The following is a 144,179-nucleotide window of genomic DNA, read 5'->3' on the forward strand; positions in this document are numbered from 1 at the left end:
ATGAGTCAAAAAAAAGTGATAAAAAATGTACAGTATAGTATGTTGAAAAAAGTGTAACAAAGTTATGGTATAGTATGTCAAAGAAAGTCATTAAAATGTCATAGTATAATATGGCGAAAAAAAGAGTAAAAAGTCACAGTATAGTATGTCGAAAAAAAGTGTTAAAAAAGTCTTAGTATAGTATGTCGAAAAAAAGTGATAAAAAAAAGTTTTAGTATAGTATGTCGAAAGACGTAATAAAAATGTCATAGTATAGTGTGTCGATAAAAATGATTAAAAAAAAAGTCATGGTATAGTATGTCGAAAAAAAGTGATTAAAAAAGTCATAGAATTGTATGTCGAATGAACTGTAAATAAGTCAAAGTATAGTATGTCGATTAAAGTCATTAAAAAGTAAGAGTATTGTATGTTGAAAAAAGTCATAGTATAGTTTTTCGAAAAAAAATGATAAAAAGTCAATGAATAGAATGTCAAAAAAAGTGATAAAAAGTCATAGTTTAGTCTGTCAAAAAAAAAATGATAAAAAAGTCAAAGTATAGAATGTTGAAAAAAGTTATAAAAAAGTCATAGTATATTATGTCGAAAAAAAGGCATAGAATAATATGTCAAAAAAAGTGATAAAAAATGTACAGTATAGTATGTTGAAAAAAGTGTAACAAAGTTATGGTATAGTATGTCAAAGAAAGTCATTAAAATGTCATAGTATAATATGGTGAAAAAAGAGTAAAAAGTCATAGTAAAGTATGTCGGAAAAAAGTGTTAAAAAAGTCTTAGTATAGTATGTCGAAAAAAGTGATGAAAAAGACTTAGTATAGTATGTCGACAAAAAGTGATAAAAAAAGTCTTGGTATAGGATGTCGAAAGCTGTGATAAAAAGTCATAGTATAGTATGTCAAAAAAAAGTGTTAAAAAGGTCTTAGTATAGTATGTCGAAAAACGTAATAAAAATGTCATAGTATAGTATGTCGAAAAAAGTCATGGTATAGTATGTCGAAAAAAGTGATGAAAAAGACTTAGTATAGTATGTCGATAAAAAGTGATAAAAAAAAGTCTTGGTATAGGATGTCGAAAGATATGATAAAAAGTCATAGTATAGTATGTCTAAAAAAGTCATAGTATAGTATGTCGAAAAAAAGGCATAGAATAATATGTCAAAAAAAGTGATAAAAAATTCATAATATAGTATGTTGAAAAAAGTGTAACAAAGTTATGGTATAGTATGTCAAAGAAAGTCATTAAATGTCATAGTATAATATGGCGAAAAAAAGAGTAAAAAGTCATAGTATAGTATGTCGGAAAAAAGTGTTAGAAAAAGTTTTAGTATAGTATGTCGAAAGACGTAATAAAAATGTCATAGTATAGTGTGTCAATAAAAATGATTAAAAAAAAAGTCATGGTATAGTATGTTGAAAAAAGTGATGAAAAAGACTTAGTATAGTATGTCGATAAAAAGTGATAAAAAAAGTCTTGGTATAGGATGTCGAAAGATGTGATAAAAAGTCATAGTATAGTATGTCAAAAAAAAATGTTAAAAAGGTCTTAGTATAGTATGTCGAAAAACGTAATAAAAATGTCATAGTATAGTATGTCGAAAAAAGTCATAGTATAGAATGTCGAAAAAAGTCATAGTATAGTATGTCGATAAAACTGATTAAAAAAAAAGTCATGGTATAGTATGTCGAAAAAAGTGATGAAAAAGACTTAGTATAGTATGTCGATAAAAAGTGATAAAAAAAGTCTTGGTATAGGATGTCGAAAGATATGATAAAAAGTCATAGTATAGTATGTCTAAAAAAGTCAGTATAGTATGTCGAAAAAGTGATAAAAAAGTCATAGTATAGTATGAGGAAAAAAGTGATAAAAATGTCATAGTATAGGATGTCCAAAAAGTGATAAAAAGTCATAGTATAGAATGTCGAAAAAAGTGATAAAAAAAGTCAGTATTTTATGTCGAAAAATGTCATAGTATAGGATGTCCAAAAAGTGATAAAAAAGTCAAATTATAGTACATCAAAAAAAGTCATAGTATAGTATGTCGATAAAAGTGATAAAAAGTTATAGTATAGTATGTTAAAAAACGTGATTATAAAGTCACAGTATAGTATGTCGAAAAATGTGATAAAAAAGTCATGGGTCAAACATGTCCATTTACAGTTTTTTCCAATTGCTAAAACACAATTTTGCAAACTAGGCTGGTTTTATCAAAATACTTAACACAATTCACAAAACACACACCCAAACTGCAAAATACCTCATATATCCTGCAAAATGAAGCACTGCAACCAAAACTACATATAGCATTATCAAAATCAAACTTTTGCACCAAATGGCACACACTTCATTCATATTACCAGATTTTTGTCTAACCAACTACACACTGTTGGGTATAATGAAAAGCACTTTCATCTTTAGTATGCTTTGCCATAATACTAAAATAGTTCAAATTGTAGAAAATTTGTCAGATTGTTCACCTGCACAGACCTTATCATGGTCATTGCATTTCTGTGCGTGATTTTTATTTTTATTTTTATTCTTATGTATGTGTGATATATGTGTGTGTATATGTGTTTGTTGTGTTAAGGTTGTCTAAGCTACTGGATCCTAAAATTTCCTTAGGGATGAATAAAGTATCTATCTATCTATCTATCTATCTATCTATCTATCTATCTATTTAAATATTTGCAGATACACACACATGCTGTTGAAACATTTATGTTTTTATTTTTAACCAAACAAGTCAGTGCAACATATACACAGCAGATATATTTACATAGGACTGAACAGAAATATGCTCACAACAAAACTGAAAAAGAAAATTGCAGAAAAAATATATAGAAAAAAAAGAGGTGCTCACCTGTGGTCTTTTCATAGTGCTTACTTCCTGATTGAAGTGGTAACAATTAACCGTTGAGGTGTTTGGCCAGGTGGCACTTATGTTGGCCAATTAGCTCATGTAGTGCCATTTTGAACGGCAGTGTTTTGAAATGGCAAACATGTGACTTTATGTCAGATTGTTGTGTATTATGCAGATAACTGAGTTCAGTGCATTTAAAAAGTGCCATTTTGAATTGCAAAATGTGTATAAAGCAGAAAATGTGTTTAAACTTTTGGAGACTTGAGAAGAGGTTTTGCTCTCTGTGTGTCCGTTTAAATAATTGTGTTATGCATGTCATTTTAGTGTGTTAGCAATTGGAAAAATCTGTAATGATAATTATACCTCTTAAGTTTGTTCTGTAAATCAAAACGGTGGGTCCAAACGGCAAAAATATTATCCATCACAAGAAAGATAAAGGTCTGGCGAAAACATTGATGTGGTTTTTATGTTTATGGTGTCAAATATATGCGACACAAAGCAGGTAACAAACAGGGAACCGTCTGCGTACTTCCAGATATTTAATTTCATTGTTTCTATCGGCAGTTGGTATGAACAAAGCCAAAAGTTTAGGTCCGGTGGATTCCATAGTTACATGGCTGCGACCGGCACAAGATTTCCCACATTTTGACTAACCATGATGTATGAAGAGTAAAAACTGTAGGGGAGAGAGCAATTTGTTTGAAACTTTCAGAGTCATAATGCAGCTCCACCCTCTGTCCCCCCTTCTGGTCTTCAACATTCCAGCCCCATACACACACATTGGAAAATCTGAGTGTGTGTGTGTGTGTGTGTGTGTGTGTGTGTGTGTGTGTGTGTGTGTGTGTGTGTGTGTGTGTGTGTGTGCGTGTGCGTGTGCGTGTGTGTGTGCGCGTGCGCGTGCGCGTGTGCGTGTGCGTGTGTGTGTGTGCGTGTGTGAGAATGTGTGTGTGTGTGTGTGTGTGTGTGTGTGTGTGTGTGTGTGTGTATATATGTGTTAAAGTACTACACTACCCACAATCCTACACATAACAGCAACGTCTCTGATTGGTGGAGATCACGGTTGCCAAGAAAATGTCTAGGGAACCAGCAAAATAATTTATTTTTTCATTGTTTCTATCGGCAGTTGGTATGAACAGAGCAAAAAAGTTTACGTCCGATGGATTCCATAGTTACAACATTTCCTACATTTTGACCAACAATGATGTATGAAGAGTGAAAACTGTAGGTGAGAGAGCAATTTGTTTGGAAAAAAATTCAGAGAATATTACTGCAGCTCCATTTTTTTTCATTGTTTCTATCGGCAGTTGGTATAAGGAGAGCCAAAAGTTTAGGTCCAGTGGATTCCATAGTTACATGTCTGCGACCGGCACAAAATTTCCTACATTTTGACCAGCAATGATGTATGAAGAGTGAAAACTGTAGGGGAGAGAGAAATTTGTTTGGAGAAAATTCAGAGAATCGTACCACAGCTCCCCACTCTGTCCTCCACTCTAACTATGAAGATTCCGGCCCCATACACACACATTGGAAAATCTGAAACGGTCTGAAAAGAGAACGATACATAAACTGTGTTTTAATAGAAACCGTGCTTGATTTCCGAATGCCAATTCAGCCCAATAAAGGCCGGTTTAAACTTTGAATTTTTTTTCTACATTAAAGTATGGCGATACAGCATGGCCCCAAAGAGGGGTTGTTTTGAGCAATGTTAAGCGATTTCCCGAAGATTTCCCATTCAAGTCTATGGGAAATTTCGTGCCGTTTTTTTGCCGATTTCATGAAAATCGTGCGGCAAATCTCTTTGAAAACACATAGCACACCATTCCCGAGCATTACACACGTTTTGATGTATTTTGTGTGCGCGTGTTGTGTATAATAGTCATTGTGCCGATTGCACATCGGCACACTTCAAAAGTGATAAAAAAGTCATAGTATAGTATGTCGAAAAACGTGATAAAAAAGTCATAGCATAGTATGTCGAAAAAAGTCATAGTATAGTGTGTCGATAAAAGTGATTAAAAAGTCATAGTATAGTATGTCAAAAAAATGTCATAGTATAGTATTTAAAAAAAGTGATAAAAATCATAGCATAGTACGACAAAAAAAGTGATAAAAAAGTGATAGTATAGTATGTCAAAAAATGACATAGTATAGGATGTCCAGAAAGTGATAAAAAGTCATAGTATAGAATGTCAAAAAACGTCATAGTATTTAAAAAAAGTGATAAAAATCATGGTATAGTACGACGAAAAATGTGATAAAAAAAAGTCATAGTATAGTATGTCGAAAAATGTTAAAGTATAGGATGTCCAAAAAGTGATAAAAAGTCATAGTATAGAATGTCAAAAAAAAGTGATAAAAAAGTCATAGTATGACAAAAAAGTGATAAAAAAGTCATAGTATAGAATGTCGAAAAAAGTGATAAAAAAGTCAAAGTATAGTATGACAAAAAAGTGATAAAAAAAGTCATAGTATTTTATGTTGAAAAATGTCATAGTATAGAATGTCCAAAAAGTGATAAAAAAGTCAAATTATAGTATATCGAAAAAAGTCATAGTATAGTATGTCGAAAAAACGTGATAAAAAAGTCATAGCACAGTAAGTCAAAAAAAGTCATAGTATAGTGTGTTGATAAAAGTGATTAAAAAGTCATAGTATAGTGTGTCGAAAAAAAGTGATAAAAAGTCATAGTATAGTATTTATAAAAATACTATACCATACTATACTATGATTTTTATCACTTTTTTTAAATACTATACTATGACATTTTTCGACATACTATAGTATTTAAAAAAAGTAATAACAATTATAGTATAGTATTTAAAAAAAGTGATAAAAAAGTCAAAGTATAGTATGTTGAATAAAGTGTAAAAATGTCATAGTATAGTATAGTATGTCAAAAAACGCCATTGTATAGTATGTCGAAAAAATGATTAAAAGTCAAAGAATAGAATGTCAAAGAAAAGTAATAAAAAGTCATAGTATAGTTTGTCGAAAAAAAGTAATAAAAAAGTCATAGTATAGTTTGTTGAAAAATGTGATAAAAAAGTCTTAGTATAGTATTTCGAAAAAAATTATAAAAAGTCATAATATAGAATGTCGGAAAAAAGTCATTGTAAAGTCATAGTATAGTATGTCAAAAGAGAGACTTGCAGGTACACAACTTTTGTCTATATCTATTTGTATTCTTCATTCCTGCAAAGTAGTTCTTGAAACTAGTTACACCCTATAGGATTCGAACACTCAACCCTTTGTCTTCCAATCATTCTCTTATCATCCTAAGCTATCCAACCTGACAAACAAGTTTGTGTTTTCGTCATATTTGCCTCTTTCACTTAGTATATTGGCCCTCAACAATTAATGAAACATAAGATTCAAACACTTCCCTTTTTGTCTTCAAATCATTCTCTTAGCACCCTAAGCTATCTGAGCTGACAAGTGTTTGTTTTCGTCATATTTGTCTCTTTCACTTAGTGTATTGGACTTACATATAAGATTTGAACCTTCACCCTTCTGTCTTCCAACCATACGCTTATCAACCTAAGCTAACTGACCTGCCGCACAAGTTTTTTATTATTATTATTATTTTTTTTTTTTGGCATATTTGTCTCTTTCACTTACTATATTGGATCTCAAAACTCACTGAAACATAAGATTCAACCTTCTGTCTTCTAATCATTCTCTCATCACTCTAAGCTATCTGACCTCACACAACAGTTATCTTTGTAGCATATTTGTCTCGTTTGCTTAGTGTAGCAGACCTCAAAACCTACTGACACATAGAGGATTTGAACACATAACCTTCCATCTTCCAATCATGCTCTTATAACATTAAGCTATCTGATCTGACAGAAGAACTTATTATTTTGGCATATTTGTCTCTTTCACTTAGTATAGTGGTCCTCAAAACTCCCTGAAACATATGAGATTTGAACACTCAACCTTCTGTCTTCCAATCATTTGCTTAGCTCCCTAAGCTATCTGAAATAACAAGCAAAGCTTGTATTCGTATAAAGTCATCGTATCGTAAGTTAAAAAAAAGTCATTGTATAGTATGTCAAAAAAGTCATAAAAAAGTCAAACTGTAGTATGTTTTAAATTTTTTTTATATAAAGTCATAGTACAGTATGTCGAAAAAAGTCATAGTATAGTGTGTCGATAAAAGTGATTACAAAGTCATAGTATAGTATGTCAAAAAACGTCATAGTATAGTATTTAAAAAAAAAGTGATAAAAAGCGGGAAAAAACTCATAGTATGGTTTGTCTAAAAAATGTTAAAATGTCCTGGTATACTATGTCGAAAAAAAAGTCATAAATGTGTCATAGAATAGTATGTCGAAAAAAGACACTTGCAGGAGCACAACTTTTCTCTTCATGCATTTGTATTGTTTATTCCTGTAAAGTAAGTCTTGAAACTAATTGTACCTTATAGGATTCAAACACCACCAAGACAAACCTTTTGTCTTCCAATCATTCTCTTATCACAACAAGCTACCTAACCTGACACACATTGTGGTGTTTTCGTCATATTTGTCTCTTTCACTTAGTATAGTGAAACTCAAAACTTACCGGCCCATATAAGATTTGAACCTTCACCCTTCCGTAATGCACTCATACTCTTATCAATGTAAGCTAACTGACCTGCCACAGAAGGTTATGTTTTCACTTAGTATATTGGACCTCAAAACTTATTGAAACATATAAGATTCAAGACTCAACCTTCTGTCTTCTAATGATTCTCTCATCACACTAAGCTATCTGTCTTCACACAACAGTTATGTTTTTGGCGTATTTGTCCTTAGTTTATAGGACCTCAAAATGTACTGACAGATACAGAATTTGAACACTTAACCTTCTGTTTTCCAATCATTAACTTATAACTCTAAGCTATCTGACCTGACAGAAGCAATTATGATTTTGGCATATCGGTCTCTTTCACTTAGTATTTTGGACCTCAAAACATGTAGAAGACTACAACCTTCTGTCTTCCAATCACACCCTTATCACCCTAAGCTATCTGAACTGACAAGAAGTTTATGTTTTCGTAAAAAGTCACAGTATCATATGTCAAAAAAAGTCATAGTATACTATTTCGAAAAAAGTCATAGTATAGTATGTTGAAAAAAGGATAAAAAGTCATAGTATAGTATGTCGAAAAAAGTCATAGTATAGAATGACGAAAAAAGTCATAGTATAGTATGTTGAAAAAATTGATAAAAAAAAGTCATAGTATAATATGTTGAAAAAAGTCATAAAAAAGTCATAGTATAGTACGTTGAGTCATAGTATAGTATGTTGAGTCATTGTTTAAAAAAGTGATAAAAAGGTAGTAGGTCAAAAAAACATCATTAAAAAAGTAAAAGTGTAGTATGTCAAAAATAGTCATAGTATATGTTGAAAAAAGTGATAAAAACTAATAGTATATTATGTCGAACAAAGTGATAAAAACGTCATAGTATGTTGAAAAAAGTGATAAAAAAGTCATAGTTTGTAAAAAAGTCATAAAAAAAAGTCATAATATATTATATATCGAAAAAGTGATAAAAAGTAATGAAGAAAGTCATCAGAATTAGAATCAGAATCAGAAAAGGTTTTATTACCACAGTAAGTACACTTATGTGGAATTTGCCTTGGTAAAAGGTGGATACATAAACAAACAAACATATTAAACATTAATATAAAATAAACAATACATACAGAAAAAAACAAACATATACAGACAAAGAAACTGTTGCATAAGAAAAAATGAATGGGTTGAGTGCAGTATTGCAAAGAATATAAAGTTTTCTTTTGGGGTGATAATCTTTACTGCCCGCCTCAGCGTCATGGAGTAGTACAGTTCCACGGAGAGCCAATCACCTTCTCAGCAGAGCGGATGATACACTGCAGTCTGCTCTTGTCCTTAGCAGAGGCAGCAGCGTACCAGATGGTGATGGAGTAGGTGAGGATGGACTCGATGATGGCAGTGTAGAAGTGCACCATCATAGTCTTTGACAGGTTGAACTTCTTCAGCTGCCACAGAAAGTATATCCTCTGTTGGGCTTTTTTCACTCAAGGTCCTGGGAGATGATGGAGCCCAGAAAGCGGAAGGACTCCACAATGTTGTCCCAGGGTGATGGGGGCGGGTGGAGCTGCATCCTTCTTGAAGTCCACAACCATCTCCACTGTCTTCAGAGCATTTAACTCCAGGTTGTTCTTACTGCACCAGGTCACCAGGTGGTCAATCTCCCACCTGTAGGTGGACTCATCCCCCACCAGAAATAAGTCCAATGAGGGAACTTCAGGAGCTTGACGGACTGGTGACTGGAGGTGCAGCTGTTGGTGTATAGGGAGAAGAGCAGAGGGTCAAGGACGCAGCCTTGAGGGGAACCAGTGCTGATGGTCTTGGTATACTATGTTGAAAAAAGTGTAACTAGTATGTTAAGAAAGTGATAAAAAAAAAGTCAGTGTAGTGTGTTGAAATCAGTTATAAAAAACTCATTGTAGTATTTGATATCCAAAAAAGTGATTACAAAAAGGCATTGTATAGTATGTTGATAAAAGTGTTAAAAAAGTTATAGTATAGTACATCGAAAAAAGTCATAGTATGCGATGTCGAAAAAATTCATAAAAGTAGTCATAGTATAGTATGTTGAAAAAAAGTCATAAAAAGCCATAGTATAGTATGATAAAAAGAGTCATAAAAAAAGTCATGTAGTATGACAAAAAAAGTCATAGTATACTACATCGAAAAATGTGATAAAAAGTCATAGTATATTATGTCAAAAAAAGTGATAAAAAAGCCATAGTATAGTATGTTGAATAAAGTGATAAAAAAGTAGTTTAGTATGTCCAAAATAGTCATATTATAGTATGTTGAAAAAAGTCTTAAGGACATGCAAACTCCACACAAAAAGTCTAAGTCAAACATAACACACCCATTATAAGCACAGACAAGGCCTGAAAGAAGCACTAAACTTAAACAGTGAAAACACAAAAACTGTAAAAGATATCAAAAAAGCGGAATCATTTTCTAATAGCTGAAGGTTTTTGAGAATTGTTTAAAGTTTGAATGACGTCTGTGGGTGAAAGTATGAGAGAGGAGTAGCATTTCTAAGTGGAAGAAGTCTGAAGAGGATTTGTTGATTGCTCCATTGACTTTCAATGTAGAAAGAAAAAAATCTTAATATTGAAAAAAATATAAACGGTAGACAAAAGTTGAATACAAATGTCCTTAAATAGCTGAACATTTTGATATCTGAATGATTTTTGTAGTAGTAGTAGAATTTGATAGAATTGGATAACAATACTGTGAATGCTGCTGAATCAGCAATCACACAATGAGATACCAGAGTATAAGAAAATTGCAAACCAAGTAGCCTTTGAGTTTGAGGAACTTATATTGCATCAATGATGGGTTGAGCATATACTGTGAATCTTCCCCAAACTTCTGAAAAAAGAGCAACTTTATACAGTACTCACTGCTAAAAAAAACAACCTTCAAACAGGAGCTATTTGTTCTTCAGACAATATCTCATTACATTATGCATTCAATGCCCACATTACATAAGCATAACCCTCTTGCCTTAATTGAAAAATCATGTTTTTTTCACTTTCTGAAATAATCTTAGGAATATTTATTGGTCAGCATGAAGGCTCAAGCAGATACAAAACTTTAAATTTAAATTGTTGTTATGCAACATCACTGAAGGAGCAGATCTGTAGTGGGAGCTTATGGGATGCTGCTTGCAAGTTTTTGGGCAAATTTATAAAAAAGAATCAGCAGTGTCACATTTAGTCCTTTTTTAGAGGACTCAAAGTGTCAAGGAGGAATGAGTGCAAACATGAGTCGGATACATGTGCTCAGTGTTGTTGAATATGATGGATCTTTTTTCCCAAAAAGCTCCCAGTCAGCAACCTGATAGAAAATGTATTTGTGACTGAAATAATGCTTTTTTTGCCTTGTCAGATGTTCTGCACTCACTTAGATTATATCTATTTGCACCAGCATCCTGTATTTCCTGTGTGTCTAGCTGGTGTACTTAACCATGTGTGTGTCTGTGTGTGTGTGTGTGTGTGTGTGTGTGTGTGTGTGTGTGTGTGTGTGTGTGTGTGTGTGTGTGTGTGTGTTAAATACTGTATTGCATATTAAGATTCATGGCTCTCGGTGCAAATCCTTTATACACAAACATTATAAACAATCATGCTGATATCACAGACTTGTGCATGTGTCTTTATGTGTGTGTATGCATATGTGTGTTTAGATATGGGGGGGTTGTTAACGTTCCTCATTGGCTGAAATATTTTCTCTGGCAACTAGCAAACGTGATCCTGCCTGCAGAGGCACTGCAGTGTGTGCTGCAGCAAGACAGCAACGAGAGAGAAAGAGAAAGTGTGTGTGTGGGAGAGAGAGAGAGAGAGAGAGAGAGAGAGAGAGAGAGAGAGAGAGAGAGAGTAGGGGGTGGGCAGGCAAAACAAACCACATGCATAAGGAGGGAGCCAGAGGCGGTGTGTGTGTGTGTGTGTGTGTGTGAGTGTGCATGTATGTGTGAAAACACTGCGCATGTGTGACTGTGAGGCGCACTGACTGGAGCAGACGGAGAAGGAGAAAGAGGAGTAATGAACGGCAGCTGAGACAGGAGGAGAGATAACAGCAGAGAAGAGGAAAAGAAGGAGACAAGAGGTTTACCTGAAGACCAGACGAAAGAGACGAGCAGAAAGACAGGAAGGAAGAGAAGAGGGACGTACATGCAGAGAAACACAACGCAGAAGCTCAGGTCACTGCACAGAATAAGCTGAATAATTTGAGAGGCTTAGGAAGCGGGATGGAGAAAGAGAGACCAGAGGGAGATGCTCTGCCCCAGCATGGAAGAGAAGGAGCAGGGGTGGGTGAGTAAAGGACAAAGGTACCAGAGAGGAGAGCAATAGAGGAACGAGTGATGCGGAGCTCGACAAAAGCAGCCCTGGACGTGACGCATCCACCTTGTAACAGCTTCCTCCATCTTACATCTCCTCCATGTTTGCCTCCCTTCACTGCTGCTCATTGTTCATCCTGCTAGAATTGAATGGACAAGAGAGAGCATTCTCCCTCTGGTGAGACATCCCCCTGAACAAAGAGACTGAACAGCTTATCTTCACAGAACAGCATCAACAACATCGACAGCAACAACTGGAACAGGAGCGAGGAGGAGAGAAAGGACTGGAACAAGACTAGTGCGTAGGCAGACAGGTGAGGATGAGAAACGGCTTTGCATCTGTTTCATAGTGAAGATAGGTTTTTCTGTGTTGTATGATCTGGATGTTTCAGATCTGTGAGGTGTGTCTCCTATGTGGGTTTCATACTAATGTTATTTTCTTTCTAGCCTTCTTTGTGCAAGACAGAGGTGATCTTTGCTTTTTGTTACATTAAGCTTGGATTTACATGGTTGTTGCATCATTTGCAGTTGCAGACACACACATGGATGCATGAATGGAGACGCGCAGATATGCTCACAGACACACACCTGCATGCATACTTGGTTGGAATTCGTGAATAGACCGTGATGATGTGTGTTTGGGTGTAGATGGTATCTTTAGAGTGTCATGGCTCCAGTGGTTATGACATTTGACAGACCTCTGCACAGACAGACAGTGGGGGCTGCAGGAAGTGGAGGAAGGGAGGGAGGGGATTTGGACAGGGCAGGAACGGCCTGTTCTGTAGCAGTCAGCAGCACTAAGGCATCTCCATGTTTGCCATACATTGGCGCTGCAGTGAGAGTGCTGGGTACACCATGCTGCGATTGCATAACTGCTGCTCCTGAACACACCCCTCCCACATGCTAAAGCCGCTCCATCTCACACGGTCCAAATATTTTGGCCACCTTGACTCGATATCACCGTCCCTCCGGAGTCTCAGTTCACACAATATCAACAATGCCGTCCACCTTAACCCTGTGCAGGACAGCCTCCTTAAAAGAAAAATCAATCCCCTTAATCAATCAAGCCACTGTTGTTATTAATGAGCTGAACATTTGCTGAACCTTTCCGCTCATAAATCTTCTATGAGATCTGTGTCAGGCAGAGCGATGATGGTTATGGCTTTTTTACTTTTCTGCCTGTGTGCAGCTCTGCTATGTTGCTGTGGGAGATACATAGACGAGAACAAAGAGCACTTGGCTGTAATGAATTGCGAAGCAAAATGGCCGATGTCTGCCATGAATGACAGCAAGCTGAATTATTAAAAACAACACCTCCCCATATACTCACTAAGCACTTTCAGCCCATGCAAAAAAAACACAAACATCAGACTGTAGCCTTTGGAATAATTGCATGTAATCACAGTTTAATGGATTGACTGTAAATATAATAAATTAAGCCGAACATTATGTTCTGATCTTAATCCTGGGGAAATATATCTAGATGTACTGAATTCTTGGCATTTTAATTATGTTTGGCATCAAATATATATATATATATATATATATATATATATATATATATATATATATATATATATATATATATATATATATATATATATATTAGGCTGTAACAAACAAACAAATAGAAAACACAAGGAACATTAAAACAAGCAAGACCTGTCATCTGCATTTATACAGTACCACACTTAATACACTTTTCAATTGTATAATATGTCATAGATGCAAATCCTCCTGTGTTTGAATCGTTCACCATATTTCACTGAATCCCTGCAAGCGCCATGTTTTCCGAGAGAAGCTGCTGCCAGCAAACATACAGTAAATCTGGGGATTTGTCCTCAGAACACGCTAAGGTCATAACATGTTATGTAATCAAAATACAAACATAATATCTCACGCAGGTCCAAGAAGAGATGTGCAGCGATGGTTTTAACCAGCCAAGGCATGAATGTGGATACACATCTCAACATAGCTGGCATACTTGACATACTGCTGGTATGTGGTGTAGGGGCACAAAGACCAGCGTATCATCCGTTTTGTCCAGGCCAACAGACTGCTCACATGGATAAATAGAGACAGACTGATTTTCATTGAGAGAAAAGAGAGAGAGACAGGCAGGGAGACACATGATGGGCAGGGTCTTTATGACTCATTCAGAACATGGTGCCCTTCCGCTGCTCTCCGATCTGCACAAGTGGAATTTATCCAGTGTGATCATGAGGACCTGTGTGTGTGTGTGTGTGTGTGTGTGTGTGTGTGTGTGTGTGTGTGTGTGTGTGTGTGTGTGTGTGTGTGTGTGTGTGTGACTGTGAGAGGATAGGAATTTTATTATGTGGAGCTATGTGTTTTTCTCTCTCTTCAGGTGTCACTGATAGTAGACACATATATAGTAGATATATAAATATTCCTTTTAGACAGTGATATCTGTTTGTTATCTGTTTGTGTCCATTGGAATGTAAAGGGTGGTGCCTTGTACGTGACGGGGAGTTGTCCTAGGGTGAGAATGTTCTAGGATGTGTGTGTGTGTGTGTGTGTGTGTGTGTGTGTGTGTGTGTGTGTGTGTGTGTTCTTGTTTAACTATATTTGTGGGGTCCAAAAACCGGGAATACAGTATACTTGTGGGGTACGGACAGCTTTGTGGGGCCAAAATGCTGGACCCCACAACTTCAAAGGGCTGTTTGAGGGTTAAGACTTGGTTTTAGGATTAGGGTTAGAATTAGGTTATGGTTAGGGTGAGGGTAAGGGTTAAGGTTAGGCATTTAGTTGTGATGGTTAAGGTTAGGGTAAGGGGCTAGGGAATGCATTATGTCAATGACGGGTCCCCACAAAGATAGTGAGATGCACTATGTGTGTGTGTGTGTGTGTGTGTGTGTGTGTGTGTGTGTGTGTGTGTTTAATGCTGTGAGGAATTTGCTGCTGAGACGAACTCCTCGGACATCTCTGTGGTCAGCTCTCCTCTTTCTCTTACTTGTGATGACGAGGTCAAATGCCTGCCATGATTTCATTAGTGTAATAATGCCTCTGCAGGGAAAGGATCTAGAGCTATGTATACACACATACACACACACGCAAACACTCAATGTCAAGACTGTGGTAGAGCTGCACTGCGTTAATATGGTGACTGGGTCGGAGATGAGCTCCTTACATAACTGGAGAGGGCTCCGTTGATTAGGAAGAGGCTGTGCTAAAGCTGGCCCATCAGCAGGCAGCCTGCATCAGTTATCAGCCCTTTTCATAGCACTGTCACTAAATTAGTGGGTAATTTTAGCTGCTTCATCTCCCCCAGGCTCAAGAATCCTTGTGCAGCCTGATTGCTTTGTCAACTCGACCCCTGCCCAGTACCAGGCAGACACAAATTGTTTATATCCACAAAGTGTGTCTAGACATATAATATCTGTCAGAAGTGGAGCTGATTCTTAAAATCAATAGCCCAATTGATACCAGATTTGTGAGGCCAATACCGCTATAAGCTGATTTTATCGGGGGATTTTATGTTTTTTTCTTTTTCTTTTTCATAGATCCCTTATATGAGTTTGTACTCTGCAATTGATGTAAGAGTAATCTTTGTAAACATGTATCTGCATATGAACGCAGAATCTGTAGGCAATGGGAGGTTTTTGGTATCAGAAGCGTTCTGGCTTTTGTTTGTAGTCCGTTTGTAGTCCAATTAGTATTGAATCGTCAGACAATAGTAGATAGGTTCCGAGATTGATGTAAGGGCAACATTGTTTCTACATTGTTTTGTGTATATATGTGATATATATGTGATATATATATATATAAATATTCCGGCAGATTTATTGGTCTAGCTCTAATTCAAACTATCGTATTTGGTAGTTTGAGTTCAATTCAGGCCTGAATTCACACCTGTATAGAGCTGGGAAACATCCATATGATATCATATAATATCATGTAGGGTTTCATTTAAAATAGTTGATGCTGATAGTATGTCTGAGTTTAGGTACTAATACCAAAATCTTTCTTTTTTTTATGTTTTTCTATATAATATATATATATATATATATATATATATATATATATTTTTTTTTTTTTTTTTTTTTTTTTTTTTTCCTAATCTTACAGGTTGAGTTACAATTAACTGTTAAATTTTTAAAAACATTTTTTTATATTTTTTTTCTTCTTGCTATTAGTACCTATAAGCCCATCATATACACATTCACATTTATGATGATTGTTTCTCAGAGTCTTTTTGCATAAATATCTTCTAAAAGCAGCGAGCACCCCTCCCCGAAATATAACACCATCTGCAAGATGATGAGAAAAAAACAGAGGCTATTTTGGGAGAAGTGTTGTAGCACTGCAGTGCTGGAGGAACACATTTGGTGAGATTGTAAGTGATCTGGCTAACAGCTCTTTGTGTTCAAGTGTGGGGTGTAGAAATACTGTATCAACCGATTCATTGAGAAAGAATAAAGGGGAGAATTAAATGTCTGCCTGCTTGCACAATATGGCTCGCAGCATCACGTGGACGAAATGGGCTGAAGCACTTCCGGCTGTTAGGTACATCTCTCTCATTCGGTGTGAATCTTCAGCATGGGTTGGGGGCAGGAAACCACTGAGTATAGATAAACAAACCATGAATAGAAACCAGGACCAGCGCTGTGCTCCCTCCCCTCTCTCTTTCTTTCTCTCTCTCTCTCTCTTCTTCGCCATCTAGGTCACCTCCTCTGCACATTTTTTTTCTCTCTCTAATGAATCATCACTGTTGACAGCCGTGAAGAGAATGAAAGATGTGTCATCCTCCCTCCTCTGCTGGTTGGCAGCTATTGCTCTGGTCAAGCTAAAAAGCTTCATCCATACACTTGTTATTTTTCCTAAACCCACATACAGTTTGATGACACAAACCCTCCATGCAGAGTGTAACCTGTTCCCACGCATGTCAGAGTCTAACTAACGCAACTCACAAGATGTGACAGAGCACTGACAGGAAGCATGACAAGGGCAGGAAGCAACATGTGTCAAAATTTCCTGCTCTGACCAAAAAGTGTGGCAGGCTTTGGCTTTTAATTACGTGTCAATTGCATTTACTGTTTTTGTGCAGCACTGTTTACCTTCTGTTAACGAGATAAACACATTTTTACTAACGTTGACTATTTTGGGTGTTACCTTTTCACACCACTCATAGATTGGCACATAAAATCTCGGGGGTGCATTGTACTCATGAGCTCAGTATTTCTGCAATCCTGCTTGAAGTGTGCAGTCCAATACAACAGCCCAATCAAATATCAACATAATCTTCCAACTTTGTAGCACTCCAATTGTGTTGTGTGTAGTCAAAGGAAAAGGCGAACCCCAGAGCATGTGGCAACACGATAATGTCGTCACTCTTTTCAGAAACATACCTGGGCTGAGGCCAGGATGCAAAGGTGACAGCCTCCGTCATCAGATAAACATAAAGAAACTGATCTTCATACAGCTACAGTAGATCCTATCTAAGTTCAAAAACATTCCAATCAATAATGCACAGAAAGGTTGGAGAATAGGTCAAAGTCAAATTAATATCTCTGTTATAATTCTTTCTATTAAGACACAATGAAAATGGCATACACCTATACCTTTCTAAAATTAATAAAACTTATATATTTGTGAGAAGCTGACCCTGTCTTTCCCCATTGTATTCATTTACATTCCATTAAATTTCATTAAAGTTATCTAAATCTAACAATGTGTTTTTATAAATCTCTTTACTGTTTTCACAGGTAGATGGACCAAAGGAATCCTGAGGACACGTTATGAGTCTGAGTCACTGAAAAAGAGGAGACAAGCACACAGAGGCACCCCTTCAGACTGTTATCACTTCTTCTACTCAGTTGGGAGGACTGTCTGAAAGTACAAACTCCCACCTCTGAGGAATTCAGGAGCCTTGGAGCTTGAAGGAGTCATTCCAACAGCTTTCTGGAACATTATAGGACACCTCCTAAAAAAAGACCTCCTCCCTGTTTCTTATCAACAAGCCACTGAGAGGCTCACACAGGGTCACCAGACCAAACTGGTCTAAGAGCACAGAGAAAGACTGGAGGTTATTCTTTCTTTCTCACACACTCAAGTCGGTGTGTAACGGCACCCGCAGCCAAAAACAGGAAGTTAAGCGGGCGTTTAAGCTAGAACCACGTGTAAAGGCTAGTTTGAAACGGCAAGAGTTTCCTTGGCAGGCCACAGGATATAGTTTAAGACAATACCTCTTGGCCATTTCTGAACTGCCTGAACTCAATCCCCTCACGCTGTAAAAGCAGAAATCCACCAACCTGTACTGTATGTATATATGTGAGCATCTGTGTGCATATGAGATTATTTATTAGTGTCATCAGTGAGAGAGAACATGTGTTTGTGCTTAAGTACTAACTGTCCTTGTGTGTGAATATATGTTTCTGCAAATAGCCATCAGAGACAGCACAGGAACATCAGCATAAGTGAGTAAAAACAACAAAAAACTACCTTTAAGTAGTCAACACTGGTCAGATACTGTAAGCTGGACTGTTAAATTATCTGTCCATATCAGCGGTGACAGAGTAAGAGCTGCAGATTGAGGTGCTCTGGCTGAGCTCTTCTATCTGTCTTCTCCTCATAAAGACTCAGGCTGACAGTAGCGCCCACCAGGCGGGGGATCTCTGAGGGAAACATGGAGGCAACCATCCGTCCCCATGTCCCCTCGAATGGCTGACTTAAAAAAAAGAGCCTAATCTTTTTTCCCCTTGCCCAGAACCAGGCAGAGGTGTTCAGCGCTGATTAGAGCCACAACCCCTCTCTCTTCCACCTCAAAAAACGTGCGGATGTCCTGCCTCAGGCGTCAGCCCGTCACCATCCCCATGGACACCGTTAAGATCATCCAGTCAGAGAAGTTCCCCAGAGAGTGCCCTGTGCCCGCCACCCAGCCGCGCTATGCCCCACCCCCCAGAGTGGCGTGGGACGGCGGAGGTGAAGGCGAAATCATCGTCAACCAGGCCTGCAGCGACCTGGCCCTGGAGATTACAGGGTCTCCCAGGCCAATGGTGTCCCCCTCGGCCCCCGTGATGCGCAGGGAGCAGAGCTTCCTAGCGCAGCGCAAAACCAGTGCCAACGAAATCTGCTACCACCAGTTCCACTACAAGATGGAAGACGTCATAGTCAACCAGTACGTGCTGCGGCCCTCATCCACCTCCTCCTCCACTTCCTCCTCCTCTTCCTCCTCGGGACCCGTCATGCCCTGCGAGCCCTTGGACTGCCCCACCTGCGGTCACACCTACAACTTTGCCGGCAAGCGTCCACGCATCCTCTCCTGCCTGCACTCGGTGTGTGAGGAGTGCCTGCAGATCCTCTACGAGTCCTGTCCCAAGTACAAGTTCATCTCCTGCCCCACGTGCAGGCGCGAGACAGTGCTGTTCACAGACTATGGGCTGGCTGCCCTGGCCATCAACACCAGCATCCTGAGCCGCCTGCCCTCTGACCCCAACGGGCCCGTGCAGTGGGGCGGGGACGCCGACCGCAGCTGCTACCAGACTGTGCGCCAATACTGCCAGTCAGCCTGCACCTGCCAGATCGCCAACCCCTTGTCCTCCTGTGGCATCATGTAGACAAGGGGGGACACTGCAGGCATGACTCTACGCTGGCCCCCCCTCCACCACTCTTTTCATCTGTAAGCTCTACCCTTTCTGCCAATCCCCTCTCTCACAAACACATTCAGTAAATAAATTCCTCCACAGATGTTATCTCTATATATTTAATAGCACAGATGGATGCTATGTGGGACTAATGGATGCATATGGTTCAAGATATAGTAAATAAATGTATTTTATGTATGGACTGGAATCCTATTCACCCTCTCTCATTTGGTTGGATGTGTTTGTCATTGACATCTCTTTACGTGGGAATGCCAGGGGAGGTTTATCCCCCCAACCTAGGTGAATAAAGATTAAATAAATGATAAAATGAACTGTGTGGCCTGTACTTGTTATCTGTCAAGCTACAGAAAGGATTTGGCTGCAGAATTATGGCTTTCCTATTTGTTATTTAGACTAGTGCACTATGAAGCTGGATCCATTGATGTTTTGCCTTAAATAAGGGGATAGTTAAAGGATTATGGTATTTTCTCATGGGTTTTCTGCACAGTTTAAGAGGGTTTAAATGGTTTTGTAAAATCTGCTTGAAATGTACCAAAAACCACGAAGGCAATCCCTTAATTTACACCCTATTTTTTGCGATTAAAATGAAAATTCCGAAATGGTTTTGATGCTTCAAAAATTAAGGTTATTTTCGGATACAGTCAGCAATGTTTTTCATGGTATTTGGTATTTGGTATTTTATTTTCTTACAAAACCCCTTTTTCATGCAGAAACCCCCCCCCCCCCCCATTAAAAATCCCTTAATATAACTCATGGATTTATGCATTCATCTTCATCCACTCCAAACTGACACAATTAGATGATTAATTGATTAGTCAATCAATGGAAAATGTATCATCAGGAACTTTCATAAGTAATTAAATGTTTAGGTCATTTATGAAGTAAAAATTCACAGCAAACACTTGATCTTGTGATTATAATTGGGTTTTGAACTGTTGGTCAGACAAAACAAGCTATTTAAAGACTTGGAAACTTGGGACTTAGGCATATTTTAGGCAGTATTGGACATTTTATGGACTACATAATGTAATTACTAAGATGTTATTAGAAATCCTATGTGGTGCAGTAATAACAGATTGTTCTTCCATAGACATACAGCATTTGATGGATATGAAGCATATGTCTCTTATGTTGCAGATGTACACCAAAACAAAATGAATAAGAATTTCAGAGCGTTATATTAACAATTTATTACATTTATAGTGTAATATACTGTACAGTGCATACCAGTATTCTTTACCAATTTGCAGCTTATTACAAATACAAGTTTGATGTTTGTAAAAATCAAGCTTTGTAGTGCTATGACATTACATGACAGTGAAATTCCATCACAGTTTCACAGAAAATCATATTATTTATAAGTATAAAAATAAAGGCAAGTATACAGCACACAATAAATAAACATGGCAGATTGCTAAATCACATGACTGAACAGGAAGTTTGAAAGTAGCGACAGTGTTTAGACCTTTAAAGGAAAGCTTCCTCCTCTTCAGAACTGAAACTAAAATGTCCAAACATCATGACACAGGCGGAGTTTTCCTACTCCTCCTGAACAGCTGGCTCAGCCGTCGTCGGGTCGAGTTTTTCTCAGATGAATGCATCTGTTGACTGTACAGAATAATAATTAATGAACAGAACTGAAGCACGCCATTGGGGAAAGCTGGAAACAACATGTAGGCTAAGTTTCATGAAAAAATGGACAAAATACTCAGGAGGAACAGAAGCACAGACTGAAAATTAACTCCCGCCAAAAGCCTCTGCATCTACTGTGCATTAGCTCTGGACCACTGCGTCAGTGTGGCCGGCTGCCATGTTGGAGCACCACACACACTTCCTCAGAGCATTATGCATCATGTGAGATTAATAACACTGCCCCTTAGAGGTTACAGCTATAAATGCAAACTCTTACCCCTTTGTATCTCCCACTCGAGCTCTTGTCAAAGACCCAAATTTTAACTTCCAGTTCCTGTTAGTTTTACTCATCTCCTTTTTTTCATTCTCCTGAAAAGACACAATAAAATATTTGTAGGACAAAAATAATAGAACATTATGAAGAAAAATAACATATTTCTTATAAAACTCACTATAACAATGCACATGACATAATGAATTCATTTGATTCTTTAGCTGTGTTTATTAGTTACCGTACAAATGATGTGTTTATGTGTGTTGTATTTGATTGTATTCTACCTGACTTTCATGGCCTTCCTCTACCTTCTCCAGCAGGTCATCTGTACTCAGATGCTGCCCTCTGCAGTCTGCATTCAACCTTCCTGCACCAAGCACACACACACACACACACACACACACACACACACAATATATTGAATATACAAAACCACAAAAGCTGAAGATGGTAGATGGTAGGAAATAGACTATAACTTACTAAATTGCAATGTTGTAATATTTGTGTCTGAAGCTGATCTCTGTCGAAAATGTCTGTAAGGATAATCTTTACTCTGCTGGGGTTCATTGGAACTGTGCTCTGCACTTTCTGTATTTTCAGGAATCTGACAAGACGACAGGGCCTCCTCAGCAGCTTTAGAGTCACTCTGACAGGTGTCGAGAGCCTTAAAAGAGAGTCAAGTGATGGGGAAAACACATTATCATGGTTTAATTCATATTATAGTAACCCTCAGGCTGGAAGGAAACATCTTGTCATTGTCAGCAGCTTTGACAAGATCATGTCATGTTTATAAACCCAGTGTGTTGTGAAAACTGACAACCTTTTAATTGCCTTGCAAAGATGTAGGTACATGAATGTCTTCACCTGGCTCACCTTCATGTCTTGATGCTCCCTCTGGGCATCAATCTCCATCTGTAACGCTCGGCTGTGCATCTGTTTTCCGGCAATTTCTTCTAATATTTGGCACACCTGCTCCAAGTAGCAGAGCCCAGGACTCAGTCCATTCCTCTCTTTCTCACCAAGGTCCTGCACAGATCAAAAGATGTATCTTGTAGGATACAAGAGCTATACAATATATACAAGTTTAGTCAACTTGAAAGTTTTTTCTTCACTGCTGTTCTTTAAACACTCTTTCTATGGATGGAAATGTCGGTCAGAGGACAGAGGACACAAACATTCATGTCTCCCTCGGGATGAATTGCAATAATTTGGGTGATTTTGTTTAGCGTTGATTAGCAAATCATGAAATAGTGAAAGAATACATCACAGTCCAAGTTGTCTTTAAATTGGATGTTTTGTCAGACCAACAGTCCAGATTTGAAAGATATTCAATTTATAAATATAATCAATATAGTTTGTGTTGATTGACCAACTTTAGCACTCACTAGAGTTGAATAGAAAATAATAGAACATAATTAAGTAGATATAGATTAGTAATGTATCAATACCATTTCATAATATAATTAAAACATGTAATTAGACTGACAATAGCTATTGTATGAGAGTTTGATATTTATAACATCAGGATATAAACCTATGCCATGTAATTAAGTTGATCTTTGAACAACAGAAATCCTCGACCGGTTTAGTCAGAACCTCCAGATTTGTCTGACAGACTGATTGCTTCTCATTTACTACTAATACATGTTCGCATACAGTATATCACATGTATTTTTGAACAAAATAATGAAAGTGCAATTTCATTTAATTACAAAAAAGTATACTGTATAATTGGGTAATTATGTCTACTTGACATTATACATAGCTTCTTGGTGTTGCATTCATCAAAGCCTGTAAACTCTGGCCCTCATACAAGGAAACAGAGTGTATACACACACAAACACACACCCACACATACACACACCCAAAGACTAAAAAACATGGAGGATTTAATTAGATACAAACGGTACAGTTAATCCTGTTGTTTCAACAACTCTGTGTGCTGTCAGCATGACCTAATTTTCACACTGAGCACAATAACTCATTATCATTGTTGCTCAGCTTCCCCCACACGTCTCCATCCATTCCTGTCATGCCGGTGGGTTTAAAGTCACCTGGGCAGACTGGTTTACAATCCCTCACACCGCAGACAGACTTGTGACAGGTTGCGCGCTTGAAAGAGATCCTGTGTGAGTCATGACATGCCTGTCCTACTTTAAATTTGAGAGCAACTTTGTGAATGTGTGTTGCAACCCCTTAACTATGGTAAACACACACCTTTTTACACTTCTGGGACTTTCTTTCAGGATTTCTTTTTACATTTACAAGCCTGTGCTGTGCAAGACCATGCATGTTACAGTGAAACTATTTTATTGTATTAAAAATGAATGCAATAGTTTGACAGACAATTAATGGAAACTATTTTGATCATTAAGTCATTTTTCATGTAAAACAATTTCATAGTTCCAGCTTAACAAATGTGAAGATTTGCTAATTTTACTTTTAATCATTTTAATGTATTTTTAATAATTTAGAGGTTTGGACCTTTTTTAGATTTAAGGTGTCACTTCAGGGTCTGAGTAATTGTGACTGCATTTTTACTATTTTTACAAACCAAACAATGAATCGATTAATGGAGAAAATAATGAGCAGAATAATTGATAATGAAAATAATCATTAGTTGCAGTCTGATACAAAATAGTTCAAAATAAGTTCCACCTCAACCAACTACAACCGTAATATCCTGCTTTATCCATGTTTAATAATAATCCAATATATATAATAGTACGTTATACTTTACTTAAGTAATATTTTCAATACAGGACTTTTACTTGTAACAGAGTATGTTGACTGCGTGGTATTACAGTAGTACTTGTGCCTAAGGAACTAAAGACCTCTTCCACCACTGCAGTTTGGTTTGGGACACGAAGAGTTATCTCACCTCTGCTCTTTTCTGAGCCAGCTGCTTAACACAACTCATAGACATCGGCCTCATTTCTGACATCTGCCTCATGGACACTGATGGGTTAACTGTCCTCCTCCTTAGGCTAAAACTCTCTGACCTTTGACCTCTCACTAAGTCCAAAGTGTGCCGTTTGGGTAAAAAAGATGCTCGAGGTGGTCGCCTGAACATCCCATCCACTGTAAGGGGCTCTCGGTTATTCTTTAGAAATTTCGAGTCAGTCTTTTGTAGTGCTAGCTCCACTTTTAAGTGCAAGGCTGTGGAGTCCTCCTGAGCTCTGTTGGGACAGAGGTGCGGGGAGAAGGAGGAAGACACGGGAGACTGTGATGTTAAGGCTGGAGTGAGTCCATCACCTTCTGTTTCTGGTGCAAATGTGTCATTTTCTGCATTATCTATAAAGACAGAGGAGAGTGTAGCAGGAAAGGACGTAACAGAGCTGGCTGTCTCCACTCCAGAGTCCTCCGATTCTGTGCGCAGGTTTGTCCCCACGTCGGAGGAAGGTGTAGAAGGATCTTTATCGTCATTTCCAAGCCATGCTGAGTCCAAACACCGGTCTTCTTTAGTCACCCAAGCCTCCATGAGGTTTCCAAAGCTCCTGTATAGATTCATCTCCCCTTTGACCCTCACAGCTCTGCTTCTGAACTGCAACAGGAACAAGACATCAGTTTAGACAGCCTACGCAGTCGTTAGCTGAGGTGATCTGGTGAAGTAGAACTCAAAACATCCCCTCTGATCCGCCTCTGTTCCTTCACCACACCTCTCCCCATCATTTGTCCTGTCACAGCGCAGAGCTGCATGTTCATACGAGCTCCTTCCTTTCTCTAAATCCTGGGAAAAGAGTGACTCATTTGCACTGTTATTTGAAATGTTTGATTTGTCCCCATACCTGTAAGAAATCCAAGACATAACAAGTACAAGCCATGACATGGACACACAGATTTAACCTGTGAATTCAGAGACAGTAGAATTAAATAAGATATAAACTTCAGTTATATAATGCTTTTCAGAAACAGAGGGGGTCTAAAGGGAGTAAAAACAAAGGAATACTGAGATGTAAAATGACAACAAGTCTCAGAACTGCCATTAAAAGGATTCCCACAACTTTAGACCTCTACAGGCCTTAACATAACCAATGCATTCATGAGTGTAAAGAATATGAGTGTGAGAATATGAGAAGGGTAACATGATATGTTAAAATTCCTCAATGGAAGCATTATGGTATGTGTGTGACGCTGAAAACCGTAAACGAGACTGTTTCGTATATTTCAAACATCGCAGATTTATCTGTCAGCGCAGGAATGTGTAGAGTGGACACTCCTGTCTACAGATATGATCTACATTCCCCAGCTGTACATTGGCAGCATCTCGTCAAACACACCGGATTGTTCACAATCCTGGAAACACAAGAGTTATTTTAAGTCAGCGCCAGTCCTGATGAATGTTAACTATTTTACTTATTTTTTTCTCTCATTTTTTCAGTATTTTTTTATAAACAGATCTAATAAATCCTTGCTCATACAGTACCCACACCCACCCACTATTATTCTACCTGTGATACTGTCTTATACATTACACACATGCTCGTGTCAAAGCTACAATTGAGGACGCTGAGGTCATTGTCTGTGTATTTTTTAATTCTACAGTTAAAATAAATAAACAACCTATAGTTGATGTTTTAAGATGGTTTTTAGAATTAATCTCACTACTTTTAAGCAAATACATAAATAGATCAATAAAGTGGCGAGTATTGTTACACAGAATTCTATTGCTGGCAGGGTGAAGGCTTTGAAAAAATAAAGAAACCTTAAAGAAATTACATTTAAAGAAAATACTATTAAAAAGTTACCTGAATAAATGAAATGAATACATTTTTTTATTCATTTATTTTTTTGTCAGTGACTTCAGTATTTCTAAAATCCTATTTTGAATTCCCTTATGTATATTGGTCACCTCCTCCACACTGTTAGAAAGAAACCACGTGAAGTCGCTAAGGGGCGTCGTTGAGCATTTCTCAAGAATTTCTATTTATGTATCTATTAAAAAGTCGCAATAACAAACCCTACTCCATTTTTTAAAATATAATGACATCCGAAAAATACAACAGTAGGGTATGGTGATGTTGTTTAGTACGTAGCCAGTCTGTCACACATTACTAAAAGCTTAGAACGGCGGCTCTGATAGTTCGAGGAGGAAATGTAGGACGCTGCAGGCAACAACTCAACAAAACTGTAAATCCGAGTGGTAATGGTAGTACTGCAATATTTGACACAACGGGGAGATTAAAATAGGCCAATAAGTGATGAAAGAATGACAGCAGAACAGTTACTGATATGTTCAAATAATCCCGAAATTAAAGTTCTGTAAAGTTTTCTACTCTATTAGTATAGAAAACAATAATATTTTTGTCCTGGCAGGAAATGTTTCGGTGCACGCGTCAGTTTAATGTGTATGTGCCTGATTCTCTGTAGCAACCAGTAAACACGCCGCACAGGAGGGAGACCTGCTTCAGCATGAACAGGACCAACATGGAAAAATACGCCCCTAAATTCAGCAAAGTTCTGATGACACCTGATCCACATTATGTACCGGGGTAAGTGCATCCTGAACCGAGATTCGGTAAGAGATAACCATGACTTTAAAATACTAAAGATAAAATAATATATGTATTATGACTGCGCTGAGTTCAATAGCTGCGAGGGCTCCTTATTACTGTTATATTATTACGATTCATGGGACAACATGTCAAATATAATGCAATGTGAAATTATAATACATTTAATACATTTAATACATTTAATACATTTATTTTATTTATTTATTTATTTATTTATTCAAGTTTTGTCAGAGTAGAAAATCTAGGCTGTATGGTATTTTGCAGCCTTATTTGTTACAGTATGTATTACTGAGTAAGGTGTTCCTGTTAATTTGTACACAAATAAAAAGAGGATTTCTTCTCTACATCGTACTGATTGCTTCAGAATTTGTGTTGAATCAGTTAAATTGACAGTCTAAATGTAGCCTACTTAAATGACATCATATTGTTTCCAACTGAAAAGCTGTTACTGAGGGACAATAGATGCTGGAGTTTTGAGGTTGTGTTTACCCCACACTCCCTGTTGTGGTCAGGTATACAGGGTATTGCCCCCAGCTCAAGTACAATATGGGGAAGTCTTACGGCCAGCTCACAGCCGAGCTGCTGACCAGTCCCGAGGTGAAACACTCTAATCGTCTGGTCCTCCACACGGGTCACGTCCCCTCCACAGAGTCTGACGCCAGTCTGACACTGAGAAGCATCCCTGACAGTAACTTGAAGAAGATGATACCCGGATATACCGGTAGGTATCACATACTAACACACAGGGTCAACAAAGTAACTGAACACCTCATGGAAAATGATTTCATACTGGGGACAACATTTGGTACCATTTACATGAACAAGATGTTAATGACCTGATGTAAAATAACTAAATGGCAATGAGCAGTATGTGTCTATTAGTTATAATTTAAATCTGGCAATACACCTTTAAATATGTGAGTTTCCACAGCACAACAACATGACACTACAAGAATGATGAGAATAATCTGTGTCCAACTGCTAAATTATTAAGTATAAATGACCGGTTATGTGGAACAGTGTTGAAAATCAAGATAACGTGCACCAAACTGTTTGCAGTGGTGGTTTTTCAGTCTTTTTACATTTTCTTTTTACATTTACATTGCTTTTTCAAACTCTATGGAAGCATTTGGCTGGAAAATTCCACACATTCTTGCAGAGCATTTTAAAGGGTCAGTTCACCCAAATTACAGAAAAAAAACCTTCAGCCATTCAGATTGCTTTGGTTTTATTTGCTCTGTGAATCAACAGCATATTCATCTTTGATATCTTTCTAAAAACAATGTCCCAGTCACTCTGGATAATCCACAGCACTGTTTTATTGGAAACACTTTGTGCCAAAGAAATGGAAACTTTGAAAACTCTTCACACTGTGATCTGTAGATTATCCAGAGTATAGTTACAGGGACGATGTTTCTGGAAAGGGATGTTTGTGTTAACCTTTTAAATAGAACAGAAGAGCAAGGAGGCAGAAAAAGACAAATATTTCAAAAACTGAGCGAATAAAACCAAAACTGAACCAATCCTTTAACGTCACTTGTTGCTGTTTTAGGCTTCATTCCAAAAAGTCAGAACTACTTTGCCTGCAGCTATGCTGAAACATCTCGTAAAGCGCTATCTGAGTTTTATCAGGACCAACGGCAATCAACACACCTGCCAGATGTTGTCAACTACACCAACCAACAGTTTGAAGTAACTTTCTCTCTCTTACACACATACACATGCTCTGGCTGTACCACTCTCTTTCCCACTCTATTGCCCCCAAACACATGCATGTTAACATGGCACCTGTGAATAGGTTCACTCTTGTTTAATTATCCATAGTGGAACTCTGCACTGCAATGTAATCCCCCTGAAAAAAACTGAGAGGCAGATTCACCACCACAGATTCAGCAGTTATGTCTCTGAGATTCACATAAATTACCCTTTTAAGATTAAAGCCATAGTGCGTAGTTTCTGTCGCCCCCATGGGGAATTCTAAGTAATGACAACAAAACTGTTGGCGCGTCCACATGATACAAGCCTTACGTGATCGTGATCGCGCACCACCCCCACCCCTCCTCCGAGGACATGGAGGATTAAAAAAAAAACATGACAGACTCTTCAGAATAGGTCATTATATTTACTTGAGCTTCTGCGCGGGAAAGTTACCGGATGACAGAGAGTTTCGTGGAGCTGATTGTCTTAATTAGCTTTGTAGCAACTCATTTGGCAATGGCTTATTTATTAACATGTATTAATATCAAAAAGTTACGCACTAAAGCTTTAATAAGAAGGGATTATCAGCGGTGTAATCAATTTTCTTATGGCACACATTTTCATTCACTTGCACTTAGTAAGTGATGTAATTTGTACTGCAATAGGTTTACATTAAACCTGTGTTTATTTGTATTATATATTGTTATGTAGAATCTTTGTGCGAATGATCTGAGTCATGCATGTTTTAATGGTTCTCTGTTATCTTTTGGCCCAGAGACCAAGACCCCCCTTGACAGCAATCTCCAACAAAGTGATCACCTACAGGCCCTTGAAGTCCTTCACCTCCACTGAAAAACCGTACTTCATGGATGATGATAACCCGCACAAGTACTTTATCTCAGGTACAACAGAGAACTTTAACAGTTGTTTCCAGTAAAATGACTTAGGCCTTAAACCACCTGCAATAAACCTGCTAGATATCCGACTTTACTAGCCAGATACTGTTAACTTTGTCAGTCTGCTATTTAGTGCTGAGCAGGCAGCGTATAGTGGGGTTCTTAGAGGCTGGAAATGCAACTGTGCGGACAGCAAAAACATAGTGATACTGGCTTTTATTCTTTTTTCTCTGCATGAAATGCCAAATAATTCCTACAAAACTCCAGCAGCTCACTGAGTGATGTATTTTATAGGTTTTACAGGACATGTGCCAAAATCTCGTTTCCTAATTGGCAAAGGTTTCCCCATCACTACCAACCAGGCACTGATCCAGTTTGGGAAGCAGCAGCAGACTGACCCCATGTCCCAGGTCATCCCAGGGAGGAAGGAAAGTACAATAACTCCCATGCCCACTATCTATCCATCAAACAGAGGTGTAGTGCCATCATTTACAGGACACATCCCAGGTCAGTGTCAGTGTTAACAACACATTTCACACTACAAGGCCTTGTGGTCTGCTATTTTATAAAAGTTACTGAATTATAATTTATCAATTAAAATCAAGTTCAAGAATGTCTAACTCTACACCATCCCATAGGATACCAGTTCATGTATGGACAAACCTTTGGCCAACTTTCCCAGAATGCACTGGAAAAGAGCGGCATCAAGAGGATCCTTCAGACAAAGTCATAAAACCATCATACACTTCAATGAAATGATAACTGGCAAGATAAAGTTGTGATACGAGTCAAAACTTATCAGGAAGTCCTCACATTTACATTAAAATAAATTGTGCTGGATTGCAAAAATATGTGGCACACAGATAAACATTTGTACTGTTTCCTGTTGGCATACAACAAGAAGTCTTTATTGACAGACTTTGATTGTCACTGGGCATTAGACGAAGCATTCAGAGGTTGAGAAAATGACGCTGGGTGAAATTATTTCACAGACGTCACATTATTGCAATTCATTAAAAATTCTGTATCAACACATGTTCTGTTCTTTCCTCCCTCTTATCTAACCACCAGTCTCAAAATATACCTGACACACATTTAAATACCTGAAACAGCCACAAGATGGCTTATATTTGTGCAACTCAACAAACTTCACTGGAAGACATACTACTGTATATAGCAAACAATTCCACACATTTAAAATTTCAGTGCCAGAAAATGTCCAAAAACCTAATTAAAACTTTAACTGGAAGTTAAGAGATCTAGGAAGCACTGAATCACCTATTGTATGTTTAACTCATGCACCTACAGTAAATCCATGCTGGGAATCTGCTCAAGAAAGCAATTACTGGAAATTAAACATCACTGACAATCCACGAGGCTGGTGGAGCATATTTGGCACTAATAAGCGTGTATTGCTTTCTATTATCCCACCTATATATGAAAGGTACAGCTATGGAAAGAATGACAGTGATAAATGAGAAATAGATAGTTTTGCACCACAAGAATGTCAAACAGTCTAAAGCAGGTCAAAATTCATTTGTATATATAGGCCTATCAATATTCATATGATTGATATTCGCCTGCAGGAATTGAAAGTAAAAGGTTATTCCAGAGTGCAATTGCAAATGGAGGAATTGGCCCTCATTCGTTAAGCTATTTCCAGGAGAAAAGCTCAGGATCTACTATGGAAATTATCCAGCAGTCTCTTCTGACCACATTGATTCACAAGCTTTATCTCACAACTAATTTGAGCATAAAAGTACACCGATAAAACTCAACTGAGGGACATTTTCAGATCGAGAGCCAGTTGCACCAGATGATCGCAAGTTCAAACTGAGTTCACGTAGGCTAGTCTTTACTAAGTGGAGATTTATGTATCACTAAATTAAAAACGGGTTGCACCACACAAACTAGTTCTTACATACAGACTAATTGTCACTGCAATATTTACACCCTGTAACTTCCAGGTGTAACTGTAGCGTTAGCTAACCAAACCAAATGACAAAATTAACATTAGCTTGCTAGCATATGACCTGTTTAGATTGAAAAGTAAGAGATAATATGAATTATGGTCGACATATCTGAATGCTGTTTAATAATGACGTAAACTGGGAAGATTTTAAATTACATTTCATAAACATAACAGAATACCTCGAATTACAAAAAAGTATGCTGATTCAACATAAAGAAAACGACTAGCTAAAAAGCCTCTGTTAGATTAGTATAATCTGGTATTTCCCACTTATTCTAAACTACGTAAATACTACTAACTCTAAAAACAGTTCTTTCCATGTATGCATGTAAAATATATTACAAAGTAATACCAACATTTACAAATGGTTAACAGTTAGACTTAATATTTAGATTGGACCTTAAAATTGTTATTTTTGCCAGTTATGCTACAGCTTGTGATGCTACAGCGACTTCCTGTTTACATAGTTGTTTGCTTTTGATTGGACAGCGCTACAGATTTTTCCTTACACATGACTAAAGTCTTCACTAGTTAAGACATTCCTTTAGTTTTAATGGTGCAACCTGATTTATTTTGAAATTAGCTAATAGTTGGCCTACTAAGCACTTACAAAGGACAAACAAATTTAATAATGGATTTACGAATAGCTGGTGCAACGCAAAGTTTGATGAATAAGGGCCTGTATTTTTTATTTTTTAATAATCCTGTATTTTATGTGCTTTCTGATCAGTTAAGCACCGTGTATGTATTATCATGCAGTTAAGACTTTTTGTTATTACAGGAAATAGGGTCCACTCGCTCCTCCACCCACAGAGAGTTTAGTTTTCAGCAGTCCTTGTTAGTCTGAGCTCCTCCTAGCTTCATTGACCTGATGGATTGAGCCAACTGTCCAAGCTGCGATCTGTCAAAATGCAGCCACTGTGATGGTCGCCTGTACCTATGAAAGCAATGATATAGAGGTATTGGTTATGAGTTGAGAGTCACAGTTCCAGTCTTCCATCAATCTAGATCCCAAATCAACCAAAGAATAGGCTAGTAAGAAAATAAAACAACAAAATATATGTATATATATGGTTTGATTGCTCATGGCTGGTTCTTACCTTCTGGTTTGTGCTCCACTGTGAATCTGAGAAACTGTCTCTGTCCTGGTGGACATATCAGCTGCTCCAAACAGTTTGGCCCAGCGCAGCGCACCCTGACATGGACTCTCAGCCTGGACACAAGTGGATGTAACTGGGGTCTCATTGTCTTTCTCACCCCTCTTCTCTTCTTGCCTGCTGTCCATACTTATTTGAGACCAATTATCTGCATAATTCTGGCTACAGTCTTCCCCTTCAACCACACCATCCATAAGGTCAGGCTCTTTCGGCCACCACTCTGGAATAGGAGCTAAGAATGGACTCCTGTTAGTCTGCATCCCTCCGCAATCCTGCCTAATGTAATTCTGAGAACTGAGAGACTCTTGACGATGCAGACCTGTATGGTGTGAAATCTTAGTCTGCTGACTGTGGCTGCTCTCTACTTTTTTGTCAGCTTGCAGTAGTGGCCAGCTGGTCATTAGGAGGGCTGAGCACGGCGGAGGCGGAGAAACACCCTGCTCCTCCGAACACAGCTGTCTGTTACGTAACAGTCGGGGCTCCAGGAGCAAGTTGAGGTTAAAGGGCAACACAGAGAGCGGCTGCAGCAGAAGTAGCAGCTCCTGAAACAAGGGCTGACACTGACCCAGTGACATGGACAGGAACCCCCAAGAATGGTAGTATGTTGTCACCACATCTGTGGAGACAGTAACAGGTGTGAACGCACAAAGATCCAAACATATGCAATAATAATGTGTAATTAAGGTGTTATAATTATAGATCCCACTGCTCTTCCTGACAACAAACGCCTTTCGCAGCATTTAAGTGCCAGGACTGCCCGGGAGACCGTGTTTGTGCAAGATACCAGAAACCCGATCGGTTCAGGTCCTATCCCCTGACTAAAGGGCTTTCCTGACCCTAACGACTCGAGGTCTAGTCTAACCTAAACCAAGCAAAGCAGTGGGATCCATAATAATGCACAATTGAGCTAAATGCTAACATGGTCACAATGATAATGTTAACATGCTGATTCTGAGACTTCATTTTTGACCTTTGAAACAGTAGTCTGACAACAACAAAAAGCTTATTTCAAGGTCCACTTTTCGAGACCTTCCAACCACATGTCACAGCGTTCCTCCGAAGATCTCCTTACCTGTCATACAACTGAGATAAGATTTTTTAAGATGCTGGAGTTTAGCAGGTTAATGTTTATCCTGTTCATCATCTCAGGTTAGCATGTTTGCATGCTACATTTGCTAATTAGCACTGACATACATTAACACAAAGTTGATAAAGTAATGGACAGATACGAATTTGACCTGATAAAAGAACTAAATGAAAAGTCAGGAGATCACCAAAGTTATTTAAATTAATTCTGTAGAGAGCATGAATATTGGTATTACATTTCATGATTGTCCTTTCAATCATTGTTGAGATATAATGAGTGTGGACCTTTTGACATTGTGCTTAGTTGCTAGTACAGAATATTGAGTGTGTGCTCACCTTTTTGACTCTGAAGGTGACTGAGCCAGAATTCCAAAGCTCTCAAGCTGAAAGAGAGCAAATAACCAACAAAAGATGAATGCTTATATGTGTAGTCATTTCATCAACCTTCTTTAGCATCATTAGTGTGATCAAAGGTAATCTTACTTAAGCAGGCCCATGATGAAGGCTCTCAGTCTCATGCAGTGGCTGCTGAGCTGGGGACACTGTGTGATTTTGGAGACCAGGCTGTGGAGGACCCTGGTGGATGGACCTGTTGCAGACAGAGACCACTAAAGTTCATCAAAGAGCCCACAACAGTGTACCACAAACAATGCTGCTCCACCAGTACATCAAGCAAGTTCATTCAAGTACACTTTCTTTGAATCAGGATCACTCTAGTTACATTTACCGATCCTAGTAGAGACCTCCACCACACTCCAGGAGTGGTTGTGGCGCTGTCCGATGATAAAATCCAGTTTGTGATCCCTAAGACCGTCATCTAAAATATTCTGAATTGCTGGACACAAATGTTCCAGGGCCAGACCGGCGATTGTGGGACTGCAAGAGCTGTTACCCAGACGCATCTGTGGCAGAAGAAAAGAAATATGATTCCCTGCTGACACAAGTTATTTGACTCCAGTCCTACAATGTAAGTAATATCAGTTCAAGCTGCTTAGCTCTGCCAAATTCAAACCTTTTCTTCAGGGTCTCTGCTGCTGCCGAAATGAGCCATGATCAAATCCACCGCCCTGCTCACAGACCTCAGCAAACCTAGGGACATTGGACAAGGAAAGAGGTTGGACGAGTTGAAATTATAATTAATGCTTCATACATTGTTTGGGCGGATACAAAACACTGATATATTAACATATATAGTAAATGTGATAGATTGTGAATCCATATCTTATGTTAGTTCTGTGTATTCTTGACTGCTGAAAGTCTTTTTTTCATCAGATAAGCAGAAAATATCTGCTGGTGTGGTGGTATAACTTGTCTCCAGTACAAATCAACTTGTTTCTTAAATTTTCTATTCTAGTGCAGTATGCCTAGCCTTTCTCAAACATTCTTTAAACATGGTAGTTTGTATTGGAGTCAGGTTGAAATGATGTTACTGCACAGTCCGATGTTTTACTTGTTTTAAGAAAATAAGAAAAAAACGAACAAAACTTGCTCAATAAGACTTTCACCTCACTAACTGGGTCAGTGCATAGAAACATGAGAGATAATGTTCAGGGTTCATTATCATATTGCAGTAATGCAAATGTGAAAGTGAACCAAAGATGAAATAGTCCATTTTAGCAGCGATCCTCATTGACTTGCTTTCCCTGCCTTTCTTTTTTCATCTCATACTGGCTAGCCTCTGCAAATGTCATGGTAAATTCTTTATGCATGTTGATGCTGCCTGCAGTGCTGCATCACACTGACTGTCCACCACATTGTTGATTATCCATCACAAAAGATTCACATTTATACAATCAAATTTGCACTGAATGGCCCATATGGTAAAATAAAATGACTAGATGTGTTTAAAAATCATTAGCTGAACTGCATCATTCTCCCTGTTGTCCTCTCTTGGAGCTTGTAGTCGCACACACATAGGCTACAGAGCAGAAGGCTCAGCCAATCCCGTGCAGGGAGAGTTAAAAATAGGTCATGTTTGAGAGGAAGCCCCTTCAGGGTATTGAAGGCACTGCTGCAGCACAGTGGGTTTTTATTGCTGCTCTCAATAGCCCATCACTGGATAGACAATCCAGTCAAGGAGGAATCCAGTCATTGCTGTTACTGGGTCACTTCAATATATGGCATATACTGTTTTTAACATGTTTTACAAAAATTGATATCTGTCATTTATTGGCCTCACCTCTCCTCTGAAGATGGCTAATAGACATGGACTCATAAGATGTATCAGGTGAGAGGCAGAACTCAGTGGGCGGCCTGTCACTCAGGACCAGAGATTCACTGGGATGACTGTAGAGCCCTGTAGAGTCCTGGATTTGCAGGCCAGAAGCCAAGGAAAGCAGACAACGCAACGAGGAGAGAGGAGCTACAGAGGAGAGGGCAGCTGTAAAACTACTGTGAAAAAAGACGGAGTCGGCTGCAGGTGCAGCTCTGTACTGAGGGAACTTCTTTTCTGGTTGTACGGTTATAGGAGGAGACAGGGACACCTGCAGGTTTGGGTGATGGGCGTCAGTGGTTAGGAGTAAAGTGGGTGGTGTATGAGAGAATATTGGATGATGGGAGGTGTGGGTCTTATTGGGACTTTTGGGCTCAGTGTTGGCATGGCTCTGCTCATGGGTGAGGGTAATAAGGTCCTGGTAGGTGGGAATTTTAATAAGTTTGGACTGATTTGGGGCTGAAAAAGTGGTAGTTTGAGTTTTGCCTGAGTATGGGCTTGTTTTATCTTGCTCTTGATCCAGTCTGGACTTTGAGCTGCTTTGAGTTGGATCCAGGCTGCTTTTTGATGTACATGGACTTGGGTGTGCTTGGATTCTGCTGGACTGGCTCCATGCACGTCTGCGGCTGAAGCACTCTGGACTCGGTGTGCAGGTGGAACAGGTGTCAGAGCTCGAAGGAGCCTCCAAGAAGATAGGGCAGTGGTTGCCCATTGGTGATGACTGAAGATTAGAAAAGCATTGACTGCGTTTGCCCTTGAACTTGAGGCCTGGTTGGGAGCTACCAGGTTTGCTGCTCTTCTGATTTATGTACTGCTCTAGAAGACAGCCCAAGTGCTGAGTCTGGGGTTGGCCTGTGGGGACCAGAACAAAGGGCTGGATGGGCAGCGAGGTTGGCCTCTGGGCCTTACTGTAGCGCACCACTGCATTTTCCATTGAACATGCTCCTGAGATGGAGGTAGAGGGTAAGAAAAATAGTGGGAACAGATGTTAGATTTACTTAATACTTAACACAAATGGTTTCATTTTTTCTGATATTGTATCTTTGCATGTTTTGCTCTCTCACTCAAAAAAGCAAGCAACAACTCATTGCCTTACCCGTCTCAGTATCACAGTGCTCCTGGTGCAGAATCACAGATGGCTGTGTAGACACAGCGCTTGTGCCTTGGCATTTACTGCTATGTGGGCTACACTGGCTGGGGCACAACGAACACGGCGTGTGGAAGAGGTCTTGGATGCTTCCTGTATGTTTCTTACTGAAGAGTGTTTCTTCAGCGGAGGTGGTAGCAACTTGGTAATCATGGGTCTGAAACTGAGAGCAGTCAAATCCAGCACTGCACTGTGTGAAGGAGAACCTCTTTTCTTCGATCTCCTGATGCTGATACAGAAAAGACACAACTGCTTTAGGTTTACACAACCAAATCACATATTTGATACTTGACAAGATGCTGTTACAACTGTATAACAAGAGACTCTTTACAATGGAGTTTATATTGTAACTAATGGCTTCAATCCTTAACTAATAATTTATGGATCAGTGACCAGCTGTGTTGTAAACCATTAATACATACTTTTTAAAATCAAGATTCATTAATCAAGATTGTTTATTATAATCTATTAAGTATGTAGAAAAGCTTAATAAGTTTCTAATAAATGGATTTTGATGTGGGTGCTGCAGCTGTTTTCCATAGGTTTAGTGTTCAAACGTTCCATTAGAGGGGACTATTCCATTAACTTAAGAGCTAACTAAAGAGATAAAGAAAGACTGATGCTGGACAAGGATAGCACAGTTCCCACAGTTGCTCGAATAAATTGCTTCTAACTGATCTATAAAGCATTAGTGTGTGATTTATTAACCACTAATAAAGTGTCAGAGTCAGCGATGTTAAAAGCTTATAAGAAAGGTAATGTTCATACTTCAGAATACAGTACATACCATGCCTTTGTAAGCGTATTTTATTCAATTGTGTTATTTCCTCTTTCTTCTATTAAATGGTCGCTAATACCTATGTCATCTAATTCTGTACTGAGAGAAGAGCTGTTTAATTGCAACATTACCTTCTTGACTACTTTGTGTTGCCCTTCCTTCTTATGATCAACAAAGAGGTGCTCAGAGGGAGGGAAGGGGCTACTTCTGCTCTGACCCTCGGGGCAGCTGGTGATGCTGGACCAGGCTGGACTGGGCGACTGGGAGGAGAGGTCACAAGTCACAAGCTTGTAGTACTTCTGGTTGGTCCCCATGGCCAATGTTGCCTGGCTTTGGAGACAGGCAGCCAGGTCTGATAGCTCCAGCGAGGAGAGACCAGGGGGTAGTGGCTCCAGGGAGTAAAGATTGCAGTTAGAGTCGAGGCCCTGAGGAGACCAGCAGGAAGCAGAGGGGGTCATGTCAATCTCCTCTTTAAGGGGACACTTAACTGCCACGTCATCATGTTGGAAGTCCTTGGCTGGAGTCTGAGGAACGGGTTGGAGGTTAAGGAACACAGATCCCTCAGATGAATGATAGGGGTGAACTGCGGGACTGCTGAGGTCATTAGGCGTGGCAGGTTTGTTGCTCCTGTTATAGATAGTGCAGAAGTTAACCAAGACGCCATCAGAGCTGTTACAGGAAGAGTCGCTGACATACTCTGTGTGAGTGTTGGAGAACAGCTCTGGGGAACATTTGTGTTGGCTGAAGATGCAGCAGGACATGTTATCTATCAGTCTGTCTGAGTCCTGCTCTTCATAAGCCATCAACGTAATGCCAGATCTGCTCACATGAAAGCACCGGCATTCAGTCTGTAGTGAGTCCAGCAGGTGAGGCTGATGGGAGAGCCACTCTTGGTCACCCTCAGTACCCATCACGGTCCCTTCATTGCCCCATTCGCTGTCCATGTCCCCTTGGGCCATTGTATGATTTTTGGCACCATTACTTAGAGGCCAATTGGAATTTCCATGCAACACAAAAGAGGAGTCCTCATGATATCTGTGTAGATTATCTCCATCACTATCTTCATCTTCCTCATCCTCATCTAGCCCTGTTTTGGGAAGGAACGAGTTGTGTGACCGCAGACTGTCTCTAGCTCCAGAGTTTTCCTTCTTCAGATGGGAACTCGTATCCTCTGGTGATGAGTTGGAGTCGTACCTCCCGCTGCTGTCAATGCCCCCTTCCTCCTCTGCTCGGTCCTCATTGAGACTACCGTAGCTGTTGGAAAAACGTCTTCGTCCACCGGCAAAGGCATTCTCTCGGTTCAGCGAGTCTTGCTCTGGGAGGGACACAGCTCGGGTCAGACCTACTGAGCACAGCCGACCGGGCCTCTTGGCCGAGCTGCACAGGGCCTGGACAGGAAGTTGCCAAGTGGGAAGCTGAACCACAGGGAAGTGGCACGCTATCAGGGTGTCCCCTGAAAGACCAGATGATCCAATCATACTGCTGAAACAGGCTGGACCATGGGCATTGTCTCCATGTTCCTATAATGAAATCCAGAAAGAATAAAATTTAATAGAATCACTTATAAGTACAATGAATCTGCTTTGAATGTGTTATCAGTGATGCAAAAACATATTCACAACTATGCAATTACTACCACTGCTACTGTGTACACAGTTTGGTTGTCAAAGGGTGAACAAAACTGCATTGAACATGATAATATACTAGTGAGTGAATTAAAAATAAGTATTATCAGGTCCTCCTGAGGCTTATTAGATAATATAAGCATTAAAAAACTCATGTAATGATAAAGTTGAACAGAGACGTATTAGACTCTATAAGTGATTCTGTAAGGGAAGTCTGAGGACAGTTAAGACTTAGGTTTAAACTCTGTCTAAGGCCCTAAGAACAGAGGTACCATCATGGACTTACTGAATTTGAGAGAAAATGTTTTAAGTTTTGCCCAGTTGGACTATGGAGACATGTCTTAATGCTGCATGTAAATGTAATCAGGATAAATTGTTTGTTGTTGGTGTCTGCATATGAACTGTTTATGTTGATCTCGCTCTGCATCTACTTCTTGATTTTTGGACTCAATGACCCACCTAACTGTAATGCTGTGACAGGCTTAAAGTATCAGTGCATCTTTAACTCTAAAGTAAAATCATCCATACAGAATAGAAAGGATAAAAACATAACTTCAGGCTACTGCTGTCAGAGTCTGCTCCCTCACTTCACACCACTGGCCCTCCAGTCAAAGTCCTACTAGTGTTGTGTGCTTATGGCCCTCAGCACAGCCTACCCAGCTCCATAATTCAGTCAAGCATTAAATACTCCTCCTCTCTCTCCGCCTGGGCCAACCACCGTCTCTCACAGTTACTCAGCTGCTCTGTAACTAGGGCAGCTGCACTGCAGAGATGCTCCGCTGGCACTGCTAAGAGTAAATACACTTTCACATCAGTTTAGTTAATTCAACGTGCTCCACCATTATCATACACATTGCTCCTGATTTTACAGACATCAATAATAATAATAATAATGATAACCATGCCTTCATGAAACACAACTATTAGGACTATTAACAAAAGCAATTACAAAGCACATAAAATATTTAAAACTGGAGATTGCTGATGGCATTCAGTCTTTACATAATCCTTTTAATTATTAGTAATAATTAATGTTGCTAGGATACAACCACACACCATTTACTGATATCTGCCTTCAGCAGTGTTAACATAGTCTTGGTGCTACAGTATGTTGTGCATTTAAACTAGAATCATGTTCAAAAAATTCAATATTTTAGATGCAACATCCTCTGTTGCCAGACATTGTCTGGGGCTTTATGTCACACATCAAGCAGCCATCAGTTCATAGACGTCACACTGCTGTGCAACTGTCATAACGTGGGTAAACAAACAACATCTGTTGCAGATGACCATGAAGAGGTAATCCTCTTTATCATCCCATTGCTACAGTAAACAACATCCTTACCATGGCAACAAATACAGTAGGTCTAATAAACACATCAAATATGCTCCGAAGCAGAAATATCAATCTGATCACTTTAAAAACAAAAGTGGCTGTGGCTTGGTTGTGGGACTTGGTGAACCTTTCTTCAGAGCCCCTAATTCAAACAACAAAATGTAAAAAATAAAAATAATAATTCTGCCCTACAACACCAGAGCCAGGTTTTTATTTTGGCACATCCATATATTGCATATATTTTATACAGTCTGTTTATTTCTCGTCTAGCATTCCCAGATATGATACATTGCAATATTTATATTTAAATGTGGCTAGACGTTAAGCTATTTAAAAAAGCAGACTATTAATTGGTACCCATAGTTGCATAAGTAATCATAGGGTTAGTGTCTTAGAGCAAGACACCGAATCCCCAACTGCTCCCAGTGTATCTGTGTTTGGATGAAACCATCTGATTACCTTTGTCTAAATAAATCAATATGTTATCATTTGATTATAAAAAGGAATGTCTTGTAATGTCATATGAGGAACAATATAATAGTACTCAAGGGGATGGCATGACATTGAATCTTTTTTTATGCTGTGCCTGCTTATTTTCATCAGTTAAATAGTACAATACCACAGGAAAGTAGGCCAGTTTGACTGACTAGCTGTCTGCAGAGGACTAACAATTTGACTGCAAAGCGGATACAACTCCTGCATATTATTACTGCTTGGAGGTCCCCTAACTAGCAGCTCTGTCCTCTGGGTACTGGAGCACACTGAGATGGTTGTGATTAACTGAGCTATTTCACTGGAAATGTCTGTCAGGTCAAGTCAGCCATCTCACATGAGGGATGGGACTGTGTGGTTCTGTGAAAGCAAAGAGTCTGAGGTCCACTGTTGTGAATGTGTGAATGTGTATGTGTGTGTGTGTGTGTGTGTGTGTGTGTGTGTGTGTGTGTGTTGATTTTCATCATGAAAATGAAATATTCAAAGTGGCTAAGTACAACAAGAGATGCACACATGCCAAAAGAACCACCCATGACAGAAGTAGCGTCTCTCTCTCTCTTCCACACACACACTTTAACGCTGGCGCACACATACAGATTTAAATAAAGGAAGACAAAAGATTAGAATCAATACAGCTGAATAATTGACTTTAAAGCAAAGTAGATAAAGCACATAAACAGCTCCTGCATTTGAGCCATCACCAGGGAATATCCTGACATCCTTTAGTATTATCACTTACTTGATAAAAGTCCTCAGTCAACGGTGATGTCCATCCAATTCTTCCAGGTGATTTAAATACGTTTGATCTAAAATCATGCAACAAAACAATTCTTTAAAAAATAACGCGCGTGCTCGACGCACCTCTGACGTGAAAGATTCATCACAAAGCTCATGTTTTTAGCTCTATTACCTGATGTCCGCGATTAAAATCAACGGGTTACACCCGGAATGTATAACTATATTTCGGCTTAATATGAAACCGGTCCGACATTGAGGTCCGGACAGACACAGCGGTCCCCACGCCGCCGCTTCAGCACCGCCTGGCAGGGATTTTACGTCACGGAGGCTTTAACCAATGAAGAGGGAGAAGTGCCTGCCACACAAAGTATCCAAGACACCGGGTAGGGAAAGAGTTAATTATAAAAACCTTAAGTAAAAAAAAAAAAAAAAAGGAAGATTGATAAAAATAGACATGAGTAGGCTTATGACAGCACAATGCCTTAAAATGTGATGTTGATGAGTCACAAATATGAGATACTAAAAAAGACTGAAATATAGCCTACTAAGGAAAAATCGTATCCTACTTAAGTATAATTCATTATACCAAATTCACATTACGACCGTTATATTACTTATGAGATATTTTATTAACCATTGCTAACTTTTCATCCTTTCATTATCAACATCTAAAAATAAAATAATAAGAATAATGAATCCCCACATCAGTAACAAATAATTTTAGCATGCTTGGAGAACTATTCGGTGTAGCAGTTGAAACTCCTAAACCAGTGATTGTCATTGTGGGGTCCAGGGACACTAAAACCTGGCTCAGCTCGCCCTCCAGTGGCAAATATGAGGAGTTCAGCTATTGACAACTATTCTCAAGGACGGTTGTACAATGTGTCATGTGGTAACCTCTATTATATATTGTAGGTAAACTTCACATCTAAAGCCATAACCCACATGTTGGCAATACTGTTCTGTAAAAGGTATCTCCAATAACCCAAGAGAGTTTGTCTCCTCATTACTAGCGAGTGGGTGGGTGCAAGGAGCCTTAAGGCAGCACCACCTCAACATGAAACGTAATCCAGAGCACATGCACACTCATTTCATGTGAGCATATATTCCATCAGAGGAAGCCTCACCAAGTCTACCACGTTAACCTGTTTAAGTGCTGGACTGAGCCACAAACATTAGTACAGCAGTGGACAGATATCAGAGGTCAACCATATTTTTACCAAATCTGATCAGCTCTCCTCATCAACACAAGACATTAAAGAGTTCAGAGCAACTTTGAAATTAAGTTGTCTTAAAACCACACACACACACACACACACACACACACACACACACACTACGAAGAATTCAACATATTAACACGGTCAAAAATATCCTCACAATTCCCAACCATACTATCCATTTCATTTAAGTTTCCTGTCATTTCTCACACAGATGGGCAATATTTATGCATATATATTTGAATTTTTTTTCGGTACTTTATCACAAGAGCAGTTGATGGTAAAACAGTATTAAAGAATTAATAATAATTCAAAACATGTAAAAGCAGTGAGAACAAGCTTGGCCCTTGGTCAATGAAGAGTTAGGAATCACAGCATCACCACCTTGTGGAACATGCTCTTCAATGCATAAATACAGAAATATTTCATTTCAATAAAGAAAATCCCGGTCATACTGTTTTTGTATTAAACCAAAATCAAAGTTGTCATCTTCTTCCATTGCATTAAAAGAATAGAAGGAACTGTGAGGAATATTTTAATTGGTTCTGAACTTGTTACATACAACCGCTTGAAAAAATGTAAAAGTATAGTTGAATATCTACAATATGTACAAATAAATATATAATAATAATAAAACATGAACCAATAAACTCAGAGTGTCACACAAAGTTTGCATGAGTATTTATATTTTCTTTTAAAAACATATTATACAGCCTGTCTGATGTCCTGCAAGTGTTTTAGACTAATTCAATTATAGAAATCAATGTTGCTCTAGATGTAAATGCTTACTGCAGTGCCAGATCAGATTACTTTAACTGAATGCACAGAAAAAGTCCGATAAAGTGCCAGCAGGTCTTGAGTTCAAGCTAGAATATAACAGCAGTAATTTCATACAGGGTTCATTTTGAAACAGGTCACTTTGGTCCATAAGGCAGATGTTTGTTTGTCACCCTGGGAGTTTTGTTTGTGCATCCTCTTCAGTTCCAGAAGGAACATATATGTTTCCTGCAAAGATAAGGAGCAACTTTATTGCAGTGTCATTACTTTCTGACTTTGTCCACACCATGCAAAATGCACGTGGACAAAACTTCACACACTCCACAAATACAGTACAGAAATATTATGCATAGAGTCTGTGAAAACTGCAAAAAGGAACATTATGTCTATTTAATATCATGGAATGCCATTTGGAGGAACATATCTGCTTTCACATTAATGACAAAACTCCTAAAGTTGCAGTGGAAATGTTGAGTTTCCTAAATGTGCCAAATGTCTGATTACTTAGGGTTCAACATGTCCGAGAGGCTCTGCTGTACCTGCAGTATTTTGTGCCGCACTCTTCATGATCCCTGCAGCTGGCACCCACGGGCTTCATGCTGTTCCAACGCCACAGGAGAGAGCGTTTGGTCCGCTGGATCAAACCATTCCAGTCTTCAGGTACAGGCAGTGAATTGACCTGTGAAGGCAAATATAAGATTCTTTAAGAATTGTGATGTCCCTCATGATGAGTGCTGATAAAAGCAAATTACATAAAAAATCAAAAGACATGATGTTCTGTATTAGCACAAAAGAGATAAAGCATACTCTCAGGACATAAACAGTAACAGAAGGTTATTAACTTACCTGAACGGTACAGATTAGAGACAGAAGAACAAAGAGAACAAGGATTTTTTCCTGGAGAGTTCTCATGCTGTTGCAGATCAAGTTCAAGAGAGATGCAGTTCTGCGGCGGGGCTGGTGTGTTGTCCCATGCTACTTGTATTAAAGGCATTAATTGGGTTGGGGAGGAGTTACCTTTTGACAGTTATGAAAGATTAATTCTCCAATTTGCTACTTTAATGACTAAGAGGTTGGTCAGAGAAGCTGATCTTAAGTCAGAGCCAACGATACAAACCTCTATGAACAGTGGTACTTATCAGTTTTATAACGGCAGCCGAAGTTTATCTGCAGGGAGTCAAAGTACACTTTAACCCTGTAACTTAGGACAATTCCACGTCGGAATTGTCCTAAGATGTGACCGCTTACCACTAAGCCACCTTACTGTACATGAATGGTCCTCCTCTTGAAGGCTGACGTTAAATGTGAAGCTAAAGCCAGCAGGCAGTTATCTTAGCTTACCATAAAGACTTTGGCTCTGGCCAAAGTGAAAAAAATCCACCTACCTGCACTTCTAAAGCTCGCTGATTAACATTTTATTTTTGTAAAAAAAAACATTTGTCATCTTATGTGGAGTTACGTGCTGGAACACCGGGCCAGTGAGCTCCAGGAGTTCTTACGGGGTTCCTAACAACCTCAATACACTCAGCCAAGAAATAGTTCCAGCGTGTATCTCCACCTAAAACATTTTTTTTATTGCTGCTGGTAGGTAGATTTTGCAAACTTTGGACAAAGCCAGACAAGCGGTTGTCACCTGCTTCCAGCCTTTATGCTATGCTACGCTGATCACCTTCTGCCTGTAGCTTCACGTTAGCGCATCTTTTCAATAACTCTTGGCAAGAAAGTGAATACCAGTACACGCATTTCCCAAAACACTAAACCATTTAACAAAACTCTTCCCTGAATAAAGATTGATAAACAAACAAAAAACTATTTTGAGCTGAAGACTAGCTAAAAATTGGAAAAGGAAACAGTCGAACAACCTTACAGTAGGCGGTCGAGTTGCATTGTGGGTAATGTAGGTGGCAGGTGTTATTGTGAAAGATGGATGCATAGAATAAAAAAAGACAATATCTCACATTCTGCTGGATGGATTGCAATCCTTTTGAATAAACAAAAAACTATTGTCGGCGATGTAATAGGAATTTAATAGTTAGCATTTTATTTTACAGAAGAATATTTTGTGGTAGTTAATTCTCAAATGCAAAAAGGTTAACAAAAAAAACATTTACGTTTAAAGCAGGTTTGTAGGTGTCCGCCTTTCAAATACAACAGTTCACAACACTTGCAATGTGTGAAGGAGGAAATACAAACAGGCCTGTAGAGAGAATGTGAAGCACACCAGGTTTATTAAAGTTGTAGCAAATGACAAGACAATGTGCATATGTTAGATATGCGACCTATTGAAAATACGTTAACAGTGATTACATATTGATTTTACTATGTAGGAGTAGTAGTGTAAACAATAATCTCTGATATATAATATATATATATATAAGACCAAAACAAAATGAACACAAGACAGCCTGTCAGTGATGTGTGTGAAACAGTGGTTATTCAACTAACAAATTACACATTATAGTGACATTCTACGTAGTTCTGGACAGAAAATCTTGTCAAACTTCAAATGAAGTTAAAATAATCTGATAAAATGCTGTTTAGAAGTGCAGAATTTATCCATAAAAATAATGTGCAATTCCTAGTGGTTAAAAGGAAAAACATTTAATAATTTTCTATTTGGCAAAATATGTATCAGTAGTGTCACTAGCATAACGCTGTTTCATACACTGATTTTAGCATAATATCAGTAGAAAAACTCAAAATCACACATTCATGTCTAATTGGAATTAGTGAAAAGAAAACATTGCACAGCGCTTCACACCATCATGGGACAAGACATCGTACTGCGCACTCGGCAAAAACCTTACCTTTATACTGCTATTGTTGAATTAATACTATTTGGATGTGATTCCACATTATATTATTTACATATATCGTGGATTACTTGATTTCCACTGAAGGTTACACACATGGTTTTTAAAGGAAGCAGAGTTCACTATAGATTCATGACATAAAGAATAAAACGGATAGTTCAGTTGGTAGAGTGGGCGCTCATATATAGAGGTTTACTCCTCGACGCAGCGGGCCCGGGTTCGACTCTGACCTGCGGCCCTTTGCTGCTTGTTATTCCCCCTTCTCTCCCCCCTTTCATTTATTCAGCTGTCATGTCAAATAAAGGCCTAAAAATGTAAAAATAATCTTAAAAATGAATAAAACATTATGCCGGCAGTCGTTTTGCACAGTTTGACTTTGTTATTGACTTTGGGACAATACAAAAATGTAAAATGTTGATGTGAAAAAATGAAGGATATTTGTCTTACATTAAAACAGCAGTTCTTCTTACTGATGCCTCAACAATCTGACCACACCATGCTAAAAATGGATTATTGGCCAATTTCTAAAAACAAACACTGACAGTGTTCCTTCATCACTATTTTAGTTCTGTAGCCATTCATTTTATGAACACACACACACACACACACACACACACACACACACACACACACACACACACACACTTAAGGGACATGGCCAAATAATGATACAGTATATTTTTACTTAAATTCCTGGTGGTTTGATTAGTTCAGAGCTAACTCTCCAGACAATTTGAATTAGATTGTGTAGGAGATTTAAATTACTCAATTCACGTTGTTTCAATCCAATACTCCATATTTAGCAGTAAAAAAGAGAAATATTTAATTTAAAAAAAAAAGGGATTTCAGCATCCTTACAACTGACTTGTAACTGAATGACATTAACCCCAACCCTGTAACAAACCTCTTCACTTTGTTTCCTAAAACCATTAGATTAAAAAAACTGATTAAAAGGTGGAATTGTGGTTATTAATGCAAACTATTACTTGGGGATTAATGGTAAAAAACTTCAGTTCCAATGAAATGTGGAATTATACTGCAAATATGGCAATCCTCCTCCTTTTACATACTGTTTGGTGCTATGATGAGAGCAGGGGCTGTTGTTCATCTGTAGTGCTCTGAAAAATGAAACCAGATACCAAAATGTTACTAAAAATGTAACATTAATATAGGCCATTAATATCCCACTATAACATTATCTCTGAATAATAATAAAAGTAATGTTTTAGGTTTGTTTTCTACATGACCACTATAGCTGAAATGATTACTCAATGGATGAATTAGTCAATCAACAGAATAATAATAATTAAAGAATAACAATTCTGATAATCCGTTAATCATTAAAGTAGTTTAGTCAAGTAGTAATGACAAATATTGTCTTCAAATGTAAAGATGTTCTGTTTTCCTGTGTTTTCTACTGTGTCTTAACTTCAATATCTTTGGGTTTTGGACTATTCAGTATTATTTAAACAAAACAATTTATTTTGACATTCCATAGCCTAAACAATTAATCAATTAAAGAAAAACGTTATCAACAGATTGGTGGATAATGAAAATAATCTTTAGTTGCAGCTCTAATGAACATCCTCATTTAATGTCCATCTCAAGCACTCACGTTGGGGACCTTCTGTCGACACATCAGGAACATGAAGACTCCTCCCAGAACGATGCCTAGACCAATCAGCATGAACGGAATGTTCGCCACGACATTCTGCTTGACAACAATCGCCTTCAGCTTCCTGGCTGACGCGTCGTCAATGACAACGCTCTGAGAAGATGGAAGGAGAGCGTGATTAGTTCAGTTCAGCGCAACATAAAAACACTGAACAAAGAGAACACCACCAGAGGTAGAAGAGATATACACACACATATATATATATATGTCAAACGATTACATTTTCTTAATCGCGATTAATCGTTGAATTTCTATATTAATCGCGATTAATCACGTTTTATCACATGATTAAAATTCTATTATTTTGCATTTCAGAACTGTTTTTAAGTACATATTAACAATGGAAAGCCATTCTTCCCAGTGTATCTTGATTGGGAATCAAATGAATGCAAAGAAAGTGACTTTATGAACTTGATTTTAAGATTTGTATTTGTTTATTATATATTTAATCTAGTCACACATTTGAATTTAACAACAACTTTGAATGCACCACAAGGCTGTAAATTCCCAGTTTCATTGAACGCACCGTCTGCGTTTTTCCGACAACGGCAGCTGCAGATTGTTACATGCCGGTGTTGAATCAAAGCCCGTCTACGGAAAGCCGTTCCACTCCCTATTCAGCCCCATTGTACCTACTTTGGTTGCAGTTCCACCAGAGTTCCACTGGGGGTGATCACGGTCCAGTGCAAAAATGAATGGGACCCTATGGAGCTAGACGGCTAAATTTGTCTTTTTCGCCTGATTGCCGGTGAGAAATCTCAGATTTGATTGTAGTTTTTGCAAATTCAACATGGATTATAGGTCAAAAGTTGAATGAACGAGTACTTATGCCCTTTCGATTTGTTACAGGTTGAGTCGTTGTTGCCCATAACATGCTAGCATTCTGCTAATGAATGCTGATTGGTCAGTGAAGGACTGATTACGACCAGAGCTCTCGCTTGACGGCATCCGAAGCAGAACCAGAATGTCAGAGTGAATATTTCGGCGTGGTCTTTAAAACATTAGCAAACCTCTTTGTAGCACGTGTATTGACAGGGAGAGCCTGACCTGTCAGCTGTGTTGTCGATGCCTCGAGAGAAAAAAGGAAGTGACTCAGAGCTTGCCGTAAAGCAGTATCTCTGGCCGTATATGTGTATGACATCATTGACATTTTAAAAGGCTTTTTAGAACAAAAAAGCCACTTTAAAAAAATCTAACACCCAGCAGTGTGTATTTTCTTAGCCTCCCCTTTCGAATGCAACATTCAAATTACTAGACAAAAAATTATATCCTGAGAAAAGTGGATTTTGAGGGGTATAGCTCCATAGAGTCCCATTCATTCTGCACTGGCCTGTGAGCGCCCCCTATATGGAACTCTGGTGGAACTGCAACCAGTTCAGAAGCCGGAAGTAACGAGAGAGTGGAACTTCTTCCCATATTAGAAATTCTTTGGTTGAATCCTCTACAGTAAAATACAGTCACACTTTACACCGTTTAGCGTTAGCTGTCAGTATTGTAACCGTGTTTAATCCAGGTACTAGCTAGCGGTAGGCTAACGTTAGCTGCTGTTGAGTATAGTGTTAACTAGCTAGCGGTAGGCTAACGTTAGCTGCTGTCGAGTATAGTGTTAACTAGCTAACGGTAGGCTAACGTTAGCTGTTGTCGAGTATAGTGTTAACTAGCGTCATGTACAGCAATGTGTCTGTTGTCTGTAACGTCTGTTTCAGAGCATCAGAGAGAAATGCAGGCATATCAGTGGCACCAGAATGAGGCACCGAAATCAGCGTTGCTATTCCTGCAGCAGCAGGATGTGTTACGAGGAAGCACTGCAAAATAGTAGCCTGTTAGGCACGACGCAAAGCCGAGTGAAGTGAAAATAAATTAATAAATGGGGGCATGCGATTAATACGATTAAAAAAAATTAACGTATTATGCTCAACCCTTAATCGCATCGCGATTAACGCTGACAGCCTTAATATATATATATATGAGCAGGCATATGTTGTTATTATGCCATTGCATGTCTGTTATTTATGACTAAATGACAAAACTGTTGTGTGTGTTTTTGTACCTCATTGATATAAACCACAGGAAGGATCACTGTCCTCACATTTCCTGTTTGACTGAAAAAAAAGAAAGAAAATGATTCACAATAATTTACCTACTATCATAATTATGAATTTTTGTTGTCTTTATTAGTAATGTGAACATTCGTCTATGAGTTAATGAATAAATGGCAAAGAGACATTCAGACAACTGTAAATGTCTTCCAACAACTTTCGGTTGCATGCTGTTCATAGTGTGCATTTAGTTTGTGTAAATATAGTTTGACAACATGCACATCTGTTAGGTCTGGACTCAAGATTATATAAAGATCGTTTGTTCCTTCAGATGCCAAGTAGATGCACAACAAGAGAGCCACAACTGTACAAAAGTCCACTCGTAATGATGATGTTGGCAAAACTGCTTTACACGTTTTCAGTTTCATTAAAGCCAACACGATGACAGTGGGGTTTATGACAAAAGGTGCCGTAACAAGAGACCGATGAAGACAATGAGCCGATTACCTGAAGGTGGGAATTTTCTCGACGTACACGTTGACCTGGAGCCGCTTTGCTGCTTGCAGGGTAATTCCTGTCAGCTGCAAAACAGATTAAAATGTTGTTTAAGAGAAACTTAACACCACTGACCTGTGTGCAGATGTATACTAACACCTGTCATTATGTTCAAGATCGTTATGCTGCAAACATTTTTTAGTAAATGTACTTTATTAGTCTGGTTGGCAGAAATGTACATTAGGGCTGCACCATTAATTGCAATTTTATCAAAATCACAATGTGGACTAGTGCAATTTCCAAATCGCAGGGGGGCGTGCAATATTTGTTGCAAAATATGTGTCCATTCTGTGCTGCAGAGACGTCTCAGCTTACAAATCGTATCCTACAGAAAAATCTTTGCTTGGTACAGATCCTCACAAACATCACACTATAATCATTTAATTTATTTATATTATAATTTTTTTAAATGAAAATGATCATTCCCTCCAATATCGTGAATCATATCACAATTGCAATATCAGTCAAAATAATCACCGACTTGATATTTTTCTCAAATCGTGCAGCTCTACTGTCCATACAACAGAGATGTTATCTGCATAAATCTTCTTTTGTAGTTGGCCCAAATGAAAATCACAGCCCAGAAGCTGGCAACGGAGGTGGTTTGCTCTACCCATTAAGTTGTACAGGGCACCGCAACCCAGTATTAATGACAGAGACTTTGAACAATCTCAGTAATCTCATGCAGTGGCACAGTAAAAATTACAGTGTGAGGGAAGATAAACAGACAAAACAGTAGCTTGTTTACTGGGTTCAAAGATGAATGCCATAGGGGTGTAAGAAAAAATTGATACACTTGAGTATTGTGATATTTTATTTTGCAATACTGTATCAATTTTCAAAACCACAATACTGATTTTTTTTTTTAAGTTTACGTGCAAAAATATTCATGTAAGACAGTGGTTCACGTTTATGTTGTGTTTAAACCCCCTACCGCTAGATGGCTATGCTGAGACGCACCACTAGTGTCCTTGCCTAACAGTGCCTAGCAGTGCCTGACTTTTTGCTAGAAGCTAACAATGTAGCTATGGCTGAACTTTGGCCTACATTAGCATATAAAAAGTGCTCACTAAGAACCTGTGAACCACAATCCCAAACTGTCAGTTTGATTTTCTGTGTACTGAATTGTTTACCTAAAGTAAACTTCTTTTACTTTTATGCATATCATGTCTTTTTTTTTGGATGCCTCAGTGGTCCCCTAATACTGTATCTGAAGTCTCTTTCCCGAAATTCAGCCTTGGTGCAGAATCACAGCCACTAGAGCCAGTCCTACAATGAGCTTTCCTTAGGATGTGCCATTTCTATGTCTGCAGCTATTGAGGAGGAGAGAGGGGGGGCAAGGTGGAGGGTGGAGGTGTGGCCTTGACCAACTGCCACTTTGCTCGTTTGAAAGCCATGATGTCTCTCTCTTTCTCATGGGCGGGCCAAATTCTCTGGGCGGGTAAAGCAGAGAAAGGTGAGGTAACCTTCCTCCTTATGACCTCATAAGGAGCAGATTCCAGATCGGCCCATCTGAGCTTTCATTTTCTCAAAGGCAGAGCAGGATACCCAGGGCTCAGTTTACACCTATCGCCATCTCTAGCCACTGGGCAAACATAGGCAGGCTGGGGGAACTCATATTAATGTTAAAAAACCTCATAAAGTAAAATGTTCATGCCATGGGACCTTTAAATATTAGTTTTTCTAAAATTATACTTTAAAAAAATCCCAATATATCGCCTTACGCACAGTATCGAAATATACTGCAATATATTGAATCGTGACCCATGTATCGTGATACGTATCGTATCACCAGATTCTTGACAATACACAGCCCTAGAATGCCACCACCTCACACATTTGGGCTAATAAAGTTCACATGAATTGGTTTGAAATGAAAGTGTATGTGTCACAGTTGCATGCTGGGTTAGGCAAATCGATTAATTGTTCTTTTTTTTTTTTTACAATTAACTTAAATATTAAAAAAATGAGTACTTTTTTATTTTAACATATTTATGTCTCAACTGTTTATGTCTTTGTAGTCTGTTTCCTTCTTTCAGGAGTATTCTTCATTGATTCACAGGATTAAAATTACATTAATTCTATGTCTGAGATGTCAACAGATGTCCAGCAACACATTGTGCTACTGGAAGTGTTTTTTCCAGTCTGCTTCGCTTTATTATGGATTTAACACAGGACAAGTTATTACAATATTACACCTGATAAGAGCTGTAAGGAGCTTATCTTTGGTGACAGCTCCGTTCCACCTCTGGTTAATCTTTAACCACTGCTTACCACTGCCTTGTGTGTAACCACTGGCTAGCGTTCACAAAGCTGAGATGGTTCATCATCTAGTGTTAAACATGAATGTCGTCTTGGTGCAAAGTTTTAAACACAAAAGTTTTCATATCAGCTTCCTACATTGCAACTATTTTTTTCTGAAAAAGGAATCATATTAACAACATGAGGGTGTAAAGTAAAGAAAAGCTTAAAACAACGTGTACACAAATTACATCTTTAAAAGCTCTGCTCAGAAATAGATTTTGCTTGCTGTTGCTTCACTCGGATGTTTAACTTTCATGGTGCAGTATGATGTATGAGCAGAGTTTGACACTAGAAGTGTTTTCAAATTAAAGGCACACTATGTAACTTTCCTCTTCGGTCCCCCTACAGGTTGTCTCATTGGAACTACAGCCGCGCAAGCTGTAGTTCCAATGAGACAACCTGTAATTTTCAATTACAGGTTGTTGAAAAGTTACAAAATATGCCTTTAATCTGTTGAAGACCAAATGTTTGAAGTGGAAACTTGAAACCTCCACACACACTGTAGATGGACTTTTTAGTGATTTAGGAGACATCTTGTAAGTAACTTTTGAAATAAAAAATATTTGTATAATAGTAGTGTATTATATTCACATTGGGATATTATTTATTACATATTTTTATACATTTACATATTGAGGATTTTTCAGTGAGAGACAATGAGTAGATGTAATTATAAGAATGTTAAACTAGTTCATTTAACTTTTTAAAATACCAGACACAAAGTTGTACTCCAAGGCAGCAGAATCTTTTTATATGTCTTAAAACATGTCTTTAAGAATTAAAGTAGAAATTCCTACCGGATTGATAACAATCGTAGTCTGGTGCTCCTCCTTCTTAGGCCTCATGCCAAATACATCCTGAACAAATTTCTCATCTGCCTGGTAGAAGTGTGGTGGAGACATTATGATGGGAGCTCCTGGACACACAAAAAGATTCAGTTAGAATAACATTATGAAAGATACTTAGCAGAGCAAATTCAGAAAAAAAACAGTTCGTGATGCAACAGCTTTTAAAAGAACATTTCCCTATGTGACACATAGAGATGTTCCTCTGGTTGTTCATACAGACCAGCTGCTACATCAGTAGGCTACACAGACAGAGAGAGGGAAAGATAGTCCCACCGACAGTCCTCCTCAGTGGGTAATCCGAAAGCCACGCAAAATTCGGAACGTCAGCAGTAACAAGTTGTGAACTATTCCCGGTGAGTTTTAACTGTTTTGGTCCACAAAAGCTTCCACGCTGCCGATTTAAGCCGCTTTTTTGGCGGATACAAGGCTGGAATGTCAGTTCCACATTTACATGTTACTGCTCTTCTTCTCAACGCTTCAGGTGAGTGGCACTCATACACAAAACAAACCAGCGCCTCGCAAGATTTCACCGTACACACAAACGTGACTCGCAAGATTCGTTTTGACAGGGCAACAATGCAGGAATCAGGACACCACAGATATCGTAGTTTCCACACTTCTTACGGTTATGAAACTGTAACGTAATGTAACCGTGGTTATGGCAAAATTGGTTCATCCCGACATCCCTACTTCCTACCTTGTTTACATAGGCTGACATTCAGTACGCCAGAGCCCAGGCAATTTCCAGCAGGGACACAGAAGCCTGCATTGGCTGGGTTCACGGTATGATTGGCAAACACCTTGCTGGGGGGACTGAAGAGATACCCAGGGATCCCCTTCACTGTCACATCCTCCTCATACAGAGCGTACAGAGACCTTGGAAACAGAGTCAGATGCTGGTTAATCTTTGCAGGCACAAATCAATTCTGTAAAGCTGGAAAAGCAACAAAGGTGGGGGTTTTGCGCAAATTTTGTTCATGAGCTCTGTGGTAAGCTGATTTACTGAAAACCTGCACAGCACATACAGGTTTTACCAAAAGGGTTTAAAAGGTTGTGCTAACATGTTAGTGCCTCATAAACCTTGGCTGTCTGTGCTACACTCTCAGTTCTGATGTATGAACCCTCAAAGACAGTGGATATTAGTTGTTTAAAGCAGCACTAAATAGGTAGTAAGCTAACAGTGACCTCATTCAAGAGGCCAACACTGACCTGCCATGCACCCAGCAAAGCTAAATTGGTATTAACCCATATCCAGACACAAATAATGCTGAAGGAAAGGCTTGGGAAGACATTATTAGGATGATTGAGGGGAGAGCCATTTCACTAGCCAACTCAAGCCAGGGAGATAAGCCCAGAAAAAGAATGACTCTGTAAAAAAGGAAGCAGAAAGCCACACTTAATTGAAATTCATTTTATATCACCTAAAGCTGGAAAGATCAGCTGTGCTCAATAGGCAACCAAACAAAATGAAAGGCAAAATGCATTGTCTTGCCTAAAAAAATTCAAACCGTTGAAAGAAAGAAAATAAAAACAAAAACCCCATTAACTAAGAAGGACTTTAAGCTAATAAAAAAACGCCAGAACGAGAACCCAAATGGGGTCAAATGTGAAAGCTCATGTGACTCAATGTTTCTTGCCTTTAAACAGCCCAAGATATTTGGGAATCATCTGCTTCATCTGAACATGTATAGACAAATATATATATATATATATATATATATATATATATATAATAAATTGGTGCATGCCCAATTACATTTGTGGAACATATTAAGTCTCCCAGCAGCATGGTCTTTCGCAGTCTGTAAATCACTTTGCAGTCTACTCACCTGCACAGGTCAGAGGAGAACATGTAGAGTGTCTCATTCTTGGTGATGACTGGATGGAAAAATGCTCCGTTGGTTCCATTGATCATATTGCACTCATCAGATGACCACCAATTCAGCGTGCTGCAAGCATACACACAAAAAAATAATATTGGTAATGTTTTTTTTATTATCAGATTTTCATTTATGAATTTAAAAATCCAGGAGTTTCGGGCATTAACAATGCCCAGCACCCAACAATTTCATAATTTTTACTTTGTCAGCTTAAGTGAAGGACTACTAACCAATTTGTTAGGCAAAACATATGTTGTTTAGATGTTTTAAATAGTGTGGGCTTGAAACGGCTTGGTAAACCCTGCTGCTCCTTTTCCTGAACAGCAGTCCTTTGTGTGTTTCAGAAACAGTTTGACATTTTGGTCTTTGTGCTGCTTTGTGTTGCCTTTAGGGGCTATTATAGGCAAGCACAACCTGTCATTTCATTGTTATGCAGATGATTTGCAAATGTATTTGCCTATGAAAGCAAATGACAGTGTCACACTAAACTCCCTGTTTAGTTGTATTAATAATATTAAGTTGTGGCTTTCACAAAACTTTCTTAATTTGAACAAAGATAAAACTGAGTGTATTATTTTCAGTACTTCAGGCATGCAAAATGGTCCAGCTTTGAGTTTGGGAGCTCTGGCATCATACACTAGGTCAGCTGTCAAAAATGTGGGGGTTACTTTTGACAGGGTTCATACGCATTTTAACCAATACTTTTCCATGACCTTTTCATGACTTTTCCATGACTTTTTGGCAAATTTCTGTGACTATGTATTCCTGAAAATGTCAGTCGACATTATACAATAAGAATAAAAATCTGTGTTAAAGTTTACCCTCAGAGGTTTAACAATAAAATAAATGACAATTTATGTGGTTCATAATGGTAGTCGTAATATCGTAATATTGCGAATAGAACGTTGAGGTTAGGAAGACGTGAAATACATTTATTAATCACATATTATTATACTGTGTTAAAAAAAATAATTCCATGACTTTTTATGTTTCCAAAACCTTTCCAGGCATGGAATTAGCATTTTTCAAATTCCCTAACTTTTCCAGGTTTTTTCAAAACATATGAACCCTGTTTTTTTTATTTTTTATTTTTATTTAACCTTTATTTATTCAGGGGAGGTTCACTGAGAGGCAGCCTCTCTTTTGCAGGAATGCCCTGATCATATTTTTTTATCATAGTTTTGATTGCAGCATGAAATTTGACAAGCAGATCAGTAATGTTGTTAGAATGAGCTTTTTCTTGCTTCGTCTCCTGGCTAAAGTTAAGCCTTTCCTGAGCAGGCACGACCTAGAAAAGGCTATTCATGCCTTTATTAGTTCAAGGTTGGATTACTCTAATGCTGTTTATGTTGGTCTGAATCAGACCTCCATCTCACGCCTTCAACTTGTTCAAAATGCTGCTGCTCGCTTTTTAACAAATACATCTAGATGTGCACACATCACTCCTGTTCTCTACACCCTACATTGGCTCCCTGTGCGTTTTAGAATAGATTTTAAGATCTTATTGTTTGTTTTCTTTTCTGGTTTTAAAAGAGAGACAAGGATGAAAGAAAATCTCAAAGTGCAATAGAGAGGATTAATATTGGTGTGGCTTATAGACATGAATAACTGTGATGAAAGACACATATCAACTGTGATATGATAATGGCAGGAAAAAAAATGATTTGCCTGTTTGGTAATCATACAATCAATTGTGTAATCCAACTCTCATCCATTTAAACTGCATGTAATCAATGATTCTCACTGAGTGGATTTACAGAGCAGGAGATCATTGTCATTTCTTTGCTGGAGGTGAGAAGAGACAATTACCTTTTACTGTTCCATGTATCCACTCTGGAAAAGTCCTTGTAGTTTTGCTGTCCAGTGAAGAAGACATAATCACCATCGTTGGAAGCATTGGTCTAAAGGAAAAAAAGGAATGTTTAAAAAAAAACAAAAAAAAAACAGCTCCCACACAAGAAACTCTTCATTTTCTGCGATTATAAAAAATAACTAGAACTGCAAGCAGTTATGACGGGGTCCAAGCCTCCCGGCGCCAGTCGCCCCCGACGACCCGGTGAGCGCGCGAAAGCGGGACCCAAAGCGTGACGGTGGGGAGGCAAACTTCGGGAAATATCGAGGGCATGAGCCGCAAGGTCTGCGGTACATTGCCGTTGCAAATATCCCATTAACATTGATTGAGTGAAAGGGCCAAAACTGGTCTACGTTGACTATAGCGCTTCTACCTCAATTATGGCGCCCCCTAAAGGCCGATCATTACCAAATCTGGTATAGAGCCACAGAGTGGCATGTTGAACAATAATCTCAAGTTTTGTGATGATAGCATTTACTACAGCAGAGATATTGCCATTGCAAATTTCCCATTTAAATGCATTGAGTTATTTGCCAAAACGCATCTACGTTTATTATAGCGCCCCCTAATGTCTGATCTTCACCAAATGTTGTACAGCGCCTCGGAGTGGGATGTTGAACAATATTACCAGGTTTTGCTCTGATACCTATTAATTTGGCCGAGATATGCTAAAGTTAGTTTTTTGTGGCTAGCTACGATAATTAGTTTGGTTGTAAATTGTGCATATTTTAACGTAGCAAAATTCTTTTGATAACTTTTGGTCAGGTCCATCTGCAGATGCTACCTACCAGGTTTCGTGCAGATCGGTCGCACGGCCTAGGAGGAGTTTGAAAAAGTTGGTTTTGCGCATTGCGCGATATTGTGGAAAAACTTCTTAGCGGAAATGGGTGTGTCACATATCATTAGATTCAGCAAGATTCAAGGAACACGGGGATGTAAGGTTTTCTAATGTGTGATGTGTAATGTGGAAGTTATAGGCAAAAACACGTTTGACGTAATTATAGCGCCACCTAGTGGTCCATATGTGTACGTTTTGGTATCTAAGTTCCATGAGCCATTGTACATCTACGCTGTAAATTTGAAGTTGCTCACATTAGTGTAAGTGGTGAATCCAAACCTGGGTCGCATAAGCCACGCCCACTTTGACAAATCAGTACCCCACTGTAGGCTTGGCCTCAGGAGTGGCCATAGATGATACCCTCAAGATTTCGTAAAAATCGGATGAGCCGTTCGAGACATATAAACTTTTTGTACTTGTAGCGCCCCCTAGTGGCCAATTTTCGTAAAATTGGTTGGGGAGCCTCAGAGGGTAATGGCAAATAAGAATCTAAAGTTTTGCAATGACAGCATTTATTTTGGCCGAGATATGGCAAAATTTTGATCCGATAAAAATTATTTTGATAACGTTTTGACAGGTCGGTCTGGAGATGCTATGTACCAAGTTTCGTGCAGATCGGTCGCACAGTCTAGGAGGAGTTAGAAAAAGTAGGTTTATGATAAATCAATTTTTTGCGCATAAAAGTCTAGGCGGAAATGGGCGTGGCCTATATCCGGAGATTCAGCTGAATTCAGGGAACGCGTGGGTATGTGTATTTTTAATGTTCGATGTACAGTTTGGGAGTTTTTTCTGCTATAGCGCCACCTAGCGGTGGAAGTGGCTGAATTTTTTTGTCCGAGGTCCCTGCATGGATCTGGAACACTCCTGAAAACGGCAACCCCCCACCATGTACGGTTTAGGCTGTAGCATCAGTTTTATCGGCGGAAAAATAATAAGAAACTTTAGGAAAGCAATAGGGTTCCACAGCTCCGCTGGATCTGTGAACCGCGTTGCTTTGCAAACGCGGTTCCAGGCCCCCTCAGGCTTGGACCCCTAATAATAAACTTTCTGTGCAATTATCCAATATATTTTCAAACTCCAGTCTGTAAAAAGTGTACAATAGTATATTCATATGCTTAAATGAGACCTTATAGAAGAGTCCGAAAACATCATCCAGCTCGGGTTTTAAAGTTTTGAGGGCTTTGAGCAGGCCGTCTTCATAACCCCACAGCAGCTCTCCCACTGTGTGGGTGGTAAACAGGCCTTCCCCAGTGCCCTTCATGTAGGAGGAGATCAGATTGGCGATGATAGCATGGTCCTTGAATTGCTCCATCACCGTCTACCAGGAGAGAGAAGGGAAGACAACCTGTTGTGTAACGCGCTGATAGCATAAGCTCCTACAATTAAACTATTTAATTTCTGTTTCAAATAAAGTTGAATAAAAGTAGTAAAATCTGTAGAAGCTGGAAAAAAAACATGCATCATGTGAATTAAAAAGGTTATAAACATAATAACTTTTTTATTATACTCTAATCGTCATACTCTTTTGTGGCTGCCAAAATCATTTAATAACTTTTTGGGGAGGGGAGTCAGTGATTTATTGTATATTATGGAATAATAGCTGTAACCTGTGAGTGTGTTGTTACTCCATATGGTGAAGTACTTCTTATTTGTTTCAAAAGCAATGTTACGCCTTGTAATTACTAGGGCTGGACCCGAATATTCGTTCGGTGGGTTGGTATTCGATTTGAAAATTTGACATTCGAATATTCGTTGTTTTTTTGTTTTTTTTGCACAACCTGGCATCCCCCTCCAAACGGTTCTCATTCACGCTTGAATATGTTCGAAATATAATACTCTCTTTTACATTTTTAAAAATGTAATCACAAAATATCAGACAGTAATCAGACGTTAGCGTCATGGACTCATGGCAGTGCGCTACCCCCCTGGCCCGTTATGAACGTTAATCAGCACATCTGCGTTCATCAACCACCAGAACCAGACCGTGTAGGTGTGCGCAGAGAGAGAGAGAGAGAGAGAGAGAGAGAGAGAGAGAGAGAGATGGTGTTGTCTTGTGCGTTCTGCATGTGGTGTCTGCTGATGTGCAGGTTATCTTCCCCCCAAACACGGACACACATATATACAGATACGTCTCGCTTTATAAGATAAATAGCCTGCCTATAAGTGGCATCACGCTCTGTCTGCACTTGTTGTGTGGTTGTGCTTTGCATGTGTGGGATTCTGATACGTCCTTAAATTCGGGAATTGTCGTTTGTTTATTCAAAGACAGTCCAAAGTAGTGCAACTTTGCCCATTTTTGTGGGTCTGAGGTGTATGCCACATTGTAGCTGCTCTCTGTCTCTGGTCCTCAGGGTGAGAGGGGGAGTGGCCAGCGGCTAGAGCGGCAAAAGCCAATGTGTGCTTCTTTTAGCGATATATATTTAACGATATCTTTTGCATTTATAATCCAAACAACGTCAAACTTGGCACTTACTCGTGCCCGTAGCAAGACACATGTCAAGTTTGAAATCCATCGGACTAACGGTTCGAGAGATATTCGCATAAAACCCAGACAGACAGAAAGACGTTCCTGCAATTTATTGAGAGATAATAATATGTCCTCTCTCCGAAGCTTCAAATATTCGATGCTCATTACTACCGAAGCTTCGAAGCTCAAAAAATGGTATTCGGACCAGCCCTAGTAATTACATGGAAGACATATTAATCAACTGATCTTTGATATCTTACTTTAAAAATATTACGCAGTACTAGTGATGTTACGTTCTGTGCCGAGGGGTGGTTCAGAATTTTGGACATAGGACCTCATTTCCAAGTTAGCCAGTGTGTTATTTATCAGTGCAGACAGTTTTCAACACTTTTCATCCAGTCCTTCCAGTTGCAGAGTTTGCTGGTGCTAGGCTAGCGCAAGTCAACAGTATCTGCTAGCCTGCCATTAAAAGCAGTCTTACCCACTCCACAGTACACCCGAGGCAAATAAATTATAACGCCAGACTATCGATGTAAATGTCTGTTGATAAAATAATGTTAGAAATAAAACTACCCTTGCATCTCAATGATCACATTACATTTTGAGGGACTAGTTTCTCTTAGCAGCGGAATTTTACTTAGCTCCGGTTAGTAGTACTGCGCTAAAAAGTAAACAGAGAAGCGCACTCCAGTCGGGAAACCTAGTAGCTGCTGGCTTGGACATCAAGACACCGGCGGAGACTCTACTCAAGATTGTCATGTAAACCGTCTCCACTGATAAATAACACACTGGCTAACTTGGAAATGAGGTCCTATGTCCAAAATTCTTAACCACCCCTTTAAAGCGTGTGTCGAGAAATCCCGGAAGTTTTTCTGGAAGCCGTTATCGAGGCTTGTATCGTTTTAGGCAAATTACGTATTATTATATTATGACCAAAGGATTGATTTACACACATTTGATAGCCACATTCCTCTCAAGGCAATCCGTTTATCAACTTTGTTATCAACTGGTATTGCTAACAATGGCTAATCTGGGTAGAGCAAACCCTACTGTGAAATCCAACTTGTTTTAGTGGTACCCAGTCAACTCGAGTGTGACGTCATTCCCAGCCCTGGCTTCTGATTTTCGAGGTAAATGGAACACACTTCTACACTATAAGTGAAGCCAAAACATCTTGATCGCCCCCTGGTGGCAGGCTGCAGTATAGGTCATAAATCCCCCTCCATATCAGTTGGTGGGACATGGCTCAAACTGAAAAGTACACGTCAAATAATTTTTTTTCCCAGAGATGGTTTCTGTCATTTTAGGTAGTTCTTATCACACTGTTAGTTCAAGTGTTCATTTTTTGATCAGTTTGGTTTTTATTATTTATTTGATGCTATTAAAACAGGGTGAAACGTCACGATTGACAACTGTGATTACTCGCGATTGGTAGGGCGGGTGTATGTGCAGGACTTGGATACTGCAGCTCCACCGCCAGATCACTACTGCGGAGACTCTGTACAAGATGGCAGTGCCCGTATCTGTGATATTTTGGCTCATTTTTGTACAGTGGGAGGAAGTGGAAATGCGTTGTCCATCTTTTTTTCTTTTTTTTTTACAGTCTATGATTCTAACACCACTAGTAGTTCATGGATTTCTGTGGCTCACCATTGCAGGGATGTTGACCGTCCTGATGAGGTCACTCTCTGGACCTCGGGACATGTTACGCTGGAATATGTAGGTCTTAGTGTTGACAGCTGCTACTTTAGTACCATTATCCTGGAAGTCCACTTGCTCCATAGGCCGGTACTCTCTGTGTAGAAAAATACAGAACCAACAGGGTAAAGGTCAAAAGTTAACAGTTGATAGTTCTGTGTTACAGTGCTGCAGCCAAAACTTTCAAGAGAAAGAAAAACCTTTAATAACGCTGCCCAGACTCTTACGTTTACTACACATGCAGTATCTGCATCTCAGACTGCAGAGAAAAGTTCTGTATTAAAATGATACATTTGGCTTAAATATAGCATAATGCAGTCATTTTCTTTCATGACTCAAATTCATGGACTGTCAAAAAAAAGAAAACACATCCTTGCCATAGTGAGTGCTGCTGTGATGCACTTTCTGGACAAATTAAACTCTCCTCCACAGGGTGAATCTCAACTATATTAAACAACCGATTATAATCTTCTTGTAACTTAAAACATATATATGTGAATTATGGATGGGCGATATGGCCTAAAATCCATATTGCGATATAAATTGCAGCCTCTTGCGATAACGATATATATCACAATATATAAATTATAATAGAACCATTTCAGAACATGTTACATAGACCCTAAGGAAAGCCAAACTGCTAAATGTATTTTTTTTTAAAGAGAAAGAAACGTAGTATGTAGTTTTGAGAACATTTATTGTGCAAAACTGTAATTATACAACATAATGTTGCAGATAAATAAAATTCAAGTACACTAGTTGTAGAGACTTTAACAAAGAAAAAGCTTAAAGTTTTGGGTTTCTTTCCTTTAGTGCAAACCATTCTAAAAGGCACTACACTTAGTTAGTTTAAGTCTTGGTTCTTAAATGCCACCCAAGATGCAGAGAACAGGAAAAACTGGGGTCTTTTTAGTTAAAGAACATACACTGTACTGAAAATACTTTCAGTATTAGGCAAAGATGCACAGCGCCACACACAAACCTCTTGCAACATTAGCGACTACTAGTCCTAGCCATCTTAGCTGCCAAAAGCTTTATAACTTTTATAACAATTTCGTAGGAAAACCACAACTCCACAAGTCAACTCAAGCAACTGAGTGAGCAGAGAGATTAAAAAAATGCTATGTTAAAATGCAATTAGGTCGAACAGAGAGTCCGAAACATTGCAAGCTCGCCTTGGCTCGCCTATCAATACCGACTCAAGTGACTCAAGGGACTCAAGTGACTAAGGTGACTCGCACAACCCGGATCAGTTCAGTGAGTGACTCAGAATAACCCGAATCCTTAAAACAAAAACAAAAAAATCGAGTTTGCCAGGCCTACGTTGCAGCCGGTTGCTGCTCTTGGCTCTAAATTTCGCGGGTAGATTGCGTCATCAACATGCATTATCGCGATAGTGCAATATAATTAAAATCTCTATCGTAGGCCAATTTTGTATTGTTTATATTGCATATCGTTTCTATCGCCCATTACTAATGTGAATGTGTAGGTAAGGAAATGACTAATAACAGCCATTTCTCAAAAACTCCACATGAGGTGCCTCAAACTGCTCCAGTATAACTGATCAGGGATTCAGTAGAACATTTGTGACCATCTGGTTCAGCTTCCAATGAGACTGTAAAGATGTACAGTGCTGAAAAATATAAGAAAACCATCTCAGGTATGTTGTAAGTTAATGGATTGGAAAACAAATATGTTTTCCTACCATTATTTTAAAGAACTGCCTTTTGACAAAGTAAATTGCTTTTGGGCAGAAAAAAATATATATCTCAGCTAGACAAATTGGCATCTGTACAAAGCTACTGTGTCTGTCTGTGTTAATAGACAAACAAGCTGCCTCAAGCTAGCCAGAGACAGGACCGCACTAACAGCTCTCTGCTTCTGTCTCTGCAAGATGACATGGACATTTTTGAAAAGACAATAATTTAGCAATGGCAGAAACACAAACTATATGTTGTCCACTATTTACAGTAGGTACTTTGTCTTACTGAAAATTGAAACAAAATGCACAAACAATAAGTGAACGTGAGGTTTTCACAACATGATGTACTGTATTCACACTATTCATGTAAACCTAAGTTTACTATGGCAAACATTGTTGCTGTAATTCTTTCAACGCCTTCAGGGAATGCCAATTATTCTTTCAAGTCAAGAATACCACTCAAAACTTCAAAACTATCTATTTTAATAATTCTTGATAGATAGACAGATTTGTAGACTTATATTCTTACATTTTGTATTATAGTGTATAATGTATTGCTTGTGCATGTTTTGCTTTTATGTGCACCACTGACCTGTACATCTTTGGGTCCTTTCCTTCCTCTTTGTGTTTCACATAATCTAATCATCAGCTTGTTAGCACCTTTCTACTTTGAAAGGTGAAAGAGTAGTTAGTTAGTTAAACTTAGTTTCCATTGTGTGAGCTGTAGTAAAAGAATTTTACTGACTTGACAATTTGGCTTATTCAGTTTATTTCCATTCATGCATGATGTTAAATGTTTGGAAGGAAGGATCTTGATTGCAATGGCATTTGCGTCCCCCTCCTTTGATCCACGTTTTATTGAATAGATGACTAACGTTAGAGAAGTAAGAGTAAAGTCTTTCTCCTTTTGCTCTCTCACCTGTATGTATATGGTCCAATCTCAATCACAGCAGGCCGATCCCCATCCAGCACCTCCATGGGGTTGGTCAGATTAAAGAAGTAAAACTGCATGTAAATAGGGGCCGGTGGATTCTCCCAGGCCTCAAATGCCTCTGTGCCATTCTTCAAAACTACCTCCTAAGGGGGACAAAGAGCATTGAGAAAAATGTGAGACTTCAGGCGCAAATATGCTGATGACTAAGCTGCCCTAACACCATATGACAAACGCTACTGCAAGTGGTGAAATCACCATTTGGATTAGCAGTCATGATATGCCATTTAATTGTGTTATTGCTGATTCAGCAGCATTCACAGTATTGTTATCCGATTCTTTATTCTTCAACTTTCTTTGGTCGCCTCTAACTTCTGCATACGTTCAGCTACAAAAACCATTCAAATATCAAAATGTTCAGCTCTTTAAGCACATGATGGGACTTCTTCAACTTTTTTTCTGCTATTTATACTTGTTAAAATATAAAGCTTTTTTCAATTTTCTTTTTTTACTACATTAAAGTCAATGGAGCAATCTTCAAATCCTCTTCAGGCTTCTTTCTTTTTAAAATGCTACTCCTACATACTTTTACCTAGAGACAACAAACTTTAAACTGCTCACAAAACCTTTAGCTATTACAATAGTATTCAGCTTCATGATATCTTTGACAGTTTTTGTGGTATCACTGTTTAAGTTGAGTGTTTCATACAGGCTTTTTCTGTGCTTACAATGGAGTGAGTATCACATGACTTAGTGGGGTATGACATCACTAAAGTGGGAAGCTTTGGAAAATCGTCTTAAAACCTCTATAACTTGCTCTCATGTCCATAATATTTACTTGTCATACACAAGTAGTACGTCAAAATGTAGCTATTCTTGTCTTTTTTCAGCCAATGTGCTCATTTAAGCAATAGGCCTCATAGTTTTTGAATTAGCTGCCTCAAAGCAACAAGATACCCTCTTCTCCTTATCATCCTGGCAATGTTATTTAGCTTAATAACATCTTTCATCCATTAAGAGTTTTATACAACTTATAAATTCTATTTGTACTTTTTGAAAATATTGAATAATATATTCATTCAAATTAAAGCCGGCAATTCAGTTACGCATCGGCTTTTACAAAAACGTTCATACAATGTTGGTATTATTCAACTTTTTAAAGACATTCATATTAATAAGAATCATTTCCACTTTTGCACATTTTCCTACAACTTCACTTTTTTCTATTCTCACTGCTTTGCCTTCTTCTTAGCATTAAAGCTAGCAATCTAGTTTAGCTTTAACAACTTAGCTTTTTCAGCATTCACAAGCATTTCCTAGTTCACATTAAAGAATGAGGTGAGGATATCATAAAGCGGAAATAGACTAAAATAACTGTGAAAATTATATGCCAGATATACAGGTGTTACAGATTTGAAAATGTAAAATAAAGAGTTTATGATCATGCGAATGCTAGCGAAATACAAAAAAAATGATCAGAAAACGGTTCTTTAATTTCAAAGTTTAAGCTAATGTAATAATATACCCCTACCCCGCCCAAAACAGCTACATATACGCTTGTTCATTAAACTGGCTAAAAAACTGTCTATGACAGTATTGGCAGAAGCCTAAATAAACTGAATTCCATAAGCAATTAGTAAAACTTTATACATCAGCTAAAGACCTAAAGCTGTCCAACAAACGAAACTCAGAGGCGAAATCGAAAAACAGAAACAAACAAACGCTGTTTGCTAGTTGGTGAAATCAAGCTAGCTAACTTAGTTAAGTTAGCATGCTCCATAATTAAAATAATAATTTATCATAAAAATAATTTACTCCTGCACACTTTGCACTCTTCATTGCACTACTGCCTCAAACTGTCTATATTGTTTGTTTATAGTGTGTATATATTGTTTGTTTTTGTTGTTTGTTTTGTATGAGTAAGCACATTGTGAGCAATGTATAATCCAAAGCAAAATTCCTCGTTTGCGTCCTCATACCTGGCAAATAAAGCTGATTCTGATTCTGATTAACAGACACCAAAATGTCTAACGTTAACGCCTGTTATAAAATGTTAGCCAGAAACAGATTTTTGACGTACCTTCTCAACCACCGACTGTACGAAATGTGGAAACACGTTAGATAAGACCAAAGCAATACCCGAGATCAGAAGTAGTATAGAAAAAACTCCGATGCTGTAAATGCAACATGACCTCAGTAACATGGTGAAACAGAAAACTGATATCTAAGGACAGTAACGTTAGCTCCCACTGACATTGGCTACTTATGTGTGTGAGTGCTGTTTTTGTTTTGATGGCCCACTGCACTCAGCCAGGAATTCTCGCTGAAGCAAAGCTACCGGAATGAAATACTTCCCTATTACCACTTCCGCTTTCTTCGACAGTCGACGGCTTCCTGGAGCATTCAGCCGTGAAGAATACACTACACTGATATATTTGAAATAGCCCATTTAATGCAAGTTGCAATTTAAAGTGCTAAAACATGACAGTGCTATTATAACTAGTACATGGTAGACAAAATAACGTTTTTTCCGCGTTAGCTGGTTGTTGAAGGGCAAATGTAGGGAAAATATCTGTCTTGCATATAAAGACTTTGTTATTAATCGCATGACAATGACGTCATTCATTAAACCTCAGTTTTTTTCTGGACCATTTTGTTTCAAACTAACCTATGTTTGAAACATCAAATATAAGCTTTTATGTGTGCAATTAAATACAATCCAACAGTTGGAATGTTAGCATAGCCATGTTGAAATTCAGGTTATTTGAGTGTTAACAAAACTCGGAGATTTCATTGCATCTTTTTTAAAAATTAAAAAGAAGAGTTTGTGTAGGTTCAAGACTGTGAAAATAGGTCTGGCAATGCGAGACTACTACCAAAGTGGCCCCCAAAGGCCTCATATTTAGTTTGTAGCAGTTGGTTTGTAGTAATTTGATTAACTATTTTGTTTGCCAATATGCACCCCTTATGCAGGATATCCACTATAACTTATAGTGGATACAAGTATATATATATATATATATATATATATATATATATATATATATATATATATATATATATATATATATAGTATAAGGCCATCCAGATGGGTCCTGCATTATAACGGTAAATCCAACAATGACGGCCTATTTTACTTTCACCAATTGTATTCAACCTCCCCGTACCTACAGTAATCCCTACATTTTAAGGGTTCAAATACCCTTGGGCAAGGAACTCAATTACCTTGAAACGTTTCGTGACCAAATAATAAATACCGGTAGTTTACATAGGCTAAGAACAAGTCAAATATTTTCTCACGTATGCAAAATAACCTGTATTTGATGGTATGTATGACACTTTTTTGTGGAGATACATTTTAGCTACTTTTAGAGAGAAAAAAAATACCTACTATTTATTATTAACACATTCATAATACAGAACAACAGTGTAGTAAATACCTTTTTCACTAGGTGTCACTATCCTGACATTTACCAAGACTTCATGCCACTGCCTACATTCTTTGTTGGCCCTTAAATGGTAGTGTGGGTATTGGAACGCAGGGATATAGCCTACCTGTTGAGTCATATAAAGGGGCCACACCTTGACTGACAGACTAGGAGCAAGCGTAAGCGTCTCTGTGTCACAGTCTCTTTTTTCTCATTTTCCTTTCTCTGGTTGTTTAGGCATACATTCTAAAATTACACAATTTCAAAGATAGCTTACTGCTTATACTCATTTAGGAAATATGTTCAGATATGCCAGGACAATCTGAATAGACCACCAGACGGTATATAAATGATGTATTGTATACTGAAACAGACATTGGCTATAAATTGAAACATTTGAACATGGCTTTAAATACTAGTTTGGATAATTATTACAGACGAACAGCCAGTAAGGTAGCCCAATCATTATCTCATCTTACGAAATAGCATCAACATTACAACCTTACAGCTCAGACACGTTCTTACCTGCTTTGATACGTTTGATTGCAGTGCTGTTGTGACACAAGCACATATTATCAACATGACTTCTTTATTTTGGTGTTTCTAAACCTTATGAAATACACACTGATTTTAAACTTCAAGACCAGTTAAAACATTATGCGTAGCCTACTACACAGCCTGTTAAAATCGTTGAATTGTGTCTGTGGATCTAGAGAAGCTTTGTCAAGTCTGAGATGCATTATGGGAAATGTACCCTGACCCTATAGCAGATATTCAACGTTTTGGACCTTGGCTCACAAACTAAAAGTTTGAATATCTTGGCCCCTGTTGCACTCATTTTGACCATTCTTATTAAAGCCTGTCTCTTGCCGGTCCCCCGACTTTATGAAGGTGCAGTTATAATGTGCTTGCGGCCTACCCCTTTAATCAAATTCCATTCGTGACTGATTTGTTAGTTTACTATATGGTTTGAAAGATGTGATAGCTCCCTCTACATAGACGTTTGTTGCATCAAAACGGATTGTATTCTATTCTAATTTATTCTAGCTGTGTGAGTGTGGTTCTGTGGGAAATACCCCTTTACCCGGAACATGAATGGGGCACAATGGAGAACAGAAGAGAGCTCGCTCTCCGCGGTCACGAGAGCACTGGGAGAGTGACGTCACTTTCCTAAACCGGGCAACAGCCGTTGAGTTGAGTCCCGAGCGAGAGACAGGCAGGAGTCCGTGAACAACTTTTAATGTATGCGGGCCGTGTCGGGCCAGTGTGTCGGGGCGCACTGTTTTCTCCTCCTTTATGCATCCTCCTCCTGCTCGGCTCAGCTAAGGTTCGCTGTTTTCTCACCCGTTCGGTAGCGAGTCTGTTTTTGGCACAAAAAGCGGTTGTGTGTTAGTTTCTTTTATGTGTCCAGTCCTCCTGCGACCCCAACACATAACTGGGTAAGTGTGTCCAGTAATTGCATATCATGTAAGTAGTTGTTGGTCGAAATGATGGCTAGTCATTTTTTACAATGCCCCCGAGAATTATTTGCATGTCTCAGTGGTAAATTGAAGGCGTACCATTCCGGTTACAAAGCGTCCAATCTGATTGTTTGTGTACAGTGATGCACGTCGCGCGCATTTGATACTTTTTGTGCTAAACTAGTACCCATGTTTGTGCATGTATTCATCATAGACTGTATAAAGAGGTTTTCATGCACAACTTCCATTGTTTGAGGAGCAGTAAGCAAATATGCACAGGTAACGTTACTTGATTAACCGTGGTCTGAACTGCTTGTTGGTAACAGTTGACTTAATTTGTGCTCCAATAGAAAGTTTGACAATGGATTCAGTAGTCATCCAGTAGTTTGCTGTCCAACAGTGAGACAACATCTTTGTTTGATATCTCTCTTCATTTTTTTTTAAAATTAGCTCCCTATAGCCTATAGATGTTCACATCCCCCACCACTAATTGTTTTCACCCCATTTGCCATTGATGGGCTGCTAATATTTTACAGAAAATTAAGATTTGCATTATGAATGTGGTAGGCAAATGTATGTTAATCTGTGGATCGAATGCTGCCAGAGGAGCCCAGACATGGCTATCCTTGATGCACCCACCTACACACCCCTCTCAGTATCTGCCCACATAAAGACTCTTAAAAAACCTCTTTCTAACTTGTGCTTTGTGTCTGCAAAACCTTTTGAGTGCATGCATTTGAAATATTATTCCTTCAGGACCCAACTGCCAATTATCATTGCAAAGAGTTTCAAATTGCTCATATGGTGTTCTTTGTTGAAAAGATGCAGACAGAGCAATCTGGAAATGATAATAATGAAGTGATGGAGTAGACTTTTGACTGGAATGCTCACAATGATATTTTGGGAGTAAATCACTGACAAGGTCATTTCAGACATGAAATATTGGAAATAGCTAGAGGCAGTTAAGGTACAGAATACAGTCACCAGACATCCCCAAGGGCTCTGTGGTGATTTAAAACATCCTTATAGGAAACAATACAAAGCCGGATACCATTTCCAGCAACAGGTTTAAATTGGAATCGCATGTGGGACGCAAAGTCCATTCCCAAAACTACCCATTGATTGGAGAGGAAGAGAGAGGAATGTAGAAGTGCTTCAGATTTGTTACAGCTTGAGAGTGCTGTGATTATGAAAACATTGTATACATTTGCTTTTGTGCTGCTTATGAGGCTTTAATAAACAGCATTATTTAGTTTTTATAAGAAAAGTGCTAATTTATAAAGGCTGTAGATTATTGCCACCGTAAATCAGTGCTGCTGCACTGCACATTTACACCTCATATTGACTGTAACCTGTGTGGATATAGCGTCACAAAATACCTGATAAATAGGTAGTTTAGTCTTTAAGAAACATTTGAAATGGAGGCAAACATCACTGAAGCTGAGTTTAAACATCCGTCTTTTTTTCTTCACAGCCTTGACTGAGTGATTGAGTGAGTCACTGCATGGATCGGACTGAACATGAAGAGCCTTAAAGCAAAGTTTAGAAAAACTGATGTAAGTACTGTAACGTGTTCACGGCTGTGTAAAGTGTGTGTACATGCAACCATGTGTGCACATGTGTAAGTCGCAATGGTTGAGACAGGGTCTGTGTATATGCCTTGAGCAGTTGCGGATGATTTACGGCAGATTTTCTCAACCTTGGGGTCAGCAGCACCCCACGGCTTGTTGATATTTTACTATTTAAGAAAAAATAAACAGGCTGGAAAAATAAAATAAATAGATTTAATCATAATGTCTGTGTAATCCCTTTAGAGCTTCCTCCATGCTCCTGTAAACAGAAAAAGTATAGCATGCTCAGTTTCACATGACAACTTGTCATCTTAATTGCGGGTGTCATGAGAATTTTAGGACCTAAAAACAGGATGACGTGTTTGAGAAACCATGATTATATTATGGTGTTAGCGATATGACAGACTTTTATACAGACATGTTGAGTCGCTTTGGAAGGTGACTGTGAATGTGATGCAAATTGTTTGATTAATCCTACAAAGACCACACATCTCCTTAGATACTGTGATTCTGCACCACTCCAGATGAGGTTTTGGTCCTGCTGACTATGAATCAGTCTTTAGGCAGGAATTTCGGTCACAGTCTAAGATATTCTACACTCACAGGAAGTGAGGCGTCTCCACTGTGTCTGACTCATCTGTTGTCACAGTTACCGTAATGACACAGAACCAAACGGCAGACAGGAAAAAGCTGGAGGGTTGCTGAATGAATGAGATAAGTTTTAGGGGATGGAGGGAGTGTCAGAAGTAGAGAAGTTGGTGAATGGAGAGAATAATGCCTACTAAATGAGATACTTGGTTTATGTAGACATTTTCCATGAGATTGGGAGTGTGTGTCAGGGCAGGATGGTGAGCTTTGGTTAAATGGCATGCTTTGTTGAGAGACTGTCCCACAGAGGAATAATTAGATGGAGTACATCCCTGCTTTTACTCAATTATAGCCACAGTGTACGGTAAGGCATAAGTAGTGCATGGATGTGTGTGTGGAGAGCAAGACCTTTTTTTGTGGAGAGCAAAATTAAGTCGCCAGGGACCCACCTATAGATCATCTGGAAGAACATTCAAATTTGAAGGAATACAGAGGCACGTATATATCAAATAATATATCAAAAACAACATTGTATTCCAAGTTTTTGATCAGATTTGAACAGCCTGCAATTTTACATGGGTCTACCACCTTATATTAGTAAATTATTGCAAATTCAGTCAGCTATGTGGAGGAGTACAATAGTGTCTATTGTTCTAGAAAATGTTGAGTCCAGCATTGGACAGCAAGGTCACGGTAGTTCCTCCTTAGTGCGTAAAATGGATGGTGGCGGTCTCACCTTTACTGGGTGTTTTCCAGTCCAAACGTGTGTTGTTACAGTAAGTGTTGTAAACTGTTTGAGATAGATGCTTTCGGAGTGAATGCTTGTCCTCCCTGAAATAGCCAGTCGTAGGCGGCATAAGAGAAAAAAAGGGAAGAGCTGTGGATGTGAATGTTGCTTAGAAACACGACTGAAGCCATTTGCAGTCATGCATGCCTTTGCAGACCTCTCACCCACACCCCTCACACTTTCTTTCACTTTCTCTTAATTGTAATAAATCACTTTATCAATGTATTGATGCAGTTCTGGAAAGGAAACAATGGAACTGTTGTGCTGTAGCAGTCGTATACTGCTAGACAGTTTTGATTGATGTACCAGTTCTCTTGCACCTCTTGTCACACATTATATAATAAAATGACAGCAATGGGGCATTATTGTTTTGCTGTAGAGAATTACATAATTTAATATCTGATCTGACTGCAAAAGCATGTTTATTCTTTTTAAAAGAATAATTATCTAACACGTTACAACTATATTCTAATTTTGGATGATAATCTCTTCAGTTTTGTGAAATACAGTAAAAAAAAAACTTATTTTTAATTAAAGGAAAGATCCATGGATATACTTAAAAACAAGAAACCTTTAGTGAAGTACAGATTCACTTTTTATGCAGAGGGATCCTGGGTAAAAACAGTGCCCACCTGGTGAATAAAATTAATGGTCATGATTAAGTTATGCAGAAAATGGTTTCACAGGCCAGTATGTTTATCCTCTGAGCCAATAGTCATTCCATTGCTTTTTATAGAAACCCTGAACAACCGTAATAGAAAGAAAATATCTTGGTGGTTCTATTTTAGGCTGTGTCAGTGACAGATTTCTCAGGAATGTTCCCCCCCAAACCCAAAACCAGCCCTTAATTTTTTTTAAACAAAGTAACAGAAACTAATGTTCGTAAATAGCTTTACAATGAAGTAAAGACATTTCCCGATAATGTGTAATGGAATCTGTGCTTTAGTGTCAAATCTTTTCTAAATGCTTTACTTAGGGGATCCACCTCTAGCCCAGTGAACTGACTGCATCAGGCAGCCAAACCTTTACTCAATCAACTACAACATGAGGCCTAAATAAGGTATATAATATGATACAGGCAGTATAAGGGCTAAATGCTGAGCTGGAGGATATGGCCTGATAATAAAAAGCTTGATTGTGTATTTTTCAAATTCATTGATGGTTCACGATTTCTCCACTCAAGCGAGAAAGGCCTCAATATAATTCAAACGCATACAATAGACTTTGTATTAATCATCAACCACACCTACCATTTAACTTCACAACTAGCATTTAATTTTAAATTCTCTTCCACATCATGAATTTGAACACTGCTGAACTGCAGGAAATGTGTAACTAACTATGCACAACGCGTATTGGCCAATGCCGATACACGTAAAAACGCAATTATCGGCCGGCCGATAAAATTGGTCTATCACTACTCGATAGAAGAAAAAAAAAAACACACAAAAGGATATATATATGCTACAAATACACACGGAACTGCTGTGTGATGATTATCACCAAAGCCTGGCTGAACAACACACTCATCCCTGACGGCAGCTAACAGCTATCAGGGCGAGGTAGCTACCGGCAGGAGACAGGGTAGGTGAATTTAAACAATGTCTGAGTCTTGTGTCACATAATGGTCCTGTTCATGTTGCACAGACATTTTAATTGCATTTTGTGTCTGTTAAGAGGCGCAAAGGCACTCTTTAGAACATGCCCCCAAAACTGCCGTTTTAGCTAAGTGAGAGCTCTACACGTAGCTGCAGCAACTCCGTGTTGCTAGCACCGATTTGGCTCGTTTTCTTATCAGAATGTGTCACCAGGTTAAGTTGACTGGCTATCTCAAATGCTGCACTGTGAATGTGCTGTAAGGCTAAGTAGTGTAAAAAACGCCACCTACGCTTAAGGTGCTTATGCATTTCCAACCTTGATATTAAACCGCTATATTGCTGTACAAAAAAGATTAACTGAGAACTGAATATGTGAATGATTTTCTCACAGATTATACAGCAGTGGTAATAACAGTATTTCTTCTGCACCATCCAAATTTTGTGCATGCCAGTACCCAATGTTGCTTTATCAGCAGGTGTGTAGTTATGCAAGGTCAAAGTGAATCAGAGGAATTATCTTAAGTGTGTGTGTGTGTGTGTGTGTGTGTGTGTGTGTGCTAGATATGTGCCTGCATTTGAATGTTGTTTGTCTGTGTCTGCCTAAATGTGTCTTTGGAACATATCGTTGACATTTTGGGATTCATTTGTGGATCATTTGGGCTAATCCTATTGGGCCAGTATAGTGTGTGTGTGTGTGTGTGTGTGTGTGTATGTGTGTGTGTGTGTGTGTGTGTGTGTGTGTGTGTGTGTGTGTCAGTGCCTGTGTGAGCAGTGTATAAGACAAGCAGACGCTATAATCTGGTTTCTGGGAATGGGGTGGTTGGCGATCAGCCACAAAGAGACTTACAGGCATTTTGCTTACTGAACAATCAGCTGTCAGAGATGGTTTTGCTGTGACCTGCACCGATAATGGCATTCTGAGTGTTTGTCTTGTATTCAAAGTAGGCCTTATTTATTGGAATACAAGAAGACCAAGATTTAGCTCAGTTCAGTGTTACTAGGGCTGGATATTGCTTAAAACATTAAAATACTATTGCAAATACCATAGGTACCAAAATGCTTGCATACTTTACGATGTGATACTTTGTAAAAAAATAAAGTTCTCAACCATACCAGTCTAAAGTTGACAAAATTTTGATTTAAATTAGGAACTATCTGTTAACAAGACTATACAAATCTGTACAAACATTTAGATCCAGCTTTGATAACCAGGCCTAAATAGTACTCTGTAATACTGTACATAGATTTAAACAAAGCAAAAATCACTCTTTACTGTGTGTGTGTGTGTGTGTGTGTGTGTGTGTGTGTGTGTGTGGCAAAAATCACTCTTTACTGTGTGTGTGTGTGTGTGTGTGTGTGTGTGTGTGTGTGTGTGTGTGTGTGTGTGTGTGTAAAATCATTCTACAAACATAATAGTTTTTCATGAAACAACCTTAAACGTAGAAAAAACAAGTAATAGTTATCTTTATATAGGGAATCTTAATTAAATCTTGTAGTGTGCGTCGACCCTTTGAGACCACATTAAAGACTCCTGCTTTCCCCGCTGGTTGAGCAGAGCTGCTCTAAATTAGTTAATTTGCTTACACTGTTATCTTACGGTATCTCGGCCCCTTACTACCATCCCCCAAGCACACACTGCTTACTGGCTGTGCTGTTGTGCACACACATACATACACAATCTGTGTTCGTTAATATGTGTGTATTCTATTGTTGACAGTGGTTCTAGTATTAAACCCTCACCCAGCCCTTCATACTGTCACACTACTTAAACCTCCCCCAGCTGCTAGACTAAGCAGGATTACTCGAGGCCTTACACACACACACACACACTTTCACATCCATGTGCAAAGACCGGTATCCACAGCATATGCACTGACACACACACACACACACACACACACACACACACACACACACACACACCCTCCCCTTATCATCCAGTCTCTCTGTACTTAATTAATGTGTGGAATATGCTGTCTTTTCTATCTCAACACAGCTGTGTAATGGCTTGAATTCATCTGAGCTATACGACCAAACTGTACATTACGGGTTGCTGTAATTTTTGACACTTATTAAAATGTATAGAATCTGAATTTAACACTGGAGGGATAACTTCTTATCAGGAGTTGTGGAATGTGTCTACTGTGTTAACTAGAGCATTACTGCAAACAAAATCACATGCTGATCATCTGAAAACATTTCTAAAAAATGTGCACTGCGTGGTTGAAAGCACTAGCCCATAATATTTTCCCTCTTTCTCAGTACATCGAGGAAAAAATCTTACACCCTACTTTTTCCATAAAAGTTTAAACTGCAGTCACAAAATAAAAATCATTATATAGTAATAATGTGGCAGCCTCTCAATTATAGAAGGTTTCTTTTTAACTGAACTGAACCACTTGGATCTGTTTGGTTTGGGTTGGCATGGAATGGTTTGTTCTGGCTAGGTGTAGTGAAACGGTATTAGTTCTGGGAGTGACAGTAAAACCTCGGGACTGCCCAGCATTAATCTGGGAGAGGAGGTGGAGGAAGGGTGTGTGTCTGTGGATGTGTGTTTGTCAGTCAGCAGGTGATAGTACAGCAGTCCAAGGGATAACTATGGCCCTGTTTACACTTACTGGGGTATTTTATCTGTAGACATACAGCATAATCAGAGAAGGAAAATGAAAGGTGATATGGGTTCACCTATCAGTTGGGCTTAATCTTGTCAGGAAGATGAGCGACCCCACCAGCCTTTTCACTTAGTGGTCGACCGATATGGGTTTTTCTCCAAACTTAAATGAACATTTATTTAACACAGTTATTGTCTGCATTGTCTCTGTTTAGTTGTAGGCTATAACTTGCAGCATAGTTTTGAAAATACAAAGAAAAATAACGCTGTTTTCAAAACGTTCCGTAGTTGTGTGAAAAAAGCTTCACAGTTACACTTGCTGTCCCACAACCATCCCACATGACAAATCTGATAAATATTTTACTCGTTGGGAGAAGAAGTCGGGGCTGGGAACATCCATACAATAGTTTTTCAAGCCCTGTAAGCTAGTTTAGCTGTTTAAAGGCCTGCTGTCTGCAGACATTATTTGTTAATTGGCCTTGTGGCATTAATCGACTCGATTAATCATCCGACCGATTAATCAATCTGTCACTAGTCACACACTTTTTAAATATATATTTTAAATAAAAAAACAAAAAAAACAAAGAAAGAAACAAGTACAATACCTTACTTTTAAACAGTTCTGACAAACTATAAAAAAAGAGTTTTCTAACTTTCTATTATTGATTATTAAGAGCAGTCCTTGCCATGAGTACAATATGTCAATCTTGACGTAAACCATAAGCAGAAAGTGTATCATCTTGCCAAATGTTATTTCATCTTCATGGAGCTGGCTTTATAGTCTAGTGATGAAGAGTCCTGTCTCTATGATAGTGTGCTTACAGTAGCCTACTGGTATGCTCGCCACGGTTAGTTAGTTGTTGATTGCACTTGCCACTGTGGTTGTTGTCCTAAAATTTACTAAAATACAGACTTGAACTGGTTTAAATTAGTCCAAGGAAAGGCTGAGGAAAATGGCTTAGAGCCTTTTTAAACATAGATCCAATTAAAGCAGGAACTGCCCATGGGATCTCTTAATTCCTTATCACTTGTGTACATACAGACAGGAAACCTGCTCGTCAGCAAATACATGAAGCACTGAGCATGGTAAAAGCAGGCGGGTGTGATCCTTGTGTCTGTGCATGTGTTTGCATACTCATTTATGTGTGGGTGTGTGTTTGTGCATGGGCTTGTTTGTTGTCTGGTGTGGCTGTGAGGAGATGCAAGGTGCTTGTTTGCTGCGTTAGTACGTAAATGTTTGTGTATTTATGTTTATGAAGATTTGTTTGTGAAGGTACATGTATCAGTCAAGTTCAAATATCTTAAGAAAACTGTGGCTGTACACCCAGTGTAGCATGACTCACTAGACTGTCGACATGGTTCAGAATGACATGTAGATGAAGTAATGGTGTGAGCACCAGAGAGATAGACAAAAGCAGATAGGGTGGATAAGGGGAGTTCAGTTGAAAGGTTGTAGAGAAGAGGGAGGAGTTGTAAAGTATAATAATAAGAGAAGAGAGAAAAAGATAAAGGAATAATGAGGAACAAGAACCGGATAAAGGAGGAGAGATTGGGATTGATGGGGAAGAGAGTGAGCAGGAGAGAAACACTATATGAGCGAGAAGGGTAGGCTGGCTCCCCGCCCTGGTCGGGTTCAGACGGGTTGTTTAGTTTGGCCTGTGTCGAACAACTGGAACAATATTCATGCTAGGAGATGGATGGAGGGAGGGTTAGAATCAGTTCATCTGAAAAAAAAACTGAGAACTTTCCTTCATGAGAGACTTTTGGCATTGCGCTGCTTGATTTGCAGTGTAGGTTCGAGAGCTGTTTATGCTCACAAACGTTTCTGAGATGTGTTTTTAGTTCCATCTATTGTTTTGAGTGGTGGAAGAGTGACAAAGTTTTATGGATACAACTTTAAAGTAGAGACAAACACTGTTTCAGATGTTTCCCAAAATCTTGTCCTTGGAGCTCAACAGAATGACCAGTGAGACAGTGATTTTTTTATTTGACTCTACTTTGACTCTTTGTACACTGACAACTGTGTGCATGAACTACCCTATCCTGCCTGAAATGTGGGATATAGTATATTTTTGCCCTACTCCACTGACTTTATGAGCAGCCCTTGAGCATAATGAGGCTGGTTGCTTTCCAAGTGCAGCAGTGTTTATTTATAGGGCATGAAAGGCTATTTGTGTCAGGAGGAAGTGTTACATGAGGGCTATTTTTTACTGTAGGTCTTCTTGCACCCATAAATGTCCTATGCCGGACTTCTGCATCAATCCTTCAGCTTTATAATAAGTATATTCGATGAAAAGAGCTATGTAATAATTTGTATGCAAAGAGTTCTAGCAGTAAGATCATGTACATATATTAGGCTCATGTCTTTGTGGCAGCCTATAATGCACTAAGCAAAACATATACTTTATATCGTCACAAACCAATTCCTAGAGTCATGGTGGCCTTATAGTATTCCTGTAACTACATAAGTTGTTTATGAGAGGAGCATAAGAAAAGCAGTAAAATGAGAGGTAATTAGAGAGGTCAAATGGAAATGTCGACTAAGTGAAGTGAAGAGAGGGTAAGGAGGGCTGATGGATGACATGATGACAATATAGTTTTCCTTTCTGTAAAGTCTTAGGGCCCTATCTTGCACCCAGCGCAATTGACTTTGTACACCGACGCATGTATCATTCCTATTTTGCACCCGACGCACAGCTGACTTTTCCCTCCACAGACTCACGTCGGTAAATTAGGGAATGAACCTACGCTCCCAGGGTGGTTCAGCAAAAAGAGGAGGCGTGTTCCGGCGCGAACGTTCCCTAGTGCTATTTTGCAGTTTCAGAAAACAATTATGCCACAGACCAGGAAAAACCTAGTCTAAAGTCAGTGGCGCGTTATTCAGATGCTATTTTAAGGGCGCATGCTTGGCTGTAATGTAGAGTGTGAACACCGCGCATACACTTTGCTTCTCTCATCTCATGGACCCAGCAGTTCCCATTTTTGCAAACCATACATAAATACAAGGAAAATATGACCTTGTTTTACACAACATTTCCATGAATCATGGATGTGTTGATGACATAAATGAGGAAATATTAGAGGACTTAAGAAGATGTGATGTTGAACTGCATGTGCCGATGCCACTTAACCCAAATGCCCCAGCAGCAGAACAGGGAGAGGAAAGACAGTAGAGCTGCATCGTCTATAGTGAGGTAATCTCGGTCTAATGTTAGACTACATTGCAAAAATATCACCATGCATTCATAACCTTGTCATTCAGTGAGAGTGATCCCAAAACATCGGAAATTATGTTTTTGTGACATTTCTTTATTTACATTTTGTCAAAAAGAAAAATCTATAGCAAACGTCGGTCTCCTTGGCTGTAAAGCAGAAACAAATATGCTTTTTTGGCATTTGGAGTACGATATCCTCTGCTCCACTGCATTTAGCATTTACTCTCATTATTAATAAATACAGATGAAGGAAAGCTAGAAATAACTAAAATAAGGATTAAAAGTATGTACAATCATAACATTTCCTTTTTTGCATGTTATTTGCAAGCCTATTCACATCTAACAAATTATAACCAATTACACAATGACAGAGCTATGATCTAAAATAAATTGATTGGTAATGATTCCTTTGAAAATGATTTATCATCAGTGTTTCTCGGGCACAGATATTCTCCTTGGCAGTCTCTGATGTTGGCAAAATTGGTTCAAAGAAGCACTCTTGGTTGGCAGACACTGAGTGTTAATATGGGTGTCGTAAGTGTCTCTAAAGGGGAACTCCACCATTTTACACATCAAAGTTTGTTTACAGATCTTAGGGAGTACTACTCTATATGTGAAAAAGTTCTATAAAGGCTACATTAGCTGCTACTTTAATAACACACCCGAATCCCCCACCCAACTGTTGGTGCGTTGTAGGTAATGTGGGCATTATGGACAATATATAGACTGTACCAACATTCACTAGTTTTGAGGGTAACATACACTCACCTTGAAGATTATTAGGAACACCCTACTAATACCATGTTTGACCCCCTTTCGCCTTCAGAACTGCCTTAATTCTTGTGACATTGATTCAACAAGGTGCTGGAAGCATTCTCTAAAAATGTTGGCCCATATTGATAGGATAGCATCTTGCAGTTGATGGAGACTTGTGGGATGCACATCCAGGGCACGAAGCTCCCGTTCCACCACATCCCAAAGATGTTCTATTGGGTTGATATCTGGTGACTGTGGGGGCCATTTTAGTACAGTGAACTCATTGTCATGTTCAAGAAACCAATTTGAAATGATCCGACCTTTGTGACATGGTGCATTATCCTGCTGGAAGTAGCCATCAGAGGATGGGTACATGGTGGTCATAAAGGGATCGATGCCCAATTGGTACTAAGGGGCCTAAAGTGTGCCAAGAAAACATCCCCCACACCATAACACCACCACCAGCCTGCCCAGTGGTAACAAGGCATGACGGATCCATGTTCTCATTCTGTTTACGCCAAATTCTGACTCTACCATCTGAATGTCTCAACAGAAATCAAGACTCATCAGACCAGGCAACATTTTTCCAGTCTTGAAAGGTCCAATTTTGGTGAGCTTTTGCAAATTGTAGCCTCATTTTCCTATTTTTAGTGGAGATGAGTGGTACCCGGTGGGGTCTTCTGCTGGTGTAGCCCATCCACCTCAAGGTTGTGTGTGTTGTGGCTTCACAAATGCTTGGCTGCATACCTCGGTTGTAACGATCAGCTGGAATTAGTCGGCCCATTCTCCTCTGATCTCTAGCATCAACAAGGCATTTTTGCCCACAGGGCTGCCGCATACTGGAAGTTTTTCCTTTTTCAGACCATTCTTTGTAAACCCTAGAAATGGTTGTGCATGAAAATCCCAGTGACTGAGCAGATTGGAAAATACTCAAACCAGCCAGTCTGGCACCAACAACCATGCCACGCTCAAAGTTGCTTAGATCACCTTTCTTTCCCATTCTGACATTCAGTTTGGAGTTCAGGAGATTGTCTAGACCTGGGCGACACCCCTAAATGCATTGAAGCAGCTTCCAAGTGATTGGTTGATTAGATAATTGCATTAACGAAAAATTGAACAGGTGTTCCTAATAATCTTCAAGGTGAGTGTATATTTAGTGGGGAGAGGGTGATTCTAGTCAAATTGCTGTTGATCTAAAACAAAGTTGCCAAAAGAGAAAAATGTTCTCATGATGTAAATTTATTTCATTATCTAAAGGTGCGGTCCAGATTGGGCAGTATTGTGAAATACATGGCAGCATTTCTCATCATGAAAGCAACCATCTGGTCTTTGTTTAACAGTTCTGTCTACTAACTCTCTTATTCTTGGTTTGAGTTTCAGAGTCTAGTAAACGTGTGTGTGTGTGTGTGTGTGTGTGTGTGTGTGTGTGTGTGTTACAGAGGGCAGTAAGCGGTTTCAGCTGTGGCCCGAGAGAAAGGATGTATTGTTTGAGGACATTTGAGCATCTGCTTTGTTGCAGATAAGGGGGGTTTGAAGGTAACAGCCACTGATCAAAGGGCAGAGAGATCTTAGATGTGTCAATCTCTGTCTTTCGTTTCTTTTTGTCCTGTACATTGTTCACTCTTCCATCCTCTCCACGACTTCCTGCCTGTACTGCGCTCCTCTGTCTCTCAAACACTCTCAAACAAAGAATAGTCTTGTAATATGTATAGATGTTGTTCCCCTCTGGAGTTGAGTCTATGTTGCTTGTGTGTCTTACCTCTCATATAACCTACTTTTCTCTCTGCATTTATTTATCCTCATCTTTCATCTCTGCATGTGATCCCACAGACAACATGATTCTCATTTACACAACAGACAAATCTGGTTTTGTGTGTGAATTGGAACAGTGGATGGGGTTGTGTTTTCATGTTCAGTCACCTCTCTGAGAACCTGTGAGAATAAAGGACTTTAATACATTTCTCTGTATTTTCATCCTAATAATCTTGTGCTGCCTTGGTTGTTTTTTCCACTTTCCATTTCCTTTCCATATTTCCTCTCCACGCTTAAGCCTTTAAGTAAGTCAGTCTCTGCATTATCTTTAGAAATGATACTTCCTCACTCAGTCTACTCTGTTTTTCCCCATCTGTTCCCCTTATCTTATCTATTTATGTCAAGTATTTTGTTTTTCTTGCCCAACAAATAGAGGGGCCTAGTTGCTCGTTCTGTCCGTCAAACACTACAGTTCAGAGTAAGATTTCCTTATAACGGCCCAGATCACCATGAAATTTGTTAGGGTCATTTTTCATCCCCAGAGTATGAGTAAGAATGATGTTGGTGCCACCGTCAGGTCAAATTCCCCTTAAACAACATCACAAGGCATCTGGAAAAGTAATTCCTGGATTTCTATGAAATTTGCTGTGGATAGTGCGAAGTCCTGGTTTTACCTTTCACAATTCTTTTTATAATCTTTAGATATCCTGGGAAAGGATTTGCTTCTTTTTTCAGTGCAAGTTCACATAGTGCACAAATGCAGTTCATTCACAAACAATAGAGTAAACTTAAGGTCAAGCTTAACTTTTAAATTAGTTGTATAAGCTGTACCACTTTATATGTGGAAGTAAAGCAGCTGCATTGACATAACCTGTATTCTGCCCTGGGGAAGGCACACTGGACTACCCAGAAAATCAAAAAGAAGCAAACACTTTTTTATCTGTAGATCAACAAACATATTATTTTGTCTGTTTTGGAGGGAAATACTAAAGGTTTTCTAACGTAAATGTTTTTCAGTTAAACTCCACCGGCTCTTAGCGGCTGAACTCTACAAACATACAGAATGTGATGTAGGAATTAGTTTCCCGATCTTAGTTTGTTTTTCCTTCAGAGGACTGAGGAAGTTTAGAGAAGCAGAAAAAACACTGAGCAGAAATGTTTATGCAAAAACCATTAGGTTAACAAACAGTCACACACACACACACACACTTGATCACATCTGATTTCTTTGTAATTTATTCTGAAACTGTAGTAATGACTGGATGTTTGATGTTGTGAGTCTATAATTTTACTTCACAAATAGAAATACATTAACAAATGTGAGACATGTGAGGAGAGGTGGGGACACAAAGACAATGACTCATTAAACTTAAACATTACTAAACTGTAAAGCAACACAGAACATAAATACAAATTCTGATATATACTCCTCTCTCTGTTTCCTTTAGTCTCTCAGCATGTCTCGACCAATTAATTAATTGCATTTCTTTTCCTCACCTCTTTAGCTTTCTTGCTCCTTGTTCTCTTGTCCTTGCAGCCAGCCTCAGGCCTGGATAAACAGGAAACACTTAGTGTTATCAGCCGACTCTTTGTGTGTCTTAATGAGACAGACTAAAGACAGAGAGAGAACACACACACTACCGTCCACACCCTGATCCCACTGTAAACACACTCACGGAACAGAAAGAGAGGGAGAACCTGAAAGAGAAGCAGGCGGACAGACAGAGAGAGTCCGGAGAGGACTGGGGCAGTCGGGGAAACAGAACTGAAAGCAGCAGAGGAAGTGAGATCCTTTTCACTTCCTGGTGGTACACACAGAACAACGGTGGTCTTACTGGTTTATAATCACAGGATTAGTGACCCATGACTTATTGCTTGTGCAAACCAATGTGGGCTAAACCCATGCTGTCCAGTGCAAGCCAATGTAGGCTAAGCCAACATTGTTCAATACAATCATCCTTTAGAGTTCATGTGTTGTACACTGGTTTAGATGTTTTTCAATGTGTGGTGTTTGCACAGTATGTGACATGCGCTTTGCTGTGTTATGTCCACAATATACATCATGAGGGGTAGGGCTGCAACTAATGATTGTTTTCATGAAAGGGGCTAGAATCAATATTATATCAACACAGTATCATATGACAATGTGAAAAAGGTCGCCTATATTGATTATATATATTGATATATTGATGAACCTACAGAGAATTATCACCTGCATCTGCAGCTACTCTGCTTTACGGCTCTTTAGCTCTCTCACGGCGTCGTTTTTGGCCGCAGCAGGCAGCTGTTTTTAGCAAAAAACAAAGCCCACTGTACACTACCTGCTCAGGAGCAAACTGCAGACAGACAGTTAGAGACTAGCTGATGAACATAGTGGAGCATTTAGCAGTTAAAGAGCCAGATATTTTCCTCAGGAGTTGGTAGATACCAAGACCAGCTAAAGGAGAGTGAATATTGAACTTACATTCGATTCAGAAACACGACTCAAAATGAATGCTAATTTTGCTGCTAAGTGTTTAATCAGACAATTTGTTTCACTTTTATGTGACTCATCGTTTGTCCAGTCAAAAGTCCAACACCCACAGATATGCCTATCATTGCTTTTTAGGGAGCCTATTGTAACATCTGGCCAGGGACTGCAGATGAAAACTAGCCTTTTGGCTAATTCTGGCATATTTACAGAAATATGTATTAATATGCACTATCCCTGTAAAATAAAAATAAAATAAATATTCAATATACAATCACACAACACAACAAAAGTCAGCATATCCTCAAATCTGGGAAACTGGAACATTAGTGTTTGGCTTTTTTGCTTGAGAAATGAATGACTAATAGATTATCAAAATAGTTGCTGAACAATTTCCTGTGACTTATTGTTTCAGCTGTTTCAGTTTAGGGGTAATTCTGATAACAGGGGCCACAGCTGGCCTGATATTGTGTTTTGGGTGTTTTTTTGGCCAATGATAGTAGGCTATAAAAAATGAATCAAAGGTATCTCCTGAATATAACCTTTGTCAGCGTGTTTTTAAGTTTTTAGTTCAGAACTAGTTCTTGAAATCTAACCCTATCATCTACTTTTCCCCACATCTGTTTTCCCATCACAAAATAAAAAACTTTTTAGGGGCTTTTATACCAGCCTACTTCTCATCTCTTGTTGTTGAGTGCTCATATGCATACCATACAAAAAAAGCACCACATATTGTCATTTACTTTAAGGACATGAAGATATTTTTCTATTGGTGCATTGTTTGCTCTTTCTGAACAGGCAATTGTTTATGCATTATGCCCCTTTTCAGTTAAGAAAACTCCACACTTTCTTCAATCACTTTTTGTTGGAGCTGAGACCTGTGCTGATTTTGCACCATCTTTGCCAGCACTGATTATTTCATCAGCCTCCTGCAATGACACTATTTGTGTATGCAGCCGAAACTGGAGCAGCGCATTCCGCTCCTCTAAACCCGTCTATTACAATGTACTGTAGTCTAATGCTATCGGTGTCATGCTGCTTTGTCGTGACGGCCCGTCGTTTTTTGTTCAGCCTATTAAAATCACAGAGGCCATTGGGCGTGATTGTGCGATACAGTACATCAGTGTTTCCCTTGTAATTTTTTCTATTAGTGCTGGTCGGTAGGGGGCATTTGTGTCGGTAGGGGTTCAAAGTCCATTCCAGTTTTTCTCCCACATGCAGTTCTTGTTAATGAGACCACGATAGGAGCATTTACTACAAATATCAACTATAAACTTGTCAGTTTTTGGATAGAGGTGGGTTTTAACAGTAATATAGTGTTCAACAATCAAAATAAGAGCTACCCACAAACTATTTACTTTGACCAAAAAAAGTCTTGGATATTTGTAGGGCTGCAATGAGCCGATTAGACAATGGATTGACAGAAAATGTGTTCAAGCGTGACCAATGTGATGCTTCAGTGTACAAAGAGAAAGTCCTGCTCAATGTGAAACAAGTGAAATTAATTATGAACAGTCATATAACCCCCTTTTTTTTCTTTACATATTTCTGTTTGATAGAGAAGGGGAGTGTTGACTACTCTGTAGACACAGTGGAGGTTCAGATAAGGTAAAACCGTTGGTAGGGTCATACTTTTAGAGTGAAACTTGTGCCTCTAAGGCAGTTGTTAGAAGACAGAGTAGTGGGCCTTTCTTTTTCTTTGCCCTAAAAGTTTCTTGATTCAAAGCAACTGACAACCAACCACAGCATGAACAAATCTTTACTGAAGCGAGTATACAGATAACTGGCTATCCAGTGTTTTGAATGATAGCAGAAAGCCCTGAACCAAGAAAATATAAAGTACCCAGATCCCTGGACCTTAGTTTTAAAACGTTGCACTAGCTCATACCTTTTTTCTGGTTTTCCGTCTCCGTAAAACCACACTCTAACTTAGTAATTGCCAGGTTACTCCTCTTACTGCCCTCTTAGGTTGGACAGGGTTGTGTGGTTAACCATCTTTCATGGCAACTCTGCTAAGTCTCCTTTGGATTTTTCTGTAAATCTTGGGTGGGTACATCTTCAAGGATAAACATTGATAGTAGTTTCATTACATTGTGTATTTAAAAGCCTGTATCTTCTGACTGTGAGAAATTTTACCAGCATACTTCTGTAGGCTACTTAAAAAGAATACTTTTCCATCCAGGCATTCTACCAGTAATTTGTGCCATTTGTGACACGCTCCTTCTTAAGCAACTCTGAAAATCATTTCATACCAGGAGTTAAATATTTGCTGCTTGAGTGGAAACCAGGAACCGGGATGTCCGATATCCTAAGATCTAATTCATGTCCTACTGTACGCCAGTGTCTAGAAAACTTCCCTGAGAAAAGAATATTCAACAGACCTTAGAAAACACAGCCTGTCAACACAGTCTGGTTTGATCAGATGGGTCACAGGGAAGCTGGAACCAACCACACCATGCACTAGGGAACAAAAGCAATGGGTAAGTGCCCAGTCACACCCACAAGTAATGTAGAGTTTACTTTCAGGGTTAGATATAGAAAATAAGGTTTAGATCCATATATTTCAGTCAGCTCAGTTGGCAGATCTTTCATGCAAATATCAATAAGAGTGTCAATACCAAGAGTAGTAGCAGTAGTAGCAGCCTGAATGAAGTCCCATTAAGTGACACTTCACCATCTGCAAGAGGTGACTGCTGCTGTGATTCAATCTGTCATGTATAGGAGGGGGTCGTTTTGCTGCTGTTTCCGGATTACAAAAGGCACTCAATTACACCAGCAAGTTCCACCCTTCCTGATGTCCACAAAACATGATAAGTAGAGTACTGGGTACTGTGTTGAATAATATAAACAAACCACTCTCCAAGTTCCTTTTACACTCTCTTTGAAGATTTTGGTGAAACTCAGGCATCTTTTTCTTTTCAGGTCTTCTACCATCTCTTAAGTGTACCTATTTTTAGTATTTGATTGCTTCAGTGCCCTGCATGCTGCACATGACTGGCTGTATGAAAAAATCATGAGATTTTCAGACCAGCATACTGCGAGGCAAATCCAGCTCTGTGTAAACAAGGAATCCTAAACTACACATATGGGATATGTCCTTTTTATAGCTTTAGTTATCTCCGGCTGTGTCATGTTTCACTGTCCATCAATCATAGAACAGACAGCACATTCTCTGACTTCTCTGTTCCACTTTCACTCCCCCCCCACAGTACCTTAGTGAATGTTTTGCTCAGGGTTTGCCCTAAGAAATAGTTGAGCAGAGGCAGCCATTCAGGTCCTTATGCAGCTCGTCTAATGATCAATTCAGTTAGTAGATGATAGCCTAAACATTTGCCACACTCATTATAATTATAGCATTCCCTGTGTGAAATAACTCCTCTACTCTTTTTTCCTGAAGATTAGGTTTTATTTTATAAAAATGTATTGGTTTTTTTAATGTGTGTTTGCAGAGGTGGTCAACAGGTGACATGAGCCACCAAATGTATAACTCAATCCTGGAAATCAGAGCAAAATTGAATGAACCCTATTGATGCATGACCACATTTGCGTGTTGTTGTTTTTTAGATTTTTTAATTTGAATTTTTTTAATTAAAGTACGGTGGCTGAGAGTCAACGCACTGCGACTTAAAGGTGCCCTGTGACATTTTCTTAAACAAAACAAACTAAAGTTATGCTTACATTTAGTGTTTCTCACTATAATGCATTTTCCTTGAGCCATAACAAACATGCTGAATGTATATTCTTCCTATATAGCGGCGGCATGAATGCACATGTGCGTGGGTCCTCGTGCGTGTGCATGATACAAACAAAACTGATACTCACTAGTGAACACGTTGCTCCATAGCGCTACTAGTGGTCAAAAACTCCACTGGGTACCTTTTTAAGAAAAACGCAAGCAAAAAGACAAAACATGAGCAAATATACAGAAATGCTGCAAGCAAACACAACTTATGAGGGATACAGATGAACATGCTAGTGATAAGTGAAGGGCTAATACTACTAGGTGTATTGCCAGTATTTTTAATAATACAGGAATTGTGCATCTGTTTTTTTATGATGACGTTGCTGAAATTCTTATGACTTTGTGTTATAAAGGAAGGTTTTCCCTGATCCTGCATTTATTTTGTTGTAACTCTAAACTGGTCTTGGATATTTTTGGAAATACTTGAAGTATGCCCATCACTGCTCATCACAGACATGGAAGGGCACCTGGTAGATTCATATATCTTTTTCACACATCTCAGTGCTCAGCTGATATCCAATCTGTTATTTCCAGTCTGTCAGAGAACTTTCTCATCTTACACTGCCTCCTAAATACTATCTCAGCTCTTGCAACATTTAGTGCTTTGGAGCCTGCATCACAAAGAGTGTGTGGGGGTTTACAACAATTTTCCAGAGCTCTTGGCCAGTGAAGCGAGAATATTTCTCCGCTCTCAGTCATCTTAGACTTTGTTTTCAGTTTACAAAGCACCAACAATTTAGTATTTTTATTTTCCTCAGAGGTCCACATTAATGACTCTGTGGATCTGGCTGCAGAGCTCAGTGGTCATCCTAGCTGTTTCAGTGACAGAAGGGATTTTTATAGCCCAGCAATTTTCCGCCAGCTGTGCAAAATGTATTGCAGTGATTGCATTTGCGTGTTTGCCACGGAGGCTATTTACACCATGTATTGCTATGTTGGCTTTTTGCTCTCTCAAAATAGGCTACAGTTTGCCACCTCAAGTATTTCTGGAGTCAGAGAGTTCATCCCTTATCACGTGTAGGTCAGTAGGCTATCGGGTCAAATCTAATACTGTGCTGTATCCTAATATGCACAGACGGTTTAAGGGAGAGCTGACTAATGAACTTGTGCTGCCAACTTGTTTGGGGTGCACAGGTTCAGTTCTGCCCCTCACTCTGTTATCAAGTTAAGGAAACCTTAATTTACAGCAATTTCTTTAAACACATTTTCTAATGTCTTTAATATGATATGTTCTCCTTCAAATAAGCAGCTAATTCTTTCTTAGTTTCATATTCCTGATTTTGGTTGATTAGGTTGTGGGTCCATCGTCCTTTTTATATGGTTAATATAAATGTGTTTTCATAATGTAAGTTTTGTTTTTCGCCAGAGGTAAATGCTGTTGTGGACAGCTCTTAAAGTGCCCATATTATGAAAAAAAATCACTTTTTCTGGGATTTGGGGTGTTATGTTGTGTCTCTGGTGCTTCCACACACATACAAACTTTGAAAAAAATCCATCCATGCTGTTTAGAGTGAGATACGGTTTCTGAATGTGTCCTGCCTTCAGTCTCTGGGTGAGCTGTTCAAAATCGGCACAGCTTGTGACGTCACAAGCCGAAACGAGCAGGCTAACCGCAACCATTAGCTCGTAGCGTTAGCGTTAGCATGCTAACACTAATGCTAACGCTAGCATGCTACCTCGTTCTCAATAGCAAAGCACTGCTACAACACACACAAGTTCACCATAATCTACAAAAGAACTACTTACATGTGCGCCCTCATTTAGAAGTCTCCCAGCTACTCCTGCCTTGTAACTGACCAAAGTTGTAGAAACAGCCTTTCTTTTACTGTCTATGGAGCTAGCTAGCTGACATGATCTACATCTGAGCTACTGGGCATGTGCAGTGTAATCAAAGATAGTACAGAAGAAGAAGAAGAAGAAAAGAGGTCTCACTCTGTAGCTAAAACAGAGACCAGCTGAAAAGAGGAGCTGCAGCAGTGAGAGAGAGCACTGCAGTACAACAAAAATATGGTGTTTTTTGAAAATTAAACCATGTAAACCTATTCTGGTACAACCTTAAAATACAATTATGAACCTGAAAATGAGCATAATATGGCTGCTTTAAAGCTTACATGATGTATTTTGTGCCATCAGACTGCAGTGAGTGCACCAAGAAAGACTGTGTATGAGATCATACTTAAAGCTTTCAAATAGCTGACATCTCTCTATCTGAACAGCCTGTCATTGATACAAATGTGGGGCCATTTGGTTTGTGTGTGTGTGTGTGTCCACATTAGATGTTGCTTAGGGGTGTGTGTGTGTGTGTGTGTGTGTGTGTGTGTGTGTGTGTGTGTGTTTTCTCACATATGGAGACAAATGTTTTGTGTGTGCCAGCAGAGCCAAAATAAACACTCTCCCTCTGAGAAGCATTACTCATATTAAGGGCATCTCGGCCATTTTGGCTGCAGAGTAAGATTTGCTAATGTGTCTGTAAATGTCTAATGATGCACGTCCTTATTGATAAGGTATACATTATTATTAGAGATAAAGTTAATGACTGATATAACATACTTTCTTAGAATTAAAACCATGGATACATACATCATATTTATTCCCGCAAAGTATGTTACATGTCTTGATGATGGTGATACTAATGGCTTGGTTTTGTCTTTGTCTCAATCATCCCATTTAGGTCAATGAGTGGAACAAAAACGATGAACGCCTGCTTGCTGCGGTGGAGCATGGCGAGGTGGACAAGGTGGCCTCGCTTCTTGCGAAAAAAGGTGCCAGCGCTGTAAAGCTGGACAATGAGGGCAAATCGGCGTAAGCATTCCTACTATTACAGTGTTCCCCCAAAATTGTTCAATCAAGAAAGACACTTTGAATCAGATCTGCTGCACTGACAAGGCTGCAAACCAAAAACCTAAGTAGAATACAATGTGCAAATCTCCAGTTTGCAGCCTGGTTTAGTAATATCTGACAAGTAAATACAAGTGCAGCTATTCAATCGCTAGTCGGGGACTTAGCTCACAAAGGTGTGATAAGAAATAGCATGGTTTTGATAAATAAAAGTGGGTCTATTAAATTTCAGGTAAACATTATCCCATGGATGTGATTTTTGTGTTTTCCTTTTAGTTTTAGCATGACTTATATACAGCTAGAGCATATGCTCAAACTCTCAAGTCTTGGGCTTATGAAACTACATTCACGCTCCACAACACTATGTTAAAAATGAATGACCACTCTAAAAATACAGCTGTTTTTCTTAGTTACTGAAAGGTTGGCATTTTCAACCATTCATTCAGAGTTTTTGAGAGCAGGTTCATTTATGCAGAGGCGGTGAAGCTCGTTGCCTCACCAGTTGAGATTGTTGAAAACACAGGCTCAGGGTTAATATTTGACCTTTTTTCTGAAACACAACACCCACTGACCTCAATGTGTTGAGCAGCTCACGCAGAGCCAGAAACATCAAAACACAGGAACAAATGCAAGGAGAAACGAATGTGGATTCTCACATGCTAAAACAAACACAGGCTTTTTTATTCCATCAGTAGTTCACATCCTTGACCTTTTCTCTGTGTGCGAATAGAACGCAGTAACACGCATACAGATGCATAGTCACAGCCTTTGTAAATCATGATGAATGTGGTGGTTTGGGATCTCAACACTCCAATGTTTTCAGGACGTACAAAGGAGGAGTCTACAGTATCTCTATGGTGATAAAACCTGATTGAAAGGCATGTGGGCATAGTTGTGCAAGTGTGTTACAGTGTGTGAATGTGTATCCTACACACACACACACACACACACACACACACACACACACACACACCAAGGGAATGCTGGGCGTGTGTAGTGATTCTTTCATTCTGCTCACTGAGCTGGAAAGGGGATGTATTGATTGCCTACTCCACACATACGCACAGACAGACATGAAAGTGTTAAGAATTAAAAGTTGTGGTTTTACAGTGGGTTATCTGCTGTATGCCAAAGAATTAAAAGTTGTGGTTTTACTGTGGGCTATCTGCTGTATGCCAATGTAGATGCATTATTTTGAAAATTAGCTGTTTTCAAGGAAGTTCAAGTTCTCCTGTTCCCCTGCCCAAATATGTAAAATAGCTGTCCTACAAACATCTCTGCTGTTGGGATTATATAACTACTGACAATTGCTGCGTTTCTAATTTGTTCATTGCTTTGGGTTTGTGTACAGTCTTCATGTGGCAGCTGCACGTGGACAGACAGACTGCCTATCTGTCATACTGGCCCATGGAGCTGACCTGTCATTCACTGATACTGCAGGTATGTACTGTACTTAAATACAGTAGTGATAGAACAAATCAGGATTGTTTAGAATCTGTATTTCTGCATAAGTGGTCTTTTTTCCCTCAAATAAATCCTGTAAATAGAATGTATAATGTATACACGTATACATATGTACAGTATATGTCCACATACTTTCTAGTGCCACTTCTAAAATGCTTTCTTGTGGTCGTTTTCTTTTTCATTTTATTTAATTTGTCACAGAATTCTTTGGTCTAATGAAGATCTTAACTAAGGCCTTTTTTAATTAATGTTCAGGTTTCAATCCGTTACATCTGGCTGCTAAAAACAATCACTTCGAATGCTGCAAAAAGCTCATTCAGGTAAGTGAAGGAGGCTTTGATAATTAACAAATTATTTGTATTTCTAAAATTGCTTCATCATATTTAATTCCCTGCAAATAATATGACAATTTGCTCCAATCTATGAAGCCATGCTTTTACACACAATATGGTCCCACAGTGATACGATAATACTACTTTTTTTTGTATTGGTTTAATACAATGGCTGTACAGTATTTTAGGTTCAGTTACATTTTTTAAGATGTGTTGTACAACAAAAAAGTGTAAGAAATGAGCTAAGAATGTTTTAAAGGCAAAGCATCAGTTCACCCAGCAGGACTTCTTCTTTGGCGCATTACTTGGTGTAGCCAATAAGGAATGTGTGAATGCAAGAGCATGAACCGTATGAAAACCTACACTCTGACTAGTCTCGCTATTCTGTTAAGGTGTCTGAAACCAGACAGTTTCACTGCTTCATTACTTCAGTCTGCTGATTGTGTGTGCACATGTGCGCAGATCAGCAGAAGGAGACACACACTGTCACACACTCTTCCTGCTCTGATCTCCTGACTGAAACTATCCCATGACAGTCTGCAGCATCTCAGCAACACACATCTGCCTTTCAAACATCCATACAAGCCTGCTGGTACACATAGCAACAATTTTAAAGCTCTAAACACCTTTTTGCCATTTTGCCCCAAACTGCTTGTACTGTTACATTCTGACACAACTGTGTTTTCACTTGACATGAAGTTGCACCAAATAATGGCAGTTTTTGCCAGAATTGCGTTAGTGGTTAACTGTTTGATCATTGTTTACTACTAGCAACAAATAATGCTATTATTCCTAAAATTCCTAAAATTTGTAGCAGGTCAACTATGAGGAGAAAAGAACAAAAACATGTAAATGCAGTAATATATTGTTTTTAGAGGTGCAACGATGAATCGATTGATCGATTAGTTGTCAACTATTAAATTAATCGCCAACTATTTTGATAATCAATTAATCGTTTGAGTAATTTCTTTATAAAAAAAAATAAGATTTCTCTGATTCCAGCTTGTTAAATGTGAATATCTTCTAGTTTCTTCTCTCCTTTGTGACAGTAAACTGAATATCTTTGAGTTTTGGACAAAACAAGACATTTGAGGACGTCATCTTAGGCTTTGGGAAACACTGATCCACATTTTTCACCATGTTTTGACATTTTTATAGATCAAACAACTAATCAATTAATCGAGAAAATAATCGACAGATTAATCGACTATGAAAATAAACGTTAGTTGCAGCCCTAATTGTTTTCTGCAAATGTTTGTATTTCCAGTGCGTTTCAGTTAAACATTTCATCTATATAAAGCGCCAGTAGTAAACTAACGTTATACTCTGATACTCTGCACCAGCATTAAATGCAGCCACAATGCATTTTGTGTTTTCAAAATTATTTGGAGACATTTCACGTTCTCTGAAAAATGTAAAAAGTAATTCAGGGAAATGTAAGAATTCACCAGACAGACACGGAAGGTTGGAGGAGTGGAGACTAAATGTAATCACAGCAGTTCATCACATAACAAGCATTGAAATGTATTCCATATACTGACACAACAAAGTATAGGTATTTAACAAGGGAGCATTCCTTTTATATTCATTCATAATTCATTGATTTGCACATCTATTATGTTTCTGTTTCCCCTGCAGAGTAAATGTCCTATTGATGCTGTAGACAGCTCAGGAAAGGCTGCTCTCCATCATGCTGGTAAGTGTCTCACAGTCCTAGAGTTAATTGATCAAAAGTGCTTTTATCCAAGACTAGTCTGCTTAGACAAGGACGTGGGAAAATTTCTTGTTAGATTAAGTTTAAGCTCTGAGTTTATTTGGATGAAATCCTCTACCATATTTGGAATTGAGATTAAATGTGATTTCAGCTAGTTTGTTTCCATCAAAAGTTCCCATAATACTCTTGCAGGTTTTTATTCAAACCAAACACTGTGTGAGAGTGATGGGGAGATTCTCACAGACCTCATCATTATTTCATGAAGCTGCCATTAGATATCTCTAAAAATAATGTTTTTCAACATTGTCTGCCTTCAGAGAGTATGGCTTATCTCTTTTGAGCTTTTTTTCAGTTTATGTTACAATGCTGATGTTAGTTGACATGCATTGTTTAGATAAATTATTGGAGGTGTTATGTTTTTTATGAAAAAGGAAAGTAGACTGTCTAATCATTTTAAACACATTTTAAATTAATTTGGTCTTTTGGAAATCAGAGGAGATGAAGCACATACATTCCTCGCTCATTTTGATCTTAGATAACTGATGTAGACACACTGCTGTTTTCTTGTCATGACTGACTTTCTGTTTTATTTTATCCTCAGCTGCCAGCGGGAACATCCAGACCATTCAACTGCTGTGTGAACTCAAAAGTCCCATCAACCTAAAGGATGCAGTAAGTACTTTTTATTATAACTTCCTCTGTCTTTCTTTCCCAGATTTATTTTTCCTTGCAGGATAGTAAGGGGGCTCTGAAACAGGATGAATACCAGAGAAATGCTACATTCAATTTCATTCATATCACTTTCTACTGTGTTATTTCCAGAGAGGAATGTGTTCAGGGAAGGTTGATCACTCTTTGTACGATTTGGATGTTCTTTAAGATTTACCTGTCTATTGGTCCTGTGTGTGCAACAGGATCTCCCTGTTTATAGTTTGGTCTGTGTCCCTGCCTTTTAAGTTTGTTAAGAGAGCAGACTGCAGTTGTCTCTCACAGCTGTACATCTACAATATAAAGGATCCTCATTAATTGACATTTCCTCTTGTTTGTCCTTCTCTGTTTAAAGATTGATTAATATTGTACACGCATTATTAATATTGTGTATGCATGTATGTGTGAATGTGTGTGAGGTAGGGGGTCAGTCTACTGTGGGAACTCTGCTCTCAAGCCGCAGACATGTGGTCTCCATTGCAGTGACGCTCCATGCCTGTGGTTTTACCCAACTGGGGTGTGTGAGCATATTTTGTGTGTGTGTGTGTGTGTGTGTGTGTAATAGAAAAAGAGAGCAAGTGAGAGAAAAAAAGAGACGAGAATGTGTTGCTTAGTTATTTCTATTTCAAATGTATAACCGGGTCATGCTCGTTTAAGCCTCTGACAACTTGTCAGAGGCTTTTGTTGTGGCTTTTGAAACTGGTTCACACTCCCACTTTGTACCACTGTCTGGCTGTAAGGATTTTAAGGCTGAAGTATAGTGTTTCTGAAATCCAGTTACAATTAGAGCAGGCCCAACAAGTTTTTTTTTTCCCCGCGGCATTTCATGTGGTCTTCAAACATTTCTTCCTAATCATCCAAAAGTTGTTTTTGTAGCTAAAAGACGATGATTTAGTGACGTTTCCTCTTGAAAGGAAGACAAAATGTGATCATTTATTTTTCCAACTATAAACATCTGGGCATTTGTGTGTGAGATGTGAGCAACTCTTTCTGCTGTTAGCAGACATATAGACTGAGAACCACAAAGTCCTCTGGAACATATTGCTGTTTCTTTGCTGAGCAGAACATGCCAGCTTGTTAGCCTCAGGCATGCATCATGGCTGTAACAAATATCTATACCTGATCTATATTTGACTTAAATAAACACACAGCAAGATATAGAAAGGAACAGAGGAACATCTGCCAGGTCTCACATATGTCAGACAAAGAATGTTTATAGAAAATCAAGTAAATGTAAACTTAAATTCTGCTCAGAGACAGTACTATGTAGTGTAAAAGCTTCCTTATGTTTTCAGTTGGAAAGAAATATATTTCTCAGTTACTTAAAATAAGCTCAGCTTTGACGCAATTCACAGATGTGGCCTGGTCATTGTTTGGCATCAATGTGTTTAGTTTGAATGGCTCAAAGATTCTGGGAAGACTGCAAAAGGGACAATTTGGAATACACATGATTCTGTTTTCTTCAAACCAGGTGAGAGTCGTGTATCTGGTAATATACCGACAATACAGAGTATAGCCCAATATTGATATTTGAGAGTTTAGAAAAATCCCATAACGATATGTATGCCGATAGTAATTTCCGTTTAATATACAGTATATAAACAACATAAGTATGTTCATATCTGCAATAAGCTAATATCAGCCTGGGCAATGTGTCTGTCTAGCTCTACTACAGACTGTTGAATTAAGTATTGCAAAATGACATAATTGAAAGTCCTGAAAATAACAACCATATTTACTGCTGACACTAATCAAAATGTTAGCCATCATCTTAGCTCAGCAGTTCATGTCATACAGGGCTCAGGAAGACCATCGTAATAAAAGTTAAGCTCTGTGGGAGTGTTGATTTTATCGGTTTATTCATGTTAAACACAGTTTGCAGCGTGCTGTGGTCTGATTGGGAATCATATAAGAGTTCTACATGACAAAATAAATGACAGTATGCATGTGTATTCTAGGCAGTATGGTAAAAAAGTTAAATGGGCATGAATCAGTTGTAGGCTGGTCCAATGGACATCCACATGTCAGGCTTGGTGAGTGATTCATTACCTTACCTAGCACTGAAATACAAATTTAGTGGTATTCAGATGGAGTTGTACAACCTGGGAGTGAGGACCTTGCACAGAGTTGCATGACAGGATAGGAAAGAAGAACAAAAACAATTCTGTCACACAACATTGTAAATATTTCAGAGTATTTTAACCTCTTTAGGCCTCTGAAATGAATTAAATGAAACAATCTGATCACATTTTGTTTCAACAGTTCACAGCTCACTGACATAATGCAACATGTGAAGAAAGGTCACAAATAGACATTATTTATTTTTATAGGGTTGCATGCTAATGAGTTGAGAACCAGTGTTTTTTAGTATCGTAATCCTCATTCAGCAGCACATTAAGTGATAGAGCTAGCACGATCACTTTCATTTCCACTCACCTGTCATTTTTAATGAATAAGAGGTGGTATGAAAACAATGCAGTGTGTCACATGTTATACTAATTGATAACCTTGTGAAATATTCATTCACAAGGCTGTTAAACAGACATGTACTTTGTGTACAGTATCTATGTCTACACAGCAACCACCACAGAGAGTTAGACATATGATTATTCTTCTTTCTGAAAATTCAACACTGGTCTATTTTGTTTATCACAAGTTACCGTTTTAAAGCCAATTGGTGTTGTTTGTGTCCCATTAGGAGTGTGTCAAGCTTTAAACAAGGACATGTTTGTTTGTGTGTGTTTGCTTTGATTGACAGGCCTCTTAAATGATCACACTTTGCTGTGATGGCTGCTGCTCTATGTCAGCTCTGCCCAGTCTTACCGTTTACAGTTTCCCAAATTTGGTATTCTGGCTTTAAACTGACAAGATGGCAGCAAGTTGTAAACACAACTCAAATAACAAAGTGTGGACAAACGTTTATACACCTGTGCTCTCACATTCATCCACACAGACAGACACGGAATCTATTACCACGAGAAGACATTTTTCTGTCTTTTAGATTCCAGAGAAGAAACAGTTCAGTAGAAACACAGACTGAGCATAGCAGACACAGGCCTGTTAAGGTCTTCAGCAGAGCTTAGAGGAACCCACAACATAGTTTTGTTCTCTGTGGTGTATGGAAGCAGCAGCCTTGTAATATAAAACACAAAGCTATGCTGACACAGTTTACGGTTTCTTGACATTCTTTTGCTCCAGTTGGACATTACTTTGGATTTTTTTCTCCCCTTTGTTTCACTCACACAATATAAATGACCCGTGGAGATGTCTATTCATACAGTTTAATACTGAGTTTCTTATCTGTTGTACTAATGTCATCTTAGTGGAGATGATGTTCTGGCCTTCCAGGCTGTACACCACCCTCCACAAGCCCAGCCAATCATATGTTTAGGTTCGATTTAGGTCATAGATGGTTAGGTTAAATGTCATGCTTGGGGTTACGATCTGTCAACCATGGTAAAAAATGTGGGATTATGTCACATGAAATACTGCCTCAGTTGCCCAACTCAAGGCAATAAACTCTGAGTCAGCCCATTCATTTAGAACTGTACTGTAAATATGTCATTTTGGTGATTTTTCCAAAATCTACTCGTCTCTCACCATTGGCTTTTCTGTTTCTCTGCTGGGAAATTCATTTAGGAGACATCCACTCCTTTTTCACATGGATCTGAGATTTCTCTCACCACACAGACACTAACTATACTTCATGTCCAGGCCCACGTCCTGATGTCATGAGATAAGTTATGTAGGTGTGTCTGTGTTCTGTTGGTTTGTGGGACCTCCATAGTATGATTTTAGTCATATATCTAATGTTATAATGTCTGTTTGTTCCAAAGGACGGACTCACCCCTTTGCTGTTGTCAGCCAAACACACTCATGCTGAGGTGTGCAGCACTTTGCTGGACTGCGGTGCTGAAATCAACACTTGTGACAACAGCGGCAGGTTAGGGTACACACAGTCAAGTCCACACACAGAAAATCCAGATATGATGTGTAACAGTAGTGATGTCTGATTACAGACACTTTTTGGATGATGGATAGATGTTGCATTGGTGATCAATATTTGTTCTACTCTGTGTTGCAGGACAGCCTTGATGCTGGCCAGCGAGTCTAACGCCATTTCTGTTGTCGAAGTCTTGGTTCAGCGAGGAGCTGATCTGTCAGCTGTAGATTCACAAGGCCATGATGTTGTACACTACGTCAAGCTATTGGGCAACTCTGAGGTCAAAAGTGCTCTCATTGCTGCACTGCATAGACAACAGGTCGCAGGTAAGAGTTATGCAAAGTCTCTCTCTCTCTCTCGCTCTCACACACTCTCGCCTCTGTGTGGCAGAGATTTGTACTGCTCTGGTTTCGACACAAAGTCAACACTGCCATCTGGAGGAGTTCTCCCATACATACTCAGAGCAAGCTTCTCTAAATGAATGCAATGTCACCTCTAGTAGAGAAATTTAAAATATCTAAAGAGTAAGCTCTATTATCACTTCTGTTTGACTTTTTTTGTGTCAATTTTTGATGTTCTTCCTTTTTTCCTTTGACAGATACAAAGTCTCCTAGAAGTCCTCAGGTAACACTTCAGTCTGTGTTTTTCAATAGAGACAGAGCCTATTTAAGCCCCGCCTCCACCGGAGGAGAAAACAACTCTCCGCTCTCTATTGACTTGTATTGCGTTAAGGTGCCTCCTTATCAATGCCGTCTGCTAGTAAACAACAGAAAAATGTCTGAAAGCTGCTGTGTGGTGATATGCACTACCAAAAATGAAAAGAACCCATAACTTAAGTTTTTATATGCTGCTGAACTGAAAAACTGAGGTTTTATTTAGACAAAAGTGGATACAGGCGTGAGGAATCAGCAGGAAGAATGGGAAGACTTTGGGATCCTGACACTAACCTAACATTATGCCCAATGTTATGTGTGCAGAAAGCATTTTGTTACCAAGTCAAAATGTCATTTTTAAGGCTTACTATATATCTGTAAGTTAAGCTAAAGCATTTTGTACACAGTATGGAACAAGTGTTACAGTGGAATGTGGATAAATCAGAAAGCTGTAGTATTATGTTTGCAAGTGCCTTAGCTTGCTAATACAAAGCTAACATTAGCTTACTAACAGCTAACTTGTCCTCTAGTAGACATAGGTTGCTAAAATAATCAGGTACTTTCGTTAGTGTTTCAGCCATTAGTTGCATAATGGCGCAGATTGTTTTCCCCTCCGGTGGTGCGATACACTCTGTCTATACTTTTCTCTGGAAGTCCTTACAAACACGCTATTAAAGTTACTAAAACACCTGAACTTACAACTAATCAACTATTAATAGTGAAAGTCTAAATACATTTTTAGTACCACATAGTGAGGAAGAGCTGAAGCCAAATTGTCTAATTTTATAACTACAACTCATGGGTTGTAGTTTAGTATCAGCGTTTCTTATGTGTTGATATTACATTTCATTAGCTTGTAAAAAAAATAAATATTTTAGAAGCTATTTTTGGAAAACAAAACCTAAGTCTTACTGTAGCCTTCATTGATTGACCCTACTCCTACTAACCAGCACTGAATCACTCCTTTCTTTTTCTCTTTCCGTTGCCTTTTTTCTCCTATCTCTTTTGCTGGCTCCTCAGCATGATCAAGTAGCTAAACTAAGTGATGAACGGATCACAACTCCCAAAAAACGAAAAGCACCTCCACCTCCTATTAGCCCACTGCAGGTAAATGCACGTGTCTCTTTGTATCTGTCTGCTTGTATCAGTTTGCCACTCTTTATATTAATGCATGTCTGCAGTATATTCATAAAATGAGTAGTCAGACCTGTATGTGTCTGTTTACATAATACCAGTTATATTATTGTTCTCTCCGTCAGCCAGTCTCTCATTAGTTTATGGTTGCCTAAGTATAACAAAGTATTTCACCCATGTAGTATGTTCATTTAATTTATGTACTAATCTGCCTTTTGTTTTCCAGGGGTTAGGATTTAAAAATGTACTTAATACAAACATCTAGGGCACTTAATTGGTATAGCAGGACATTAGCATTTTGTCCCTGAGGTTTCTGTACAAACAGATTATAAAGATACTGCACTAATTTGTTTTTAAAGCTGCACACAAACAAATCTCAACATTTTTCCAACCAAGTCATGATAACGTTTTATGAGGAGAATAAATCCAAAAACCAATCAACTTCACCCTTCTATAGAGCTCTGGACCCTCTTCTCCTTCAGTCCTTACCTCTGCTGGGACCCCAGGATCCAACAAAAGTGACACTCCCAAAAGATTCAACTACAAGGTAATATAAAGCACATCCTTTAAAACAACAATGTGCCTTCTTCAGGACTTAAAATAGTCTTATTTATTAAAATAAAAATTTAAATACATGTACAAATATTTGATTATATAATTATGTAAGGGATAATGTAGCGAGGTGGTCATTATTGCGAATTATTGCTTTTGGGGACAGGGTGATGCAGGACTTGAATTAGGGTCCTGCGTCACCCTGTCGGGATTCTGATTTGCAATAATAACCGGCTTGCTCCTAATTATCCCGCGTATTACACGGCTTATAACACGGCTACTTATACAGAGGTTACCAGCTGATAACGCCTCCCGGTCGGGACGGTTAACTTTACTGCTGATAAGCACGGCTCTCCAGCGGAAGCCAGGTCGCCCCGGTGAGTGAGCTAAACATAGAGCTAACTAATGCTCTGTTAGCACTGTTGCCATTAGCTCTGTTAGCGATCCCTTTTTTTTCTCTCTCACACTTTGTGATTCACTGATCAGCTCCGTATGAGCACAAATATTTATTTTAAAAAACGATTTTATTGAGTCAAAAATAGTCCGCCAGAGTCTATTATTAGAACTCCATCTATTTCTGTTATACAGAAATAACAGACTGTGGATGCCGGGATTAACCAATCAGAATCAATTATTTAACAAGGCCGTGTAATCAATAAAAATATTCAATAAGCCCCAAACCTGCAGCAAATGCCTTTGACCCTGTATCAGTGGTAATAGGAAGGAGACCCACAGGATCCATAGAAAAAATACAGCATATTATGTAGCAACTTCAACTTATATATTAAAAGGTCCACAAGACCAATTAAAATGTGTAAATACACAATTAGGTATGGTACATTTATAAGTAGGTTAAATCTCAATAAACAGTCGATCAATGTGACGTCAAATATGCAACATTCTTAAAATTCAACTCCAGAGATAGACATTTTGTACATAACTAACTCATGATTTATGACCAGTAGCATCTCGTGTGTGAATAAGCTAAATTCTTGCCTTCAACCTCCATACCCTTTTCCCTCTGTTTTCCTCCTTCTCACACCTTTACTCTTTCTTCTCCTTGTCAATCATTTGCTCTTCTCCCCTCCCACATCTCTGTCCCGCCACGCCTCCTTTTTCTCATTTCAAAGGAGGATGAGTTGGTTAGAGGAACGACACTGAGAGAGGAGGTCGAGAAGCTCCATGAGGAGAGAAACATGTTGCTGGAGACAATCGAAGACCTGAAGCAGGCGGTAGAGCAGACGGCGACTAGTCCCGAACTGGATACAAAGGTGATTAATGACTTAAGCAACACTATAGTGACTGGATTTATATTACAGATGAGCAGATTTGAAAACAGGTGTGGTGACTCGAGCAGTCTAAGTAAATGACGTCAGACTTTTAGTTTGAAAAGTAGAGCATTAAAATAAAGTGTAGAGGACAGCACATGCATTGAGTATAATTACTGGTGTATAAACATATTGTAAATGAATCTTCTACCCAATCCAACTATTTGGATGAAGAGAATTCAAAAACATTTTACGCTAGACATAAATGGATATTTTGACATGGTGGCTATTTTGATTCATTTTTAGCTTTTTTGTTCATATCACAAGTTTCCTAAAAGTCTTTCTGGTTGTTAAAATCTTAAATTATCACTGCTTTAGTAAGTGTACTACTATACTCTGACAAAAGACAGGTGTGTATTGCTGAACCTTTTCACCTTGGGCATTCTTGAAGGAGGTCTAACCAAAGCTTTAGACGTGTCATAACTCGTTTTGTTTTTCAAGTAGGTAGCTTGTGGTCCTTAACGTTGCTTTTCTGTCTCTGTGTGCCCCTGCATGTAAATGTATGTTTGTGTGTGTGTGTGTATGTGTTGACAGGTCGAGCACAGTTTTACAGCATCTGCAGCTCTGGTTTCTGCTCTTCAAGCCAAGATTAACACTCTGACTTTGGAGAATCAGCAACTTGCAAGCAAACTCAAGGTATACAAACCCATTCATTCACGGTCCTAAGGTTAACCATAAACCAATGAATGAACATACTCAAGGTAAGGGCAGCACACTGTATATAAGCAACTGCTGCACAGTCTTCATGTAAGACACAAATAACCTAAACTATAGCAAAAAATAATATATAACAAGGCAATGCACAAATAGTGTTGATATTATACAACAATACTAATGATAAATTAAAATAGTCCATTAAAGTAATATTTTAAGGAAAATACAAGCACAATAGGTACATATTTCCAAGTCTGTCTTAAATAAAACAATACTCACATTTCCATGTGTACATTTAAAGACGTACTGGTCACTGTAATCATCCCTAATGTCCATGCTGGCTTTGAAGAGATCTTCCTCCTAATGATATTCCAATATTGGAGTGATGGGGGACAAAATCCACAGTTCTTCCTCTGTGCAAAAGGAAAAATAAAAGTTTAAAAGATGACCAAAGGTAATAGAAGTCTGAGTTATGTGATCAAATCAACAGGTTATCTTCCAAAGTTACTGTAATTTTAGTACAAAATTCACTCTTTATTTTCTTGATTACTCGCCTATAAAATGTCTGAAAATAGTGAAAAAAAGTAAAATTTCCCGCAACCCAAAGTGATGCATTTAGATTTAGAGCTTATTTTATTCAACTGACAATACAAAACCCAAAGATATTACGTTTGCTATTATATACGACAGTAATTTTTGCTTAAAAAATGAAAATAGTTGCAGACTAATTTACTGTCAATCGATTAACTATGACCTAAATCTATGACCTTAATCTAAAGTATTAATTCATTTAAAAAAATATAAAAATGAGAAATAACATAAAATCAGAAACTTGCAAATTGAATATATCATCAACATACTCAAAAACTCACATTAACGAAATGGACGTATATGTGTAATTAGTGATTTCACAGAACCTCAAATGAATTAATCCTAACCCATCATAAAAGTACCGCAAATAATATACATTTCAAGTTATCCTCCCTTTCCTATTTCAGTTTTATATGCAGTAAATTCCTTTTTCTTTATATTAGTGCTGCATTGATTAATCGATTTGTTGATCGACAGAAAACTGGTTGGCACCTATTTTGATAATCGGTTAATAATTTAAGTCATTCTTGAGAACTGCGGTTCTTGGTCCCCTTCATCTAATGACAGACTTTAGTCACAAGGTTTTAGCTGATTTGCTTTGTTAGTGAGATTTTTATGTTTCAATCCCTCGCCTCACAGAAACATCCGTCCCTTCAAGGAAGTGAGGACCTAAAGGACACCAGTCGCCCAAACAGCATGGCCTCCAACTCCTCCTTCCACTCCACCCAGGATGAGTTTGATTCACTGCCACAAGTGGAAAGGGAAGATGGTTCAGGCGGCTTTTCTGTCAGACGGGAGGAAGAAGAGGGTGAAGGAGGGAGAGGAGGGAGCAAAGAGGAGATCAGACTGTTGCGACAGGCGCTAGAGAGCGTTCAAGTGAAACTGCTGGAAACCAGGAAGGAAAACCGCTCGCTTCAGGCCCAGCTGAAACCTGAGCGAGGCAGAGAAAGAGAGGAGGTTGAAAACGTGGATGAGAAAGGAAGAGAGGAAGAGTTGATGGAGAGTCTCGCGGAGCTTCAGGCAAAGCTGACAGACACTCAGGAGAGATACCACCAAGCTGTGGAGGAGGTGGAGGAGCTGAGGGTGCAGATGGGAAGAGGAGGAGGTGAGCTGATGGAGAAACAGGAGGTCCAGAAACATACATCATCAACACTTGAACATGAAGTGAACCAGCTGAGGGCCCTGCTCATCCAATCAGGATCTGAGCAGGAAAAAGCAGCTGAAAGAATCAGACAGCTGGAGGGGGCGCTGAGTGAGGTGGAGGCGGAAAGACGGTGCGTAAAGGAGAAGGAACAGAAGACTGCACAGATTGAGGAGCTGTACAACGAGGCACAAGAGGAGATTAGGATGCTCCAGGTGAAAATGGGTCTTTTTTCTCTCTGAACTTCTGTATGACTGGAAGGGCAACTTCAACAATTTTACACATCAAAGCCTGTTTACATATCTCAGGGAAGTACGACTGCATCTAGAGGGAGCTGCACAAACTCTCATAAATTGACTCAAGTGATGTCACTGGCCTGGCTTTTAAAGGGAATGGGAGATGACACAGATTGGTTTATTGCGTGTTACGCCCAAAACACACCTATGATTAATCAGGACACTAAGTACAACCCTTTTGAACCATGCGCCTGGCGCGCAGACCCTTTTTTCCGCCGTTAAAGTAGCAAAAGTGGATTCGTACACACCCTAAACGCACCTGCGCCAGGCGCTTCACGCAATGCTCTTAGATTGTTAAAATAGTAACTACAAGTTTAAAAAATGAAAGATATCTGGATGTGTGGAGTTAGAAAGAAGTGAGCTTAACCAGATCTCATCTCTGCTTAAAGCTAGTGGCTCGAGGCTACGTTAGCCACTACTAACACAACACACCTAAATCTCTGACTGAACGGTCGACGATCGAGTTGCATTGTGGGTAATGTACACTAAATTGGTAGGGAACTCTTTGAAGATATAGAAGAGCACAGGTGAAACTGCTTCAACCTTGATTTATCCATTTTCATTATCTTTCAATTATTCTTTTTATTCTACTTACTGTGCAGGGCTTACTTCTTGAGGTCAGTGACATGTTTCATACTTTTCCTCTTTAATTTGTCCCTTCTTGTTGTTGTTTAGGAAGCTCTGAGGGGCACAGTGCCAGTTGAAGCTGCAGCCAAAGACTTTGAAGAAATGAAAGCTGAGCTAAACGAGGTAACTGCTGGGCTGCAGCGCCGCTTGCTGGAACTCTCACACTCCTACAGTGAAACCAAGAGTCAGCTAAGTGCTGCACAGAAACAGCTGGCTGAGAGCAGTGCAGCCTCATCTCCCTCCTCAGAACAGCAGCAGGTCCAGGTGCTGAGCAGTAAGGTAGAGGAGCTGCAGGCGTTGCTAGCTGAGACAGAAAAGAAGCACTTGGCTGCTCAAGAGGAGATTTCACTGCTGAGGCAGGAGGCAGAAGCTCAGGCACAGGGCTCTGTGACCCTCGCCGACCACACACAGGTGATGTCATCTCTGGGTAATGCCATCAAAGAGTTGGAAAGCCAATCAGAGGCCCTGAAAGAGCAGCTACACCAGAAAATCTTGCAAGTGGAGGCCCTTCAGAACAGGTGAGGAAGAAAACTGATGTCACATGCGGTTGATAGATGCATCTTTTTTGCTTTTACTAGAGACTACAGCAATTAGAATAGCACTGGAGGATTGTATATAAGTACACTTGTTTATGTACAATCATGAGTTACCTGTACTTTATTTGAGTATTTCCAATTGATGCTACTTTATACTTCTACTCTACTACATTTGAGGCAAATAATTTACTTTTTACTCCATAACTTGTTTACAATCCAGTGTATGGGGCTACAAGGTGATTGATATGAAGATTGGTTCTCCTATTGTAGTGATATTGTAGGCTGATAAAGTTGACCCTGCATCAGAACTTGATGGTCACTAGTAAAACAACTTTGGCAGCTTTAATAGTTTTCTTGTCTGCTAGAAAAAAAATGTACTCCAATACTAGTTGTCACCACATGGTTCTTGTGTCTATTTCACAAAAAGGCTGACAGCAGAGAAAGATGTCACCCCAGATGGTTCAGTCTCCCGCGTGGAGTATGAGACCACACGAGAGCAACTGGAGGGTGAGGTGAACCGCCTGACGCAGCTCCTCCAGGGGGCCCTCAGGAAGCAGGACGAGATGGCTCTGGAGGCTGCTGATGCATGGCAGAAGGTGAGAAGAAAGAGGAGCCTCAGATGTCCACAGAGGAGGACTGTTAATTATCTCTCCTGATATAATTTTGAACCATGCATTTCTCACAACATACCTATCAACACTCGTGTCCATCCTTCAGGCACGGGAGAATCGTGCAGAGTGGGAGGCCCTGCAGGAGCTGGTGATGTCGAGGGAAAAGGAGAACCAGACGCTGACCACCAGGCTGGCTGAGTCCCAGGATGCTGTGTGTCAGCTCAAACAGCTGGTGGAGAACCACGTTGCCTCAGAGAGAGAGAAGAACAAGAGGGTCAGTAATAACCTGGTAGCCACTGTAGAAGTACCATCACTATTAGAGGCACCGATAGTTGATTGGTGGAACTATCGTTATCGGCAAAAATCCATACCGATGGTTGCGTCCGTTGCTGGAGCGGCTGAGAAGCATTCATTCATTACACAGTACGCGAGAGCTGAGAAGGGTCTGCTGGCATCATGCATTACAATAGCGGCCTCTAGAGGCAAAATAAAAACTATCACTGATGCCTGGTGTTGTTTATTTTCGACACGTGTTACTGCGCGCTGCACGGAGAGCACATGCTGTGCGGAGAAGGCTGACATCAGATGCTCGTTTAAAGCATCGACAGCAAAAAGGTATGTACAGTACATATTAATTTGTTGAATAGATGCTGCATTAGTAGAGAAAGAACAGCACAACAGTATATTTGTTTGCTTTCGAGGCTGAGATGACGCTAAACATTAGTAGTAGGCTAACTTACCTCAAGCGGTTAAAACACTGACAAAAATAAACGCAAGTCCGACCCAAATGTCAGAATCAGAACCCTAAAGGATCGTCCACGATCCCAAACGGCACCTCCGATTCATATTTAGATCATTTAATAACAGTTAAACGTAGAGACTTACTGATTGCTGGGAAGTGGGAAAGATAGATCCCTCCAGGTCAGTTACCGTTCTAAACCGTTCTACAGAGAAGACAGTACAGAGTTTGGTCTAGACCTACTCTATCTGTAAAGTGTCTCGAGATAACTCTTGTTATGATTTGATACTATAAATAAAATTGAATTGAATTGAATTGAATTGAATTGCTGCAGCTAAAAGCTAACGAGTTAGCCGTCACAGGGGTGTCTTTGGTGTCTTTCTAGCCTCTACAGGTGATTTTCTATCCAGCCTGGAACTTGTGCCTTTTTTCGGGGTTGTTGAGCATTAAATCCAAACTGTTACATCCAAGATTTATCCACTTGATGTCCATAATTCATCACGTTTTCGGTCATTTCTGCCGCTAACTCCGTGCTACCCATAGACAGTAGGTGCTACCGACAAGGGGATCTCCCATGATGCCTTTGTTTATGTTTTCAACCAATGGGAAGGCAGGTCCGTCACACATTGCCTTATATGGGCATCCAAGCAGTATATATATATATATATATATATATATATATATATATATATATATATATATATATATATATATATAGTATAAAGTGGGAAAGATAGATCCCTCCAGGTCAGTTACCGTTCTAAACCGTTCTACAGAGAAGAATGGCGTCACTGTTTTGAGATTTGGCATGGGCCTTTTTTGAAGAAATGTAAATAGTTTGTCCTTTATATGAATTATAATGCTCATTATGTTTATTTTTGCACTGGATGACTCCAAATATGTAGAACTGTTTTAGACAACACACATGCTTGTGTAGCATTGCTGTGGGTGTAATATCAATAAATATGACATTATTATTTTGATTATTGGCAAAAGCGTCTGGACTTTTTTTGAAACAATGTATGTATTTTGTCAACTGTATAAGTTATAAATACTATCGGTCGATTAATCGGTTATTGGCAAATACGGCCCAACCTAGGTATCGGTAAAATCCACTATCGGTCGACCTCTAATCACTATTGCAGTACTTTACACTTTAGCGGTGTCTGTCCAACTCTGTACTGCTAGAAACATAATTTAGAAATTGGTCGTGATATACTTTCAAGTCAAACTAAACTTGAGACAGTCTAATCAGGGCTCTGTTTTTTCCTGTTATCATACAATTTTATCAGACATAGAAATAATCCCTTTAAAGTTCATTGTTTCATTAACTGCATGTTTTATGTTTTTTCCTCTCAGATAGATGACCTGTCACGGGAGGTGGGGAAGCTGAAAGATGCCTTAAACAGCCTATCACAGCTCTCCTATAGCTCTGGTTCTCCCTCTAAGAGACAGCAGCAAAGCCAGCAGCTGGAGACGATGCAGCAACAAATCAAACAACTACAGTACCAGCTAGCTGTAAGATTTGGTCAACATATTTTTTAGATAGAACAAATGAGCATATTGTACTTAGAATGTAAAGTGTATTTACCTCATGTCTTCTTTTTAGGAGTCGAAGAAGCAGCACCATGAAATAGTGTCAGTCTACAGGATGCACCTCCTCTATGCTGTCCAGGTAAATCGATCCATTAGTTTGCCGAAAGCATACAAAGTTTTCGACTCAAATTGTAAAGGGTTCACCTGAATGATGAATACACATATTGTTCTCACTTACCAGTTGTGGTATCTAGCCATGGGGGGGGGTAGGGTTACAGCTCGTTTTGGGCCTCATCCAGCAGAACAAGCTTAGGGATAGGTCTGCAGAGCTTGCTAGTTTTTGTCCGCACTTGCACTTGTCGTACGAACCCTTTTGAATCTGGCAAGATAGTTTGGGTTTTATTTGCCAAGGTTTTGGAATCAATTTTCTGCCTCCATGCGTCAGCAGAAATCTCAGATGGCCTTTTTAAAATCTGGACAAATCAACCAAACCCAATTTTTGTATTGAACTGGCCCTTTAGATCCCATAGTAATTTGGGTTTCACATACTGTGTATTTATTTTAGTTAGTTTACTAAAGCGGTGCCGTGTGCCTTTAGGGTCAGATGGATGAGGATGTCCAGAAAGCCTTGAAGCAGATCCTGATGATGTGCAAGATGCCAAGCCAAGCCAAGGAAGCCTGCTAAGACCCACTGGGCCTGGTTTCCCAAAAGCATGTTGTGAACGAAAATGGGAAGTGAACTGCTGCTGTCACCAGTCACCACACGTCCTTTCGTCTGAATTCACACATTGCATATGCTATGTGCCAACACATAGTGCCTCTGGATAAACCTTGAGTATTTGTTAATGAGGAACAGGTTTACAATCAAGTTCATTGCCTTTGCTAATGTCATTTTGTCACCTTGATCTAAAGGTCATCAATCGTATTATGGAAGATGTTTTTGGGAAACCTCAGCCCAGCATACAGATACTGTACATCAGCCAACAAATCAATAAGTGTACCAAGTGGTTCCAGCCAAACGTATAATCTCAGAATGTGCATGTTAACACTAAACTGTCAATGTACAGTAACCTTAAATCACATGCAGTTGAACAAGCGTGAAATGCAAACATATATGTACTCTGACATATACATACATGTGTGCACTAATCTGAAAACAGTGAGTTTGATGTGGTTGGTTTCTGTTACAATGTGCGCTTAGAGAAATAGACTTAGTTGGCACTGCTGTTGCAAGTATCTTTTTTATGATACAACAGTGCTAGTATTATTTTACATGTCTAAAGGTTTCATGGTTGTCAACAGTTTCCTGTTACAATCTAAATTATTTGTGCCCTCTTAACAATGCATGTGACTTTGCTCAACGCCAGCCCAAAAATCACATAGAAATGTTTTTGTGGTCGCACTTCTATGAAGAAAAAGCTCAATACTGTTTGTATTGCTATTTTCCTGTTAGCACAAACATTTATAAAAAATGTATTTTACTGAATTGTATTACCATGCCATGTTTTCTAAAATACTGTACTTTATTGAAGAGGTTTGATAGCTGTATTTTTGATGGCCTTGTTTTGTGTGAATGAAATTTCATTTTCCTTGAGTATAACGCATTATTTGGTCTAGTGACACCTGAATTAGTTCATTTTCCTCATTTAACATATAAGGGGTTGAATATGATGTTTACTGTAATACAAAAAAACATTTCAGTTGTAACAAATGCCCAACAGTATGGGCTCAATATTTTGTCCTTTTGACTCAGAGGAGAGTTAGGAGGTAAGATTTGTAGTTCTTACATTTCCTATTAGTCTTACACTTTAGGTCTTTTGTTAAGCAATTTCTAACTTGAAAAGCAAAATGTGTTGTCTGAAAGCAAACTGTTGAGTCTGCTGTCATGTGCCTGTAATCACAGTATTTTTCAGGCTCTGCAGTACTTTAAACTGTGAATTACCATCAACATCAGTAATTCTCAGTTGTAGATGCCAATTTCACCAGGCTTCCTTGTACTTATTATTTATTTACATTTACCAGAAATATTTTTTTCTCTCTATTTGTGATGCTCCCATCTTCAGTGTTTCTTTGTAGGTACGGATATACACTGTACAGTATACATTTCAAATGCATTTTTTGAATGTGTCTTCTAGAGGCTCCTGAACTGTTTTCACATCACACTCCTTTGCGTTAGTACTGTACTTAGAGCCATATGCACTTGGATATCACCCTTCTTCTAAACAGTGTTTCAGATTTTTTGAGAACACACCCAACACTAACGCTGTTAAACTTTTGTCACATTCATTTGTATATGACTGACTGAAGCTCCCTCCCTTGTCAAACACTCAGGAACTTTTTTTACTGAACTGATTTACACCTGACTGAGATTTATTAGAACCTGAGTAGTCTGGCCTAACAGATGTACATTGCTAGGATAAAGCCTGAAGTCCCTCCCCTCTCGCTATCTCCGCTATTGCCAACAAGCCAGAGCGTTATTCCCCCTATCCCAGAATAGACGGGCAGTGTATCTAGACCATACTCCAGCACTGACACAGCGCTGTGGAGATAGGTCTGGCAATGTGAGACTAGATGCTCAGTAGAGCTTTTTAGGGCTGCTCGATTATGAAAAAAAAAAAATCATAATCACAATTATTTTGGTCAATATTGAAATAACAATATTTAACACAATTACTCATTGATTTTTGGAAAGATGATGGAATTATTGAACTTAAAAAAAAAAAGTGGAAAAAGTTAAACAAATCAACAGTGAAAACACCTAGAACTGTGAAATTTCTTTAATACTTTTCCCATTTGAACATTTTTGTTTTCATTCAGAACACAAGACAAAATAAGAGTTTACTTCCAAAACCTAATGTGCAAAATAATCTTTTTTTCTCGATTATTCTGTTTTTGTGATCATTAGGAGCCGAAATCGTAATCACAATTCAAATAATTGCACAGCCCTTGAGCTTTTGCTTTATTTCATAGGTTGTAGAATATCAAACAACCTCTCCCTCTTTTTCCCTCTAGGCCTTGACTGAAATGTTTTGTAACAAGAAAAGGAAGAAACAACTCTTCTGTTGGTTGTTTCTCCAGTTTTGTAGTGAAAAAATGAAAAAATGCTTGTTTGCCAGCTGCTTTGTTGCCCAGATTAATACATTTTCAAGATACTGTACAATCATGTGTCTGTTTTGTTTTGCATGTCATATCAAAATGTGCAAACGTGACCTCATGATTATCGCATGGTAACGTTAGTTAATTTGAAACCTTAATAGCATTTTAGCATAAACTGGAAAGTGATTTAAATTAAGTTTTTGTGTCATGCATACAACTACAGTACACCAAGCATACATACAAGCCACCACAGATTAATATAAACCGGATTCAGAATGCCACATACATTTTCAAACAACACAACACTGCCTTCCTTTGCAAGCTTTTGAAACAAAGTTGGCCAATTGAAAGCATCAAAACTAAGTAACCATTACACACTTACATATTACAGGGTTTTGACACTAAATTATAAATGCATGTCCTGCACAAAAAATGGGACACACTTATCCCAAATCACACAGCTCACACAATCTATTTTCCTCCTGAATATTTTTTTATTCTGCCACACTCAATGACCACAGAAACAACACCAGTTCTTAACTGGACAACTATAAATACCTTTAGCATCTAGATAAACAAGCGAGATACAACAAATGATTCAAGGCTTTACGTCAGAAGGAGATTGTTATAGGCCCATTGTATGTTTGTTTCATTACCTTTCCTAGCACAGACAGAAGGTGTTCCTCCGTTAGCCTAAAATGGGCCACAATGTTTCTTTGTTTATTAGTCAATTCGGATTTATCTAAACATACTTGTGGCAAGTGTTTGGCGATACATGACCACTAGATGGTAGCCTCGGTCAAAATTGGATCCCTTATCGCTCCCATAGAGCTGCCCCACTCACACAGATGGGTGACAAATTATAGGGAAAAAAAGCTGAATAAATGACATGAAAATTGAATGAAATGGTTTTGAGTATGGAAATGATGTGAATATGGCTTTCACAGTCACAAGCTATCAACCTAATTGAACTCCTTTGAGATCAGATGCATTGTTTATCTTCCTGTTGGGTTAGGCACATCATCATCCATGTCAACACTCTGTCCTCCCTCAATGTCCACTCAGCTTTGGCTCTCAGAAGTCCTGCCAGCCCGACTCTGGGTAATTCATCTGCCGTTCTGTTTCCTCTAACCGATGGCACAGCCACTTCGTTTCCTGACCTGGCCCTGTGTTCTGCCCGCTGGGCAAAAACACACAGACGCATATGCACGCAAGAAACTACTCACATTCTCTCTCTCTCACACACACACACACACACACACCTCTGCCCGACAACTTCCTGTCAATCTTGCTTTCCCACACGTTCTGGCCTCAGGCCTCGGGGGTTAGTGGAGAGAGATCTAGTGCTGTGATCCTAATCCAGCTAGGACCCATATTTGTCTGTGAGTGACAGGATAAACCCTGCTTGGCTAAACTGAAATATTTAATTTGACTTTACTTAATGAGAATGTTTAAAGATGGGACTGCTTCATAGTCATTTCCGTTGCTTATTAACTAAGGTTAAATTGGCCTTTTTGTGTTTTCCTGTCTAATATCTTTTAATGGCTTCAAAGTTAGATTTAAAAAAAAAAATATGTGTTGCATATGTTGCATTTGTTCTTTATCTGCTTGTTCCAATAAAAGCAGAAATAAAACAATTAGCCAATTAACCGATTATTGATGGACAGAAAACTAATCATCTAAAACTTGATAATTAATTCATCGTTTAAAATATTTTCAAGCCAAAATGAAAAGAAATCTCTCCGATAGTAAATTGAATTGGGTCAGAGAAACAAGTAATTTGACTAAGTTACCTTTGGCTTTGGTAAAATGTCAGAACACTTTTTAACATTTTAAAAATAAAATTAGTAATTGATTTACTGAGAAAACTGCTGCCCTACTTCAAAGCAATATTGTCTTGATTTGAATATTCTAAACCAGATGTTGTGATGAAGGTATTATTACATCCAATCGAGAAGTATAAATATCTTGCACATAATTTGACATTTCTCTGTAATCTAGGACAATGTTTCTTATGTAAACTTTAGTCCCTCTCAAATTGATAATTTCGTAGACGGTGCTACGGCCTGCCTACGGACTACTTTAGACTCTGTTGCTCCCCTTAAAAAGAAGACGATGAAGCAAAGGAAACTAGCACCTTGGTATAACTCCCAAACTCGTAAATTAAAGCAAATCTCGCGCAAACTTGAAAGTAAATGGCGTTCCACCAAACTGGAAGAATCTCGTTTGGCAAGACAGTCTGAAAACCTATAGGAAGACCCTAAGAAAAGCCAGATCAGACTACTATTCATCACTAATAGAAGAAAATAAGAACAACCCAAGGTTTCTTTTCAGCACTGTAGCCAGGCTGACAGATAGCCACAGCTCTATTGAGCCATCTATTCCTATAGCTCTGAGTAGTGATGACTTCATGAGTTTCTTTAACGATAAAATTATAACAATTAGAGATACTATTCATCACCTCTTGCCCCCAACCTCTAATGGGTCACCTTTAACTGACAGACTGCTAGAAAGAACGACTAGACCTGACATATACTTAGATTGCTTTTATCCTATAAACCCTCAACAATTAATGCTAAAAGGTCTCTTCAGCAAAGCCATCTACCTGTCTCTTGGACCCCATCCCAACGAGGCTACTTAAAGAAGCGTTACCCGTGGTTATTGCTAGATATGATAAATATGTCTTTATTGACAGGTTATGTACCGCAGTCATTTAAAGTAGCTGTGATAAAACCTCTACTGAAAAAACCCACCCTTGATCCTGAGGTCTTAGCCAACTATTGACCTATATCTAACCTTCCCTTTCTCTCCAAGATCCTTGAGAAAGTAGTCGCTAATCAGTTATGTGATTTTCTACATAGCAATAGCTTATTTGAGGACTTTCAGTCAGGATTTAGAAAGCATCATAGCACAGAGACGGCACTGGTGAAAATTACTAACGACCTTCTAACTGCATCAGACAAAGGACTTGTCTCCGTACTTGTCTTATTAGATCTTAGTGCTGCATTCGATACTATTGACCATACCATCCTCTTACAGAGACTGGAACATTTAGTTGGCATTAAAGGAATCGCACTAAACTGTTTAAGTCCTACTTCTGTGATCGATCGCAATTTGTTAATGTTAACAATAAACCCTCCAATTACGCTAAAATTAACCATGGCGTTCCTCAAGGCTCAGTGCTTGGACCAATTCTATTCTCCTTATATATGCTTCCTCTAGGCAATATTATTAGGAAACACTCAATTAACTTTCACTGTTATGCGGATGACACCCAATTATATCTGTGAATCAAGCCAGACGAAACCAGCCAGCTAGCTAAACTTCAAGCTTGCATTAAAGATATAAAATCATGGATGGCCTACAATTTCCTGATGTTAAACTCAAACAAAACGGAAGTTATTGTGCTGGGCCCGAAACACCTACGAACCTCATTAGCCGAAGATATAATTACTCTGGATGGCATTGCCCTGGCCTCCAGTACTACTGTCAGAAATCTAGGAGTTATTTTTGATCAGGATCTATCCTTTAACGCCCATCTAAAACAAACCTCTAGAACAGCCTTTTTTCACCTTCGTAACATTGCTAAAATTAGGAACATCCTATCTCAAAACGATGCAGAAAAACTAGTCCATGCATTCGTTACTTCCAGGCTGGACTACTGTAATTCCTTATTATCAGGATGCTCAAATAAGTCCCTTAGGACTCTCCAGCTGATCCAGAATGCTGCAGCGCGTGTTCTGACAAGAACTAAGAAAAAAGATCATATTTCTCCTGTATTACCTTCTCTCCATTGGCTTCCTGTAAAATCCAGGATTGAATTTAAAATCCTTTTTCTGACCTATAAAGCTCTAAATGGCCACGCTCCTTCATATCTTGAGGACCTCTTAGTACCTTATTGTTCCACTAGAGCACTACGCTCCCAGAATGCAGAGTTACTTGTGGTTCCTAGAGTCTCTAAAAGTAGAATGGGAGGCAGAGCCTTCAGTTATCAGGCTCCTCTCCTGTGGAACCAGCTCCCAATATGGGTTCGGGGGGCAGACACCGTCGCTACATTTAAGACTAAACTGAAAACTCTCCTCTTTGATAAAGCTTATAGTTAGGGAGTGAGGAGTTGCAGTGAACGCCTAGACCGGCGGGGCAGGGTGTATAGCTGCAGACACAGCACCCCTGCTTCTCTCTGCTTCTCTTTACAGTCATCAGATTTACCTATCGTATAATCAATAATATAGTGCCTCTCCTAGTTATGCTGTTATAATTCTAGACTGCCGAGGAAGTTCCTTCTTATGACACGCTCTTTTCTTTTGTTTCCTTTTATGCACATCCTGTCCCAGAAGTGCTTGTTACTAACCTAGCTCTGGGGAGTTTACTCCCCGGAGTCCTTATGTTTCTTCTTCGCCCAGAACATCGCCTCGGATTAGGGTGACACCAAGACCTGGGTCTTGGGTGCAGCTGTGGCTATGGACCTGCTACACCCTGCTACGCTCTGCGATTCCCTGCAATGCCCGGCTACGTACTGCTGCGTCCACCGCGTCCACCCATGCTCTGCTGTGCCACGCTACATCCCGTACTGTCATAACCCCAACCGTCAGACACCGCCCACCAAGAGTCTGGGTCTGCCGAGGTTTCTTCCTAAAAGGGAGTTTTTCCTCGCCACTGTCGCAATAGCCACTGCTAATGCTTGCTCTTGGGGGAACTATTGGAATTGTTGGGGCTTTATAGAGTGTGGTCTAGACCTACTCTATCTGTAAAGTGTCTCGAGATAACTCTTGTTATGATTTGATACTATAAATAAAATTGAATTGAATTGAATTGAATTATGTTTGCACACTTGCGGATCTGGACTAGAATTTAAAATAGAGCCTTTGTAATGATGACTCGTAGTCTGGCTATCACCAGACCAAGCTCAATTTTTTAAGATTGAACATTAGTATGGGGAGGCGTGATCAACGGGCATAGTTCAAGTGACTCTGTACGCAATTGGATAGTCCTTCAACCAATCAGACCAACAATCCGGGTGACGTAGCAGCGACAATGGCATCAACGGGTTGCTGCGCTTCGGTGGCTGCCATGTTGAATGTAAACAAGAAGCTGCTTGCTGTCGCTTCCCTATCGTCGTGTTAAACCCGCCAATAGCGTGCCAAGTGGATGAGCCAGTTTGTGATTGGTCCCCGCAGATTTGTAACGGAAGCAGGATAGAAAAATGTACGGGTTTACCCTGTCTAGATGACTCGCCCTTGAGACAGTGAAGTTCAAGGGGGTCAATAGATTTATCCCATAGAACGCCAAAAGACAGCGAAGAATGAGGGGACCCAGAAAGGAATCCTGAGGAACTCCAGAGCACAGATAAGGTATTTTATGACACTTTCCATAAAAAGGAAAAAGAAAGACAGCTTATAATATATCAATACAAAAAAGTAAGTGAATTGATTCAGAATGATTCTATGTAGGGAATAAATAGTTCAGAAATGAAGAGTGGAGAGTTGTAGACAATGTTAAGAAGTCATAACAGAAGGTTAAAGCCCAGGAGAGAAAGACTGCGACCTGTCGAGCGCCAGTGTGACGTCACAGGAGCACTGTAACTGTTTATACTTGCGCGTGGTGGTAGTGACACTAGTTGCAGTCTCCTGAACAGAGGTGGCGCTAATGAGGAAAGGCTACCGACTTTGCTATTTCTAGGGACTAGAAGAAGAAGAAAAAGGTAAACAATGGCAGAACTGGCAGCAGCATTGACGTCAATGCTTCGATTTGATTCGATGACCTACTTCGTCGGATCAAGCCTTTCATTCACCATAAAATAACTCATCTTAACCCAGTAAGTTTACAAGCGAGACTTGCAGTCACTCAGAGTCCTGGCATCCGGTTACCCTCGAGTTCGTTCATGCTTCCTGTTTCCGCTTTGTCGCGCACTGCTGAAAAAAATAGAGTGGTGCGCGCCCTCTGGATGCGCACTCAAAAGTCATTTTGACGTCACATTGGCACGCACCAGCTCGGCTGCGGCGACTGTAAAATGGCCTTAAGGAAATGAGAAGAGGTTGTGGCCAAGAGAATAAACATGGAGAAGAGGGACAAGTGTATATGTTGAATCACTGGAAGGATGACTAATCTGCCACTACTCCTCTGAAGTGGCGCACAAACCTGTATAAGCTGCCAGAAGTATGAGAGGAACAGGAAGTTGCTGATGAAGAGGTGACTTTTATAGTTAGTTTACTGACAAACTTGACTCACTAGAGATTAAGCACGCAGCAATAAAGTAGTGCAGTTTCAGCTGCCAACCACTTTTAGAACATTTTTTTTAATTTTCTATCCATGTCTTTGCTAACTATTTGTTTATACTGTGTATTTCCTACCAATCAAGGTTTGTGGGCTTAGTAAATATTGTTGAATGGCTTTTCACTAATGTGCGTCATAGGCCGTATGCTTGGTCTCAGTGTGCAAGCCTGCGTTATCTGCTCAAGTGTTGGTACTTGTATCTGCCAGTATGTGTTGTTTCCTCTGTTGCTTTAACAAAGTATTTCCTAATAATTTGGCTGCTATTTAAGACATCTTGACATCCTTTAAGTACGTATGACACAGAAATAGTTATTAACGCACATTGTTACTGTTGTAACTATTGTTACAAGTTGTGAGACAAAGCTGACGTATAACCAGCTGCTGCAACCTACATGTAAAACCTTCAAAGCTGAGAGGTTCCTCTGCCTGGTTACAACCTTCGACATGTCTGGGCTGCAGCTGAACTCTGCTCTGCGACAGATCAAACTGTGGTTAGTTGTACCTACAATAAAATGTAGTATGAAAAAAGACTAACCCTAATCCTTTCTGAGTTTTATGTACTTTTGGTCTGGTGCTGGATTTCTGAAGAATTGGACTAGACTGCACAGAGCCCTGACCTCAACCCCATCAGACAACTTAGGGGTGAATTCAAACATTGACTGCGAGCCAGGCATAGGCGGTGCTAGGTGGGGCTGTAGCCCCATCAAGAAATTACCAGATGTTTAACATAAAAAAAAAAAATCCTTTCCTTTGATTTCCTTAAGCCGGCTGCAGTTTCCCCGATTCACCAGTTGATCCAGTCCAATAGAGCACCCCCCCAACTGCTATAATAACCTGCTATGCAATAGAATCACTTGGGTGAGTTCATGTTGCTCATTAGCAAGATGTTTTTATTAATTTTCCAAAGTTGTCTATTTCTGCATTATTCTACTCTATTCTTTCTACCAGTCCTATGAACGGGGTGGATATTGTTATTTTAAATTTTTGTAGTAGGTATTTGATATTTCGAAATACATCTACACCTGGCCTCATTTATTCATGTGTTTACGACAAATTCCATAGCCCCAGCAAGAAAGAATCTCTGGCGCCGCCTACAGAGCCAGGCCTCACTGTCCAACATCAGTGCCTGATATCACAAGCTTGCGGGAAAGCCTTTCTGGAAAAGTGGAGGCTGTTATAGCAGCACACATTTTAGAATCAGTTATTCAACAAACACATAAATGCGTAATCCGCAGGTGTCCACATATTTTACACCATGTAGTGAAAGTCATGGTTAAGGTTATCAACTGGAGACCAAACCTCAATTTACCAATGAATGTGAAGCATAACATTCGCTTCAATTCGCTTCAATTTAATGAAATACTGGCAGTTTATCAAACACTGGGAATATAAATACCTGAATCTCTTGCAAATACCTTCATAGGGCAGCGTGCAGAACTATCTACTCATTTCCACTACACATCCACATACAGTAGAGCTGGCCCAGGCCTTTTCAGTTCTTTCAGCCTTCTCATTTTCTACATAAACAATACTTACGTGAGTCTACATTTACAAGAGATTATTTGTTGACTATCTGTTGAACTACAGTTTAAAATAATCGTATTGTGACATTTAACTGTGCTAACTGCCTCTTAGCAATGCTGGGGACAATTGGCTTTTGGCATCAAGGCTCCTATAAACGGGGAGGTTCTGGTATGTCAGTAATCTCTGCCATGATAACTACTTGCGTGGTTGCAGTCATGTTGTCATCAGGGAACCTTTAAGTGTCACTGATCCGCGGCTCTCTCCTTGGCAGAACATTGTGTGTTTACATATGTATTTTTATGGGAGGTCTGACGGTAATGAACACTGTGGAAGTGGTGGAACGAAACCGAGAAATAAAACAAGTTTGACACATTTCCAGATTCACATTTTCGTTTTCGGTAACTATTTTTCAGCAACTGTCATCACATTACAGCCTTCACCTAATCTCTCACTTCACCTATCTCTCTTTCTCCTTCACTCTCTTTTTCTCCTTCTTTCCTCCACTTTCTTTCCATCTCTCCCTTCTGCTGCACATCTCTATGGTTTGTCAATATTTTTAACATGCTTACGTTCCATCTAAATCGACCAAATTTTGTTGTCATATAATTAACTGATGTTTGCAACATGTTGTTGCTGTGTTCAACCATCAAGCCGTCAAATGTTCTGTTTGTCTAATGCAGGCTTGCCTGGAAACAAGACCCTGTAGTAGACGAATGGAGGGGCGTAAGAGACGCATGCAGCTTAATTGCTGCAAGATGTAACCTCGCCTGCAGCCTACTGTGGCCCACAAACACACTCATACACATTCATGCACATGAAAGCTTGCGCATACACACATTTTTAAAAAAGCACGCAAACACAATCAATTATGTGTACACATAGTATATGCAGTAAAGAAAACACAAACCGCTTTAAGTGTTTTACTAAATTACAACATGGCGGGATTTGTTGCGCCACGTCACAGGCCCAAACTTCATAGTCACATTTTTTGTTTGTTTGCTGGTGAAAAACAAGGTTTAAATTTTACTACAAGGCTATCCTTTGATGGAGAACATTCAAAAGTCCTTCTCTCTGAAGCAAACCAAATGGAATCAAAACAAATTGAAATAATTCAAAAAATCTACGGGTTTCGTTTCCTTAAGGCATTTTAAGACGGTCTTTGAACCAAAGTCTAATGGATAAAAGATGATATTAATGCAAAGATGCTTTTGAGTAATCTACATTTGGCTCTTGGTAGAATCCCATGAAGCGTTACTGAATAGAAATGATGAGAGGGATCAGAGAGTAGAGAGACAGACAGGAGAGAAGCTCTGACCAGATTTGGTCTCACATAGAGGAGCTGAAGCCACAAAGGGAGCTCCTTTGAATTAAACCATTATAATATAATATTTCTAGGATTGCTGAAGCCATATACTGTATGTGAACATTTAATGCAGTCAGAAATTATAAAGAATCTGTGACCAGTACACAGGCCCATAGAGAATCAATTGGAAAAGTTGGAATAGGTGACTGTAACAGTACGCTGGAACATGTCCTCCGGGAAAACGTAGACTTTGACTCAACTTCAGCGAAAGATCACAAAATAATTCACAATATTCAGTCTCATCTTGATTGTCGCTCCGGGCAGCACATCAGGATGACATCACAGATTACAGCCTCGGTTCTCTGGTTTCTCGCTATTCAGTTCCCCTAAATAAGAGATTTGATGGTGCTACGCCGTGATGATGGCAGATGTGATTTTTTTAAAATTGATTGGTATTGCCCTGCAGCCACTACACCATCTCTGGGCACCACTGGTGCATTCTCTGACATCACTGAGCTGACGGCAGAAACCCAGGTCACTGAGATACAGTTACATACTTATAACTGTGGAAGACTACAACACAGCAGACCACAGAGAGGTTCACCAGCAAAGTCCTGCACATAAACACTGCAAGTGGTGTATTGTGAATAGCAGTAAGAGCCACGGTTATGATCATATAATTACAAATAGTTAGATGCAGAATGTGTCTGTCTGTCCGTGTTGATTTAGGACGGAGGGAAGTTGCAATAAGAATTTAAAGACAAGTGTATACATATTTTTCCTCATGTTCCTAAACATCATTTCGTGCAGCAACAGTTTCATGATCTACTGACTTCTGTCTTCAGTGTCTACAAACCTCCAATTGTTGCATGTGTATTGTTGATATTTAATAATACATGATCATGTGCTGCATCCCAGATCAGAAGTGCTCTTTTCCTCTGTCTAGATGTGGGATAGTTGGATGAGATCCCTGATCTGAGAGCGTTTTGCTACAGATCCAAACCCCAGAGATGTTTATTTCTGCATCTGATTTTGCACAGATTGATTGCAGCAATATTGTCTGGAGGTGGGGTAATAGCAGTGGGCAGAACAAGGCCTTTGATTTTGTTGTTTGTGTTTTACATTATGGCATCTTACAAATATGTTAATAGTTATGTCAAATTATTTGTGTCCCAGGGCACTTACACTTTACTTTGTAAACCAATCATATACGACATCTAATTACATGATCACTTGTATATTGTAAGAAATGTGTGCATGTAAACATTTGGCAGGGAGCCATGAAACAAACAAATCTGGAAGGGAAGATGTTTTGTACGGTGTGTTTATATAGATCATGTGAAAGAAATCAGGAAAACATCTTTATTTGACTATTTATTATTAAAGTTGGATAATAATGTCTTTCCCAAGAGTCCCTCTTATTCCAAACAGACTTTGTGAGTTTTCATATATCACTGAAGTGTATACCTGCTCACTGAAACAGTGGAGACCCTGTGATTTAATTACCCTGCCCTGTGCCGCTGTTCCCACTGTAGGCCAGGCTTCCCAGTTTCAGTCCCTTGCATTCACTCCGGCCTTCCCACATCAGGTTCTGATGAGCCTAACTGGAAACATGTGCTCCACGCTGGCTCCCCCGACAGATGGGACAATATCATATTATTAATGACAGAAAGAGAGAGACAGAGGGAGAGCGAGAGAGAAGTGGAAGGAAAATCCTCCCTCCTCAAAGGCTTTTTGGTCTTAAATAGCTCAACACTGAGCTGCCGTCGCTTCTGAGGAAGTTATTATAGGAAGGCAGCACGTCTGTGTTTGCATATGGAATATCCTCTCAATCTAACTCAATACTCAGCAGGCTTAGCCCCATGTCACTCCTCTTAAAGACGCTGAACCCTGACCCTCATGCACACTCTTGAAAAGATGTCCAAAGCATGTTGACACTCCTTTTATGTACTTTTGGTTTGGGGCTGTTTAGTGTAGTTCTAATTAAGGACAATCTAAATATTACAGCTTCCAATGATAGTTAAAAAATGTTGTGCTTCCAACCTGGTTGCAGGTTAGAGAAGACCACACTGCTCGAGTCTCTAAATGAATGAAAGCAATCGGCTGCACTTCTGATTTGGAATGAACAGAGCTCAGCGGTTTGATGTGGTTGCTCAGTCTGCCATGTTTAGTTTGATTAACCCTTGTGTTGACTTCGTGACCCATTTTCAATTTTTGTTTTATATCAGGGAATATGAGATGTAGAAATAAGCGCTGAAAATGTGTAGAAGAAAAATTTAACAATTTAAAACATTGGAAAAAGCAAAAACAAACTGTGAAAAAAAGGCCTAAAAAAAAGTCGAAAAAAAAAGTCCTCCTTAACATAGTGATGAACAAGACAGCCTTGTGCGAGAGATGAATTAAGACATCTATCTGAAGTCTATTAGTTCGCTCAAGTGTCACAATGTATCTTTGTGAAAACATCTTTTAACACCCAACATTAGTGCTCGACCTCACTAATGCTCTTGTGGCTGAATGGGAGCAAATGTTTTGACTACTTGTTAATGCTGCAAGGTATGAGCTTTAGCATCAAACATTTTGGTTTTTGCACACATTACCATTTACGACAGTCTTATTTCCCACAAAGACAAAAACAAGATAAGAAACAAGAAGAAGAAAAGCGATTTCATTATTATTTCATCATGCCTACTCAGGAAATATTCATCAGCACCTTGACTCTGGATTACAAGGAAAACATCCTTGTGCTACCGGCTTAGTCACAAAGGACGGATTCCCTGGACCGAATTACTCCAGGAGCCAGAGGCCATGTATCCCGCCAGTGCAGGAAACGCTGAGCCTTTACAGATTGTAGAAGTATGGGGGTGAATTGCAAGAGAATGGACGTGACCTCTTCCCCTTTAAGATGAGCTCCTTTGGCTGAATGGCAGCAAAATATTGCTAGCAGCATAATGATGACTGAATAAGGTTTGGGTTTCCACAAACTTGTGTGTATGTCAGTGCAATGAACAGACAAATAACTCAAATAACCTCTTAAACTGAACTGCACAGGTACAGTATTGTGCACAAAAGAGCACATGTTGAGCGACAATTAGGTGGTCTACTGCTTTAATGGCTTTTTTCACCCCCAGTCACTAGTGATTCACTTTGTATCAAAGTACCGGAAACTACATTAACACTGAGTCAAACCACCAGAAAACACCTCTGTCTCTCTCTTTCATTTGCACACACACACGTACAGTGTCATATACACAGGAAGGGGTCTGAGTTTGTAGCCAAGTGACAAAGAATTTATAGGCGTGTTGTAAGGACCTGTAGATCTAAGTGTGCATGTGTGTGCGTGTGTGTGTGTGTGTGTGTGTGTGTGTGTGTGTGTGTGTGTGTGTGTGACAGAGTGTGTGTGAGACAAAGAAAAAAAGAAATGGTCTGACACTTGTCTATGAGTGCCTTATTAAAAAGGTGAGAAGTGAGTGCAATGTCTGGAGGAGGGGGTTAATTGTGCTCTTAAAAGAGGACTTCAAAGGGAGGCTGGTGTCAGGGCTGAGGGGCATGGGAGCGAAAGATGATGAAGAGGAAGTGGAGGAAGAAAAGATACTGGTTTGGCTCATAGGAATGGCTGGGAAAAAGGCAAAACTCAGGTGACAGTAGTGTTGGGGTTATACCAATGATTTTGAGAAGCTTTGATGCTTCGTCAAGGGATGGAGGCAAGAAAGGTCAGTCCGCCACTTTGGTCTAGACTGAGATATCTCAACAACTATTATATGGATTGCCATGAAATTTGGTACTAAACATTCATAGTGCCCAATAGGTTAAATCTTATTGGCTTTGCCAATCCCCAGATTTTTCATCCATCATCGCCTACAGGTTAAAGTTTCACTTATCCAGTCAAATATTTTATTTTTCAATGGATGGATTGCTACAACATTTCTTACAGACATTCATGGTTCCCATCATATGGTTGACATTTGTGGTTGTCAGTGAAATATCTCAACTAATATTATATAATATAATATATGCCATGGAATTTGGTTCACACATTAATGTCCCCATCAGGATGAACTGCAATAGTTTTTACAATTGTCAAACTTTTCCTCTAGCGCCATCATCAGGTCAACATTTTAATTTGTCAAATGCTTGAGTTTATTGACCAAATACCTGCAAAACTAATGGCATTCCCATCAGCCTCAGCTGTGCTTTGTCTTCTGTGGTTATTAGCAAATGTTAGCATGCTAACACACAAAACTAAGATGGTGAACATGGCAGACATTACACCATCAGCATGTTAGCATGCTGGCATTAGCATTCAGCTCAGAGCACCAATGTGCCTAAGTACAGTGTAGCTGTAGACTCTCAAGGTGTGGACACACAGAGCCGATAATCGGCCGTTTGACAGTCTGGCGAGGTCAGTGACTCGAGTCTGTTTGGTGTGTTCTGTGCCGTCGTCCGTCCGAGGGGCTGTCGTCATTTTGGCAGATTTGACATGTATAATAGGCGGGGCGGGCACTGCCGGCAGTCGGGCACTTTGGTGTGTTCCGAGGCCCTTTTTTGACCAATTTGGGGAGACTGATCAGCCCAACTGCCTTTTCTGCCGACGTTTGGCCGTCGGCTCTGTGTGTCCACACCTTTAGTCTTGTTCTTTGGTAATTTGAATGAAAATGTAGTTTTTATGTACAGTAGATTGAAATTAGTGGATACATGTGTAGTGTGGCTGTATACTCTTAGTCTTGTTGCTTAATAATTGACAACCAATTATCAAAAGTGCTGTAAATGAACTCTGTTGATCAACTAACTGATAAAAAAACTACTAATAATTGCAGCGCTACGTTAGACTTGATTTGACTTCCCAGATACTTGAATAGCCTCAGACGTGCCATGTGGGCACATCACACTCTAAACAAATTTAATTTTAAAATTATTAACTTAATAAAGTATCTTCTGGTCATCAGATCATTATGTTTTAGCAAATACAACTCTCTATGATTACAAACAAAACTTTGTTATTAGTTATTAGGTCAACGTTAGTAATCAAAATGTTACAAACCTTAACCGTTGATTTTTTCTTTTAAAATTATTAACAGAACAACAACCTTTGCCGATGATTAACTCTTTGACAGTAACAGCTCCCTTGATGAGCTTTGAGCCTTTATGCTCCCTGACCTCCTGATTGGTTGTGTCTGATGTAAGCTTAATGTAGCATAGATGATTGGACATTATCATTGTTCTAATTAGCCCTTCTAACAGTCAGCTGTAAAGCAGATGTAGGAGTGCAGCACTCAGACTAAACACAGCAGAGTCAGAGGAGACGGATACACATTCCCCGATATCGCTGCTGTCGGGTGAAAACCTCACTTCTCCAATAACTAAACTTTTTAAGAGACAAAGAAAACCAGCTATGTTTTTGGCCTGATGACCGTATGCTGCATATTTGTTTTATCCAACATGTTTTGGACAGAACCCATCAAAGATCATGTCAATTTCAGTAATAAAAATTGGAGATACAAGATTTTATGCTTCATAGAGTTGATAATGATGATTCTCCAAGGCAGAGAAGCTCACTGAGAAACTACTCAAGTAAATTTTGTTATTACATTCACTAGTTTGCGCTTTCCAAGCATGCATTTGTTTATTTTTTCAGAAGTTCTTGGCTTCCTCCCTTAAAATATTATATTTTGATAAAAAAATGTGACATTTTTTGGGCTTCTTGGGAAAATAATAATGTGATAAAATAATCAGAAGACAGAAGCAGACGCACACTTGCCTCCTCAATGCAAAAAAGAACTTTTAGGAAAGACTTTCTACTATTAACTATACACAATTCCCTTAAGTTTTGTAATAAATTCCATTCCACAATTATTGTAATAAATAATTGTAATAAATTATTCCACATAATAATTCCACAAATAAAAAACATAAGATCAGCCTTTAAAATATGACACATTGTTATAGATTAAACCTCCCGCAGGTATATAAAGCAGTTAAATGAGATCTACCTCGAACCAGCTATGACAAAAAGGCTGCTTACATGTTAATGCATCAATCAGCAATGTTCCAATAATACAATTTATGTAACATGTATAGAACATGCTGCAATGGGGCCATCCAGCATAATAAGTATTTGTAATTAGTATTATTCATTGTTTGGCCACTTTGAGGCAGTGGAAACAGACTGTAAACACAACACTGACATATTATCACCTAATAAAGTTGATGTCGGCAATTTGTTTACACATCCAGCAGTTGCAGAGCAACATTAGCATTTATTTTGTGTTCCTGGCCACCTATTGAATGTAAGTCCAATATTCACTCTCCTTTTAGTTCTGGTTTTGGTCTTCACCAACTCCTGAGGGAGTTTTTTTAGCCACTGAATGCTCTATTATGTTCACCAGCTAGTCGCTACCCTTGTCTGTCTGCTGTTTGGTGCTGAGCAGGTAGCCTACAGTCGGTGAGAGCTTTTTCACTGAAAACAGCTGCCTGGTGCATTTGGAAACAATGCTGATGAGAAAAAAAATTGTATTGCTGCTTTTATATAAAAGCCAGGCAGAAAGTGAAACTGCAAGACTATCCAGTCAATTTACCAAAATACACCCCCCAAAATCGTATATGTCTCCTCTACAACACCATGGACAACGAGAAATTCATCTTGGAGGTTAGAAAACATAATATGACATCACAGATCTTTTTTTTTTTTTAAGGACACCAGAAAAGAGAAGGCATGGAATTTAACTGCAGGAGTGCTTGGAGTGGAAGGTAGATACTAGCTTAAAAAAACACGTGATTGTTCTGTAAAGTACTTGTAGAGACAATATAATCTGCAAGTCGGGCAGCAAGATGCTCCGCTTCTAAGGTGTGGCATGGCGCGTGGCAGAGGACAGAACAAAACCGTTTGTTGTGGGGACAAAAGACTAGCTCTGTATTCATGTAGTCTTTCTGTAGACCAATGAGGAAAGTTTGCCTCGCTCAGCTCTCCCACAGCAGCTTTGTAAAAATTCAAAATCTATAGTGAACAAATTGTCTCCACAAATCATTCCAATCACAGCCATCTGAAACCACACAAGCAATATACATATAAGAACAGTTATAAATGTATGATTGAAAAAAGAGATATAATTCCTGTCCATTAACAAAATGTGAAACACTTTTATGCTCATGTGAACCACCATGTGCTCCCTGGGAGGGAGAAAACATCAACTCAAATAACTCCAGGTGTTGGACCTCTAAACTGTTACGCTCTATAGGAAACGGCACACAGTGGCAGGTCACATCAGCAAGAACAGTAATGTCAAAATCCTGAAGAACAGAACACAGAAACCGAGCCGACTTTAAGGCTCTCACAAGAGCTGCCGTCCAGAGCATTGCTTAAGATTTCCAATACAGATTTCTAATCAACGTTAGAACTTTTGCAGTGATTCATGGTCCATCCATGTTATTTCCCCTGACACTGATTACCCTCCTCTTGGACAGATGGTTTTGCAGCAGTTGCGTTGAGGGATTTAACCCAACCGCAGCACCAAAAAATGAAAATATCATTTGTAGCAAAATCAACTTGTCCTGCGGGGCTTATGTGTCTTTTTCCATCTTTGAAAAGGTATTTCAGAGCTGTTTAAACCATTTGTCTCATGTAATGATATGTTAGCAGGTATGCCATCAAACATCTAGAGACTTTCTTGGAGTACAGAGCATATAGTATTATGAGACTAACTACAGTTCAGATGAGTTCATAATATTCTGTATTCGCCATTTTCTTGTCACCTGCATCTAGAGCTTTAATTGCTTTTATTTATACTGTATGACCACATACACACAGTCATCTTAAAAATTAAAGCGATGCCCGTGCTTACGTGACACTACAACACTGGCCTCTGAGGTATTCCCTTCCAGCACCCGTCTGACAGTAATTACAATGATTCATTTAGTTTTATTACAGAACAGACATCTCTCTTTGTGTGTGTCTTGGCCTGGGGGAGACCGAAGTGTCTCTAAGTGACAGGTCTTTAATTACAAGCACAAACAAAGACACCACGTACATATGTTTTGGTTTACTGTAATGAGGGAGACACCAGCATGAAAATAATGTTGTCATCACACAAAGGATTACTGAGAAAGAGATATCAAATTCTCTCTTTTTTCAATCTCCCCCTGCCTCTTTCTCTCTGCCCTGCTGTAAAAAGCAGTCATGACTGTAAGTTCAGTAATCCAATCTGCAATATTGCTTGATCCACTGCTGTTGCTGAGGCAATGAATCTACATGTACTTAGAGTAATGAATTCGATCTAGAGTATCTGGCCCTTAGATGCACTTTTCATCAGGGCCTTACAGCAGTTTAACCATGTGTTTCTGATCAGTTCAATTAATCACTGTTTATCTGGGTAAGGTTAATTTCTCACCGGGAAAAACATAACACCAGCTTTTCGTCTATGTCATGCTCTCTATCTCTGTCACTTGCTGGAGCATTGCTTGTCAAATGTTCAGAGAAGAGAGGGGTTAAATTACAAACCAAACTTTGGCCTTTAAAGGCATACTATGTAACTTTTCCCTCTTCAGTCCCCCTACAGGTTGTCTCATTGGAACTACAGCCGCATGAGCTGTAGTTCCAATGGTGCCTGAGAGTGGTATGCACACATCAGTGTTTCCCACACAGACTAATGTGTGGCGGTGCGCCGCACTATCAACACCGGCCACCATTTTTATTATTTTTTTTAAACGCTATTTAAAACACGTTCAGCTGCAATTCCTTTCCCTACTCTCCTCCGTCTCTCTGTCACTTGTGTCTCGCTCACACACACACACACACACACAGCTCCTCCCACTGTGCGGTGCCCCCAACGTCACCTTCCAGGCAGCACTGCAATGGTTATGTTTAGGTGGGGGTCAAGGGGGTAAGCTTCGCTTCAGAGCTCAAACCTCCTCTGGCGCCATTTTGATGCTACAAAGCGATCACCCGACGTTAGCATTCCATTGACTGCCATTCATTTTGACGTCACTTTGACAGCGAATAACTTTACATCTAAATCGTTTAAAGACTTTATTTGTCCATTGTTTATTTCTAAAGAAACACGACAATGTATAAAAGGCTCCATTACCTTGTACCTCACATTATGACTCTGTAGCAGACGTTTTTGTAAAAATAGGCTAACGATTGTGTCATAACCACGCGACTTACTGTCACATAGTAGAGGAATTACCGTACAGTACAGGAGAAGCTTGCAGGCAGTTTCGACTTACATTAGCTGTTTAAGTTTAATTACTAATGTTAACTAGCATTTTAGTTAGCAATAATTAGCCTGTGCCTATGTTATCTCCTTACATATACCTACGCTCTCCTTCTCTGCAAGATTGGGAATGATTGAGATTTCTCTTGGCACAGCTACCAGAAGACTTACAACTTTCAGACAGGTTGCTCACGTCACATCTACGTCGTCTCTCTCAGTTGGAGGCTGCGCAGTAACGCTATACTTCACTGGTCTCCATCCAGAGCAACAGGATCTGTTGGTCCATTCTTATATACTGTCTATGGTGGGGGTTAGCTGCCTGGAAGGCGACGTTGGAGGCTTAAAACACCATTGAGCCCACCGTGCACACAGCGTCTGTGAGAGAGCGGTGAAATTCACAAGTTCACGAAAGGTTGGTATCTATCTCGTGAACACCTTTACACAATCACACATTAAAAAGTGCTATAAAAATATTTTATATTCTGAATACAATGTTGAGTCCCGACCCGACTCTTAGCAAACAAGCGATTGCGCCTGCTTTAGAAAGTGCTTTTAGTCGCAAGTTTGCGGTAAAATGCAGTTGGGTTGTCGAGGTCAAAACACTATATGTAGCAGCTGTGAATCAAATAAACGTATTATAAATAATGTTGTGTCATTTTTTTACTCTTACACTGAATGTCTGCTGCTTAAATCCAGATGAATATTGAAAAGTATTTTCCGCGACTGAAAAAGGCACGTGTTGAGGATAAGGACCAACCTGAACCGGAGGTATCAGTCTGAAACAGAGCTGAACAGTCCGACCAGTGTAATTAGTTATGTTATTAATTTGTTTACAATATTTTCAGGCTTCAACCAGTGAAAGACAGGGTCAGGGAGAGAGAGCGATAGATTTGTTAGGCATTGAAGTAGGAGAGGAGGACAGCATCCAACAGTGTGTCCTCAGTTTTTGGTACTTGATTGTTATGAAAATAAGTATCCCCCCCCCCCGCCACAAATAGCTTTCTAATCTGTGGGGAACACTGCACATGTACAAGCTCCAAGGGTTGTTTTTGTGCATGAGGGTATGCATGTTTTTCTATATGTGTGTGCATATCCACGTGTGTGTGTGTGTGTGTGCGCGTGTGCGTGCGTGTGTGTCAGTGTGTGACCAGAAACACCAGGCGGTGTGAGTTATGGTTAGCCTTTGGATGTCTCTCACATGAAGCAACGTCAGAGCCTGTTAGTAAATGATTAATCAACAACGTTATTTGGGCTAATGCTGTCTGATAGCATATTTCCTGGAAGCTCTGGAATTCGTCTGCACAGCTGGACTTTTACAAGATCTCTCTGCTCTGCAAGGGAGTGACAAAGCAAGAAATGCAAGAGCGCTGCAACAGTCGAGAAACTTCTCAGTCAGAAGAAATTATCTGATACATAATATATCAAAGACTGAAGACATGTTTAATCTCAGCTCCCAAACTCTGCAACACCGAATATCAATAATAAGAGTAACAAACTAGTAGTACATTTTATGATGTATTACAAGCACACCAAGATTTTCTGTCTCAACTGAACTCAAACTATTGCAAATACTGGCGTGAGTTCATCTTATCTTGTATCTTAGTGTTGATACATTTTGTTGCATTTAACCGCTCTCTCCCACTTTCTCTCTCCATCCTTCTTCGATAACAACTTTGCCACTTGTCTTTATCTCCCAGACAAATTGTTCTCGTGACATCATTGCTTGTTGCATGTATCACAGCCCACCCAATCTTTCCAATACCCCCCCTCCCAACACACGTCCCTAAAAGCTTTAGCTCATTTGCTTAGTTTATCACTAGCCACCATATTTCTTGCTATTATTTAGGATGGTTCCTCTTTTTATAAAGTATAAAGAGTATTTAAACATTGGAAATGTTTAAAAATGTGATTACCCAGACTTTTGTTTTAACAAAGTTTTAATCCAAGTTCATAGAGGTTTGAAAGAAAGGGGAAATTGGGAATTTATTAGTACAGTAAAGCAATACATTTCAGTTTTGGTTTTTGCTCTATCACAAGCTGAGTATTTTGTCTCCCCGGCACCCTTTTTCAACCTCCCAACATCAAGAAGACTCCTCTTGATTTCACGCTAGTGGCTGGATATGCTAGATGTGAGGGACAGACGTATATAACATCAGGCACACTGACAGATTAACCACTGCAAGGGTCACTGCAACTGCTGGGTTAGCAGTGCAACAGATGAGCATGTTGGGAACTGGAGTTTTGGATTGATTTAAGTGTATAATTTGACTGAAACAAAGAACTTTAGGAAATTAAGATTGTTGTAGTCTTGCTTTGCCAGACCTTCCTCCACAGCGCTGCAGAGGAGGGTCTGGCTAGTCCACACAGCATTCTGGGATGGGAGAAAAACATGCTCTGGTTTATTGGCATTTCTTTAAACCAATCACAATCGTCATGGGCGGTGCTAAGCACCAGACAGTGCGACAGTGCCTCTGCAAAATAGCCTTGGGAAGGAACTTGTTTTGGTGGAACCTTTGTACGTTCAGAGGTTATTTTAGTCGTGCAACAGAACACTTAGATTGGACAGATAGTCTAGCTAGCTGTCTCAATTTACCCTGCAGAGATCTGAGGAGCAGTTAACCATAGTCCTCATAGATTGACCGGAGTTAAGAATTCCAAAACAAAGAAAGCGGAAGGTACCGGACATCCGGCCGAAAAGAGTGAAATCCAGCGGAATTTCCGGCAGCAACGAAGCAATCTCGAAAGTGGAACGTCGTGGATATAGACTAAGATTGTAACTTTTCAGGAACCTGACAAAAATGTCATGAGTATGTAGTTGTGTGTATGCAGATAGGTTTGTATTTGAATGTGCATGAACAAGAAAAAGAACAAAAGGGCCAAAAGGACAGGGAGGCTGACACACTGACATGTAGGCAAAAAACAAGACATGCAGGCGATGAGAGAGACAGACAGACCAAATGTGGGGCTGGCATGACCCACTGCTGGAGGTCCCTACATGCTGAACAGACACTGACTGTTAGATGGCTTTAACAGGCTCCACACAGGCCAAACAAAACCATTGTTATTATCAATCCAAATTAGAAATTAATGGAAATCTGTACCATTGCACATATAAAGACATTCATTTGACAGCTGCTTTGAAATATTTGCACTGTTTTCAAACCTAACAGCACATTTTCACATATAGCCTATGCCTTGCCATGTGCTCCTGGTATACGCTTTATCATTGAAGACTACTCTCAAATGTTAAGAATGGAGCATCGCTGATTGTTCTCAACAAACACTTCAGAGAGACGAGGAAGCTAGATTTATGATTCCCACAAAAACAACAAAGACAAACAAACTGCTGCTGGAGAAATCGGACATGAATACTATCTTTTTTAACTCAATCCATAAACTATGGGATCAGATAGATCAACCTTTACACGGATCTGAAACAGCGGGTTTTAAGATCTGGTAGGACTTGTCTACCCATTTTGGACAAAAAAGGGTTCAAAAAATAAAAACCAAGCACATCTTGCAATGCAACTGTATGTGGAAGAGGTTTCCCCATGACTGGTACCGATAGTTGACAGCAACAGTAACTGCAGCTGCTAAAAATGTGAAAAGGGAAAGTTTCCCCCTTCAGGAGATTTCAGTAGCTAAACTAAAATGACCTTCTGCTGTTATTAAAATAATGTGCAGCTCTGGGCAGCACTTTTTCTACACATAACAAAACCAAAATCCAACAAATCCAACCACTGACACCTACAATGCTCAACAATTAAAGGACAAAACACATAATTTGTAATCGCCCATCAGAACAACACAAGCATGTGTTTGACGTCCACATCAGCAGGACTACATCATTTGTCTGTGCCTTTCAAAACCGTTTTCTGAGCCGACACCGCTGTGGTTAAGGTTTAGTTGGATGTGGTTAAGGAAACATTGTGGTTAAAATTACAAGTTTGTTGAGGTTAGGGGACCTTCATCGTCATGGTTACAATAATAACCACTTGGTTAAGTCATGGTAACAAGAAACCAAATGTTGACTGTAACAAGGAAACGGGAAATGAACAGTTAACTCTCATGTTAAAGTCTTCCGTTTGGTTGACCCATACATTCACCTCGACTTCCTCCCTCTGCGGACTTTGTCGCACTTTAATTCTTCATTTTTTTTTTCACTTCATTCTTTGCTCCTGACAAAGCAAATAAATTCCAACATGTGCTAAAACAACCAATGCTGTCATTCTTTCTTGGAAGGACAGTCTCAACAATGTTTGATGACAAAGTCCTAGACGAGTCTCCAGAATTGCCCCTGCTCTGAGAATGTCATTGCACCCGAAGCCAACATTAAGGCATAAATGGTCAAGTTCAATGAGACATCAGGTAGCGCACATGAAGAATTATGCTATGTAATATCCTGTGCACAAATTGAAATTTCTTGCGTAATTTTTGCTATAAAAAGGGGCAAATCTTTAACAGCTGTAATAGAGGAAAAGTCCAGAACTATTTTTCTTTTCTCCTCCTTTAACCTCCCTTCATAAATGCCTGATTTACCAATGTTACATAGTTACATCATGTATTTGATTATTTTAAAGAATTCCATGTGTTCTTGCTAAAAATGTGTTATGCTAATTCATTTAATCAGTAGTATGGCTGTCTATCACCTTGACTGGGGAAAGACGTCCGATTACTAGAACGAAGTTTCAGTGGTCCGTGATCCAGGTGCCTCCTGTTGAGTGAGCGGATGTTCTCCTCTCGGTCCAGTGGACCAGGCGATGTCAGGTTCAGGATTAAATCCATAACCAGACACGGTATAATGAGGTTTCAAACCAGCAACCCACTGGGACAAAGTACTGTAATCCCCACCAGTTAAAGGTTGAGTAGTCATTGAATCATTTGCGTTTGTTTTAGGCTCAGCAGGAAATGGCTGAGGGTTCCAATAATGTTATTTCTCAGATAGGTTTGTTGCCTCAGGACATGCAAATGTTAACTTTAACTGTTTATTATAAATCCCAGCTTCTAAAGGACTACCAGTTAATAAAAGACATATTTCCCTGGTGAGTTGATGGTGTTTATGGAGCCATTTCCATTTGAAGACAGTTACAGTATGACCCTTTCATGATTGGGATTCAAACCATTCACTAAATTATTTCAAAAAAGTTTTGCAACTGCATATTTCTTTCGGCAGGTTGTCACATCACAACTAAAGTAATGAAAAGATGTAACAACTTACAGCATTTGGATGGAGGTTCGAGGAAACACATATGCTATTGTGTGATGATAAAAACATTATCTTTAATTGGAAGTATGAGGCAGCTTGTAAGACGGGCTGTCGTAGTGTAAAAGTCAAATGTTTCATACGCCCAACCACCACACCCCTGATCTCCACCGAACTTCAGACTACTTCCTGCATTAGTGCTAAAAGCTTTCCTTGAATGTCAACTGCTAATGCAGAATAGTTGAATATGAATGTAAATCAGAGAAAATGAGAGAAATGGCAACACAGACCTGTTGTGTTAGGACTCAGGGAACGCTTGCAAAGACAAATGTCTAAAGTAAGGGATTGTATGCGGAGTCAAATATTAAATTTCTCTCAACTAGCACCACTAGGCAAAGTCCAGCTGTCGTCAGTCTTTGTCTGCTCCACCAACCACGTTCACATCCAAAACAACCCACGTGACAAAGATTTATCCAATAAAACGTCTGTCCAGTTTCATACTTGTCAGTGCAGCAGAATTCAGAGAGTATATATATTTGTTTTTAAATTAGTAAAAAGGAAACTAAATCAAACAACTGTTCACATTAGCATGTATGCATCAATAAAACATGAAATAATTTGCAGTTTTAATGCCTTTTGCCTTTTTGCCCTCTGAAAGAGGTACATTTCTCACAAACCCACAGCTTGGTTACACATTTGCAGGAAATACTGCCTTCACTAGATGCATACTATAGGTGTGAAAATACAAAGTCTCCAGGCAGCACGACTACAAGTGTTCCTGTTGAGTCAGCTGAGCTGCTGGAAAATTACAGAACCAACAGTCATGAAGAGAAGGAGACCACTTCTGTAGAGTAGTTGTTGAAGAAAGGATGTGTCCGCGATAGTGTCAGGTGGTTAATGTGTCTCTGATGACAGTTTAATTTTCTAGCATGCTCAGCTGTCTCGGGCTGTCAGTCCACATGGCTTACAAAGATCCTAAGCTAATGCTAGCTTGTTAGCCTCCCCATGATATGCATTTACTTACACCAGATGCTTGACAGATCACATCAAAGATACACTGCTGACTGTGTCCAATCTCTGTGTTGTTTTATTGTTATCCTGCCACATCTTAACAGAATGTGTTGAGCTGATGTAGGAGACTGAGGCAACAGTACGGTATTTTTCCATTATATGTGTTAGAGGCTGCTTTTGTGAGGTCCAGAAGATACCATGTACTTGGCTGCTTTCTTTTCAAAATCAAGATATATGCATAGAAGCCAACAGTTCTACCTTTGTTGGGAAGCCACAGTGACACAATAAAAATGTACAGAGGAAAGAGAAGGGAGGTGTAGTGATGATGTGAACTAAAAATAAACTAACTAAATCTGATTAATTTCTTCTTTTCTAGTTATTATTGTTGTCAACAACTCTAAATATCATTTGTTCAATCAGTTGTCTTAAACAGTCCAAAAATCAACTCAACTAGCCTGGATACAAAATGTCAAAAGGCTCTGTCCTATATTAAGGTTTACCACTAAATTATAGGTGCAACAACTGGTGCCAGTTAAGTAATATGACATGAAATCTGCATACATCCTAACATGAAATAAAGACCTCCAAATTAGACTTAGCAGAAATTCAAACTTTACCTTTCATCACAACGATCGAGAGGTAAACAATAGTAATACAGTGTTCACGTTATAAAGTAATTATGTAATGTATTTGATTGGCCAATGTAGAGCCTTGCCGGAAGACGTAGCATTGCATTGCGGCAACCCTGCGTTTTATTTTACGGGAAACCCCTTTCATTGGCGCCCGAGCTACGTTGAGAGAATGGCTCCATTTAAATGAATAAGGGGGCTATGTTATTTTTCACACAGGGGTCAAGTTGGCCTGAACACAGCCTGACATGAACAAGAATAAAGTAGAGATGATGTACTAATTACAAAGCTTCCAGTGCCAAATCTTATATAAAATTCAGGTATTATTTCTGTAACTACACTGCTGTCTGTCTGCAGTACAGTTTGAGAACAAAGAAAAACATATTCTGAATAATCTCAGTTTCTGTGGAGATGAACAATATTTGTAAGGGTATAAATGACTTATATAATAATTAATATAGTCCATTAGTCATAACAAGGATTTATGTAATTGTGATGCCTTACAATTAGTTACAGGTGCAGAGTAATGTATTACTGGGTTGAGTAAATAAGCCATAGTCCCAGCGGTGATGTGAGTTACCTAACTTTGCTGATGCAGCACACATATGCGAGCTCTACTGTACAAACACTGTTTTTTCTATCTGGATGCTCCCATGTTGCCTCATCACTCATCAACATCTCAGACAAGCCCAACAATCAAAACCACTGTAGAAACATGTGTTAATTGTTGTTAATTTGTGTTAATGTTAATTTGTTGTGTATAAAGTTCATGACCTGTATTGCGGCAATGCTTGTATTTCTCTGTTCTATAAGCCATTAATCGTTTCTTTGGCCAACATGTGGACTCAGTTGGGTCTGCTTCCAAAACATCAAAGATCCTTGTGTGCTGGTGCCTCTATATGAGGGAGTTGGCCTCAGCAGACACTTTACTTTCTTTCATTGCAAAAGGGTATTTCAGACTCAGTTTGTGTGTGTATTGATCCAGAAGAAAGAGTGTGTATGAGAGAGGACAATGTTATTTATGTTTTGTTGCCTCCGTATGACTTGGCCAAAGTCAACTCATACTGATAGCAGTGACAGAGAAGTCAATGTGCCAGATGCACTGGCCACCATATGAAAAAGACCCTTTGAAATTCACAAAGATATGTCAGAGCTCCAAATACTGTATGTCACTGTCATTTCTGTAAGCGAATGTGCAGATCTAAATTTGAATACATCGTTCAATGTTGTGAATCTATGCTGACTACAGCTGCATCTTTCCAGCCTTCAGAATGTGTCAGTGTTGACACATTCTCAAAAGAAATATTATCCATAAAACAATCGGTGTTGCCTACACCGTGTTATCCTCCTGCTAGCGTTAGCACCCAGGAGATTGAAACCAGGCAAGTTTTAAACGTGCTTTTAGCCTCTTAAAGCAGCCATATTATGCTCATTTTCAGGTTCATAATTGTATTTTAAGGTTGTACCAGAATAGGTTTACATGGTTTAATTTTCAAAAAACACCATATTTTTGTTGTACTGCAGTGCTCTCTCTCACTGCTGCAGATCCTCTTTTCAGCTGGTCTCTGTTTTAGCTACAGAGTGAGACCTCTTTTCTTCTTCTGTACTATCTTTGATTGCACTGCACATGCTCAGTAGCTCAGATGTAGATCATGTCAGCTAGCTAGCTCCATAGACAGTAAAAGAAAGGCTGTTTCTACAACTTCAGTCAGTTACAAGGCAGGATTAGCTGGGAGACTTCTAAATGAGGGCGCACATGTAAGTAGTTCTTTTGTAGATTATGGTGAACTTGTGTGTGTTGTAGCAGTGCTTGAGAATGAGGTAGCATGCTAGCGTTAGCATGCTAGCATTAGCATGCTAACGCTACGAGCTAATGGTTGCGGTTAGCCTGCTCGTTTCGGCTTGTGACGTCACAAGTCGTGCAGATTTTGAACAGCTCACCCAGAGACTGAAGGCAGGACACATTCAGAAACTGTATCTCACTCTAAACAGCATGGATGTTTTTTTTTTCAAAGTTTGTATGTGTGTGGAAGCACCAGAGACACAACAGAACACCCCAAATCCCAGAAAAAGTGATTTTTTCATAATATGGGCACTATAATATGTTCGAAATGTCATTACAAGTGCCTACCCATGTGACGTGATTCCTTCCAAGTGAACACTGTGAATCTGACTGCAGTAGATGTGACAGAAATGCATATATGTTGTGCTAATTCTGCTCTGTTTAGTTCTGGTGTTGAGACGGCAAGATGAGTGCTTCGGGACCGTCTACAAACTACAACACCAAAAAGAGATACAATTTTTTTAAATTAATTTTTTAAAAGTAAGTGCTGTAGTTAGCAGTGTAGCAGGGGACAAGTTGTAATTGAGGTAAATTTGGAGACACTACCTTATTTAATCATTAAATTAATAAATATTTTTGTATCTCTTTTCGTCTATCTCTCGTCTTGCTGTCTCAACACCGGAACTAAACAGAGCTGAATTAGCACAACATTTATGCATTTCTTTCACATCTACTGCAGTCAGATTCACTGTGTTCACTCGGAAGGAATCACTTCACATGGGTTGTCGCTACTGACAGCACTCCAAATTTACAAACAGAGCTACATGTTGACATCGACTGGAATTCTCCTTTAAGGATAAAGCTGGTGATTTTCTACATTTTTGATCTTGTCAATAAATATGGCGTCAGGTTTATGTCATATCGCGCAAGCGCCATAAAACATGCTCACAAACAAATTGTATCATTTGTTTTGAAGTATCTGTAAATCCTTGCCAATGCAAGTACCCATATAGCCTACCTCTAACATTAGAGCTAACGTTAGCCTAAGCCTTAGCTAAGGGGTGGCAGTAAGTCAGTCTGTAGGGAGTTGGGTTAGGAACCCAAGGGTTGCTGGGGTTAGGGTTAGGGTTGAAAGTGACCAAGCATAGAAGGGCCAGTGTCTTCTTGGTTTCCGCCGCCAAAGTGTAAAAAAATCAGTTTCGAGAGCAGAGTTTACCTGCGAAAGCACGTATGCTCTCCAGCGCTGGCACAGCAGACACTCACGGGCGCGTAGTGGATGCTCTGTGCGCGTGCTGCTTAGTTCTATACACGCAGGTGCCATTCTTTCCCTCTCCCTGTTTTGTTTCACGCTCGCAGCTGCCTGTACAACTCTTGATTGTTGAATTGGTGCACAAAGAGTAATATCTGTGCGTGTGAAATGATATAATTTGCTTGTGAGCATGTTTTATCGCACTTGCAAGATATAATCCTGACGCCATAAACAAATCCCACAAAGAAACTAAAACCAACAATGCCATTTATAGCATGGCTCTATAGGGATGGCAATGTCGGCCTGTTGGTCGGTCAGCTACTGGATGGATTGAAATGTTGTTCAGACATTCATGGTCCCTATACGGAATTTGGTGATCCCATGACTTTTTCTCTAGCGTCATGAGGTTGAAATTTGTGGTTTTGAGGGAAATATCTCAACAACTAAACAATAGATTGCCATGAAATTATGTACATACATTAATTTCCACCTCTGGATCACATGAAATCACAGTGAGCCCTTCACTTTTTATATAGCACAATCATCAGGTTGCGTCGAAAGGAGTCAGTTGAGGTGGTTTGGGCATCTGGTAAGGATGCCCCCTGGGCGCCTCCCTAGGGAGGTGTTCCAGACACGTCCAGCTGGGAGGAGGCCTCGGGGAAGACCCAGGACTAGGTGGAGAGATTATATCTCCAACCTGGCCTGGGAACGCCTCGGGATCCCCCAGTCGGAGCTGGTTAATGTGGCTCGGGAAAGGGAAGTTTGGGGTCCCCTGCTGGAGCTGCTGCCCCCGCGACCCGACCCCGGATAAGCGGACGAAGATGGATGGATGGATCAGGTAACATTGGAGGTCTATGGCAAAGAGGAATAAGCTATATCAGGCTTTGGCTACACAGATAGTACTTATTTGGGTCAATTTATTGTTGGTTTTGTTGATCTCTTGACAATAAGTAAAACATAGAACATCACCGGACTTATCCTTACCAGCAAAATCACAATATAAATACGGGGGATTTACCTTCAGTCAGGACACGTGAGGAACAACTGCTGTGGAGCCCATGACTCAAGACATCAGCAGCTAGACAAGGGGAAGCCCAGCCTCACTGTCCTCATTACAGGCAACAGACCGTTCTAATGATGAAGCGTGATGACTCCTTTTATGTGAGACCAAGTCTCATGTCTAATGGCCCTATCATTACTGGAGAGTGTAAACAGGAGAAAACACTACATACAGACATGGGATTAGTCCTGCAGTAAGTGTTTGTTGTGGTTTTGAGAACCGCAGGTTCATGCGTGTGTTTTATGTGTGTCTGTGCAAGTGTCTGCCATCTCTGGTAGCAGGGCTTCTTCTAAGGCTGTAAATGCATTTGTTGTTGTGAGCCCCAGTGTGGATTCAAAGCAGACATGATCGCAGGTGTTCATGCTGGCCTTGTAAAAACTTGCAACACAGTTATTACAGACAAATGACAACTTATATCATCAATCAACCAGAACGGAGAAAGCATGGTGGTAACATCAAAATCAAAATACATTGCTTCTCTACAAAAGACAGAACACTTATTTTGACTGTAGAGGTTACTGTAGATGTACTAACAGCTTACACACTATGCTACATCAGCAGAACAGGACTTCGTGCAGTAGAAGCGTAAGATTTGGGATGATGCCATACCTTACAATTGCAATAAAGAAAAATTCCACTGAAAGTCTCAAATACTTGCCGGTTGCAGCCTTGGAAGGTGGCTTTGAAACGATTACATCTTGCTCCCTTAAGGAGGAAGGCAGCTGTAGTAAGCTCAATATCACAGTAGTTACAATGAAGTCCAATCACAGGAAAAAAAACCCTGTCAAAATGTCTCAAAACATCCATATAAACCCAATGACCCACTAATGCGGCATAATTTACATCCCTCTCTGTGATCTGTATGTTTAGTAGGTTCCAAACAATTCTCGTTTCACCAGTAAATTACTAAAACACTACTTGCATGGAAGAAGTGCATTTCTC

General features: G+C 39.2%; 7 protein-coding genes across 11 annotated transcripts; 3 read left to right on the forward strand and 4 right to left on the reverse strand.

Moving 5' to 3' along the window:
- Positions 1-11,247: 11,247 nt before the first annotated feature.
- rnf208 (ring finger protein 208) lies at positions 11,248-19,674 on the forward strand. Its single transcript, XM_031277934.2, has 2 exons — positions 11,248-12,059; positions 17,469-19,674. The coding sequence occupies exon 2, from the start codon at positions 18,540-18,542 to the stop codon at positions 19,317-19,319; it is 780 nt and encodes a 259-aa protein (XP_031133794.1). The 5' UTR covers positions 11,248-12,059; positions 17,469-18,539; the 3' UTR covers positions 19,320-19,674.
- Positions 19,675-20,336: 662 nt separating this feature from the next.
- Positions 20,337-24,908, reverse strand: si:dkey-106l3.7. Of its 3 annotated transcripts, none has more exons than XM_031277933.2 (6): positions 24,155-24,908; positions 22,138-22,299; positions 21,754-21,937; positions 21,582-21,640; positions 21,277-21,368; positions 20,337-20,975 (listed from the first exon to the last, which is right to left on the reverse strand). In XM_031277933.2, the coding sequence occupies exons 1-6, from the start codon at positions 24,782-24,784 to the stop codon at positions 20,885-20,887; spliced, it is 1,218 nt and encodes a 405-aa protein (XP_031133793.1). In that variant the 5' UTR covers positions 24,785-24,908; the 3' UTR covers positions 20,337-20,884. The 3 variants fall into 3 exon arrangements, with proteins under 3 accessions (XP_031133793.1, XP_031133791.1, XP_031133792.1); XM_031277931.2 differs by having other exon boundaries at positions 20,338-20,975; positions 21,558-21,640; positions 24,155-24,905; XM_031277932.2 differs by having other exon boundaries at positions 20,339-20,975; positions 21,558-21,640; positions 22,147-22,299; positions 24,155-24,901.
- A 1,247-nt stretch (positions 24,909-26,155) lies between these two features.
- On the forward strand, positions 26,156-30,234 carry fam166b (family with sequence similarity 166 member B). Its single transcript, XM_031278061.2, has 7 exons — positions 26,156-26,416; positions 26,644-26,765; positions 27,302-27,510; positions 28,342-28,481; positions 29,263-29,389; positions 29,678-29,890; positions 30,022-30,234. Exons 2-7 carry the CDS (start codon positions 26,686-26,688, stop codon positions 30,114-30,116), a joined length of 864 nt encoding a protein of 287 aa, XP_031133921.1. The 5' UTR covers positions 26,156-26,416; positions 26,644-26,685; the 3' UTR covers positions 30,117-30,234.
- A 1,121-nt stretch (positions 30,235-31,355) lies between these two features.
- On the reverse strand, positions 31,356-42,236 carry LOC116035110 (iporin). 2 transcript variants are annotated; one of them, XM_031278057.2, is made up of 11 exons: positions 42,099-42,236; positions 41,928-41,994; positions 37,867-39,255; positions 36,907-37,186; positions 35,778-36,755; positions 34,611-34,687; positions 34,320-34,500; positions 34,082-34,187; positions 33,935-33,981; positions 32,456-33,128; positions 31,356-32,292 (listed from the first exon to the last, which is right to left on the reverse strand). In XM_031278057.2, exons 3-11 carry the CDS (start codon positions 39,211-39,213, stop codon positions 32,181-32,183), a joined length of 3,801 nt encoding a protein of 1,266 aa, XP_031133917.1. In that variant the 5' UTR covers positions 39,214-39,255; positions 41,928-41,994; positions 42,099-42,236; the 3' UTR covers positions 31,356-32,180. The 2 variants fall into 2 exon arrangements, with proteins under 2 accessions (XP_031133917.1, XP_031133918.1); XM_031278058.2 differs by having other exon boundaries at positions 34,326-34,500; positions 41,928-42,236.
- A 1,579-nt stretch (positions 42,237-43,815) lies between these two features.
- On the reverse strand, positions 43,816-45,832 carry LOC116034917 (liver-expressed antimicrobial peptide 2). Its single transcript, XM_031277684.2, has 3 exons — positions 44,770-45,832; positions 44,463-44,602; positions 43,816-44,151 (listed from the first exon to the last, which is right to left on the reverse strand). The coding sequence occupies exons 1-3, from the start codon at positions 44,833-44,835 to the stop codon at positions 44,124-44,126; spliced, it is 234 nt and encodes a 77-aa protein (XP_031133544.1). The 5' UTR covers positions 44,836-45,832; the 3' UTR covers positions 43,816-44,123.
- Positions 45,833-46,123: 291 nt separating this feature from the next.
- scarb2c (scavenger receptor class B, member 2c) lies at positions 46,124-67,875 on the reverse strand. Its single transcript, XM_031277959.2, has 12 exons — positions 67,606-67,875; positions 65,514-65,671; positions 62,845-62,989; positions 59,854-60,045; positions 57,847-57,938; positions 55,987-56,106; positions 54,855-55,033; positions 54,107-54,225; positions 50,958-51,031; positions 50,462-50,513; positions 48,352-48,504; positions 46,124-47,854 (listed from the first exon to the last, which is right to left on the reverse strand). Exons 1-12 carry the CDS (start codon positions 67,726-67,728, stop codon positions 47,816-47,818), a joined length of 1,446 nt encoding a protein of 481 aa, XP_031133819.1. The 5' UTR covers positions 67,729-67,875; the 3' UTR covers positions 46,124-47,815.
- A 2,224-nt stretch (positions 67,876-70,099) lies between these two features.
- rai14 (retinoic acid induced 14) lies at positions 70,100-113,646 on the forward strand. Of its 2 annotated transcripts, XM_031277850.2 has the most exons (21): positions 70,101-70,392; positions 71,888-71,969; positions 92,175-92,305; positions 93,693-93,781; positions 94,061-94,125; positions 95,776-95,833; positions 96,453-96,523; positions 100,396-100,502; positions 100,644-100,828; positions 101,101-101,126; positions 102,176-102,262; positions 102,747-102,836; positions 103,972-104,112; positions 104,704-104,805; positions 106,054-106,770; positions 107,527-107,996; positions 108,442-108,610; positions 108,732-108,899; positions 110,724-110,882; positions 110,974-111,039; positions 111,499-113,646. In XM_031277850.2, the coding sequence occupies exons 2-21, from the start codon at positions 71,934-71,936 to the stop codon at positions 111,583-111,585; spliced, it is 3,024 nt and encodes a 1,007-aa protein (XP_031133710.1). In that variant the 5' UTR covers positions 70,101-70,392; positions 71,888-71,933; the 3' UTR covers positions 111,586-113,646. The 2 variants fall into 2 exon arrangements, with proteins under 2 accessions (XP_031133712.1, XP_031133710.1); XM_031277852.2 differs by lacking the exon at positions 102,176-102,262 and having other exon boundaries at positions 70,100-70,392.
- The last annotated feature ends 30,533 nt before the right edge of the window (positions 113,647-144,179 follow it).

The sequence above is a fragment of the Sander lucioperca genome, chromosome 1 (genome assembly GCF_008315115.2).
Source record: "Sander lucioperca isolate FBNREF2018 chromosome 1, SLUC_FBN_1.2, whole genome shotgun sequence".
NCBI classification, from domain to species: Eukaryota; Metazoa; Chordata; class Actinopteri; order Perciformes; family Percidae; genus Sander; species Sander lucioperca.

Excerpts from the sequence above, each read along its gene's own strand:
- fam166b (XM_031278061.2), top strand. The coding sequence starts at position 26,686 with ATGAACAGGACCAACATGGAAAAATACGCCCCTAAATTCAGCAAAGTT. Across the intron at positions 26,766-27,301 it reads GATCCACATTATGTACCGGG|GTATACAGGGTATTGCCCCC; the intron begins GTAAGTGCATCC and ends TGTTGTGGTCAG. Across the intron at positions 28,482-29,262 it reads ACACCAACCAACAGTTTGAA|AGACCAAGACCCCCCTTGAC; the intron begins GTAACTTTCTCT and ends CTTTTGGCCCAG.
- scarb2c (XM_031277959.2), bottom strand. The coding sequence starts at position 67,728 with ATGTTACTGAGGTCATGTTGCATTTACAGCATCGGAGTTTTTTCTATA. Across the intron at positions 62,990-65,513 it reads ATTGGACCATATACATACAG|AGAGTACCGGCCTATGGAGC; the intron begins GTGAGAGAGCAA and ends TTTTCTACACAG. Across the intron at positions 54,226-54,854 it reads TGTCAGCCTATGTAAACAAG|GAGCTCCCATCATAATGTCT; the intron begins GTAGGAAGTAGG and ends TTGTGTGTCCAG.
- rnf208 (XM_031277934.2), top strand. The coding sequence starts at position 18,540 with ATGTCCTGCCTCAGGCGTCAGCCCGTCACCATCCCCATGGACACCGTT.
- si:dkey-106l3.7 (XM_031277931.2), bottom strand. The coding sequence starts at position 24,784 with ATGAATCTATACAGGAGCTTTGGAAACCTCATGGAGGCTTGGGTGACT. Across the intron at positions 21,641-21,753 it reads TATTACAACATTGCAATTTA|GAAGGTTGAATGCAGACTGC; the intron begins GTAAGTTATAGT and ends TGCTTGGTGCAG. Across the intron at positions 21,369-21,557 it reads AGGAAGGCCATGAAAGTCAG|GAGAATGAAAAAAAGGAGAT; the intron begins GTAGAATACAAT and ends GTGTCTTTTCAG.
- LOC116035110 (XM_031278057.2), bottom strand. The coding sequence starts at position 39,213 with ATGATTGGATCATCTGGTCTTTCAGGGGACACCCTGATAGCGTGCCAC. Across the intron at positions 36,756-36,906 it reads GCACTGTGATACTGAGACGG|GAGCATGTTCAATGGAAAAT; the intron begins GTAAGGCAATGA and ends CCTCCATCTCAG. Across the intron at positions 34,188-34,319 it reads CTCTACTAGGATCGGTAAAT|GTCCATCCACCAGGGTCCTC; the intron begins GTAACTAGAGTG and ends TGTCTGCAACAG.
- rai14 (XM_031277850.2), top strand. The coding sequence starts at position 71,934 with ATGAAGAGCCTTAAAGCAAAGTTTAGAAAAACTGAT. Across the intron at positions 96,524-100,395 it reads CCATCAACCTAAAGGATGCA|GACGGACTCACCCCTTTGCT; the intron begins GTAAGTACTTTT and ends TTTGTTCCAAAG. Across the intron at positions 104,806-106,053 it reads AACTTGCAAGCAAACTCAAG|AAACATCCGTCCCTTCAAGG; the intron begins GTATACAAACCC and ends CTCGCCTCACAG.
- LOC116034917 (XM_031277684.2), bottom strand. The coding sequence starts at position 44,835 with ATGAGAACTCTCCAGGAAAAAATCCTTGTTCTCTTTGTTCTTCTGTCT. Across the intron at positions 44,603-44,769 it reads CTCTAATCTGTACCGTTCAG|GTCAATTCACTGCCTGTACC; the intron begins GTAAGTTAATAA and ends TTGCCTTCACAG. Across the intron at positions 44,152-44,462 it reads TGCGGCACAAAATACTGCAG|GAAACATATATGTTCCTTCT; the intron begins GTACAGCAGAGC and ends TTATCTTTGCAG.